At 51.0% G+C, this 138,216-nt stretch overlaps 9 protein-coding genes and 1 pseudogene across 13 annotated transcripts; 5 read left to right on the top strand and 5 right to left on the bottom strand.

Annotated features, from left to right (window-relative positions):
* Positions 1 to 8,987: 8,987 nt before the first annotated feature.
* MIF (macrophage migration inhibitory factor) lies at positions 8,988 to 9,827 on the bottom strand. Its single transcript, XM_047090271.1, has 3 exons — positions 9,627 to 9,827; positions 9,276 to 9,448; positions 8,988 to 9,170 (listed from the first exon to the last, which is right to left on the bottom strand). The coding sequence occupies exons 1-3, from the start codon at positions 9,732 to 9,734 to the stop codon at positions 9,104 to 9,106; spliced, it is 348 nt and encodes a 115-aa protein (XP_046946227.1). The 5' UTR covers positions 9,735 to 9,827; the 3' UTR covers positions 8,988 to 9,103.
* A 6,099-nt stretch (positions 9,828 to 15,926) lies between these two features.
* On the top strand, positions 15,927 to 23,412 carry LOC124519792 (39S ribosomal protein L9, mitochondrial-like; annotated as a pseudogene).
* Positions 23,413 to 25,225: 1,813 nt separating this feature from the next.
* Positions 25,226 to 43,468, bottom strand: SLC2A11 (solute carrier family 2 member 11). Its single transcript, XM_047090206.1, is given in 11 exon segments — positions 25,226 to 25,846; positions 26,057 to 26,184; positions 26,420 to 26,557; positions 27,121 to 27,250; positions 27,252 to 27,538; positions 30,282 to 30,430; positions 30,983 to 31,112; positions 32,139 to 32,263; positions 39,862 to 40,130; positions 42,689 to 42,787; positions 43,376 to 43,468. Coding segments are annotated over 11 exon segments (1,749 nt in total). The 3' UTR covers positions 25,226 to 25,645.
* Positions 43,469 to 59,155: 15,687 nt separating this feature from the next.
* DERL3 (derlin 3) lies at positions 59,156 to 65,632 on the top strand. 2 transcript variants are annotated; one of them, XM_047090289.1, is made up of 8 exons: positions 59,156 to 59,252; positions 59,366 to 59,431; positions 59,515 to 59,588; positions 59,738 to 59,831; positions 60,321 to 60,516; positions 61,066 to 61,156; positions 64,826 to 64,832; positions 65,442 to 65,632. In XM_047090289.1, exons 1-8 carry the CDS (start codon positions 59,160 to 59,162, stop codon positions 65,556 to 65,558), a joined length of 738 nt encoding a protein of 245 aa, XP_046946245.1. In that variant the 5' UTR covers positions 59,156 to 59,159; the 3' UTR covers positions 65,559 to 65,632. The 2 variants fall into 2 exon arrangements, with proteins under 2 accessions (XP_046946245.1, XP_046946244.1); XM_047090288.1 differs by lacking the exons at positions 64,826 to 64,832; positions 65,442 to 65,632 and adding an exon at positions 61,263 to 61,497.
* SMARCB1 (SWI/SNF related, matrix associated, actin dependent regulator of chromatin, subfamily b, member 1) lies at positions 63,678 to 97,812 on the bottom strand. Of its 2 annotated transcripts, none has more exons than XM_047090285.1 (9): positions 97,556 to 97,812; positions 94,131 to 94,269; positions 92,319 to 92,448; positions 88,052 to 88,189; positions 85,821 to 85,948; positions 78,505 to 78,671; positions 71,694 to 71,884; positions 64,444 to 64,575; positions 63,678 to 64,008 (listed from the first exon to the last, which is right to left on the bottom strand). In XM_047090285.1, the coding sequence occupies exons 1-9, from the start codon at positions 97,646 to 97,648 to the stop codon at positions 63,969 to 63,971; spliced, it is 1,158 nt and encodes a 385-aa protein (XP_046946241.1). In that variant the 5' UTR covers positions 97,649 to 97,812; the 3' UTR covers positions 63,678 to 63,968. The 2 variants fall into 2 exon arrangements, with proteins under 2 accessions (XP_046946241.1, XP_046946242.1); XM_047090286.1 differs by having other exon boundaries at positions 94,158 to 94,269.
* A 1,192-nt stretch (positions 97,813 to 99,004) lies between these two features.
* Positions 99,005 to 109,320, bottom strand: MMP11 (matrix metallopeptidase 11). Its single transcript, XM_047090355.1, has 8 exons — positions 109,210 to 109,320; positions 103,842 to 104,068; positions 102,777 to 102,920; positions 102,565 to 102,698; positions 102,184 to 102,425; positions 101,881 to 102,097; positions 100,840 to 101,097; positions 99,005 to 99,876 (listed from the first exon to the last, which is right to left on the bottom strand). Exons 1-8 carry the CDS (start codon positions 109,318 to 109,320, stop codon positions 99,743 to 99,745), a joined length of 1,467 nt encoding a protein of 488 aa, XP_046946311.1. The 3' UTR covers positions 99,005 to 99,742.
* A 2,140-nt stretch (positions 109,321 to 111,460) lies between these two features.
* Positions 111,461 to 113,391, top strand: CHCHD10 (coiled-coil-helix-coiled-coil-helix domain containing 10). Of its 2 annotated transcripts, XM_047090274.1 has the most exons (4): positions 111,461 to 111,588; positions 111,851 to 112,070; positions 112,939 to 113,086; positions 113,183 to 113,391. In XM_047090274.1, exons 1-4 carry the CDS (start codon positions 111,548 to 111,550, stop codon positions 113,200 to 113,202), a joined length of 429 nt encoding a protein of 142 aa, XP_046946230.1. In that variant the 5' UTR covers positions 111,461 to 111,547; the 3' UTR covers positions 113,203 to 113,391. The 2 variants fall into 2 exon arrangements, with proteins under 2 accessions (XP_046946230.1, XP_046946229.1); XM_047090273.1 differs by having other exon boundaries at positions 112,939 to 113,391.
* Positions 113,392 to 113,794: 403 nt separating this feature from the next.
* CUNH22orf15 (chromosome unknown C22orf15 homolog) lies at positions 113,795 to 115,765 on the bottom strand. Its single transcript, XM_047090220.1, has 5 exons — positions 115,741 to 115,765; positions 115,009 to 115,095; positions 114,780 to 114,914; positions 114,484 to 114,564; positions 113,795 to 113,808 (listed from the first exon to the last, which is right to left on the bottom strand). The coding sequence occupies exons 1-5, from the start codon at positions 115,763 to 115,765 to the stop codon at positions 113,795 to 113,797; spliced, it is 342 nt and encodes a 113-aa protein (XP_046946176.1).
* Positions 115,766 to 119,379: 3,614 nt separating this feature from the next.
* Positions 119,380 to 120,618, top strand: VPREB3 (V-set pre-B cell surrogate light chain 3). Of its 2 annotated transcripts, none has more exons than XM_047090298.1 (2): positions 119,380 to 119,456; positions 120,180 to 120,618. In XM_047090298.1, the coding sequence occupies exons 1-2, from the start codon at positions 119,408 to 119,410 to the stop codon at positions 120,482 to 120,484; spliced, it is 354 nt and encodes a 117-aa protein (XP_046946254.1). In that variant the 5' UTR covers positions 119,380 to 119,407; the 3' UTR covers positions 120,485 to 120,618. The 2 variants fall into 2 exon arrangements, with proteins under 2 accessions (XP_046946254.1, XP_046946255.1); XM_047090299.1 differs by having other exon boundaries at positions 119,388 to 119,456; positions 120,216 to 120,618.
* Positions 120,619 to 125,361: 4,743 nt separating this feature from the next.
* Positions 125,362 to 130,066, top strand: ZNF70 (zinc finger protein 70). The gene has a single exon (XM_047090359.1). The coding sequence runs from the start codon at positions 125,431 to 125,433 to the stop codon at positions 126,775 to 126,777; it is 1,347 nt and encodes a 448-aa protein (XP_046946315.1). The 5' UTR covers positions 125,362 to 125,430; the 3' UTR covers positions 126,778 to 130,066.
* Positions 130,067 to 138,216: the final 8,150 nt, after the last annotated feature.

Raw genomic sequence — 138,216 nt, 5'->3', positions numbered from 1 at the left:
AATGCATAACAGTTTAACAAATATAACACAGACACTTGTGAGAACAGGGAGCAAAAAAATACCACTGCAGGACCCCATCACTTCCCATGAACCTACCTCAGTCTCTGCCCTCCCCCATCACCAGGGAGCCCACTGTCCAGAGTGTGAGGGGAACAGTCTCCCGACCTCCATCACAGTTTTACCAGCTAGGCACAGACCTCTAACAATTCAGTTCGGCATTCTCTGTTTTTGAACTTTAAATAAATGAATATTTATCATCTGTGTATTGCACTTTGTGCTCAACATTCTATGCTGGTGAGATTCATCAATGGAGTATCTACAGTTTTTTCATTTCACTGCTGCATAGTAATCTGCACCATAAATATACCACAATTTATTTATCCATTCTATTCTTGGTGGACATCCAGGTTGTTTTCCAGATAGAAGTTTCTTTAGAGTATAGATACCTAGGAGCGGGATTGTGGTTGTGTTAATTATAGCCAACGTGATGGGTGGTTCGTGGTATCTTGGGGTGGCTTTAATCGCATGTCCCTGTTTTCTACTAAGGTTGAGCACCTTTTGCATTTGAGTCTGCTTTGTGAAGTGACTTCTAAAGTCCTATGGTAATTTTTATTGGGTTGTCTATTGTAGGGGTTTAAAAAATATGTTCTGGATACGAGCCCTTTGTCAAGCATATGAGTTGCAAAAGCTGGTGTGGGTTTCCATTCTGTCTATGGTGTTTTACTAATATAAGGTCAAATGTGTCCATATTTTCCTTAGTCATATGTGCTTTGTGCATCTCATTTAAGAAATAATTAAGATGAAGGGCACCTGAGTGGCTCAGCCAGTTAAGTATCTAACTTTTGCTCAGGTCATGATCTCACAGTTCGTGGGTTCGAGCCCTGTGTTGGGCTCTGTGCTGACAGCTCAGAGCCTGGAGCCTGCTTTGGATCCTGTGTTTCTCTCTCTGCCCCTTCCCTGTTCATGATCTCTCTCTCTCTCTCTCTCTCTCAAATACATAAACATTAAAAAAAAGCATTAAGATGATATTCTCTTTTAAGAGCTTTATGGAGAACTGATTTTTGTGTGGATGTGAAATGGGGGCCCAGTTTGATATTTCTGCCCATGTGGTATGGTAGTCATTATGGCCCAGCACCTGTAACTGAACAGTGCTCCCTTTCACATAGATTTCAATGCTGCCTGGATCACATACCATGTCCGTATGTGTGTGGAGAGCTGTTTCTGGGATTTCTCTTCTTTCCATCCTTCTGTTGTCTACCCCATGCTGCTTTCATTTTGCCTTGATTATGGAACTTAATAACAAATCCTGACATGGGGAAAGCAAGCCCTCCCACCCTGTTTTCTTTAAGAAAATGTTTTGGCTTCTGTTGGTCCTTTGGATTCTCATGTGAGTGGTAGAATTGGGTTCTCAAATTCCATTAAAATGTTGGAATTTCTATTGGGATGGTGTTGAATCATAACCCGGACTGGGGAGAAGTTGCATCATTACAATAAATGGTCTGTCCATTTATTTAGTTCTTTAGTGCCTCCCCTGGCCCCATGTGTTACTTTTCTAGAATTCTGCACATCTTGGATCTATTCCTAGGTACAGGGCAACTTATCTGCTAATTGGTTGCATGTTTCCTTTACCCTGCCCCCAAACCATCTTCTCTTCTTTGTATGTATGAAGTCATATTCTATATGGATGTAAAGTCATATCTTATTCTGAAAAATGTCTGTTTCTGCATTCATACTCAGTGCGTGCATTCTAAATATTCCTTGTCTTGAGATTTGGTAAGTACACTATTACAGCGACTCCCCATGGGCTCAAATGTTAAACTTGTATAAATTCACACCCTTCATGTCCTTCTTTGGCTTTTCATCTAATCATGAGTACCAGCATCCTTAATGTCCACACACAGGTGGTCCTTCTCTACACTTTGAAATGGCAATAGGGAGACTGTAATAAGGACTGAACTCTTCTCTGCCTTGTAGCCGTGTTTTGTTTTGACTGGCAGCAACTAAGGAATCACCCCATCACTGAAGGATTCATTCCTTTCCAAGGATCAGGGCTCCTTTCCAGAACCTTTCCTAGCACACAGCCCTCATCCATACTTTGCTGTGAGAGGAGGAGCCCTGTGGATGGATGGGGTTCAAAGGCTCAGAGCCACTCACCTTTTGCTATAAAGCATTATCACCCTGTTTGTGTGTTGTCGGAGAAGGCTAGAGGTTGTCTGTTACAGTCTGAATGGAGAAGGTCGAGGGGAAGATTCTTCTACCTCTTATCTCACTGCTTCGTCTTGTTGTTTTCTCTTCAGTCTGGCTCCCCAAACAGCTCGCTCAGGAGCAATGTCACCTGAGCATCATCAGCCCCACCTTCTGGCTGTGGGATTCATTCACATCCTTCTCCAAAGCTGTGCGGTCACTGGAAGGGGTCTGGCTCCTGGTTCCTTTTCCCTCCAGACCCACTGTTAAAGTCTGGGTATTCACCAGAATTTTAAAAAGAGTCTAAAGGAATTAAACCCAAAGGGTCTTTTCATTTCTCTCTGAACAAAAAGGAAATGGCCTTATTTTATAAACAAGAATATTATCCTCTGAATTATCAGAGAGCAAAAGAGGACACTCACCACCTGAAAAGTCAAGTGTTGTCCTAAAGAAAAACTGGAAGGTTCTGACAGAGTTCCACCCAATTTTATTCTATGTGGAGGCCCTGATGTCACATTGGTTTTTTTTCGCACTTTCTTCAAGTTGGTCCAGCATTCCTTGAAATTCATACCATCTTTGAGGATCACATGTTACAGTTGCAGATGGACATTGCCTCCCCTGCTGGCAGAAGGGAGGAGAAACCTAGCACCAGCAAGAGTTCCTCATTCATAAGCCAAGTTGAAAACTTTGGAATTTGTTGCAGCTTCTTTGTGTATTGCTGACAGCATCAATGTGGTGTGAGAACACTTCGTCCACATGGTCTCTTGACATCTGAGGTCCTGGCACTCTTGCAGGCTGTCTAGTGGACACGATGGACAAAGTCCCGCCAGGACAGCAAGACCAGAAAGGTGGACATTTGGCAGGTGGGAAGGCAGGCTGTGGGGGAAACTGAGGGCAGTAGGGAGCAGCTGGAGGAGGGCGGGCCCTGGTAGGGTCAGGACAAGTTTCCCCTTTGTTTGCAGACTGCCCCCAAGTGCCCCCAAGCTCTTGTCTGTTATAAATGAAATCCAGCAGACCCATCAGGGGGACAGAATCGAGAGTTTTTGTACCCAAGTACAAAGGGGATTTCACTGGGAATAAATTGGCATTTATCAGTGGGGTCAGTTGGATAATTTAACAGATGATGATGGGACAGACAGCTGGGTGGTGTCCACAATAAAAATGGATTAGGGGTGCCTGGCTGGCTCAGGGCATGTAACTCTCAATGTCAGGGTCATGAGTTCAAGCCCCACACTGGGCATGGAGCCTACTTTAAAAAAAAATGGATTAAAAAATAGATGGAAACATACCTCAGACCTGACACAGGGGAGATTCCAGAAGAAGCAAAAATGTAAATGTCAAAACAAAATTACATGACATCTCTGAAAGAAACTGGGGGAAACAGTTTGATAATCATGGAGTGGGGAAAACCTAAGAATGACGCAAATCCCACGACGAGGTTGATAAGAAGTGTGTGTCCTGAGTCTATCTACAAAGTCAAAATCCAGATGACAAACTGGGAAAAATATTTGCAACTCGTAACAATGGGTTAATTTCTCTAATATATATAAAGAGCTTTAAAACAAGAAAAACATCCAGTGGGAAAATGGGCTTGAGGACTTGACTTAGTTCCCAGGAAAGGAAAAGGGAATGGCCATTGACCCTGTGAAAAGATGCTCAACTTCATAGTAAGAGGCAAATTAAAACCGTTTGCCTGGAGAGAAAAGCATTTTCCCCATCAGACAGCCAAAAATCAAAACTTGGATTGGGAGGGCCTCCCTTGTCCAGCTGGGTAGTGCCATAAACCCCACCTCTAAGCTGGACATCAGACCATATTAAAACATATTAAACCTTTGACCAAATGATTCTACTTCCAGATACCTATCCTATAGATAGATATACTTACACATGTGTGGAATTTAATATAGCAGAGCTAAGAATGGAAGTCTGGAAACAGCCTAAACGTTCAGGACAGGAACTGGTTGAATGGAATTATGGCTGGTCCTAACAAGGGAATACTAGAGATTGTTCAAGTAGTAAGACCAACTTTTAAATGGGGGGAAAAAAAAGGCATAGTGCCAAACTTGTATAGAATATGCTATCATTCGGAGGGATATTATGCATATTTGCTTGTATATGCATAAATTATCTCTGGGGGGATTTGAGAGGATAATCCTGTGGAGGGAGGTGGTGGGAAGGAGCCTTCTCTCTGGGGATCCTTGGAATGCTCTGAATTGGAGCCATGTGAATATATCACCGATTAAAATGAGAATCAAATCAGGTACACAAGAAACCATGTTGCAGGGGGATGCAGTCATGGGGGGACAAGGGGTATGAGACTTCTCACCTGTAGCTTGGGGATTTGGAGCCCTGTCTGGATGTTTTCAGGGCAGACTTATGGGAATGTGGAGTCCAGATCCCACTGTTCTCAGATGGGAACTGAGGCTCCAGGAGAGAGGGAACAGAGCCAATTTCAAAAAACTGACAACTTTTGTCTCTCTTATGTGGGCTTCAAACACAGCAGAGATGTGCTCACTTAATAAGGAGGAAAAAATCTGGGCCAGTGGCTGGTGGGTTTGCATTGTGCCCCCCTCAACTCCCCCTACACCCTAGTTCTGGAATTCTCACTGGAAGGCAGGAGGGCTGGAACCCAGTTTGGCAAATGCTCAGCTGAGAAGGGGAGCTGGGCTGGCAAGATAAAGCTTCACAGAAACAGTTTTGGGGGGCCAACATAGTTGCCTAGTGGGGCAAGGAGTCAAGGAAGATAGTGGCCCAGAAACTTTGGAAACCTCCTCATCTCTGGGGGTCAGATGACCTCCCCCGGAAAATTGCACTATTTCTATCTACTGCTTTAAAGCAGTGGGGTAGCCCTGTGGCACGAGCTCCAGTGGTCGGTGGGCCCTGAGGTGTGGGCCGGGGTCCACAGTGAATGTTTCAGCTGTATTCCTGTAGGGGATGTGTGCCCAGCTTCAGGCCCTCCTCCCTCGTTCACCGCCAGCACCGCCAGGCTCTGGGTGGAGAACTTGCCCACACCCCCTAGTCTTTTCTTTGCCCACCCAGGGAAGGGGCTTCATAATTTTTATCAAGACCAAAGTACAGGCATAGGCTACCTGCTCAGTCCTTCCCCTCCCTTGGCAACGTGATCCACATTAATCATGCCCAAGTCTATGCACTGAGATGCTCCAAGGTTGAAGGAATATGTAGGGACATCAGGTGACTCATTTCACAGATGGGGATGAGGCCTGGAGGGGAGCAGGGAAGGCGCTTGACTGTAACAACCTCTGTGTGATTGTGTGATCGGGCTCCCAGAAGCAGCGGAGGATTGAGGGGAGGCAGGGAGAGGAAGGCCCTGAGGCAGGGGTCTCAGCTGAGGCTGAAGGAGCATTGGGTCCCTGCATGTGAGGGGTGACAAGGTGGGAGGCCTGGGGAAAAGCCTGCGCCACTGGCCTCTCCAGAATAGACCAGCTGTGAGGCTCCTGCATGCAGCCCTGGGCCCAAAGGCCACGGAGCTGGGTGCAGCCACCTCTCAATGCTCACAGGTTGGGAAGAGAAACCCCAGCTCACAAGGCCTGGACCAAAGCAGAGAGGCCTTGGCATAGTCCTACACTGGGTAGCCTCATGGAAGGTTTCCCAGAAGGGCATAGTGTGGGGCTCAAAGTGGGCAGATGGGAGATAAGCATTCCCTGCAGAAGGAACAGCACCCATGAGGTGAGCTGTGAGGACAGTCAGGTCTTTATTGGCAGATGACATGGTAGCACTGGAGCGATGATGGAGAGTAAGGTGGAAGTCTATGTCCCCTCCCCCATCTGTTTCACACCTCACTTGGAGGCATTATTTGGAAATGAGTTTCTGCAGCTCTTTTCAAGGCTCCCTGGGGCAGCCACTAGGGTTTGTAGGGTTTGAGGAAGGGACAGGCTGCTCAATGGGCAGTGAAGCCCTTGTTTTGGGCTAAATGGGGCTGACCACGGCAGCATTTGGGCGGGGGGGGAGACAGGATGCGGCTTGAGTGAGATACAGCAGCAGGCCTCCTTGGTGTACAGGGCATTACACGTTCCAGGGGACTTGGAAGTGGGTCCCTGACTCACAGACACTCCCCTTTCCCAAGGAGCCACCACCTTGATCCCCCAGCTGGCCTCAGAGCCTGACACTTCCAGGTTTCTTGTTGGGGGGGGGGAGGGGGGAAGGGGGCCGGGCGGTGCAGGCCATACTCTGTTCTCCTGTGGGGCCTCCAGCCTCCCTAGACACAGCAGGAGCCCAGCCTATCTTGTCTCCCTCTCTGGTCTTGGGAGACCCCCATTGTCATGTGAAGCCACAAGGTAAGCCCTAACTGGGAGTGAATGTGTGGCTGACTCCTGGGAGATGGCTGGCCCAGCACTGGCACACCCAAGGAAGCTAGGGTCTGTCCTCATCTGTGAAATGAGGGAGGTGGACTAGATGCTCGTGGAGACCTGTGCCCTTGCCCTCTCCTGACCATGTATGGTGTGGGATCTGAGAGCTAGACTCTAAGAGCAGATCTGAGCACACCCAGAAGCAGAAGAGATATTCTGTGCTGGGAACTCAGGGACGGGGGTCACACAGGAGCTGAGGGGTCGTGACAAAGGCCAGGGCCGGGGTGGGAGCAGTAGTTGCTCAGATCCATGAGGGAGGCCCCAGCTCATAAGGGAGGCAGATGAGACCTTCTGGCTTTAGCTGGAGCCACACCACCATCCCCACCCCCAGGACAGACACAGATGTGGGGTTCCACGCCCTTTCATTGAGGGAGCTGGAGCAAGACACTCAAGAGATTTTTGTGGAAGAGGAGCATCTCACTCCCACCAAGATGGGCAACACCCTTCCAGCTTCCCTTTGAGCTGAATACTTTCTCTTTCAAAATGTGACCCCAACCATCACTCCTGTACTTCTGGAAGTAAATCCTTGCTGCCTAGGGCTGAAGGGAACAGTACCCGCCCCTACCCCAGGACCTAGACTAAGATGCAAAGCAGTCCTCAGGTATCTTGATTAGCAAGATGGCAAGCAAGGGTGGGCTGCCCCAGAGGACAAGAGGCCAACCATTCTGTGATGGGAGAGGAAGGGAGGATGCAGATCCATGTGGAAAGTGCCAGCTGACTGCACTCCATAGCCTTGGGGCCTGGGTTGTTCTGCATTTGCCACAATCAGAGGGCACATGGGACTTGTCCTCGGCTTTAAGCCCGGGCTGGGAACCAGGAGTTTCCTGCCCCTGCCTGCCAGGTGTTCACGGTGACACCACAGAGGTACCACATTGGCTGGACCACTGACAGCCATCTCAGGGAAGGAGCTCATGGACACAGCAGACCCCCTCTGTACACACACAGCCCTGTGGCTCAAAGGCAGGATTGTTCCTCACTCCTTCCAAAGGCTTGGTCCAGGTGACAATGCTGTTCCCTATAGCCCCTCAGCTTTCAAAAGCAAATTCACTTAAATTACATGTTTAAAGAAACAAAAAATCTTCCATCTAAGATGATCTTGCCTAGAGAGACTGAACAAGAGCAAGGGGGTCTCAAAGGCACAGAGCCATTAGGCATCCAGTGGAGTCCCCTCCCTGTGCAAGCAGGTAAAATGCACTTGACTTCTCCCACAGGTCAGGCAGTACGGGCTGGCCCTTTGCTTTAGTCAACACACAAGTGCTGGCCCTGGCTGACTAGGGCCAGTTCCAGGCATAGGAATTCCTAGTGCTAGTGGCTGGGTCTCACTTAGGTGGAGATGCTGTAGGGGCTATGGAGCCTCTCACACCGTGGGCTAGAAAGGCATTCTAGCCCAAAGGCACCTGCTCTGAGCAAGCAACATGGCAGCTGAGGCCCCTATGGCCCAATATGGGTGCAGAAATTGCCCACTGTCTTATCATCTCCACGAGGGAGCCCCTGCACTTGACGGGAGGGGCCTTGGATCAGTTAGACTCCAGCACACTGGGCCTTGATACTGATTTTATTGTTGACAGTGCCCCGAGGGCCAGGACCTTCAGTGTCCCTGCAGGGTGCACTAAACACCTGAAGGCTTTCCAGAGGCACTATTCCATAAAACATGAATGGCTTCAAAACTACAGGCCCTGTGTTGTGTCCAGAAACTGTTGTGGTGGAGACCTGGGTGCCTAAGGAGAGCAGAGGCTAGACACAGATTTGAGGGACGTCAGGGCAATATAACCAAAAACTCTGCCTCTTGTGTACCTCCCCACTCCCACCTGAAAGCTGTCCAAAAGTTCCAGAACAACAGGACTTTCCAGGTCAAGAAACTAGGGAACTAGGGCAGGGTTTGATCCTGGGGAACAGGGAAGTGAAGGCTTCCTTTTCCCAGGGTACCCTTTGCCCATCTGGTAGATGGAGGAAGGTGGAGCTGGGAGAAAAGCCCAGACCCAGCTGACTCTCCAACCTCTAAAGCAAATCAGATTTTTTTGATCCCGATCTCTCCCTCCCCTTCTCCCCCTGACCCGACCCCAGCCAGCCTGAGCCCAGCCAGCCTGAGCCCAGCCAGCCTTAGCTTACGTGGTGGCCCCGCCCCCACAGGTGGGAATGGATTCAACTCTGGGTTCCCGCCAAGGGCACAATCGTGAACCTGCCCTGGGAGGGCCAAGCTGCAAACGGCAAACGTTGAATGGGAGGCTCCGATTTGAGTCTGATTCCTGGGTCTGTGGCCCCAGGCAGGATGCCAATCAAGGCTGAGGCTTCTGCTGGGGCACAGGACAGACAAGGCTAGGCAAAAGGACTCTAAGAGTAGGTTCTGGGAGGGCACCCCTCCCGCCCTCGGTTCCCCAGTCACTGTCCCGGCCCTGCACCCACTCCTCCGCAAGCCAAGGAAGCCCGAAGCAGCAGCAGCCTCCAAACCGTTTATTTCTCCGGACCTGGAGGTGGGGGTCGCTGGGGGCGAAGCGGGCACAATACTGCGGGCAGCAGGGCCTTGGTGCAGGCGGGTAGGGCCAGCGCGGCCCTCAAGCGAAGGTGGAGTTGTTCCAGCCCACGTTGGCCGCGTTCATGTCGTAGTAGTTGATGTAGATCCTGCGGGGCGTGGAAGCCAGATTCAGCGGGCTGCGTTGTCACGGGCCTTGGGCTGCGCCCCTCGGCGCCCCCACCGCCCCTCGGCGCCTCCACAGCCCAACGCACCTATCAGGGCTGACGCGCAGGCGCTCGGCCAGCAGGCCACACAGCAGCTTGCTGTAGGAACGGTTCTGCGCGCCGCCGATCTTGCCGATGCTGTGCAGGCTGCAGAGCGCGCACGGCTCGCTGGAGCCGCCGAAGACCATGAGCTGGTCAGGGACCACGTGCACCGCGATGTACTATGGGGAGATGGGGTGCGGTCAGCCGGCCCGCGAGCCCTCGCCTGGGCCCGGGCGGCCACCCATTCCATCCCTTCCCTGCCCAGAGCCTCGGCCTGGAGTCGCCCCCTCCTCGCCCCCAAGCCCGGGACCACCTCGTCCGGCCCGCACCCCTTCTCCCTGTTCTCTCCTGGCAAACCTGGGCCGGCTTGCCGGTGGCCTGCGCCAGCTGCTGAGTGAGCTCGGAAAGGAGCCCGTCCGGCACGGAAGCGCGGGGGACATTGGTGTTCACCACGAACATCGGCATGCTGGCGAAAGAACGGCGGGGACGGGTGCACAGAAACCCACGAACGCGCGAAAGGCTGCAGCACGGTAACCTGAGCTACGTGACCGCCGCCTGGTGCCGCCCAACAGGAAGCTGAGGCCCCGCCTCCTGTGACGCCACAGCCGGCGGACGCCCCGCCTCCGGACGCCCCGCCTACGTGCGGCTGTGGGGCCCTCCCGGCTGGTGGGGCCCTTCAGTCTTCGGAAGCGGAGGCCCCGCCCCTGTGCGGCCACAGCTCTCTCCTGACTGTTGAAGTCCAGGCTGGCGGAGACCCTGTCTTGGCGGAACTTGGGTTGCTGGCTTCCTGGTCCCACTCACCCTCTCAAAGCCGTTCTTCACGCGGCGGCCAGAAATATTCCTATCCTTCGTTTCTTCGCTAGTCCTTTACTTTAGTCACTGACGTTTATTCAGCGACGTGTGTGTGCCAGGAGTTCGAAATGCAGCAGTTAACTGAGCACGTGGCCCCTGCCACCCGCCAGGAGCTCACAGCCAGCAAAGTAGATGAAGTCCCAGCCCATTCCACCACACGCACCGAACCTTTGTGTGCCCTGAGTTTCCAGGGCTACATGTTCCCCAAGGCTGTAGTCCTGGGCCTGTGTGTGTGTGTGTGTGTGTGTGTGTGTCTGTGTGAGAGTGATGGGGAAAGGTAGGCATTGCTGCAGGTAGAAGGGGGCAGCCAGAGTAGAGTCAGGGGCAGCATCCAGGTGCCTTCCCTGCACCCTTGCTCTTTAACGTAAGTGAGCATGCTGGGAGGTGCCAGGGGGAGGGGCAGGGAATAAGAGATGAGGCTCAGGCAGGGCTCCATAGGTCAAGCAGTTAACAGCTCTGTCTCGGAGCCCCTCCTCCCCTGTGCAACTTCTCTGCAGGTCTGGGAACTTTAGCTCCTCGGGGGAAGCCCCACCATAGTTAGGTCCTCTAGGAATGCCCTCCCTGAGAGTCTTGGTGAATTCTTTCCATCCCTTCCACCAATGGTAAGCTCAGGGGGCATCTAGTGGGTAGCAAGCATACAAGAGACACAGACTGAATACTGGTTGAATGAACGAATGGGTGAATGAAGACAGTCATGACACGGCAGGAAGAGGATAGGGCAGTGGCTGGATTGGGACCCTGGCCAGGCCTGCAGGCCTTGCCATCCCTGGGAAGAAGGGCTTGTGGCTACGTGGCCACCCCACTTCCACTCTGAAGAGCCCCCTCTGGTCAGGGTGCTGTGCTGGGGAACAGATCTCTCTCAGGTGCTCTAAGGGGCACACTGTGTTTGGCCAAGTCCTCAGAGCTCTCTAGGAAGGTCCTGTCTTCCTAGCATCTGGCAGGTGCTATCCAGTTAAGGTGGCACAGCACACACTGGCCTTGATATGCTACAGCAAGGACACTTGTGCCTGTGGGACCAGCCAGTATCCATTCAAGTAGGTCCCATGGCCCAGTTGTGCAATACCCTGCAAGTGTTTGTTCCTCCACCTAGGCCCCAGGCTGCTTCCTCACTCTCACACCCTATGCCCAGGCCTCCTTACCACTGATGGACTGATGCACTCCACACCATGTCAACAGCTACCCCCCCTTCCGAGCTCAGTAGCCAATTCAGCACCTTCTGCTTCCTGTGTCCAAATCCAAGTGCATGACTATTCCTCCCACACCTGTTGGCCTGCCAGTGAAATGTACTTCCCTCCACTGTCACCCTTATCCTTCCCTGTCTCCACCCAGCCCATCACCACCACCACCACCTTAGTTTAAACTAGCTGGCTTCACCTTTGGCCTAGCATGGACCCTGTGATAACGCCATGGTGGACTGTTCTTCCTGGGAGAGGAGTCTATTTCCCTGCCCCCTGCCAGCAGACCTGGCCATATGACTTACCTTGCCCAATGAAATGCAAACAGAAGTTACGTAAGTGACTCCAGGAAGAATATTCAAGAGCCTGCACCTGCACCCGGTTCTCTGAGATGGTGGAAGTGTGACAAGATGGACCACACCAGCAAACACCAGCAATGCCCCTGTAGGTGAGCCACTGCGATTTTGAGGTTTACTGTAGCATAGGGCAGTCTTCCCTAATCAGGACAGCCTATTTACTAATTACCCTTCCCTTTCCCAGTAGCAGTCAGTGCCATCTTTCTGGAAGGGCATCTGGGGAGGTGATATCATTCACAGGCCCACCCCTTACTAGCTTGGACACTTGACTCACCCCCTCTCTGAGATTCAGTTTGTTCCCCCACCTGTAATTTGAAGATAGTAGTGTCCACCTTACAGAGGAGTGTTCTGAGGACCAAGCAGCCTAAATACTGGCGATAGTCCCTGCTGATATTAGAGATAGTACTATCACAATGCCCTGGCGTGTCACAATGCCCTGCCCCACAGTTTGCACCCCTCCCCCTTGGTCCCTGAGTCTGTGCACTGTCCTTAGGGACCATGCTCCTGACTCTTGGCTCTGGCATTGGTCCTGAAATGTGGTTTGCATGCACTTTACCTCATCTACCTCAGTTCCTTGGGAAAGCCCCAGAAACCCTGGCTTTAATGTGGTCCTGTAACATGCCCAGCACCTCTCCTTCCTTTGAGGCCATAACCTTATTCCTATTTGTGCGTTAATGTTTCCTTGCTAGGTGGTAAGCTCCATGAGAGAGGGGACTGGACTGTCTCTTTTTGGCCATCGCTGTTTGCCCACCTCCTTGACCCATTATTACCTCAGTGGTAGGCAGAGGGCCTCCAAAGATGTCCATGATCTAACCCCTGGAATCTGTGAATGTTATGTTACACGGCAGAAGGCACCACACAGATGTGATTAGAATTGCGGACCTTCAAATTGGGGGGTCATTATGGATTATCTGGGTTGGCCCAATGTAATCACACGAGCCCTTAAAAGCAGATAATTTTTTCCAGCTAGACTCAGTGAGATGCGGCAGAGGGGGAAGTCAGACTCAAAAGCAGGAGAAGGACTTGATGCGCCATTACTGGCTCTGAAGATGAAGGAGGCTAGGAGCCTCAGTCATACAACCACAAGGAACTGGATTCTGCTAACAACCTGAATGGACTTGGGAGAAGTGGGTTCTTCTCTAGTTGACCTAGGGACACCTTGACTTTGGCCGTACAAGACCCTAAGCAAAAGACCCAGTCACTTGATGCTGGACTTCTGACCCACAGAAAGTGTGAGATAATAAATCTATGTTGTTTTAAGCTGACAAATGTGTGTTGATTTGTTCTAGGAGCAATAGAAAGGTAATACATTTGGCATTGATAGGGGCTTGATAATTATTTGCTGAACAGCAGGGACACATGCACTGGGAGGTGTCGGCAGGCTGCTGAGCTGCCTGGGATCATCTCCCCTTTCCTCCTCACTGACTGAATCTCAGTTCTGTTTGATTAGAACACTCGCTGCCCCAGAGCCCCTGACAACCAGGCATGGCCACATGAAGCTCATGCCATGTGTGGGGTTTATGGGGAAGCAGGTGATTTGCTAACAGAGGTGCCACCCTTCCCTTTTCCTCCTGCCCACTCCCCAAACTTGGACATGACCCCCAGATATGCAGCAACTGTTAGGCAACCATGAGCTGGAAAAACACAGGCCAAAGAGCCAGGAGTGGCAGCCCAGAGGAGCCTGGGGCTCTGAAAAATAAACCCCTCTCTGCTCAAAGCACTGCTTATCAGGGTTTGTGTCATTTGCAGCCCCAGTGCAAGTCCTGGCTCCTGCAGAGGACTTCCTGAGTGCCATGTCCAGGCATTCTTACTGCAAGTGTTTTTGCTGCAGGCATTTTCATGGCAAACGTTTTTGCCACATCACTGACCGGTCACAAGGCAGTGTTGCCATAAAAGATAAAATCAAGAAAAATAAAAGAGGGACATTCATTAAAAAGGACATAATTAAAAACTGAATAATAAAACTACTTGGCTGAGAAATACAAAATTTTTGGATACATTTATTTTTTTTTAATGTTTACTCATTTTTGAGAGACAGAGAGTATGCACGTGCAGGAGGGGCAAAGATGGGGACAGAGGATCTGAAGTGGGCTCTGAGCGGACAGCAAAGAGCCCTATAAGGGGCTTGAACTCACAAACTGTGAGATCATGACCTGCGCTGGAGTTGGACGTGCAACCAACTGAGCCACCCAGGTGCCCCTAATATATTTGAATACATTTAAAACGTGTGTAGATTCTATGCAAATAACTGATTTTATTTTGTGAATTGTATCTATGTATGCTTTCAAGATCTTTCATTCATAGTATTGCACATTTTTTTTTTTATTCACTCATTAGGCATCACAGTTTTTCTTTTTTCACTAAACTTTCGTCCTTCATTAAGAGAGATATCTGTTTCTAAACACTAGGGTGCATTTTGTTTGTTCGTTTTTATTTTGTTTTTACTTTTTTTAAAATTTTTAATGTTTATTTATTTCTGAGAGAGAGACAGAGAATGAGCTGGGGAGAGGCAGAAGAAAGAGAGATGCAGAATCTGAAACAGGCTCCAGGCTCCAAGCTATCAGCACAGACCTGGATGAGGGGCTCAAACCCACGAACTGGGAGATCATGATCTGAGCCAAAGTCAGATATGCAACTGACTGAGCCACCCAGGCGCCCCTGTTTGTTTGCTTTTACAGGTGTATTTTTGAGAGACAAGGAGAGAGCATGAGTGGGGAGGGGTGGAGAGAGAGGGAGACAGGATCAGTGGCAGGTTCTGTGCTGACAGCAGAGAGCCCTATGCAGGGCTTGAAGAACCATGAGATCGTATATACATATACATAGGGTGTATATCACATCTTTATCCATTATCCATTAATCAATCGATGGACACTGGGGCTGCTTCCATAATTTGGTATTGTAGATAATGCTGCTATAAACATAGGGGTGTATGTGTCCCTTTGAATGAATGTTTTTGTATTTGGGGGGTAAGTATCCAATAGTGTGACTACTGGATAGTTCTATTTTTATTTTAGTTCAGTTTTAGTGGGTTTTTTTCTTTGTGAAAACTTCTACATTGTTATTTGTTCTTGGTATTTTGTCACATATCCATTCATAGACCTTCCATAGTTCTATGGGAAATGCAGTCAATACTCTGCACCCCTGTATAGACCATTATGAAGGCTAAGATTCATATAATATACAAATGGGAACACTGTGTCAATGGAGAAACGAAACCAAACCGTCAACCAGTTGATGAAACCAAAGAGCCCAACCAGTTTTTGGTTTGTTTTTTTTTTTTTTTTTTTGTATCTTTTACAGCAAAATTGTTTCACAGCCAATTAGTTATGTGGTGAATTGCTTACGGCAAAGATGCTTACAGGAAAACGACCTAGAACCGTCTGGTGGGTAAGGACTGCCAGGCACGAAGCAGCAGGGAAGAAAACCTCCCAATGCAGGGACACGCCAGCTGGGTAAGGGGGAATATGGCCCATGCAAGCACTCAGCAGACTCTAAAAGCAGGGAGCATTTCTGTGGGCAGGATCTGAGTTACCTGAGCTGGAAAGAGGGCATAGGGAGGACAGAGGCCTACTGGCACCCCACTGTGGGGCTACCTGCTCTTCCCCTTGCTGCCTCTCCCCTGCCAGCAGCCCATGTCCCGGGGCAGTCCACCCTTCCACAGCCTCCCACGAGCCTCATTTCCCTCAGCATCTCTCTCCTGGTCACGCAAGGCTCATCACCCCTACAGCAAAAACCCAGCCAGCCCTGAGCCCTCGACAGTCCCTGAACTCATCAGTCCCATGCCCTTCCTTGTTCACTGAACACATTGTGGTTCACATGTGGTGAACACATTCAGTGAACAAAGACAAGCGAAGATGATTCCTCCCCACCTCATTCCTGCTTCTGGTCACAGTGGAAAGAGACATGGGGGTCAGCTGTACCTGAAGGTATGGGATTGCAGAGGGGGGTGTCTGCCAGGAGACCACCACATGGCAAAGAAAGGGTCTAGGTGTGGTGGGGAGCCAGCAGTCACAACCAGTTCTCCCCACAGTACCCTGAGACACGGTCCAGAGAAGGTGATCTGGGTGAAGTCACTTCAACTCTCTGAGCCTCAGTGTCAGAATGGGGGGTGAGGTGGTGACTCCTTTCCCATAGGCTTGTGTGAAGATTAAAGGGGCTAAAAGGACAAAGTGCAAAGTCACTGGCTTATAGTAGGTGCTCAGTGAATGCCTGAACTTACCATATTGTACCCAAGTGTCCTGGAGCAGGAAATGAGCTAATAGACCTCAACCCCAATGGTGGACATGCAAGCCAAGAGGGTGACTGTGCTCTCCTTCCCTGGTGTCCAAGTCCTGTCCCAACCCACCCCTGTCCTCACAGGATCCTTCAAAGGCAAGGCCAGGCTGCTCAGAAGGCCCCTAGGCACTGTTCTGCTCCTGCTGCTGCATAGTCCCGCTCAGACTCACATCCACGAGAGCTCACAGCAGCCTGTCCCAAAGGTAGTGTCCTGGACTTCTTGGAAATCCTTATTTCCCAGAGGACACATAAGCATGCACCCTGGTGGCAGGGCACCTTAGAGAGTATGAGGTCACTGGTCATTGGAGTGTCATGGGAAGAGACCATGGGAAGGTCTGGCTCCCTATAATTACAGGATAAATTCCCCACCTGGCCTTCAGCCCCCCCCCCCCACTTCACCTTAGAGCTCTTCTGCCCCATGGATGCTGGGCTTCCCCACCCACACATCCGCTCTGTCCCAGGGCTTTCCCATCTCCATTCAGTAGCATCTATGGCCCTCATGAAGTCTTCCTGACACCTCTAGCTGGAAACCTACCCATCCCTAGGCCTCTTCACCCTGGGACACCATGGACACATTTCCATGGTCTGCCTCCAAAGAAAGCCGAGTATGTGTGTGTGTGCGCACACATGCACAAAAAGTTGGCATCCACCCCTGGAATGTGGCTCCACTGCTAGAGCCACAGGGATGAGACCTGGGCTCCCCCTCAGCATCCTTGTCCTTCTTTGAGTGTCTGGTTCTCCCTAACCTTTGATTTCCTGCTGCCTGTAGAATGGAGCCAGGGAACCAGCAGCACAGGGACTCTGACCTCCTGCAGGGTCTGTAGGAAGGGCCAAACTGTGGACTCTCTTCCCTCCTGCCTCTGCAGAGCCTTAGCTGTGGCCCTTTGGCCTTGGCCTCCATGCCCTGCCACCAGCCCTGGATCTACCCTCAGCACTGGCTCAAGCCCCAGGTCCACCACTAACCCATAGTGTCACCGTGGACCCTTCAGATGGCCTTTGGACCTCCCCCACAGAATGGGATCAGAAGAGCCAGGGCCTGGAGGCAGTGTACTGCAGTGGTCATGACCACCCAGGTTCAGTCCTCGCCTACCACCTGGTGGTGTGACCTTGCTCCTTGGATAAGCCACTGCCTTCATGTGCCTCTCCTGCTCCTGTGTAAAACAGGGCTAATAAAAGCACTTATTTCTGGGGGCATTTGCTCAGGTTAGAGGTGCCAATGCTTGTGAAGCACTCAAAATAGTCTCAATAAGTGGAAAAGCCTCCATAGATGTTGGCTCAGAATGGTGTTGTTGATGCTGTGGTTGTGAGACTGTTTGACTTTCTTCAAGGTGAAGGTCACCGCTTCCTCCCAACCCTGGTGCAGCCTGAGGACAGGGACAGTGGTGGACACCTTGGGATACAACAGGCCCTAAGAGAATAAACTGGATAAACTGAAGGAATCAATGTAATCAATGGATGATTCAGCTGAGGCATGGAGAGGACAACCTGTGTCCCAATAAGAGGGAACCAGAGTGTCAGGGTCCGGAGAGGAGTGGATGAGGACGAAGGCAGGGGAATCAACTGCAGCCCTTTGGAAGCCATGCGGCCCTGACCCTTGAGAGCAGGGCATGAGAACTGGTAGCCAGGTTTGCTGGCCCAGCAGGGAGAGGCTGGGCCCCGGAAGCTGAGACTCAAAGCCCGGGTAACTAGCAAGCCAGGGAGAAGGTGTGTGAGTCAGGAGAGGGAGCTAAGCTGGTGCTCTGGAAGATGGGAGAAGCCACACTGTCTGGGGTCTGGGCAGGTGAGTCAGAGCTGGGGGGCCTTTGTCTATGGAGGAGAGCATTTCAGGGGGGTTGGGGGACTGATAGATATCAGTAGACAGGGATGGGAAGGGGCTGGCTGGTGGGACCCCTCCATCAAGGGTGGTCTGAGGGCCCAAGGTCAGGGATTCACCCACCAGGCAGGCCTCCCCGTCTCTGCAGTCAGGGAGGAGGTAGCACAGGCTCTCAGGGAACAGGGACAGGGAGACAAGCTGGAGCAGCCCAGGCACCAGGCAGCTGGCAGGCAGCAAGGCCCAGGCCTGCGTGGGTTTCCCAGGAGCTCCCTGGGGAGGCAGAGGAGAGTCCAGGTCAGATGCATCCTTGCTAGAACCCTTCCCTTACCCCTTGTTCTCTTGCCTGCAGGCCTACAGAGGGTCCGCATTGTCTTGTGCTTCTTCCTAACCAGCTCTGGATCAGGATGTCAGCCCAGAAGAGGAGCAGGAAGTTTCTCCTGTCTCATAATGCCCTCACTGTTTCCCCAGGGGCCTAGGCCCTGCCCCTCCCTGTCTTGAGAAAAACAAGGCTCTGAGGCTGACACCCTCCCACAATCCCTCCATCACCATCACCCCCTACTCTGTGCAGCCTTCGCTCTGCCCCCTGCCCTATGGAGTCTCACCAGGCAGTTCACACTCAAATGGGAAGGCTAATAATAGCCTTGGCCCAAACTGGCAGATTTCAGGCCACGGGATTTGAAAAATCATTTGAGGACAGAAAGACTTACTGGTGTCCCCAAACCCTCCATGCAGGTTGGCATCCAAGTTGTCCAAGTCTGACCCGTCCCATCAGGATCCCCAGGGTTGGGAAGATGGCTGAGGCCACAGATTCAACCCTTATCTCATACCATAAACAAAAATTAACTCAAAATTGATCATCAATGGGGCGCCTAGGTGGCTCAGTTGCTTGAGTGTCCAACTTTGGCTCAGGTCATGATCTCATGGTTCAGTTAGTGGGTTCCAGCCCAGCGTGGGGCTTTGCACTGACAGCATGGATCCTGCTTTGGGATTCCCTGTTTCCCCCCTCTCTCTGCCCCTCCCTACTCCCTCAAAAATAGATAAACATTAAAAAAATTTTTTTAACTGTTAAAAAAAAAGATCAACATAAATATAAAAGTAAAAGTTAAAACTACCAAACATTTAGAGGAAAATCTTTGCAATGATAGACAAAGACGTCTTAGGACACAAACTGCATTAATCATATGAGATAAAACTGATAAATTGGACTTTATCAAAATAAAAATTTCTGCTCCTAGGCACTATTAAGAAATTAAAAATGTGGGGTGCCTGGGTGGCTCAGCCGGTTGGGCGTCTAACTCGTGGTTTCAGCGTGGGTCCTGATCTGGCGGTTCATGAGTTCTCGCTATCAGTGCAGCCTATCTGTGCTATCAGGGCAGAGCCTGCTTGGGATTTCTCTCTCCCTCTCTCTCTCTGCTCCTCCCGGCGCTCTCTCTCTCTCTCTCTCTCTCTGAAAAAAAAAATAAACATAAACATTTTATTAAAAATATCATTAAAAAGGTAAGTTACAGACTGCAAGAAAATATTGGCAATACATATATCTGATAAAGTAATTGCATCTAGAATGTATGAAGAATGTCCTCAACTCAAAACTAATGCAAATAACCCAATAAAAAATGGTGAACACTAGGGGAAAATCTAGATGATCAACCATGGGTTTGGCGATGCCTCTTCAGATATGACACCAAAGACACGATCCATGGAAGAAAGAACTGATAAGCTGGACTTCCTTAAAAGTAAAAATTTCTGCTCTGAGAAAGACACTGTCAAGAGAATGAAAAAACAAGCCACAGACTGGGAGGAAATATTTGCAAAAGACATATTTGATAAAGGGCTGTTAACCAAAATATACACAGAACTCTTAAAACTCAGTAATAAGAAAATGAACAACTTGATTTTTAAAATGGGCCAAAGACCTTAACAGACACCTCACCAGAAGATCTACACATGTCAAATAAGCATATGAAGAGATGCTCCACATCATATGTCATCCGAGAAATGCAAATTAAAACAACAATGACATATTGGGAGCCTGGGTGGCTCAGTCAGTTGAACATCCGACTTCGGCTCAGGTCATGATCTCACAGTTTGTGGGTTTGAGCCCTGAGTCAGGCTCTGTGCTGGCAGCTCAGGGCCTGGAACCTGCTTCAGATTCCATGTCTCCCTCTCCCTCTGCCCCTCTCCTGCTCGCGCTCTGTCTCTCTCTGTCTCTCAAAAATAAATGAACATTAAAAAATAAAATAAAATAAAACAACAATGAGATATCACTAGCAGTTGTTAAATTGCCAACATCCAAAACACTGACAACACCAAATGCTGGAGAGGATGTAGAGCAATAGAAACACTCATTCACTGCTACTGAGAACGCAAAATGCTACAGGCAATTTGGAAGATAGTTTGGCAGTTTTTACAAAACAAAGCATACTCTTTTTTTTTTAATTTTTTAATGTTTATTTTATTTTTGAGACAGGGAGAGACAGCATGAACAGGGGAGGGTCAGAGAGAAAGGGAGACACAGAATCTGAAACAGGCTCCGGGCTCTGAGCTGTCAGCACAGAGCCCGACGCGGGGCTTGAACTCACGGACCGCGAGATCATGACCTGAGCCGAAGTCGGACGCTTAACCGACTGAGCCACCCAGGCACCCCTAAAACAAAGCATACTCTTATCCTGTCGTTGAGCAATCATGTTTCTTGGTATTTGCCCAAAGGGGTTGAAAATGTATTTTGACACAAAAACCTGCACGTGGATGTGTATACTAGCTTTATTCATAATTACCAAAACTTAGAAGCCACCAAGATGTCCTTCGGGAGGTGAATGGATAAATAGACTGTGGTTCATCCAATGAAATATTATTCTGTGCTAAAAAGAAATGGGCTATAAAGCCACGCAAAGACTTGGGGGAAATTTAAATGCATATTACTAAGTGAAAGAAGCCAATCTGAAAAGGCTACATACTGTGCAATTCCAACTATAGGACATTCTGGAAAAGGTAAAATTATGAAGACAGTAAAACCTCCCTCATTGGTTGCTAAGGATCAGCGGAAAGGGAGGGATGACTAGGTAGAGAAGAGCACTTTTAGGATGGTGAAAATACTCTGTATATACTACAGTGATGGGTGCGTGTCACTATACATTTGTCCAAACCTATAAAATGTAGCACACAACATGGCTGCTGGGTGCTAATGATGTGTCCACGTAGGTTCATGGATTATAACACATGTACCACTCTGGTGGGGGATGTTGATAATAAATGAGGCTATGCATATGTGGGGGTAGGGGGTATTTGGGAAGTGTCTATATTTTTCTCTAAATTTCGCTGTGAAATGAAAACTTCTCTAAGAAAAATAAACTATTTTTTAAAATCTTTTTAAAGATGTTTTAAGTTTATTTATTGTTGAGAGAGAGGTGCCTCTAGTATTTTTTAATATTAAAAAAAAAAAAGTAAGGGGCGCCTGGGTGGCTCAGTCAGTTGAGTGTCTGACTTCAGCTCAGGTCATGATCTCGCAGTTTGTGAGTTCAAGCCCCGCGTTGGGCTCTGTGCTGCCACCTCAAAGCCTGGAACCTGCTTCAGATTCTGTGTCTCCTTCTCTCTGCCCCTCCCCTGCTCATGTTCTGTCTCTCTGTCTCTCTCTCTCTCTCTCTCTCTCTCTCTCTCTCTCGGTCTCTCAATAATAAATAAACGCTAAAAAAATTAAAAAAAAAAAGTAAGTAATTTCCATACCCAGTGTGGGGCTCAAACCCACAGCCCCAAGATTAAGAGTTGCATGCTCTACTGACTGTGCCACCCAGGCACCCCCTAAAAACAATAAAGTCTTTGGGGCACCTGGGTGGCTCAGTCCAGTAAGCATCTGACTTGGGCTCAGGTCATGATTTCATGGTTGGTGAGTTCAAGCCCCCCATCAAGCCCTGCATGGGGCCCCGCATGGAGCTCCATACTGTCAGTGTGGGATTCTGTGTCTCCCTCTCTCTCTGCTCCCCCCTACTTGCATTCTCTCCCTCCCTCTCTCAAAATAAATAAACTTTAAAAAATAATAAAATAAAACCTTTATTAAAAAATCAGTGGACAGGCTTTCCCTCTGCTCTGGGAACATGGTGGCAGCCTCAGGGAGAGCTCTGCTGTGAAGGGGCAGTGGGGAGCAACCGCCAGCAGGAGTGTGACTTCAGCCTCTGTCACAGAACACCGTCATCATGGAGTGCTGGTGGAAGGTGCCACGGGAGGGAGAGGGCCGGAAGCTGTGCCTGCACTGGTGACACTGCATCTATGAGCTGGTAGAGAGAACACCCTGGAGCTAATCCTCACAAAGTCAGTGGGAGGACTTGGAGTACTAGTGACCTGGACTTGGTGAAGAAATCTTTGGGCGGGAATTGACTACTGTCTCCAGGTCTGGCGGTAAATGCATCCCCTGAGACCAAGAAATTGGCCGAGGAGGAGAAATTGCTGAGACAAGAAGGAAAGTTAGAGAAGATCCAGAGCAGGGCAGGTGAGATGACAATGACATTTCTAAGAAGCTGTCACCTAGAGGCAGGAATGAAGAACATCCTCAAATGGGAACTAAACCCTGAAATAGTTGCCCACGATTTCTTTCTTTTTTTTAATTAATATTTTTAATGTTTATTTATTTTTGAGAGAGAGCGTGAGCAGGGGAGTGGTGGAGAGAAGGGAACAGAGGACCCGAAGCAGACTCTGCTGACAGCAGAGAGCCCGATGTGGGGTTGGAACTCACGAACCATGAGACCATGACCTGAGCCGAAGTTGAACACTTAACCCACTGAGCCACCCAACTGCCCCTGCCCTCCATATCTTAAAGAATCCTGGTTGCTGTGGGCTCACATGTATTAAAGTTACCAGAGGACTCATCACTAGGTGGGGTGGACACTGGTGTGAGGGGTTGGTAAATGGGCTTGATGCTGTGAGGTTACCTATGTCTGTGGTGAACTCTGAAAGGCCCAAGACCGAAAGGTACAAGTACTGGATGATCCGAACCTACTCTCCTTCAACAGCAACAGAGCAAAATCAGAGGAGCGGTGGAGCAAAGATGGGTCATCACCCTGAAACCACTCCCCCCTCTGACCAAGTAATGGAATTTTATTCTGTTTTATTATTTTATTTTATTTTATTTTATTTATTTTTTATTTATTTATTTTGGGAGAGAGAGCATGAGCAGGGGGGAGGGGCAGAAAGGGATAGAAAATCCCAAGCAGCCTCTGCACTGATAGCGCAATCAGACATGGGATTCGAACTCACAAACTGTGAGATCATGACCTGAGCCGAAACCCAGACTCGGTGGTTTAATCAACTGAGCCACCCAGATGCCCCTATTTTTTATATATATTTTTTAAAAGTTTATTTATTTTGAGAGAGAGAGAGAGAGGGTGAGCAAGAGGAGGGGCAGAGAGAGAGAGAGAATCCCAAGCAGTCTCCATGCTCTCGGTGCAGAGCCTGACATGGGCGTGAACTCACAAACCGTGAGATCATGACCTGAGCAGAAACCAAGAGTTGGATGTTTAACCAACTGAGCCACCCAGGTGCCTTCAAATAGTGGAATTTTAAAGAGCATATGGGGACATTGGCCTAAACTGCATGTACACGTTGAATCCTCCATATTTCCCACCTCCGTCTTTGACTGTTACACATCCAGCCTTATTGGGGCAGTCCTGCTCAAGGAGTACTAGGCTGTAGATTTGATAAGCTGAATACTAACAGATGGAAACAGTCTAGATCCTATTTAGCCTCCTCCTCCCTTGGAATTTAGTGGAACAAATAGGAGAGCTAAACACCATCCTCAGTACTGGGCTCATCTTCATACACACTGGACATTTGTATCTCAAGAGGAGATAAAGAGGTTGTGCTCTTTTTATTTTTTAGGTTTTTTTCATTACAGTGATACAGTTAATGTTATGCAGTTATGATTTAATACTGCACCTTTATGTTTATTTACATATCTCTCTACTGCAAATGGCACCATGTATGGTCTTTAAGTGTTTGCATGCATAAGTTTTGATAAATTTTAACTTTTTTTTTTAGAGAGAGAGAAAGAGCACGAGTGGATGAGGGGTAGAGACGGGGTGGGGGGGGGAGGAGAGAGAGAATTCTAAGCACACTCCACGCTCAGCAAAGAGCCTGACTCAGGGCTGTATCCCACCACCCTGGGATCACGAGTCAGATGCTCAACCGACTGAGCCATCCAGATGCCCCTAACTTTGTTTTGTTGTTGTTATTGTTGTTAATAGTGGACAAAAGATTTGAACAGATTCTTCACAAGGGAAGATACATGAATGGCTATATTGAGTACATGAAAAGGTACTCAACATTATTATGATGAGCATTATAATCATTAGTCATCAGGGAAATGCCACCATTAAACCACAAGGAGACACCATTGTACCACCTGCAGCATGCCTAAATTAAGAAGACAGACAATACCAAGTGTTGGTGAGGGTCTGGAGCATCCACAACTCTTCTACATCACTAGTGAGGATGTAAAACAATACAATCACTTTGGACAATTTCTTCTATAGTTTTTGTTTTGTTTTGTTTGTTTTCCTCCCATAGTTAAACATACATTTACTATGGGGTTTTTTTTAAGTAACCTCTACACCCAATATGGGGCTCAAACTCACAACCCTGAGATCATGCTGTAACGACTGAGCCAGCCAGGGGCCCCTAAACATACATTTGCTACTAAACTCAGTAATTCACTTACCCAAAAGAAATGAAACATTTGTCTACACAACTTGTGCAGGAATGTTAATAGAAGTTTTATTCATGAATGGCCAAGAATCAAAAACAACCCAAAATGTCCATTGACAGGTAAATGGTAAACAAATTATGATACATCCATACAGTAGAATATTGCTCAGCAACACAAAAGAATATGTACTAATGATGTGACAACATGTGTGAATCCCCAAAACTTTATTTGGAGCAAAACCGGACACAAATGCATACATATGGTGTGGAATTATATCAAACTCCAAAAAAGGCAATGTGACCTATCATGGCCTGGGCCTGCAGGTGGGATGGCTTACTGGTTGCAAAGGGGCATGAGGGAGACTTTGGGATGATGTAAATGTTCTACTTTGATTGTGGTGGTGGTTTCTTGGGCACATACATCTGCCAAAACTCATTAAGTGTATACTCAATATAGATTCATTTTACTGCATGTAAATTACACCTTAAGGTTGATTTTTTTTAACATGTATTCATTTTTGAGAGACAGAGACAAAGCATGAGTGGGGGAAGGGCAGAGAGACTGGGAGACACAGAATCCCAAGCAGGCTCCAGGCTCTGAGCTGTCAGCACAGAGCCCAACACGGGGCTCAAACCCACAAAATGTGAGATCATGACCTGAGCCGAAGTCGGACGCTTAACTGACGGAGCCACCCAGGTGCCCCGTCAACGTTGATTTTTTTTTAAAAATCAGTTCCTCAGAAAAAAAAATTTTTTTTTTTAGATTTTATTTTTAAGTAATCTCTACACCTGACATGGTGCAACTTCCAACCCCAAGATTAAGAATTGCATGCTCTACTGACCAAGTAAGCCAAGTACCCCCAGAAAATTCTTTTCTGACCACCCTCCTCAGATAGGCCAGGCTCCCTAGTATGCACTCACTTCATAATCTGTATTTTCTCCTACTGCATTTCTCCAAGTTTGCAATAATGTTTTGATTGGTTGCCTGTTAGTTAACTGCCTCTAGATGGAGAGCACCAGTAGGTCCTGATCCCATCTCTCTGGCTCACCACGGATTGCTAAGCACCTAGCACCAAGCCTGCATGCAGTAGGTGCTACATGGGCACTCATTAAACAAATGAATGCAGGAAGGAGGGAACGCAGAGGGCTGGGACCCTGGGCAGGAAGCAAAGAAGAGAGCTGCCGCTGGATCTGGGGCCCACCACACCTACAGAACTACAGCTCTGTGGCCTGGATGACTTCCGGGCCCAGCCACTCAGGGCCCTGGCTCTGCCTAGGGAAGTTGAGTCTGTGAAGTTCCTCAGAGATCTCCAGGAAGGTCTTGCCTTTGGTCTTGGGAAGGAAGAAGCCAGTACAGATGGTCCCACAGACACAAACACCCAGGAAAGGCACATAAAGAAAGTGGGACAAGCCCTCCTGTGAGTGAAAAGAGTCTCTGAGACCTGGTGTGTGCCCTGTTCAGGACCAGACATAAGGCCACATGACAGGTCATGATGAGGGATTTGTCCCTCTTTTTGAGTCCCATCCCCTCCAGCCTCAGGCTCCCAGGATGGAGACTTCCCACTGGGGCTCTCCTGCAGACACAGGGGAAAACTAAGGCAAGGGAAGGGTGGGGAGGGTGCCTACCATGATGAAGGGAAACCCCAGCCCGACCAGGAAGAGCATGGTCCACATGAGCACCCGGCAGACCATAGAGGCAGCAGGCCGGGCCTTCTGGTCAAAGAGCTCCATGGCCAGAATCCCTGTCACTCCGGCTAGAAGGAAGAGCAGGGACAGGGGCTGCCAGCCAGGGCTGCCACCTTGTCCCCAACATAGGAGTGGGGGCCCCTTGTCCTCTTCTCCAGCCACTCCCTCCCAGAAGCCCCAGTACAGGGGGGCTGGGTGGCAGGGCATGCGGGTGACATTGCATTTATAGCCACTTGTCATTCGTGAAGACATTCATGTTCCTTTGGCAAAGCCCAAAGTGCAGAGCTCCTTGGGCCCACTCACCAGGGCCAAGGCCAAAGCTGAGGATGAGGGCAAAGACGCAGAACATGGCCAGGTAGGGCATCCAGGGGAGGGGGCTCTGCAGCAAAGGGGCAGAGGGGGTGGAGTGAGGTGGAGACCAGGCTGCCCCAAGCCACAACCCTCATGCCCAGCCCCACTACCTGCAGGCACAGGGCCACTGTAAAGATACTTCCACAGCAGGACCTGTGTGCTGGAAGCATGCTTCCTTTGGTTTAAAGGCCAGCAGTGGGCAGCTCCAGGTGTGTGTGAGGGAGCAATTAGGAGCAGTTGATTGCTTCAGGAGATTAAGACATTATTAGGGGGGGGCCTGAGTGGGTTAAGCACCCACTCTTGGTTTCGGCTCAGGTCATGATCTCAAGGTTTGCAGGTTCCAGCCCCACATTGAGCTCTGTGCTGACAGCTCTGTGATGCTTGGGATTCTCTCTCACCCTCTCTCTCTCCTCTCTCTCTCTGCCCCTCCCTTATTCGTGCTCTCTCTCTCTCAAAATAAATAAATAAATAAATAAATAAATAAATAAATAAATAAATAAACTTCAAATGCTGCTGACTCGCCCCATTTGAGCATAGTGAACTGCAGTGGAAAAGGGCCCAAGGTAGAGGACTTGATAGAAGACACTCCTCCAGGTGTCAGCACCCGATGCACCCCCACCCCCACAGGGCTGGTGGAGGGTCAACCCCTGAGCCCACGACAAACTCAGATAAACTCACACTGACGCAGGCCACGAGCACCTCGCAGCTCCCAGTCCCCACGATAGCATACTGGACTTTCCCCTCGGGGATCCCGGCCTGCCGGAACACGGAGGAGGCATAGGCGTACACCTGGACAGGGGGGCAGAGGGGTGGGCTGCCAGCTGCCTGTGGTCTGCAGCCCTCCCACCCCCAACCAGTTGAAGGACGCAGCGGGGAGCCTCACCGAGTTGGTTCCGCAAAGCTCCAAGGCACTGCCCAGGACCATGAGGCTTGTCACCTGTCTCCGCAGCCCGCGATCCTGGAACAACTCCCATGGGCGCAGGGCGCGCCGGCCCTGGCAGAAGATACGCTCCTCTTCCAGCTCAGCCAACTCCTCCGCCACCTCCGTGGTGCCCCGCAGCCGCTGCAGCGCTAGAGCAGGATGCAAGGGAAGAGGGCGCTGGGCCTCATTTCCCCCAACCTCTGCTTGGTGCCCTGCAGTGAGCTCCCACCCCAGCTCCGTTCACTCTCTCTCTGGGTCCCCCTGATCAGATGGGGATGATCTTCCTGTCCCTGTCATTTCAGGGCATCAAGAACCAGAAAAGGCTTTAGGAGCTGGGGGTTCTGTGGATACATCAGAGGGGACACAATTGTGGCAGATGACAATTATGCAATGTCCCCAGTTCTCCACCCTTCCCTGTACCTATGCTCTCTGCTAGGTGATTTTTGTAGCTGCCCCCACAAAAGGGGCAAGTATGCATCCTGCTCCTTGGCACTGCGCTGTGCCATGTGACTCACTCTGGCCAATAGAATGAGGTTGTAAGGAGGATATGCAAATTTCTGCCCAAGCCTTAAGAGACCTTGCTCATTTCTACTTGCTTTTCTCCCATCACCATAAAGACATGAGATGGGGCTAGCCCACTGGTCCCAGGAGGAGCAGAAATGGCCCAGCTGAGGCTGTCCTAACTTTGCCAGTGCCCAGCTGACCTGAATGAGTGACGAAGACCAGCAGAGCCACCAGCTAGGCACAGCCTATATCAGCCAACCCCAGAGAACTCACAGACACTTGAGCTAAGTAATTGCTTCTTTGGTTTGCCATGAGATGTGATTATTAGGCAGCAATACAAAACTAATGAATTAACTGGTACCAGGAGTAGGTGCTACCATACTAGACCTGTGATCTATGGCATTGATTCCAAGACCAGGCAGAAGATGGTGAGGAGGCTGGAAAAATGGAAGCCTGGGTATTCAGGGCAGTAGTGTGGAAGAAAATAAAGAAACACAAACAAACAGACCTAATGAACTTCTGGACTGGAGTGAAGAAACCTCTATATGTTGAAAACATGAACTGGTTGCTGTTAGCTGAGTATTCTAAGCTTACTATATTGAAACATGAGCTCAAAAAACCTTCAGAGGGAAAAAGATTTAGTTCCAGAACTCACTAGGTTGGTTTAATAAAAAAACAAACAAACAAACAAAATAAACCTGTTGCTTATCTCCAGCCTCTCCAGTTAGCAAAAAGAGGCTCACATTAAGTGACAGCCTGAAAGCAAAGATCAAATCCAGAGCACTGCCAGTGAGTCATGGACGCAGGGCAACAATCAAATTAAGGGTGTGGCTTAATGCAGTGACTCAATGCAATGGAAAAAGAGGCATTTAGAAGGCTTAAGGATGTTGGTCCCCAGCCTGCCGACATGCCCCAAATTCCAGTAAGTGAGTCTCAAGAGAGAAGCATGCCTCAGAAAGACTTGTGGGTATGGCTTTTTGGCACATCGATCAAATACATAGAAAAATCACATCGGTTTCAAGAAAATTATATTTACAAACGCTCTGCCAGCCTGGAGAGAAAGGGACCAAGACAAATTGAATGTGTCCAACTTTCTGTGGGTACATTTGCAATGCCCTCTTCAGAAGGTGACTAGGAAGTATATCTCAGAGGGAAGAAGCAAGAACCTGGGGAAACCATAACCTGGGGAGCCCCTCCTAGGGGCCAGAGCCAGGACTTGATCATGAAACATTCCCTACCCCCAAGGCAGGGAGATCTGGCAGCGTTTTCTTAAGAGCGCATCGGCATTAAGGATTGGTGACTGCATCCTGCTTCCTTGACTTCTTGTCTTTGGAATGAGGGTTAGTTCTGGTTACACTGTCCTACTTTCACATTGTGTGCTGAGTTCAGAGGGGCAGACTTGTGTTTTTAGTGCCTAGATGTCTGGATCAAGAGAAGGCACATATAGATTTGATGTGATCTTAAGATCCTGGACTTCAAGACTGACACCATGATTGGATGAGACTGTGGGGTCCTGGATGACATTGAGCATGTTTTGCACAGGGGAGGGATATCAATAATAGCTGTGGCCACAACGGCAAGCTGAGAGGGTGCCTGAGTGGGCCCTGGTCTTCACCCTTCTCCAAATCTATACCCCTTGCCATGGGAGAGGACATGCCATTGATTTTCTCATCCCTTGACTTTGGGTTCAGGGACAGGACTCTCTTTGGCCAATGGGATGTTAATGCGCATGGGGGGGGGGTGGACCATGGGTTTGAAAAGTGTTTGTGCAATTGGATCTGCTTTCTTGTGCCTCTGCTGTCGCTGTAATAAGAACATTCCTGGGCTAGCTTGTTGGTACTAAGAGTGAGAGGAAAGTCATGTGCAGCAGAGCTAAACTACTCCAGCCCAGACCAGCCTGGACTGGCTGACCTCCAGCTGATTCCCAGACACCATGAGCTGGCCCAGCTGAGATCAGCAGTAATGCAGCCAGCCCAGCAAGTAAGTGGGTGGAGGATGCAGTAAATGATTATTGTTTTAAGCCAGAGATTTGGTATTGTTCCTTGGGCATCACTATCATGGCCATAGCTAATGAATAAGCCCATCAGCACCCAGTTGGCCTTGGGTCTGTGAGGTCTTAACATGTTTCACCTTACATATATGGCGGGGGGGGGGGGCTCTTTATTGGCACCATCCTACAGTTCCTGGATGGCAGGGTTCAGGTCTGCTCTATCCCACTGCCTTGGCACTCAGGACAACCCCTTGGTAAATAGTTTTGAAGAGATGAATGGTTGTCAAAAAAGGAGGGACAGCTTTTTCCTGATAAATGAAACCCAAGAAATGGGGACTCACATGCTCTGGACAGATGTGCCCATTTGTCAAGGGTGGTCTGGGAACACAAGGACTCACCTGCCAGGCAGGCCTCCATGTCTCCACGGTCAATGAGGAGGTAGCGCGGGCTCTCAGGGAGCAGAGGGAGGAAGGCAAGCTGGAGCACCCCAGGCACCAAGCAGCTGGCCAGCAGCAGGTGCCAGGCCTGTGGGTCCCCCAGGAGTTCCCTGGGGAGGCAAAAGAGAGGCTGGGCCAGGTACTTTCTTGCCAGAGCCCTGCCCACTTGCCCCCTACTCCCCTGACCCACCCACCTGGCCCCTGCCTGCCCTCCTGAAGGCAGAGGATCTGCATTGCTCTCTGTTTCCTCAAACCAGTTCTGGGTCTGGACACCAAGATCCCTCCCTCCAGGTGTTGGCTCCACCTTATCTGTAGCAACTCCTCTTCCCAGGGCTCTGGGATCTGCCCTCTCCCCTCTTTTCTGGGATGACCAGGACACGTTCCCCTTTAAAAGCCCAAATCTTCACCCTCTCCCTTTTTAAGATCTGTTCTTTGCTCCCTGATCTGGAGAGGATGCAAAATGGTGATTTACACTGAAGTGTGGTTGACTAACACCTGTTTTATGTATTGGCCAGATAGGTGTAGACAGGATTTCAATACAAAGATTTCTTAATACAAAGAAGCAATGCCTTAATACTTAATGGATAGAGGAGAAAGTTAGGCGAAGGGCTTTTACTGGCACCCCTCAAACCACTCAGTGCACATGGAGGCAGGTTGCTTACCTGAGTCCAACCACCTGGCCTATCACAATCCCTAGGGCAGTGAAGATGACTGAGGTCATGGCCACAGCTCCTCGGAGCTCCTTGGGGGTGCTTTCCCCTAGGTACATGGGCTGGACATTCATGCTCACACCTAGATGTGTGCACAACCAGTAAGTTTCAGAGTATTTTCTTTCATAGGAATAGATAACTAATATAGACATAGACACCTGGCCATATAAACAGTATTGAGTCAAGAGGGGATTTGTTGATGGGTATCCCTAAACACCCAGGTGGATGTGCTCAAAACTCTGCTTCCTCACATGACAAACCCCAGAAACTGAGGAGTCCCTAACAGCCTACTCTGCCTCTGTAATGAAAACCCAAGAATGCATCCTTTGTACCTTGGCTGCCAGGAAGCTCATGGCTTAGAGTATGGCTCAAATATGGGAACTCTGTCAGCATAGGTTTGGGTATGTTTGTACTCACACCCTGTGTGAGTTTTAGAAACTTTTTCATGTTTCTATATCCACTTTAAGTGTCTACTTATATGAGCCTTTTTAAGAGAAACCATATTTAATCATTTTGCAAAAGAAGAGGTGGGCATGAATGAAAAATGTGAATGGGGAGCCTGGGTGGCTCAGTCAGTTAAGCATCTAACTTCGACTCAGGTCATGATCTCATAGCTCGTGAGTTTGAGCCCCACATTGGGCTCTGTACTGACAGCTCAGAGCCTGGAGCCTGCTTCGGATTCGGTGTCTCCCTCTCTCTCTGCTCCTCCCCTGCTTGCGCTCTCTCTGTTTCTCTCTCTCTCAAAAATAAATAAACATTTAAAAAAAATGTGAAGTGGGCGCCTGGGTGGCGCAGTCGGTTAAGCGTCCGACTTCAGCCAGGTCACGATCTCGCGGTCCGTGGGTTCGAGCCCCGCGTCAGGCTCTGGGCTGATGGCTCGGAGCCTGGAGCCTGTTTCCGATTCTGTGTCTCCCTCTCTCTCTGCCCCTCCCCCGCTCATGCTCTGTCTCTCTCTGTCCCAAAAATAAATAAAAACGTTGAAAAAAAAAATGTGAAGAAAGAGAATACATGAATGGATGAAAGAAATAAAGAGAACAGATGAATGAATAAATGGAATACACGAATGAGCAGGAAGAGAGAGGCAGGATGGGCTGCCCTCCCCCCATACCTGCACTGACTCCCAAGAGCAGCCTTCCCAGCATGACCATCTCAAAGGAGCCTGGTCTGTGGCTGAAGCCAAACAGGGTCACTGTGGCCACCACAAAGATATTATTCAACAGGAGGGACTTCTTCCTGGGGGGAAAGTAGAATACAGGTAAGAGAGGCTCATGTTCAGTCTAGCAGAACTCTCCCTGGGGATCCCTCTTTGCAGCCCCAGCCAGCCCTGATCAGACCTGTATGTGAACATGTGTGAGCCGTGTCAAGGAGTCTAAGCTACATGAAGGGAAATGTCCATTAGCCATTGTGCCTACACACTACTTGGGGCATATTGTCACACCCATCTCCCAAGATACCTGAAGTCCCTCTCCTTTCTGCCTGCACCACAGTGTGCAAAATTTGCATCTTACGACTTTATCTCTTCAGATTAAGCATTGCTTTCTTCCTACTCCTTTGTAAAATGAGGGGCCTAACATCTGATTTCTTAGACACAATTAAACCATAGAGAAGAGCAGGGACTTTCAGAGTAAGGGAAGGGATGCATGGAAAGCCAAGTACAGTCCCCTCACATTTTCTTCCATGTATTATAGAGTCACTTCTCAGAACTTTTAGGATGGTTTGATGGCCCAGGCCTCACTCAGTGGGACAGACTGCAAACCAGGGAGCAGGCAATAGAAATGTCAGTGAGGAGGCATCGGCTCTGAGAGTCCTGATATTGAGCATGGAAGTGCTGTCACACAGTGACTTGAGCTCACTGTAGATCATACAGCTTACTATACCGACAGGGAAACTGGAACCTAGTGGAGGCCAGTATTCTGCCCAAAGTCAACAGCACACTGGTGACAGAATGTGAATGTTAAAGCATAGATCTGCTGAGTCAAGAGAATGGAGAATGACATCCATTATAACAAACCTGATCCAGCAGTAACTCCAGTTGAAAACCATATATGAAAAAAAGAAAAGAAAAGAAAACCATATATGGTGGCTTCTTCGGTGGTGTGAATTAATAAAGTACTTCAACTGTGGGGTACTTACTTGGTAAATGCATTTTGCTCCATTTCAATACACAGACAGCACCGGAAACATGCAGCTTTCACCTAGTAGGGGCAGTAATATACCTTTGCTGACCTGCCTGAGGCAAGAGCAGCTCTCCAGCTCTGGGCCAGAATCCCTTCCACCGGGAGCTACACATCCCACAGGGCACCCTGCTGGCCCACTTCTTTGATGACTTTATACCAAAAGGACATGGAGAAAGGCACTATAATAGTACACTAGAGGTCTTGTAAGGTACAAGCATGACAAAGAGTAGAAACTGAAAAACGAAGGGGCCACTGCATCAATGAACTGCTGAGGTTCAACAGGCTAAGATATGTCATTATGTTTCCTCCAAAGTGCATGAGAACTCTCTGCCCTCCCTCTAAGGATGGGCAAATCTCAGAGGATTTCTTCCCATTTTGGAGGGAGCCTGCACCACACAGGCTGTTGTGATTTAGCACATATATCAGTTGATTTGAAAACCTAGCAGCTTCCAGCAGAGCTAAGCAAGAAGAATATTCTCTAGGGAGTCCAAACTAAGTGCATAGAGCTCTGCCACTCACCCCTTTAGACCTAGGAGACCCTGTAATGCTCCAAGTGACTGTGGCAGTTGTCTAAAAGAACAATCACAATGCAAGACCTAGAGTTTTGGAGTACAGCCACTCTACTTCAGTGAATTACCATCCTCTTAATTAGAAATAACTCTGGCCTTGTCAGTAGGCCTTAGCGGGGAATAAACACAAGGCTGTAGGACCCCTAGTGGCCATGTACCCATCATGCACTGGGTGCCGTATGACACACCTATGCTAAGGTTGAGTGTGCCCAGTAGCATTCAATTGCTATTTAAGTGATGCCCCATGTGGCCCCAAAGGTTCTGATGAGCAGGTTACTCATGTCAGCACGCCTACACGACCACACTGCCACCCTTCTCCCAAGGCACACCAGGGCCTCTTTCTTTTCTTCAGTTTTTTTGTTTTAAAGTTTATTTTTCTCTTATGTGGATCCTGAGAAACTTAACAGAAGACCATGGGGGAGGGGAAGGAAGAAAAAAAAAGTTAGAGAGGGAGGGAGCCAAACCATAAGAGACTCTTAAAAACTGAGAACAGGGGCGCCTGGGTGGCGCAGTCGGTTAAGCGTCCGATTTCAGCCAGGTCACGATCTCGCGGTCCGTGAGTTCGAGCCCCGCGTCAGGCTCTGGGCTGATGGCTCAGAGCCTGGAGCCTGTTTCCGATTCTGTGTCTCCCTCTCTCTCTGCCCCTCCCCCGTTCATGCTCTGTCTCTCTCTGTCCCAAAAATAAATAAACGTTGAAAAAAAAAATAAAAAGATAAAAAGTTTAAAATAAATAAATAAATAAAAACTGAGAACAAACTGAGGGTTGATGGGGGGTGGGAGGGAGGGGAGGGTGGGTGATGGGTATTGAGGAGGGCACCTTTTGGGATGAGCACTGGGTATTGTATGGAAACCAATTTGACAATAAACTTCATATATTGAAAAAAAAATAAATTAAATAAATAAATAAATAAATAAATAAATAAATAAATATTTCTATCCCCAAACATAGAGGGTGGCAAGCTATAGCCAACGGATCAAATCCAGCTTGCCCCGTTTTTCCAAATAAAGTTTTATTGGGACACACACACACACACACAAATAAAGTTTATTTATTTTTGAGAGAGAGCAGGGTAGGGGCAGAGAGAGGGGGATAGAGAATCTCAAGCTGGCTCCACGTTCAGTGTAGAGCCCAACATGGGGTTTGATTCCCCTACCATGAGATCATGACCTGAGCCAATATCAAGAGTCAAACACTCCACTGACTGAGTCACCCAGGTGCCCCTCTTGTCTTCAGTTTGAAACAAACAAAACAAAGCTTAACCCTGGTTTGTAGATGGCTCTGCACATTAGTTCTAGCCAGAAATGTAGGGCTATGGCATTAAAGCACTCTCAGATGTGGCCCTAAAAGATACTGGAAAAGTGAAGCCCTTCCTGTAGACAGAATCTTGAGCACGGAATTTTGTCCCCTTTTCCAAAGCATTTGGTCAGATAGTCAAAGTCTTAGATGAAGCAGGATTTGAGGACTGGTTTCAAGAAGGTGTTGGAAGGTTAAACAGATGGATCTCTCAGAATTAGCCCAAAACTTGAACCTATACATGTCCCTGTTTCCACTCACCAGAATCTCCCTTCCACTGAAGAAAAGGCTCTTAAAAACCAAGCAGACAGAATGAACCCCTCTGGGATAGCATGCAGCAGCCTTCCTCAGCCCACCCAGTGGTCACTCCATTGCCTCATAAATCAGGTAGAGTCACAAGGATAGAAAATGCACATGGTGGACACCTAGGTGGCTGAGTTGGTTAAGCATCCAACTCTCGATTTCAGCTCAGGTTATGATCTCACGTTTCATGGATTCAAGCCCCATGTCAGGCTCTGCACAGAGAGCATGAAGCCTGCTTGGGATTCTCTCTCCCCCTTTCTCTCTCTCTGCCCCTCCATGCTCATTCTCTCTCTCTCTTTCTCTCTCTCTCTCTCTCAAAATAAATGAATAAACTTTAAAAAAAAAAAAGGAAAATGCATATGGACTCAATGATAGGGGTCTCCTATCTCCAGACTAACCACCTTGCCACCCTACACACCCAACCCTGACTCCCAGAAATGGCAACACATGTCAGGACTTCAATCTGTCACTGGGTGGAAGATGAACTGCACTGGATCCTTGCCCTGGGGATAGGACAGCAAGTTGTTATAAATTAAACAGGTACGTGTGCTGAATTTGAATTTTTAATTCCTTCCCTTCAAGCTTCTGCCAGTGCCATCACATAAGGACACTGTACCAAGTATCATTAGATATTTGGGCAACAATGATCAGATAATAGCTAATTTCTTCTATTTTGCAGGAAGAGCCTAAATTTGTTTGGGAATGTGCCCCTACCCTTTAAGGTTCAGGTGTGAACCCAACAATCTAACCTAGCCTTGGTGATCTTATTCTCTGTGCTAGTGGCCTGGTACTGGGCAATGAGACATGGCACCTTTTTTGAAAAGTTTTTTCTGGGGCACCTGGGTGACTCAGTCAGTTAAGCATCCAACTTTGGCTCAGGTCATGATCTCACGGCTCGTGGGCTCAAGCCCCATGTCAGGCTCTGTGCTGCCAGCTTGGAGCCTGGAACCTGCTTTGGATTCTGTGTCTCCCTCTCTCTCTGTCCTTCCCCTGCTCGTGCTCTCTCTCTCTCTCTCTCTCTCTCTCTCTCTCTCTCTCTCCCTCTCTCTCTCTCAAAAATAAAAACACTTAAAAATTTTTTTAAAAAAAAGAAAAGCTTTTTCTCTTCTGGATTTAAAACATCAGCTAGACAGGGGCGCCTGGGTGGCTCAGTCGGTTAAGCGGCCGACTTCAGCTCAGGTCATGATCTCGCGGTCCGTGAGTTCAAGCCCTGCGTCGGGCTCTGTGCTGACAGCTCAGAGCCTGGAGCCTGTTTCAGATTCTGTGTCCCCCTCTCTCTGACCCTCCCCCGTTCATGCTCTGTCTCTCTCTGTCTCAAAAATAAAATAAATGTTAAAAAAAATTAAAAAAAAAACTTCAGCTAGGCAGAAATCCCCTTTCTGCTAGATAATGTTGCCTCTGAGTGAGGCACTTGTAGTTTTCTAGCTGTAAGCCCGAGGACAAAGCCAACACACAGTGGAGCCGGCAGACAAAGTGCTCTCAGAGGAGCACATCCAGGGCACTGAGGTAGCCCTGAAGTCACCCACCTACACACTTCTTGTGTGAGACAAAGGACCTCCTATTGTTTCAGCCAACTAAGTCCTGATTTTCTGTTACTTGCAGTTGAAGGCATCCTAACAGATACACCTGTTAAATACACAAACATGGATGTAATCTGCATCCAAGAAAGGTAGTTACATCAATGAAAGAAGAAGGGCTGGTGCCATGGAACTCATTACTGCATTGTGAGTCCCACCATCCAGAAGCAGATGACCTCTTAGGGTAATAACCTGCTGGACATTCCACGCTGTTAGGACCACCAAGCCCACTCAAGAATAAAGATTTGGGTCACCCTGACAGGCAAAGAGCCTCAACCAGTGGACGTACTGGCTCAAGACAAGAGTAGAAAACTGGAGGATGAAGTCACCAATGCAAGCAAAGCCTGGAACCAGTTCCAAAACCACAGAGTAGAACTCTACCTGCACTACCAGGCTTTCTGCATCATGTGCTTCAAAATAAATTCACCCACTACTTTTTTGTTCCTTAATAAGTGTTTCCCCTACTCTTTATCCTTTCCTCCTTCTGTGGGATATCTTGATGACAGGTTAATTTGCCATGAATTGTGTAGATTGCAGAACATTGAGAAGTAATGGCAGGGCTGGCAGAATGGTCATTACGTGGAAATCCTGGACTCAGAAAGAATGCTTTCCTGATACTGGCCCTTGTGGTGTGACAAGACAAGGCTCTAAGTGGTCTCAATCAGGGAGAGGTGAATACATTTGCTGGTGTACATGATGAGATGGGTGAGGAACATTAGGAGGGCACGCATGGAGCTGAATACAGGGGACAAAGGGGTCTACACATGCGGGGCGGCCAGCAAACTGGTGGACTCTGGTAGCCATTTGTTTTTTTCTGCCCCACAATGCTTCTCTCCCACTGCTTCACTGGTGTAGATATGTGACCCACGGTGGGTCAATAATAATCTGTCTTTCTGGATTTGAATCTTGAATGAAGACAGTGGAGACAGAATGTGTATGTCGTTGGAGCTAACGCACTGAAGGCATCTTTCCCAGAAGGATGGTCCAATGCTCTGGCTGTTGAGATCCTCAGCACCATCTCAGGTCCTGTTCTTCTTAAGACCTGGCTTCTGAGTGTTTCCTTTCATTCTATGAGCTACACCAGTATCTTTCCAGTTATTACAATTTTTCATCAAGTCAGTCCAAGCCTGTCTCTCTCTCTCTCTCTCTCTCTCAAGTAGACTTCTAAAAATTTTCATTTATTTTTATTTTATTTAAATCCAAGTTAGTTAATATATAGTTATATAGTTAATATATATAGTTATATAGTTATATACATATAGTTAGTATATATATTATATATACAGTTACTATATAATAGTTAATAACTATATATATAGTTAATATATACAGTTATATATGTAGTTAATATATAGTTATATAGTGTAAATAATGGTTTCAGGAGAGGCTCGTGGCGGCTCAGTCGGTTAAGCATCTGACTTTAGCTCAGGTCATGATCTCGCTGTTTGTGAGTTCAAGCCCCACACCCGGCTCTGTGCCGACAGCTCAGAGCCTGGAGCCTGCTTCGGATTCTATGTCTCCCTCTCCCTCTGCCCCTTCCCTGCTCATGTTCTCTCTCTCTCTCTCTCCCTCTAAAATGAATAAACATTTAAAAAAGATTAATAAAATAAGGGGCGCCTGGGTGGCGCAGTCGGTTAAGCGTCCGACTTCAGCCAGGTCACGATCTCGCGGTCCGTGAGTTCGAGCCCCGCGTCAGGCTCTGGGCTGATGGCTCGGAGCCTGGAGCCTGTTTCCGATTCTGTGTCTCCCTCTCTCTCTGCCCCTCCCCCGTTCATGCTCTGTCTCTCTCTGTCCCAAAAATAAATAAACGTTGAAAAAAAAAATTAAAAAAAAAAAAAGATTAATAAAATAAAATAAAAATAATGGTTTCAGGAGTAGAATTTAGTGATTCATCACTTATGTATAACACCCAGTGCTCATCCCAACAAGTGTCCTCCTTAATGCCCATCACCCATTTAGCCCATCCCCCTACCCTACCCTCCAGCAATGCTCAGTTTGTTCTTTGTATTTGAGAGTCTCTTATGGTTTGTCTCCCTCTAAAAATTTTTTATTCAAGGGGCACCTGGCTGGCTCAGTCAGAAAAGCGTGTAACTCTTGATCTCAGGGTCGTGAGTTCAAGCCCCACACTGGGTATAAAGATTGCTTAAATAAATAAAAACTTAAAAAAATTTTTTTAATGTTTATTTATTTTTGAGTGAGAGGGAGAGAATGAGAGAGAAAGTGCAAGCAGGGGAGGGGCAGAGAGAGGGAGACAGAGGATCCAAAGTGGGCTCTGCACTGATGGCAGAGAAGCCTGATGTAGGGCTCAAACTCACAAACCGTGAGATCATGACCTGAGCTGAAGTCAGACTCTTGACTGACTGAGCCACCCAGGGAGCCCTAAACAATTTTTTTAAGTAGGCTCCACACCCAATGTGGGGCTCAAACTCACAACCCTGAGATCAAGAGTCGCATGCTCTACCAACTGAGTCAGCCAGGCACCTCTTTTTCCTTTCTTTCTCTTTCTTTCTTTCTTTCTTTCTTTCTTTCTTTCTTTCTTTCTTTCTTTCTTCCATTAATTTATTCATTCATTATGAGCCCATCTTGTTTGCACCCCAAGACTGCATCAGTTGGATACAGAGAGGGGAATGAGGCCTGAAGAGGAAATACTTGTTTACAGTCCAATATCACTTGCTGGAGAAATGGAACTGGAAACAAGGAGTCCTCCCTCCCTCAGGACACAGGGCTCTTCCCTCTACCAAATCCACTTGGAAATGTGACTCTTGTGGTGAAACTACAGGTAGGGTAGGAGGCTGGGGAGCTGACCTAGGCCTGGGCCTACAGGGCATCTTCCTTCTCCCACATTCCTCAGCTTACAGACTGGGGTACCAATCATCAAAGGGCATTTGGGGTGTACCCAGAAAGCCCTTACCTTCCCAATATGATGGCCAGGGGCCCAGCAAGCAGTGCTCCAAAGAGGCCCCCCAGGGGGTACAGAGACACGATGAGGGACCACACAAGCAGAACTAGGTGGTCGGGCAGTGGCTGGCCAGTACGCACCTGCCATGTCTCATTGATGAATTCCTGGATGGGCTGTGGACAGAGATACCGGTCAACTTCCCAGGGACAGGCTGGATACAATAGGCCTTCCCCTCCACAGGCCTCTGCCTCTGCAGAGCAGGCACCAAGTCCTGAGCAATACTGCTCCCCAGCCAGGGGGCAGGAACAGTCTCTGTTTGCCCTTCAGAGTCCACTTCACCCCTTGTCCTCCTGCTTTTGGTCCAAGAATCCACCTGTATCAGTGGGCTCCTTGCTGACTGGCTTTCTGTTGGACTTGGACTTGGCCAATGGTGAGCACCAGCAGGGCATCAGAGAGAGGCAGAAGGGGTGTTTGTTCCCAGGTCATCCCAGGCTGGCTGTGACACTCAACCAAAGGTCACTGCTCCTCTCAAGGGGTCCTACTCCATATGGCTCTTTCTTTCCAGTTTCCAGACTCCTTCCACGAGTCCCTTTGGGGGTAGGAGTAGTAATGACTCTGGCATTACTGGGCTCTCGCTGGTCTTGTGTGTTGTCTCTGCCCCACTCAACCTTTGTAAATCATCCCTTGTGGTATCTAAACCTGCTTGGTTTATCTGGAGTGTGCCACTCATTTCCTTGGGACCCCAATTTTCACAGCCCTTAGAAGTACTCTGTTAGATACACATTACTGTGTTCACTGTTTAGACTGGCACTAGGCCTGGGGAAGTGGAAGGACTTGCCCACGGCCTCAGCCACAGGTCAGGGCTGAAGCCAGGTAGTTAGGACACCCCAGGGCCCCACCCCCAGAGCTGCAGTTTCAGGGAAGTGAATGGAGGCCAAATGGTTAGGAAGGATTGCACTTGGGCAAGACCCGGGCATACTTCACTTGCTTAGAGATGAAATGTCAGTGTCTGGCTGATCTCAGGCCTCCCAACAGGATGTGAGGGAGGACCTGAGGAGGACAGTGAGTTTAAGGGTCGGGCCAGCTCTCCTCTGCTGAGGCCAGCTCAGGGTAATGGCTGTCAAGCCTAGCACCCGCCAGCTCCCTCTGGGGGAAAGACTGTCCAGGGGAGCTAGGACCAGGGCAAGCCTCCCTGTCCCTTGGCGGAAACTCCTCAAGAATGACCATCCAGGGGATTAGGAGGAGCCTCTGAGGCCAAGAAAGTCCTATTTTGGGAGGCTGGGGATGGCCCATGGGAGATAAAGCCCAAGAGTGCCTGTGGCAGGTGGATCCTTCTCCAGCCTGTAAGTGTACTGTGAAGTGGGCACTCACATGTGTGTTGAATGAACAAATAAACAAGCAAATACAGCTAGCTCAGACCTCCCTTTCTAAGCCCTGCATTTCATCCTTTCTTTAAGGCATTGGGCTGCTATCACCGTTTCTGCCCAGAATGTGGTCCCACCCTGGCTTCTGCTAGGCTACCCTCTCTTCCTTTGGAGACTTCTCTCCCATCCCCAGTTACAGCCTGTCCTGTCCAAAGGTGGTCACCTGACTCAGACTGGCCAATGGGAGGGTTCCACCTCTTGATCACATGATTGGCTGGCCTGAATATGATCCAAATCAGCCAATCGGACTCTTCCCAGACCTTTCAGCTGGAACTACTAGGGAGGACTTTCCTTTGGGGGTTTCCAACTGGCAGGAAGTCAGTCTGGTACAGTTGCCCTCTTGTCACTGAATGAGGAGGGTAGAGGGAACAGGACAGGCAGGGAGAAGACAGCTGCACTTCTGTCCTGGGACCTGCTTCCTGCAGCTCTTTCCCCTGCACCTACAGTGTGCAGCCCCAGAACCTTCCCAGCTATGGGACAGGACACTCACCCTTCTGATTTAAGTTACAGGCCAGTTTTTATCAATGGGCTGGAAGATTCACCTTTTCCATGGGCACCACTGAACATCAACATGGGTCAGGTCAGCATCAGGTGCTGGGGGCACAAAGATGATTCAGACACTCAGAGCAAACCAGCAGGAGGTTGCAAACAGCCGACATGCAACCTGAGTGGTGACAGTCAGCACAAAGGGCTGGGGATGGAGGGGTGACTTCCAGCCAGAGACTATTGAAGGAAGGCAGGATGTTTGGATGGTTCTTGTGGGGCTTCTGCAGATGCAGTGGAGAGGGCTTCCCAAACAAAGGAGGCTTAAAGAGAGGGCTGTGTGCATTTGAGGAACTGCATTTAGCCTGCTTTGCTAGTGGGGTTCAAGGAATAAAGGTGGAAGACAGGCGGGCAGGTTCTGATCAAGGAGGCCTGAACTTCAGGTGGATGAGTCTGTCCTGATTCCTATAGGCACAGAATGTTTCTGGGCAGTGAAGTGGCTTGATCAAACTTGAGAGGATGAAGGCAGAGATGCCAATGAGGAGGCTAAGCCAGCAATCCAGGCAGGAAAGATGGGATCTGAACTGGAGTCATGGCAGAGACACGGGGAGAAATGGCTAGCTAGAGGTAATGAGCAAGGACTCAGTGTTTGAGGGGGAGGGGGCCAGAGTCAAGGCTGACCCCCAGTCACTGGGCAGACAGTAGAGTTATCTGCTGACATCAGGGACCCAGGAGGACGTGCAGGCTCAAGAGAGGATGTAGAGGTGGGTTTGAATTTGAATCCACAGGGCCAATGGGACATCCCAGTGAAAGTGGACACATGGGAGAAAGTGCCACCAAGTGGACGCTGGCCCGAAGCCCCACAGTGGGCAGCTGTTAGCCCTCACCCAGCACCCACTGGGACGGTGACGGTGAGCACAGAGGATACATACCAACATCGGGGCACTGATGATGGAGAGGTTGTAGCCAAATTGAAAAGTCCCACCAATGCCAGCCGCACAGATGGTCAGGAGCAGGACACTGCCCTGAATCTGAGGAGAGAGGGGAGGACACAGAGTGACCTTTGGCAGCCTCCATCTCCTCCCAGGACTGGAACCTACCAATCACAGCATTGCAATCTATTTGAACCAGGCAGCAATGCTTCCACTTTACAGATGAGGCAACTGAGGCACAGAGGAGGAGAGGAGTTACCTAGGTCACATTGCTGGCAGGCAGCACAGGAAGCCCAGCCTTCTGTTCTGAGTCCAGGTCTTTGCTGGCACCTCACCCTCCACCCTCTCCCCCATGAGCATTTTCCCCAAATGGACAACATTTCTCTGGTCCTCCCTGCCAGGCTGTCCCTGGGCAGGCCTGCTGTGGTTCAGGAGCACAGTGCCCTGAGCTGGGGCCCCAGGACAGTGAAGCTCTGCACCAAACAGGACTGGAGCCCCTGAGCCCCAGCAAAACTCCAACAGAGTGGCTGGGCCTTCTTCTCTTACCTGCCAGCCAGTTCCACAATAAAGCTAACAGAAGGGGTCACAGGGACCTACACATGTGGGGACTTGGGAGGCACAGGAAGAAGCAGAGAGTGGCTGCAGCCAGTGACAGTGCTTGGGTCCCAATGCCAGTTCTGCCCTTACTCCCTTGTCCTGAGTCACTTCTTTGCTGGACCTGGAGATGATAATGCCTACCTCCAGGTTGGGGGACAGCCAGGGTATATGTGCGCCACACATACTTGGTACAATAAAGAACAGTTTTCATCCCTGTGCAATACCCTTAGAGATGGAGAGAGAACTCTCCAAAGTACCCAGCCACAAGAACTCAGTGCCCTGAGGTCCCATCACATTAGGTCAGTATATTTTTTTAGGGACTCATAATCTTAATATTTTCCCTGTTATAATTTTTAATTACAAAATAACATGCTTGTTAAATTTTTTGAAAATTCAGTATATGCTGAATGTTCTCCACTGACCCAAAGGCAGAGCATTGAATTGCTCCTCTCAGATACTTCCCTGGGTGTTCACGAAGTAGCTGACTACACAAAAATCAAAGTGTTGGTCTTTTCTCAGTAACTATCATACTGCCTTTCTTGTTCTAGCAAATCATCCTGCAAACCTGAAGTCCTATGAGTCAAATTTATGGTTTTTAAAATACTTACACACAAGTTCATAGTGGAAGGATGTTTGGCTGAAGATTTTATGAAGAATTTCCTGAACCTGAAGACTATTTATTCATTTTGTCAAATACCAAGTGCCTGTCCCAGCTAGAAATTATGCTGGGGGGGCAGATACAGCTGGACAAAAGACTGATGTGCATTCTCCATTTGGTGAGATATTGTGCTGGCACTGGGCAGGCTGAGAAAGAGGCTCTGGGGGGCAGGATCCTGCCAAGGATCTCGCCACAGTTCTGCAGACAGGTCCATCACAGGGCCTGCCAAAAGTTCCTATAATAAGTCCTAAGTAACTTCCTTCCAAGCTGAAAGCCACAGGAGGAAACCAGGTAAGGACCCAGGACTCTGGTCTCATTGGAGTCACATTAAAGCTCCATGTGGGCTGCATGGAGGTGAGCGTTCCACTGAGACAGAAGATCTGCAGAAAGCAGCAAGAGACCCAGAGCCTGGAGCCCCTGGCTGGCTCAGTCAGAAGAGTATGTGACTCTTGATCTTGGGGTCATGGGTTTGATCCCCATGTTGAGTGCAGAGATTACTTCAAAAAAAAAAAGGAGGTTGGGCGGGGGCACCTGGGTGGCTCAATTGGTTGAGCATGCAACTCTTGATTTCAGCTCAGGTTGTGATCCCAGGGCTGTGGGATCAAGCCCTGCACCAGGTTCTGTGCTGGGTGTGGAGCCTACTTGGGATTTTCTCTCTCTCTCTCTCTCTCTCTCTCTCTCTTTTTCCCTCTGCCCCTCTCCCTGGCTCACACTCTCTCTCTAAAATTAAATAAACAAACAAACAAATAAATAAATGAGACACAGAGCCTGATAACAATTGAGTCCATGTGGCAGGCAGGATATGCTGGCAGGTCTCCAAGATAGCAGGAAATTATTTAATTCACTAAGATCATGCATGGAGATTGCATAGTCCTGTGCCTGATCATGAAAAACATTCAGACATTAGCTATGGTGGTGATTATCAATTCAGTGAACAAACATCTCTTGCCTCCCTACTGTGGGCAATAAATCAACTCTTCTAGTTGCTATGGATATAACCAGCAGAACAGGAGACAAAAATCTGTGACCTCACAGAGCTGTCCTTGCAGCTGGGGAAGATGGGCAATAACCAAATGAACAAGGAAAATACATAGTCTGTCAGCTGGTGTGATGGAGACATGAAGCAAGGAAGGGTGAGAGGGAGTGTTTGGAGAGGGTGGTCAGGAAATAGGCCCTAAGAAGGTGACATCTGCACAAAGACTTGAAAGAGACAGGGGAATGTGCCATGCAGATATCTGAAGGAAATCAGCGCAGGCTGGCAGAGGGATTGGGGGAAGGGGAAGAGGCACTCAGAGATGGGAGGTTGAATGGTATAGTCATTCTCTTCTGGCTGCTCCCATTTCTCTGTGAAGGACATCAGGACAGGGTTTAGAGGGAGCATGGAGGATGTGAAGGCTGGGGAATGAGGCGAGAATGGTAAACAGCCGCAGAAGCCGGCAAAGCGGCCAGGGATGCAATACTCAAGAGCTGACCCGCCCAAAGACTCCAGAACAGCACGGGCATGAGGAGGGCTGCTAGGGTGGGATCCTGCGGGGCCACAGGTCCTGTAGACACATGACCCCATGCAACCTTGCACTGACCCCCAGGCCATCCCTGCGAGCGACCTCCTGTTCGTCTGAGCCCAGCACCTAACTCCACTGACAAATAAGCACCAGCTATTTTTGTACACTGACACCTCCGTTAAGCCTTCCAGAGTGGCTGCGTCTGTGCATTCACGCAGGTCTGCAATCCCTGGTCTGAAATACCTGGGCCGGGCGTGTTTCGGAATTCAGATCTTTCCCAATCTCAGGCGGGCATCAAGCACGTACACATCTCTCCAGCATTCGCAGCAACAGGGGCCTGAGCTAGCCAGCTTCTCGGCTCAGGACGGCCGCTGCCACAGGCGAGCGGAGTGGAAGCGCATGCCCGCCGAGAGGAGGGCGGTGCAGTCATTTCAGCAGGCTCTCAGGAGAGCACAAAGCCATGGCGCATGCGCCGTAGGCGTTGAAGCAGCGTGTGCTATCTTCGAGGCAGAAGCGGATGCGCAAGCGCAGTGGGCGTTGAGGGGGCCCTGGTAAGCGTAAGGCTGGCGCAAAGTGTACCTCTGTCCGAGGCGCGCGCCCGAGACACCTGCGTAGGCGCACAGGGAGGTTAAGGAGTGTGAGGTGTTTCCTGCAGGTCACCTGGCTCTGAGGCCGTAAGCGCCGCTCCGGTTCATATTCCCTCCCTCCCTTTCCGTAGCTTTGAGGCGGAAAAGCCACACACTCCTTGGTCCGCCAAGCCTGGGGCTCATCTCCACAAACCAGAAGGGAGCTCTGGTCCGAGGTCACCGGAGCGCTCCAGATTCTCTCGCGATCCTGGCCCTGGCCTCTCGTCCTCTCGCCCGCGGCCTCCCGCGGAGTGAATCTCTGCCGGTTCCTGCCTCGTTCCCCCTCCGACCTTCGCCGCTGGCCCGCTTGGCCCCTCTGTCACGCTTCCTTTTACCCCTTTCAGGCCCCCCTGCCCACCCACCGGGGCCCTCCTTCCTTTTGCCCCTTTCGGGCCCCCCTGCCTACCACCGTGGCCGGGGAGCCCCCAGTCCCGGGGAGGCCCGTGTCACCACTCACAACCTTTGATTCCACACCGACGTCCCCACTCTTTCCCTAGAGGAGGGGCAGAATTAGGAGGGACCGAAGGGCAGACCCAACCAGTCTCTGGAGCGATCTCATCTGTCAATCTTGGCAGAGTCAGTGATTCGGGGTGAGAAGAGAACGGGTCTCCGGTTGATTGCGTGAGAGGCTGGCCCTTTTGGAGGTGGAGAACCACAGGGTCCACCGGGCCTGGTTAATTTTTTATTTCTCAGGGCTTCTCAGGCCCTGCATGGAATCCAGGAGTTGGATAAAGGCCAAACCGAAACCCGACTTGCCAAAGATGCTATTTGTGGTCATAGAAACACATACCTGAAAGTGGCCTTAGGAAGCCATCAGAGCAAAGGCTGTGATAGGACTTACACCGGAATGGAGACTGCAGTATCTCTCCTGCTCCTGCCTGGTTTTTGTTTGGTTTTGGTGGCCCTGAACTTTTAAAAAATTTCTAAAAACACCATGCGTTTTTTAAGGAAAAACACAATAAACAAAATACTAGCCGTTGCATGCTTTTTCTGTGTCTGTTGAGATCATACGGGTTTTCTGCTTTGCTCTGTTTATGAGCTCAGTTACATCAATAAAGTTTCTAAAGGTAATTCATCCCTGATTTCTTGGGATAAACACAACTTGCTCGTGGTGTTGTAATTGTTATTAACATGTTGTTGGTTTCAGTTGCTAATATTTTATTTAGATTTATTTTTTTCAAAAAAAAAAACTATTCTTCCCCTCAATCAGTGGGGAAACAATGGGCTAATAGTCCTGGAACAGTTGATTATATGGGGAAAAATGAAATTGGACCTCTAACCCTATACATAACAAATCATTCTGGGTGCTTACAAACCTAATTTGAAAGCAAACTTTAACCATTTTAGAAGAAAGTGAATATTTTTGTAATTGTGCAGTGACCCAATCGGGTGGAGGCCAGGGGCCCAGGTGGTGAAAGAATTCACCCAAGGCAGAACAAAGGAATAGAAGTTTACCTAATATGCTGCAAGGGACCACAGGCCTTTAGCAAAGGAGAGGCTGTCTGCCAAGAGGTGGGGTACACAGGGTAGGGCTGTAGTTAAGGGCGCAGGGGTTGGGGGGGAGGTATGGAAACTATGGAATTCTCAATTTTTGGTACCTATGCCTGGGTTTAAGTAACCCATTGTTCAGCTAGGACTTACGGATATTTTGATGTGGGTCACTTAATGGGCCTGTTTGTATTCAGCAGCGGGTAGGAGGTCACTGTGGAACCTTCTACCTTACTCAGGTTTCCTTCCCCTGCTCAAGTTGGTTGCCTAAAAGTGGCCTCTACAATAACCTTAGGATAAATAAGGATAAAACATACAGGTTTCTTAGGAGGATTTAACATCATTAAAAATAAAAAATCTAGTGGCACCTGGAGGGCTCAGTGTCAGAGCATGCGACTCTTGATTTCATGAGTTCAAGCCTCCCATTGGGCATGGAGCCTACTTTAAAAAATAAATAAATAAATAATGAAATTCTAAGATTAAAAATCTATGTTAAAAGATACCATAAAAAGGTGAGACTAAAAGCTACCAAGTTGGAGAAGGAGTCCACAAGAATATGACCAAAAAAGTAATAGTATTCAGAATATCTAAAGAAGTCCTATATATCAATAAAAGCAAGAAAATGGCAACGTCTATGAACAGGGAATTTATAGACTAGGAAACTGAAGTGGCCAAAAAAAAAAAAAAAAAAAACATGAAAAGATGCTGGCCTGTGTCAGCAATCAGGAAACGCAAGCTGGATCCACAAAAGAGTATTGTTTCACACAACAGACTGGCAACTAAATTCTGACAATACCAAAGTGGCAAGAATCTGCTGGACCGCTCACTGCTGATGGAAATGTAAATGAGGAGAACAATTTGGGCATATCCAAATGGGAGTTGCAAATACCCAGCAACACAGCAATTCCTGCAGTTCTACTCCTGGGCTTGCCTCAGAGGAACCCTTAATCCCATGCTCAAGAACTTCTGGGGGCACCTGGGTGGCTCAGTCAGTTAAGGTCCAACTTCAGCTCAGGTCATGGTCACACAGTTGGTGAGTTTGAGCACTGCATCAGGCTCTGCACTGACAGCTCAGAACCTGGATCCTGCTTTGGTTTCTCTGTCTCCCTCTCTCTGCCCCTCCCCTGCTCTCTCTCTCTCTCTCTCTCTCTCTCAAAAATGAATAAACACTACTAAAAAAAAAAAAAAAGAACATCTGTTCACAAATACAGCATTGTTTTTAATAATGGAAAACTTAACAACCCAATGTCAATCATCAGGAAAACAGAGAAATAAATTGTAGTTTACACCAGAATGCCTTCATCAGTGGAAAGTGACAAACTAGAGGAACAGCATTAACATAAAGTTCGGTGAGTGGCTAACACCGCCTGAATAAAGTTGCAGAAAATTGCATAGACTATAAAGCCTTTCTTTCTTTCTTCCTTTCTTCCTTTTTCTTTCTTTTTTCCTTTCTCTTTCTTTCTTTTTCTTTCTTCCTCTGTTTTTTCTTTCTTTTCCTTCCTTCCTTCCTTCCTTCCTTCCTTCCTTCCTTCCTTCCTTCCTCCCTTTCTTTCTTATAGTTTTATTTCAGAGAGAGAGTCCATCAGCAAGGGACAGGGGGAGAGAAAGAGAGAAAGAATCCCAAGCAGGCTCCACACTCAGCACTGAGCCCGTCACGGGGCTCGATTCCACGACCCTGTAATCATGACCTGAGCCAAACTCAATAGTCCCGATGCTCAACCAACTAAGCCAGGCACCCCTAGACTATACTAAAGCCTTTATTTTAAGTTTGGGAATAAACAAAAACATACCTTATGTCTTACATAGGGATGCATGCTTATGTAGTAAAAGCTCAAGGGTGTGCAGGGGCTAAATACCAAATTCAGAACTAGGTTTATCATTCTGTGTCCAGGGCCACTGCTGTGATCACACTCGGGTGCCCCTCCTCCTCCCTGAAATGACACCTGGACACTTCACTTCACTCAGCCCCCAGGTGCCTGGGTTCCCCAGCCATTAATTATTGTCCTCAAGCCAGGAAGCTTGAAGTTTCTCCTCAGCAAACATTACCTGGGAGTTTAACCTTGAGTATCAAGGTTGGTGGCCCCGTGCTAATTACTAATCCTCTCAGCAACCCATTGTGAGTGGCTTCAGCCTTCCTTACAGAGGAGTCCCTGAGAGTCCACAAGGTCAAGCATGGGACTGCAACAACCCCGTGGGAAGTAAAAGTTGGAGCTGGTCTTCCTCAGATCTCCTGACAGATGCGCCCCCCCTCATACCGCCCTGCCCCAGCCCAACCCCCGTAGCGCCCCCAAACTCAGATGAGTTGAGGGGAGTGTGGAAAGAACACCCCTGGACTCTTCCAGCCCTTGGCTTTCTGCATTTGATTCTCACCTAGTCTGTTTCCCCGAGAAGGTAGAAGTGAGGGACAGGGAAGGAGGGGTGACCTGCCCACAGCGACCAGCTGCAGGAGAACACAGCAGCCAGTGACTAGTAGTGACTAGTAGCCGGTGACTCTTCCTCCCCCGTGGTGCGAGTCCACACCCCCACGGCCCCTCCTACAAGCTAGGGCCTTTCACGCTGCAGATAGGGAAACTGAGGCCCAGAGCGGGAGGGGATCTGCCCCTGGTACTCAGCAGGAAGCATGGAGGAGTGCTGCTCACACTAAAAGTAATCAATACAGAAAAGCCAGCTGGCGACGACTCCCATGGGGGTCCGCGCCCCAACCCAAGCCAGCTGGCTCTGCTGCTCTTTACCCCTGCAGGAGCGGCACAGCCGCCCCTCCGACCCGGGCCGCCCCAGAAAATGCCTCTGCCTGTTATCCGGACCTGGGGTCCCAGCAATGGAGCGAGGGGCATCCCAGGGATTCAGCCTCCATACCCTCCGGGGACCCATTCAGTCTACCCGGTCCCGCTGGGCTTCCGAGATTTCCCCGACGACGCCGCCGAGATCCGCTCCGGCCACGAGAGGGCGACAAAGCCCAGGCTGTGCAGGAGCCTGCACTGCGGAGCTCGGCCATCGCGGAGCACTCCCATGTGGCTGGGAAACAAAGAGGCCTGTGTCAGTGCTCTCCCTGGTGCGGTGGCACTTCAGGGGAGGCAGCTGCCCCGACAAACCCTGGCCCTCCCAGGCCAGACGCCTCCCTCCTCCACCCACCCCAGGGTGATTTCACTGCCTCTGTCCTGCTCACCCAGACTCAGACTGTGGCACACCAGGTGGGCCAGGGGGAAACTCTTGCCTGGTGGTGAGCCTCCCCTCCCTGCTCCATGAGGGGCAGGACAGTGGTCTCAGCTAGTGCCTTTCCCCGGGGACCAGGGCTCAAGCTGGACCCCAGGTCTCCTGGGCCTCTCCTCCAGGGCTCAGGCCAGAAGGCCAGTCCATCACTGGGGGTGTGTGGTGGGTGGACAACTCCATCAGGCTGAGGTACCTAGCACCTGACTTAGGGCTGACCCTCTCTGGGCCTGCCTCTTAGCCTCTCTGAGCCTCCATTTCCTCCTTTGTCAGGTTTCTAGGAAGTGCTGCCGAGTGGGAGCAGCCTGTAGGCCCCCTTGGTTCAGGCCACTCAAAGGTCCCTCCTCCTTACAGTCTTTCCTCCTGTTCTTCCCACTTGGACTGACATCTCTGCCCCACACCAGAAGCCTCCCAAGGCAGCAGAGGTCAGGAGGCCTCTTGACCTTGGACACCAGGCTGCTAGGGTGACAGTGAGCCACCACCAAGCACAGCATGCTGCTATGAGCCTCTGTTTGCTTACCTAAAAAATGGGGACATCATAACAACTGACCTGCCCACCTCATAGGCATTGTATCCTCAGGCCCTCATGTGTGTATGTTGACCCTCCTTGCACTGGGCATCCTAAGGGCCCTCTCTTGATCTCTACACTTGTCCCAGACAGACCTACACTTGGGTGTTTGAACACAGGGGGCTGCAGCCTCCTCGGGCATCCCCAGCAGGGGCAAGGTTCTGGGGTAGCTCCTGCAGGCCCTACCCCAAATCCTACTTCACCCTCCTCCTCAGAGCTGGAATTCCCTCCAGTTCTGGGTCTTATTTCTCATTTAATGGTTCAAAAAAAGTAAGGAAGGAAGGAAAGAGGGAAGGGAGGGAGGGAGGAGAGAGAGAGAAAAAGAAAGAATGAAAGGAAGAAAGAAAAGGAAGAAGAAAGAAAGAGAAAAAGAGAAAGAAGGAAGGAAAGAAAGAAAGAAAGAAAGAAAGAAAGAGAGAACAAAGAAATGAAAGGAAGAAAGAAAAGAATGAAAGGAAGGAAGGAAGGAAGGAAGGAAGGAAGGAAGGAACAAACGAGTGAACTTAGGAAGGAAATAAGGAAGGAAAGGCTACAGCCAGCTGTCTCTCATGGCCACCCTTTGATATTTGAGGACTGAACAATGAGACTGCGGCTAGGAAATCTGAACCCATCTTAGTTAGAAGGAAAGAATGTCCTTGTGGCTGGCTGTTCTAAAAATATAGCTGTGCCCACATCTGGAGGGGAGGGATGGGAGGTGGGGGGTGGGGGTGGGGGTGGTGGTCAGGCTAGAGCCTGAAGAACCCATGCCTGAATTTCTTGGTGAAGAGATGACCCCTCCCATTAGGGTCCATGGAAGAGGGAGAGGGGAGGGCGCCAAAGTGCTCCAATCCCCTGTGGCCTGGCCACCTGCCACAGTGTGGGGATGTGGGAACTGAACAGGCAGCTCATCCCTTCCTGGGTCCACCCTTACCCCTTCACCTGAGCCCTCCCCCAACCTCAGCTGCGCAGAGGGGACATGCAGGGGCCTGGCTAATGCTTCTTTACCCACCCCTGCCTGACCTGGGCCCAACACATCACCTAGCCACAGGCTTCCGACCCGGGGCGGGGAGGGGAGGATTTTCTGTCTGGAGTTCATGATGTTGGGTGGTATTTGTCAGTTTTATGAATTTATTGTTTGAGTTCTCTTTCTAAGTAAATGTGCCCTTTTGTACTGAATCTTGCAATTTTAGCTTTGCATTTGTTTTGTTAAAGCCCCCCCCCCCCACCACCACCCACAAAGCTCTTGTAAGCAAAGGGCAAGGAAGCAGGGAGTTCTGGTGGTGTAGACAGGGGGGGACAGACACGTGGCTCTTGTCCCTGCCTGCTGTTATGAGCATTCCCTCCCTGAGGCTGGGCCAGCACCTGTCATGGGGAGCACCTGCCCTGGATGTGTGTGAGCAGGGATGTTTGGCAGGGATGTCGGTGGGGGCAAGCCAGGTGGGACGTGGCCAAACCGTAGCCCTTCGAGCCTCTACTTCCACCTGCCCAGAGCTCTGAGCCACTGGTCCTGGGCAGGGGCTCCCACAGTGGCTGTAGAGTCAGGGTGTTTTTTGTTTTTGTTTTTGTTTTTTACCATGTCTTGAGGTTCTCCTGTCTCTGTGACCTGGCATCCCTGGCCCTGCCATTTGGCTGACTCTGCCAAGCAGATAATCTGCTTCCCCCAAAACACTGCCCGCAGCGCTGAGCCTGAAAATAGCTGAGGCCGGGGGAAAGGGAGGCCTGCTCTGGGACTCTGAATGGCTGGCCGGAGGTAGCTTTGACATTCCTGTAGTGGCCACAGAAGGAAGTGGGAATTAAGGGCAATTGCTGAGGATCAAGACAGCTGGGCACAAGCTCAGGCTGGCCTGGCAGCTGAGGCTGGGAAGGGCCCAGCTCATTCAGCCATTGAGGGTCAGAGACAGTGAAACTGAGGCCCAGGCAAAGAGCCAGGCACCCAAGCTGGCTGGGGGGGCATCACTGAAGGAGGAGAGTCTCATTATGGAGACACTTCCAGAAGCCCAGAGGCAGCAAAGAGCTTTTGCCTCCAAACTATGGCTGGAGAAGTGTCTGAGGCTGCACGACACTGGCTGGTTGGTGGCCCCCGCCATAGGCACCTGCAGGTGATGCCCCTCACTCCTTGTAGTGACAGCCTCCCATGCCCCAACAATAGGCTGGGGGCAGCTCACTGCTTCCCCAACAGCCCCTTCCATCACCCTTCCTGGTGGCCAGGCCAGCACCAGTACCTTAGTGTCTTGGTACCTCTCTAGCTGAGTGCCCTCAAGTAGGTTACTCAATCTCTCTGAGCATCTCTGAGTGAGTTACTTCACTCTGTAATAGTAATCTAGTTTGCAAGGTGGAGGTGCAATATTGTGATTTTTTTAATCTAATCTCCTTTGAATTTTTTTAAAAAAGTTTATCTTGGGGCGCCTGGGTGGCACAGTCGGTTGAGCGTCCGACTTCAGCCAGGTCACGATCTCGCGGTCCGTGAGTTTGAGCCCCGCGTCAGGCTCTGGGCTGATGGCTCAGAGCCTGGAGCCTGTTTCCGATTCTGTGTCTCCCTCTCTCTCTGCCCCTCCCCCGTTCATGCTCTGTCTCTCTCTGTCCCAAAAATAAATAAACGTTGAAAAAAAATTAAAAAAAAAAGTTTATCTATTTTGAGAGAGAGAGAGAGAGAGAGAGGGAGAGAGAGAGAATAAGCAGGGGAGGAGCAGAGAGGCGGGGGGTGGGACAGAGGATCCGAAGCAGGCTTTCTGCTGACAGCAGAGAGCCCCATGCAGGACTCGAACTCACGAACCGTGAGATCATGACCTGAGCCAAAGTCAGACACTTAACTGACTGAGCCACCCTGGTGCCCCAATATTTTTAATGTTTATTTATTTATTGAGAGAGACAGACAGAGAGAGAAACAGAGATAGCATGAGCAGGGGAGGGTTAGAAAGAGAGATAAAGGGAGAGAGAGAATCCCAAGCAGGCTTTGTGCAGAGCCCGATGCAGGGCTCCATCTCACGATAGTGAGATCAGGACCTGAGCCTAAATCAAGAGTTGAATGCTTAACCAGCTGAGCCACCCAGACACCTGTGATATTGTGGTTTATAAGAAATAGATTTGGTTATTCAGATGACCAAAATATATTTCTCAGGTATGGGAGACCAGCCCATTTCACAGACAGGGATGCAGAGGCCCAGGGGGGGGCCGGGCAGGGTCAGGTCTCAGTGCCAGCCCCAAGGCTGCAGATCCAGCCCTGGAGAGAAGATTTCCACCTTCTTGAGGCTCAAAGATCACCAAGGACTTCTGGTGACTGGTGCCAGAGCAGACACCAGGGACAGAGAGTGTGGTGCAGCATGTCTGTGGGCATGAGGAGCACCATAGGTGGCAAAGTGCTGGGAGCACCAAGTTGGGTGGCCAGGGCAGGGCTTCCCTGAGGCGGTCATGGCTCACAGCACCCCAAATTCAACCTGTCCCAAACCAGCGGGCAGTCTCCCTCAGAAACCTGGCTCTCCCCTGCATCTCACCCTTCTCCCAATCGCTAAGGCTTGTGGCTTCTACCTCCTTGACCCACTCACTCCGTCACATCCCCGCCACTGCCATCCTCCTCCACTCAGATGACTGCTTCTATTCCTGTCTCCTTCCTCCAGAGAGCTGTCATCCGATTGTAACCTCACCACCATGCTGAAAACTCTCTGAGGGCTCCTCATTGCCTTGGGACAAAGATCACAGCCTACACAGCCCTGCTAAGCCTCCAACTGCACACAGCTCCTCCTTGCCATGCTTTCTGCTTCTCTCTGCACCCCCACCATGGCACCTCAGGACCTTTGTACAGGCTGTTTCCCCTTGGGGCATGGCTAATGCTACTCATCCTCTGTCCCAGACCTCCTTGTCCTTCCCTATCCCCTCTCCCCACCCCAGAGACCTGCTAATTCCTGGAGAGCCTGGAATCTGCTATCAAGCTCACAGGACCAGGCCCAAGCCTGACACAGCCCACCTGGACAGTCTGTCATTCTTGCACTCCAGCCATGAGCAGCTGCTGCCAAGTAGGTTCTAGACTCAGTGCTAAAAATACTCCATGACCCAGACAGGAAGGGCCATCGGGGACACAGCTGTTCCTGGGAAGGGATGGCTGGGGCTGTGGTAGAGGCCTTCCCACTGCAGTTTGGGGTCCATGTTCTGGAAGCAGGTGGGAACTGAGCTCACAGACCCCGAGCAAAAGCCCCCAACAAAGGAGGCTCAGGGTCACTATGGGGTGGCCTTGTATTGTCAAAGGGAAAACACAGCTGCCTCCAACATGTACACAAACACCTTGTTTCTCATTCTTTGGGTTTGTTACCACAGGCAAGTGTTGGCTTTGGAATAAACTACATTTAAAAATTAGGTATATGGGGCCTTAGGTGAGCCTAGGTAGGTGAGCTCTGGTCCCCTCAGGGAGGGCTTCCTGGAGTAGGGAGCATTTCTACCACTTTCTGGTAGGGAGGAAAATGAATGAATGGATGAACCAGAGATCTGAGGCAGTCCTTGGAAGAGAGAAGCCAAAGCGCAAATAAGAGGTGGCAGCAGCAGTGGTGGTGAGGTGTGTTGCAGAGATGAAAAGGGACTGGATGGGATGTCTGGGTGGCTCAGTCCGTTGAGTGTCCAACCAGCTCAGGTCACAATCTCATGGTTTGTCAGTTCGAGCCCCACATCACGCTTGCTGCTATCAGCACAGAGCCTGCTTCAGATCCTCTGTCCCACCCCTCTTTGTCCCCTCTCCAGAAATAAACATTAAAAAAAGGCGGGGGGACTGGAGAATTCCATGGGAGCCTCAAGTTCCAAGTGGGCTGGGGAAGGTGGGGCTTGGATGACCCCAGGTTTCTGGATTGTCACTGGGGCTGATGATGGGGCCTCCTAGCATGTGAGGCCTGTAAGGAGGAAGGCAGGCTTGGTGGGCATGAAGGGGGTACTGTCCTGTTTGTGGGCACTAAGAGCCTAGACAGGAGATTCTGGGGTCCTCTGGGTGCCCCCAGATCTGGGGATGCTGGAGTTCCTTGCTCTGCAGCAGGCAGGGTTGCAAGGCCAGAGAGACAACTTGAGGAGCAGCGTTCACTGTCACCTTGCCCAGGGACCACAGGCCCTCCTTCAGCTACATCCTTTGCCCAGAAGAGAGGGTGGGCCCAGCTGGCCCTACTGCTTGGGACAGGAAGCTAAATAGATGTTGGCATCCAGCACACAGCCTGCCTACATCTTTAGGCCCCTGGGACCATGTGATGCCCAGGACTTCTCTCCAAAAGTAACTGTCTGCAGGTACCTGAGTCAGAGGAGAAATGGGCCTGCCCTGGACCTGAGACTGGACAGGAAAAGCCTGGACTGGTGATGGAGGTCTGCCCCAGGCCCTGCTGTGCCTCCTACTAGGCCTCAGTTTCCCCAGGGTTCTGAGGAGGGAGCATCTGCAGTAAAGTCCAGCCACTGTTCCTGTGACTGTCCCTCCAGCTGGCAACCCCCACCTACCCTGGGCTCCCAGCCTCCCGGGAATGTGCTTCTGGTCCCCAAACCAGGCGCCTGCCTTATCAGCCCCAATCAGAGGGGAGACAGACACCCCTCCCCTCCTCCACCCTCCGCTCCACAATTGATAGCCCCTCCTACTAGCCTCAGCCTGACCCTGAGTGGAGGGCCCCTGCTAAGTGCCTGGAGGCAGGAACACCTCCCCTTCCCCATGCAGACAAGAAACCTGACCTCCCTGGATGGCTCTTTTGTGCCTGGCAGGCACCAGCCCTGGCATTTGAGGTCCTGCATTCCCACCAGCTGCCACACCTCCCCCCTAACCCTCCACCAGGATGGAATCTACTCTGCTGGGCCCACCGCAGACGTGACCTTAGCCTGTTTTGCTGGAAAATGGAGGCTGCCCAAGGGGGACTATTCCCACCACCAACCTCTCAGCACCTTGGTCCAATTCCTGCTGTATCAGGCCAGACCTATTCTCACCCCTAAGCCGAATGCACATCCCCCTTCGGTGCTCCCAGCCTCTCCCTCCCCTCCCAGCAGCTCCATGAGCTACTCACTAGGGAATCCCTCTGAGCGCCCTCATTTTCTTGGGATCCACCTGAAATAACTTTATCAACTGGTTATCCCCCTTTCCAGTCTCCTCTGGGGGACCTCAGGGCCCTGTCCAGGGCATTCCTCATCTTCCACACTTACGTCCACACCTGAGCTCCCATATTGGTAAGGGCACATCTGTCTGGGCACCTTCCTCTCCCTCCTACCTTCTATTATCCTGATTACAGAGACACTGGCAGGGCTGCAACCCTCTGTTCCCAGGCCATGTCTCTGTGAGCTTCTGTCTTGCTCCTGATGCCCTTTCCTGGCTCAACTCCTGGAAGACCCCTTCCAGCCTCCCCTGGCCTCCCTGACCAGGTCTGCCTTCTCTGATTGTTGAAGGCTGAGCTGCCCAGGCCTCACCTCTTCTCTTCTCCATTTAGCCTTGCCCCTTGGACGCTTCACGCAGGCCCAAAGCTACAAATGCCACAGGTCTACGGTTGACTGACATCCACAATTGGACTGCCTGCCCAACCTCTCCCTGAACACCATACTTGGATTTCTCCAGGCAGATATCACACAAATACCCTAAACTCAACAAGGCCAGAACAGTACTCCATCTGCCCCGCCTTTTCCCCAAGTGTTCTTCATATCTGTAAAGGCCACCACCATCCATCTTCCCGGTGGCACAGACCTCTAAATCACCGTTGATTCCTCCCTCACAGCTCTGTCCAATCCGTGGACAAAACCACCTCTCACCCCAGCCTCACACTCCAGGCTCCATGCTGCCCAAGTCACTACTGTGCCTTGCAGCCTCCCCCTACTCACAGATTCCTCTGACAGTCTGTTGTGCTTGCAGAAGCCACAGGGACCTTTTTTAAGTGACAATCAAGTGTCACTTCCTCACAGAGACTTCCCCGGCTTACTGCCCGACCCTCTACTCTTGGCGTTATTTGCGTCATTTCCTGGTCCTGTGAACACTAGCTCTCATATTCGCACAGGTCTATGCCTGCCTGTCTTCTCGGCTACACCATAAGGGATAGCATCCTTTATTGACTGCTGTATCTCCTGAATTCAGAAAAGCACCTGGCACATAGTCCGTGTTCAGTAAACAGTTGACTTAATGAGTGCATAAATGGAGTTCCTCTTTTCCATCAAAATGATGAGGCCCTCTCCAGCTTGTCCACTCGTTCTGGCCCGTGTGGGCACCCTGGCGTCCCTGGGGGAGACCTCCCACAGGAGTCGGCGTGGGGTCCAATGGACTGAGGCGGGGTCGGAGAGTGGACGTGGTGCTGAGCACCTCCTTTGTTGTAGGCTAGGTGGCACTGTCTCTGGCTCTCAATGGGGGAGATAGACAGGACCGAGTCTCCCCCAGCCCTAGGTGTACTCACAAAGCCCGGGGACCAGACACGTATTAATCCCGGCTTGCCCACGCTCCAGCGTGACCCCGCCCCTTCCGGTCTCGCTGTTCCTCGGTCCTGTCTTTTTTCCACTCGCGGAGTAATTTCAGTCCCGCCCCCAATACGTCCTTGCTATTGGTTCTCCTTAGATTGACGCCAAGCGCCCAGTTCCTCATTGGCTACACGTTCTCCCGCGCCGCCACTACAGCCACCACAACAACCGCCACGTGCTCAACCGTGGGGCCTGCTCATTGGTCTCGAGTTCCGACCCGCCCACTCTCCTATCCCGCCCTCGTCTTCCAGCTTCCTCCTCCTATTGGTTACTGGGCCCAGGGACCCGCCCCCTACTCTGGGCGCACTGCGCTCCCCGACATGGATTGGCCGAAGTCGGGGAGTGAGGCGGAATTGGGAGGCGGGCTAAAGAGCGCGCAGCAGGTTGGGCCACGAGTGTCAAAGAAGGTTCAATGGCGTGGCAGGGACTGGCGGCCGAGTTCCTGCAGGTGCCAGCGGTGACGCGGACCTACACCGCGGCCTGTGTCCTTACCACCGCAGCTGTGGTAAGCTGGCCGGGCGGGTGGGATCGGTTCCCTGGCTGCAGCCCGGGAGGGGTGTAGCCATGGTTACCGCTAGATTCCCCGGGGTCGCACCTGACGCGCCCCTGGTTCCGCAGCAACTGGAGCTCCTCAGCCCCTTCCAGCTCTATTTCAACCCGCACCTCGTGTTCCGGAAGTTTCAGGTGAGGCCACCCGCCCCTTGCACCTGACAGCCGGGCCCTGCCTGCCCCGCGCCTGACCGCCCACCTACCCCCTATCCCCGTAGGTCTGGAGGCTCGTCACCAACTTCCTCTTCTTTGGGCCCCTGGGATTCAGCTTCTTCTTCAACATGCTCTTCGTGTATCCTGCGCCGAGCGGACGTAGGCGTAGGGTGGTGGGCGGCCAGCCAGGCTGGGGAGCGGCCCAGCGGGGCTGGGGGAGGCCCGGAATGGCTAGGAGCAGGGAAACCAAGGCTCCTCCCGGTGGCATTTCCTTTACGGACGCTGCAGGTTTCGCTACTGCCGCATGCTGGAGGAGGGCTCCTTCCGTGGCCGCACGGCCGACTTCGTCTTCATGTTTCTCTTCGGGGGCGTCCTCATGACCGTATCCTTCCCAGGCTCTGAAACCTTAGGCGCTGCGCCTCTGGGTCCAGCCTCTGTAGGCCCTGGGGCCCGACATGAGCGCCTGGGCCCGAGGGGGACAGAGTCGTTCACTCCAGTTTAGGGTGAATCTAGCATACGTCATCTGCTCAGCCCCGGGCTACTAGCTCTTCAGTGCTGTACGCAAAGTATCACAGGGTGATGTGGAGAGTCAGGTAGGGTGCTTGCAGGCTGAGCCCCGAATGCCAGTAGCCAGAAGAAACTGGGGCAATGAAGGGCAGTGTTTGGAGGCTGGGGCCAGGTGGAGAAGCAGAGCAGATCACGTTGGCCTGAAGGCCACAGTGTGGCTTTGATTGAAGGGTCCATCACTAGAAGTGAGGAGGGAAGGAAAACTGGGGAGGAGTCCAGGGTTTAGGCAGTCAGAGGGGTCCTGGGCAGGGGCACTGAGGCCTGCACAAGGAGAAGTCCTCCCAGCACCTTGACTCTGGCTCAGCTGCTGGGGCTCCTGGGCAGCCTGTTCTTCTTGGGCCAGGCCCTCACTGTCATGCTGGTGTATGTCTGGAGTCGCCGCAACCCCCGAGTGAGGGTCAACTTCTTTGGCCTCCTCACCTTCCAGGCACCATTCCTGCCCTGGGCACTCATGGGTTTCTCACTGCTGCTGGGCAACTCAATCCTTGTCGACCTGCTGGGTGAGCCTGCCTGCGCATCCAGCCCCGACCCCCCAGAAACAGGCTGTCTGGTACCTGATGACCTTTGGGAGGGCTCCCAGGCTGGTTGCTGTGCCAGAGCACAGCACCCACCTGGAATGGACCTCTCACCTGTCTTCCCACCCCCACTTCCTGCCCTGCCAGCTCCTCTGTTCTTCTGGCCCCTTGAATAAGCCAGCCAGATACCTGCTTCACATCTTTAGGCCTGATGTACTGATGCTTGTGGGGGTCCTGACCAGGGTGGGGTTGGGTAAGTCAAGATTCCAACCTTCGCTCCTGTTCCTCCCATGTTCTCAGCCCATCCCCTCTCCAAGTCCTGCCCACTTCTGGGCCAGGTAAGCCAATCCTTCAGGGTCAACCCTGGCCCCACCCTGGGCTGGCAGTCTGTGCAAGATGTTGTGTACTCTGGGGCCTCAGGTTACTTGGCCTGGCTGGCCTCCAGAGCTGTGCGTGGAGTCAGGGAGCAGGTTGTGCTGGCTCCAGACTCGGGACTGTGGAGGGTGGCCTCAGCAGTCCTTTGCTCTCCTACAGGGATTGCTGTGGGCCACATTTACTACTTCCTAGAGGATGTTTTCCCCAACCAGCCTGGAGGCAAGAGGTTGCTGCTGACCCCCAGTTTCCTGTAAGTGCTAGAGATGACAGTTATCCCCCTACACTCCCTCAAGATGGCTCCTGACCCCACTGGGGACCCCTGCTGGCCTCAGCTCAGTGTGGGCCCCTCCCTACAGGAAGCTGCTACTGGATGCCCGAGAGGAGGACCCCAATTACCTGCCCCTCCCGGAGGAGCAGCCAGGACCCCTGCAGCAATGACCCTACCCAGGGCCAGGGCCAGCCCAAGAAGCCCGTTTTCCTGGTCTCTGACAGACCTCCCTCCCACCCCTAACTCCCGCTTTCAGGAGAGCAACCTGTCCTGCAGACTGGGCCTGTGCCCAGGGCCCACCCAAATAAACAGGATGACCTGCACCTCTTCGTCCACAGCACTGGCTCCCTGCCTCAGCTCGCCACACCTTTCCATGCTGCTGGCCCTGACGTAGAGCCACTAAGCCTGGCCTGCCCTCTCAGACCAGAAGGGAGGCCCAGAGTGGGTCAAGAACCTGCCCATAGTTGCCTAGCAGGAGTGAACTAGCAAATGGCACACTCCGGGTTTTCACTCTAGCTTTGCCAGTGCCTTGCTGGAGCCTTAGGCAAATCCCACCTGCACCAGATCTCTGCTCCCTGCCATGCAGCAAGGGAGCTAGCTGGTCAGATCTCACTGGCTGGGGCCAGGACTGGGATGTCCCTGTTGTGCCAAGCCCAGTCTGTAGGGGCTCCTGCCCATGGTGCCCTCAGGCTGATGCCTCACTGTCCCTCATCAGCAACCAAGTGGACCTTTGCCCACTTTCCAGCTGAGCAGTTAATGGACTTGGCCAAGGCTCCATGAGGTCAGGTGCAGAGGAGGGCCAGGACTGGGTCCTCTACCCTTTCTGCAACCCCAAAGCTTTGAGAAATTTTCACCATAGCAGAGCCTTGCAAAGTTCTCTCCCTGATGTTTTTAGCTAAGGACCATGGAAACCTTATCTGATCGCACAGCTCACTTTTCTCTTTGGTAAAGCAGCCATCAGGCAACCTGGCCAACTTTCCTCATCACCCTAGACCAGTCCAAATTACAATTTATTCCTGGATGATTGGCAGCAATAGGGGCTCCTCCAGCCATAGGTCGTCATGTTCATGGGTGACACAAGTATTCACCATGGGAGTCTAACCTTAATTTAGTAATGAAATCTTGCGGAGTAGCAGTGTAGCAGCGTGGGCTGGCAATGCTCAGAGTGAGGGCTCAGCGCCTGGGCTGCCCTCTAGTTGTAGGGCCTCATGGACCAAGCAAACCCTTTAGCAATGGAGCCCACTTATTTCCAAGGCCAGTGGAGCCTGGGCCTGGAATCCTGCTCTTTGTTCAAGGCCTTCCAGTGAAGCCCAGGTGTCCCCTTGCTGTGGGGCTCCAGCAAGTTCCACTCCTGGATGAAGGGCAGGGGGCTTGAGTACAAACTCCCCGGGAGCCAGGAGCCGTCACGTCCCAGGACATGATCACAGGACCCCAAGCCCAGAGGGCTAGGCGCGTCTACCCCTACATCCTGGCAGTCAAGACCTCAATTCCTACTCAGAGCTCTGCCCTTGCCCAGGGTGGGGTTCAAGTTGGGAGCCAGGTGCCATCACACTCCTGCCATGCTGCTGGAGGGCAGAGTAGCCCTGACATGGCAGGGAAGACCTGCCAGCAAGTGAAGGAGGCAGCCCAGTGCTTAGATCTGGGTCCATTACCTTCATTAAGAATGTAGCTGTGCACCCAAGTCATCAAGCAGCACTCACTCAGTGAGGAGACCCACATATGCCACCCTCATGGAGCCCACGTCCCTTCTGTAGAGTGAGGACACTTCCACATTAGACAAGAATGCAGAGGGGACACACAGCTCACTGGAGGCGGATCTGAGAAGAGGCCCAGAGCTTGCCTCCTTCTCAACACATAGCACCCACGGCCAGCACTGGGCAGGCATGCTGCTCCGTGTGCCTTACTTCTCATAACCGACCTGGGAGAGAGGAGCTGGCCTGGGTGGAGTCACCAGCTGGGGGCAGAGCTGGGCCCCAACCACCTGTTGCACATGCACCGCTGCAAGGTGTGGCAAGAGCGGTGCACGCCCGCTGGAGCCTGAACAGCCAGGCATGGGCCCTTGGGCACCCAAGCTGGTAATGCCCCTGCAGCAACCACAAAGGACGAGGCTGCTGTAAGGGACTCCAGAGAAGCAATGCTCCTGGCCAGGGGTGGCACAATAGCCCAGACGTGCAGAGCCCAAGGATGGCAGGAAAGCCTGTAGCTCCTTCACAAGGCCAAGCAAAGGGGGTGGGGTGGGGCCGTCACTGAAAGGTAAGTGGGCCCCCCTACCCTGAGCCTCATGACCTCACTTGTCATGTCCATCAGCTGGAGGGCCTGAGGAAAAGCAAGACTGTGCTATGGTTGGCCTTGGATAGAAACTTAGCCCCAACCTGCCCACCTGGGACTCTGAGGCAGAGAAGGCTGAGAGGCCTGGCATGCCAGCCTTGGTCCCACACCACCCCAGCCAAGTCCTTCTCCTCGTCCCCTTTCTTATTTTTATGCTACCACTTTAAAAAAATGGAACATGACCTGTTGTCTTTTATTTAAAAAGTGTTGCTAGCCCTGCCTGGGGCTCCTATACAAAAACAAAACATAACCCAAAACGAGGCCTCTTTCTGACCAGAGACTTGGATGGGGACTGGGCTCAACAAATGGAATGTGCCCAGGGGAGGGTGACCAGAAGCCCTCCCCACACCCCATGTTCCTCAGGATGGCCCCGGCCTGCCCCTTTGCCTCCCTCCTTGCCAGAAGATGAAGGAGAGGCGGTCCGATCTTCTCAATGCTCCGTGGGAGCCATGCGCAGACGGGCTGGTTACCAAGCTGGGGCAGTGTTGGCAAGACGCCTCATACGCCTGCAGGAGGAGAGGAGGTGATGACCCGGAGCCAGCTTCCAGCCCTGGGTGGCTGCCCTCCCCTAGGGATCTCTAGCACAGCCAAGGGAGCAGGGATGGAAACAGGATACAAAAGGTGGGATCCCCAGCCCCTCCCTCGGCCAGAGCCTGTCCCCTGCTTGACGCCCTGACAATGCCCTCTCTCCTGCCTGCTCATGTCTTGCCTATGTCTCCAGGGTTCTAGACACATAGGTCTGGGCTGTGGTCAGATCCAACCTGAGGGCTTAACTTTTGTTCCCTGAAGGAAAACCCACCTGAGGTCTAGATTGGGACTCATCACCCAGGGCCTGCCCCTGGCCATGCAGGTACCTTCCCAGAACCAGGGTCCCTCCCCTGCCTGCAAGACAGTGGCTGTGTGCAGAGCAAGCTGCAAGGGGCCTGAAGGGGGAGGGGTACCTTGTGTTCCTGTCCTGGTCTCGGATCTTCTTTTCCATCTCAGCGTCTGTCAGAGTCTCCAGCAGTGGGCACCATTGGTCAGCATCGCCTGTGTTCCGGATGGCAATCTCCACCGTGGGTAGGGGGTTCTCACTGTGGGCCGGGGGTGAGGAATGGGGGTTGTAACTGTTAGTTCACAGAGCAGCAACCAGAAAGGCCCCCAGAGACCAGTGTCCACCCCCCTGCCAGAACACCGGAGCCAGGGCATAGCAAGGAAGGCCCAAGCCTTTCCTGCTTCCTCTTCTGTCTCCTCCCTGCTGGGCCATTTCCATGCCCAGCTCCTCAGAACAAGAGTGGTGTGGTCAACACCCACCATCCGAACCTCAAGGCAGAATCACTGGAGACGCCAGGTCCCCCATAACAATAGCTTCTCTTCAAAGCACGCTCAAACAGGCCCTTTGCTGTCGCCTAGGTGTCTCTGGTCTGTAAAGGAGTGGGGGTTCCCTGCAGAGGTGGTTCTGCATGACAGTATTGCTGGGAAGGTAGGGGAGGGCAGTCTGCCCTGCTCAGTGCCTGGGGCTTGGATCCACCGGCCTTGATGCCTCATCAATGAAGGCCACTGGGCCAGCCTGCTCCTGAATATTCCATACATTTGCCCCTCAGTGCACTTTACTGACCCAACTAAATCCAGATAGCTGGGCCTGGAACCCTTGTCCCCTGACCACTACACTCCATGGCCCCTCAGTGACCACCCCAAAGGCCATCTATGCACCTATGCACCCTCTTGCCAAGGACACACAGCAGTAGGGGTGAGGGAGACACACGCAGAAGCACAAGAGAAGGGAGGACACAGCTGAGGTGCTGCCTCTCTGGGCCTCGATTTCCAAGCCTGTGTGACAGGAGGCTGAAGAGGCAAGGATACTTCAGAGCTGACCGCTCAAACTCCTGGCCCAGGAGATAAGTCTCAGACTGTGGCCCTAACAGTGAATCTCTTCCACCCCCTTCCCTTTCCTCACCAGGCCTGCACCTGTCTCTCGAGGCCCAGCACCCCCAGAAGGCTGACCCTGCTCCACTGCAGCCCTATCAAGTGTCTGCCCACCTCAGCCTGGAGCCCTGCACAGCACAGTTCCCTCTGAGAAGAGTGAAGGCAGGCAGGGCCCAGGGGAGGCAGGGGAGGACACTGACAGAATAAAAGAGGATGGACCCCTGATCTGTGGCCTTGCTTCTGGTACCTCATTTGGAAAATAGGAACAATTACAGGGCTGTGAGGGCTCTTCAGAGGATTACTATTATTTAAAACAGCCAACATATGTCCACTGAGGGGGCTCCCTAGGTGCCAGGAGCCTTGTCACGCAGTCTCCCTGGAACTTGTGCCCAAGGTTGTGTGAGTGGCCAGCTAGAGAGGGATGTCCACCCAGGCCTGACAGGAGGCTGTGCCCCTCACACTGCCAGCTGGCACACAGCAGCTGAGGGCCTGTTCTGGCTTCCCTTGTGTGCTAGTGTTCTCATCCTGATTCTCAAGGACCGGGAGCAGACAGGGCCCAGCCTGGTGCATGCACTAAGGCTGTCACCACAACCCAGAACTGCCCCTGGCTCCCCTGCAGAAGCAGGGCTCACTTCTTCCTGCTGAGCTAGGTCCCCAAAGCCCAAGCTTGTGCTGGTGACTCAGAGGCTAGTGACAAGAGCAGCACCAGCCCCCACCCGTGGTACCCTGGGGCCAACCCTCCTCAGCAGCTCCTGAGAGCTCTTCTCCAGCCAGTGTGGTGGTTTGGCAATCCTGAACCACCCAGCCACAGACCCAAACATCATTCCTCACCTCAAGGGCTCCCAGCCACCTTCCTTGGGAGGGCAGACATGAAAGGCGCCAAGCCCACGCTGAGGGAAGCAAAACATGTTCTCCTCTTAATTTAAACAAGGGCTTGTGAGTAGGTCCTGGAGGCCCCTTTGTTTACCTTCCCTTGGCTCTGGGAAGATTCCACTCCAGTGGGTTTGTTCTAAAATAAGAACTGCTCAATCCAACCATGTAAGAATGGGCTGAGAGCCAGCAGGGCTCTCGGGTTTGGGACAAACACACAGGCAGGGGTCACCTTGCCTCCCCCTCCTTTGAGGGGATTCTGCATCATGGACTTCAAGGCTCCCGGTGATCCCAGATGTTCCTACCACCCTGCAGAGTCCAGGTGGGGACACAGAGCCCAGGAATGGGAGGGCTGTGGCGGAGATGTCAGAGGGCCCAGGGCCGTAGCTTTTAGGGTATCTCAGTATGGGCTCACTTTTATGCCCTCACATGATACAAAATGCCAGCCAAGAACCACTGCTCTACTCACTTTACAAATGAGAAGGACAGAGCCTTCAAGGGAAATGACCTACCTGCCCATGGCCACTCCACTGGGAGGAAGGAGAGAGAGAACTCAACAGCACCCTCCTCTTTATGGCCAACTGGCTTTTGACAAGGGTACCAAAGTCCATACAATGGGGAAAGACCAGTCTTTCCAACAAATGAGCACTGGAACAAGATGACCTTGGATTAGGCAGAGGTTCTGTAGGTATCATATTAAAAAGCACAGGCAGGGGGTGCCTGGCTGGCTCAGTCGGGACAGCATAGGATTCTTGATGTCAGGGTTGTTGAGTTCGAGCCCTACCCTGGGTGTAGAGATGACTTAAAAATAAAATCTTAAAAAAAAAAATCTTTTTTTAAAAGCACAGGCAACCAAAGAAAAAATAAAGTGGACTACACCAAAATTTAAAGCTTCTGTGCTTCAAGGGACACTGTCATGAAAGTGAAAAGACAAGCTACAACGTGGTAGAAAGTATTTGTAAACCATACCTCTGATAAGGAACTTATACCTACAATATGTAAAGAACACTTACAACTCAATAATAAAAATACAAATAGCCCAATTAAAAACTGAGGGACCTGAGCAGCTATTTTTCTAAAGATGATATACAAATGCCCAAAGGCACCTGAGAAGATGCTCCATCATCATTTGTCAGTGGGGAAATGCAAATCACGACCCCAACGAGATGCCACTCCCTCCCCCTCCCCCACTAGGATGGCGAGAATCAAAAAGTCAGGTTAACAGGGGTGCCTGTGTGGTTCAGTCGGTTAAGCGTCCAACTTCAGCTCAGGTCATGATCTCATGCTTCATGGGTTTGAGCCCCACGTCAGGCTCTGTGCTGACAGCTCTGCTTTGGATTCTGTGTCTCCCTCTCTCTCTGCCCCTCCCCTGCTTGCGCACGCGCGTGCTCTCTCTCTCCCTCTCTCTCTCTCTCAAAAGTAAATAAACATTTAAAAAAATTAAAAAAAAAAAAAGGTAACAAATGTTGGCGAGGATGTGGAGAAACGAGAAAGAAGCCTGACTCTACTGGTGCAAAAGTAAAATGGTGAGCTGCTTTGGAAAGCAGTCTGGCAGGAACTCAAAATGCTACACACAGCTACCACGTGATCCAGCAATTCCTCTCCTACGATCTACCTAAGAAAACTGAAAATGGATGTTTAAACAAACACTTGGACATGAATGCTCACAGCAGTGCCACTCTCCACAGCCCAGAAGTGTCAACCACCCGACTGTCTGTCAACCCATGACTGGGTAAACACAATATGGCACTGTACTCCGCCATAAACAGGAATGAAGCTCCCATACAGGCTGCCACACAGAAATAATGATACTAAGAAATTAGCCACAAAAGAGCATGTATTACATGATTCGATTTATACAGAGTATCCACAACAGGCAAGTTGATAGCAAGTAGATTAGTAGTTGCCCAGGGCTGGGAGACTGGAGGGGCACAGCAGCAGCTGCTAAAGGGTGTGAGGCTTCCTTTGGGGTGAAGGAAATGTTGTAAAATTGTCATGGTGTGATGGCACCACTCTGTGGATGCTGAAAACCAAGGAACGGCACACTCTAGATGGGTGAACTGTACAGTATTTGCATTATAGCTCAATGCAGCTGTTATAAAAACAGACAAGCAAGAAAGCAAACCCTGCTGCCGTCAAGAGGGCAGAGTTCCAGGAGTAACCTCTGTGGCTCATGGTCAACCAGTCCAAAATGACCCTGGTGTCTCCCGACCCTGATATGTGCCAGTGACACTGTCTCCCTGTCCCCCACCTATCCCAGCCACCAGGCTCTCTGACCCTCTGCCCATCTCCAGCTTCCTCCCAGTCAGCACCCTGCCCGGCCACCTCACCCCAGGTTCTATGCCGCCTACCCGTGGCTCCCCTCCTCGCGCCTGCAGCCTCCAGTGCACTCTGCTAGACAAAGTACTGTTTCTTCTCTGTGTCCCCAGCCTCAGGCACAGGGCTGGCCTGCAGGAGGTGCCAGTAAGTCTACTGATGCAACTTTCCAACCAGGTAGCAGCTCACAGGTTTGGGTCAATGTCTGACACTCCCACATATTTTGCTCAGCCCAGGCCCTTCCCCTGGCAGAGCTCTGTCCCCCTCCTGTCACTCACTCTCACTCTGGGTCAGCTCTGTCCTCTAGAAGCTTGGGGCCCCCAATCTGTTTGTCACATGCGTGTCCCCCCAGGCTTGCCCACATCAGGCCTGCCTGTCCCACTGCTGAAAGGAAGCAGCCTGCCTTCACTCCCCTGACTAGTTTGTGGGCATTCTGCCCCCACCCCCACCCCCCACAAATGTCCTGTGACCAGCAGCACGCCCTGCTCCACCATGGACACAACACCACCATCACCAAGCACTGCAGTCAGACACTGGGCTAGGTCTGGTGAGGGGGAGACAGACAGGACTGGCCTGCAGGGATTCAGAGCATCTACAACATGGGATGACAGAGGCCCAAAATATAAAGTCCCTTTTAAGGAGTCATGTGACTCAGCAGGTGTCAAGTCTTGTGTGCAGTAGAGATCAGGTGGGGGCTCCTGGTCTGGCTCTCCATGGACCAAGTGGCCCCTGGCCGTGGGGACATGGCAGCCCACTCTACCTCCCCCAGCCAGTAACCCAGAGAGAAGGGCTGACATTGGTCTCCCCAGGGAGAGTTAAGAGAGCTCCCAAGGGATGGTGTGGTGCTGTGGTAAGAATGTGGGTCAGGGTCAGGAGACATAAGTTCCAATCCCCTCCCCTGCTTGCCTTAGAAGGCCATAGTTCTGTCCCCTGGATGATGGAGTCCACAATAAGCCAGCCTCTGACCCTAACCTCCCCTTCCGGTCTTGCAAGCTCTATCCACAGCATCCAGCTGCCCAGACCACACACAGCACACACAATGGGCCAGACCTAGCCTGAGGAGCTCGAGGCCTGGTCAGCTGGGAAAACACAAACAGCTGTCCCGATGCAAAAGGGGCACTGGGCTGCCTCCCAGATCCCAGGCAGGCTGTGCCCCTCCAACCTGGCTGGCCTGGGCTGCTGTGGAGGGGATGTGTGCTCACCCTGGTCCCCAGTAAGCCACCCTGCCTTCAATCCCAAGGACGTGAAACCTGCACACTCAGCACTACAGACTGCAGCAGGATAGAGGTCTGTGATGCTCCCTGTCCACCAAATGGAATTCATTAACTGGCTCCTGAGATGGGGTGGGGGGGATCTGCTGTAAGTCCTGATCTACCACCACCAGAGTTCCCAAGGGGTACTACTCTGGAGCTATCCGGCACACTGCTGACAGCCTGAAGCTTGACAAGAGTTTTAGGAGGACACTCGGGTCACCCAGGGGTCAGAGCAGGAGGGATGCTGCCACATGTGCCAACACCCTCAGGGTCCTGCAGCAGGAATACTCCCTACTCCACACACACCATCTGCCAGTCAGAACATGGATTCAGGCTCAACCAGCATCTGAGGGCTCAGGTACCTGGGGTACTCACTCTCATGACCTGTACAACATCACCACTTCCCACCTCCAGGAGCATTCCAGGGAGCGGGGCCACCCCAGGCAGGTCTTCAGGCCTGTCAGCCTTGGCTCAAATACAACATGAACGGACGTGCACGGCCACACCTCCAGCAGGGCTCTCAAGGACCCAGACACTACATCACGTCTCACTGACACCTCCTCCCAGGGCCTGGGCTCTGTCTGTGAAGCAGGACTACCTAGTTGGTAGGGCCACTGGGAGGTTCCGGGAAGGTGACATATGTGACATCTCAGACCAGATGCCTGGAGCATGGGCGGTGCTTGGATCCCCACAGAACCCAGTGGTCTCCCAGGGCCGGGACCTCAAGCCCTGAGGGTGTACGGTCATTCCTTCTCTCTTGCTCAGATTTACAGGAAGCAGCAAGAAAGCAGTCTCCTGGGATTTCTGGGAAAACCAGCTGAGACACAAACATACGCATGAGCTCCATTAACTGTCCTATCTTTGCAAAAAGACCTTCGTACTTGCTCCTCATGTGCCATTTTAAGCTGCGGTCCTTGAGTAATGATTGCCAAATGTAGACGATGACAGTTTGATGAGCGGAATAAATCCTAACATCCTGTTTTGATGCAGGGATACTCAGCGCCACCCCCAGACTGTACTTTCCCAAGAGGAAAAGGAGCACAGGGAACAGGGCCAGTTATGGTGGAACAGTCCTGAGGCGGGCAAGCTCTACTATCAGTTCACGTCCACCACCCCCCACCTCCTACTAGGCCCACACTTTGCACTGTGGGGCCACCACCAATAGGAAGGCCATGTCTGCCTCTCTGGGAGCCCCTGTCCCCTGGTCCACCCACAGGATACCAGTTTGGAATGTTCTGTTTATACTCCCACCTTCACAGGCAGCCTGGATGTGGCTCTTTATCTTCCGCGGCACCCTATATAGGGGTCCAGTCCAAATGGGTGCTCACCAACAAGTCTCTGACTGGCAAGATGCAACAGTAAAAAAGAAAACTGCTGGAGGTCTCCTGACTCTTACAAGCTGGGGAGGGCTGTTTGGAGCAGCTCTTGTTTGAGACAGAAGGCAAGTCCATCAGATGACAAACCCTGGGGTGGGTGACCCAACCCTGAGAGAGGGAAAAGTCTGGGAGAATACAGAGGTGGCGGCAGGGTGGAGGTGTAGAGGGGCTTTCGGCAACAGAGGATAGTCCCAGGCAGGGGGTGGGGGTGCTGGAGGATGGAGGGGGCAGATAAACCACCTCCTCAGAGTCACCCCCACCATGATAAGGGTGGGGAGCCCTACCACTGAGACACAGGAGGCGGGAGGAACAAGCCAACAAGTTGCCGCTGAGCTGGCTGCGGCTGCCCATGGCCAGACCGTTTTTCTGGGCTCCAGACAGACCCGAAGGCTGTCATGTCCCACACACAGGGAGACGTCTTTTCCCCAAAACAGGTTTACAAAGGAGGGCGGGGCTTGTCTGGGATCCTACCTGAAGGCATAGGTCTTCTGATGCCAGCTCAGCTGTCCCCGAATGCTGTATGCGATGGTGGTGACAAACTCCCCGCCCAGCCCCAGCTCTGAGCACAGCTTCAGGGCAAATTTCTCTGGTGAGTTCTCCTTCTCTGACATGTCCCACTCAAACTGGTCCACCAGCGAAATGTTTCCCACGTGGATATTCAGCTGGGACAAGAACCAAAGAACACAAGTTAAAGGAGTCAGAACCGTACCCTACCTGGAGAGGCCTCAAGGAGATGAGACAGCTCACTAGGGAGCCACCAGGCCGGGCTGGACCCTGCCCACAACTTACTAGCTGAGAACTGGGGCTGGCCCTTGTCCTTCTGGCCGCAGGTCCCCATCCAGAAATTGGAGATGACACCACGCACCTCCTGGGGCTGCCACAAGGGGCTCTGGCTCAAGGCCTGGCACAGCTACCCATCTCACATTAGATGCACACCCCACCTGAATAGCCCACAAGGTGCAGGCAAAGCCTGGGTGGGCAGCAGAGGCCCACAGCCAACTCTGCCCACCACGCACCCAGCAGATATCCTATTGACATGTAAACTACAGCCAGAAGAGGGTCCAGGCCCCGCCTGTGCAGCACCCAGACCAAGACAGAACCTAGCCTGTGACCCAGGGCTCCCCACTTACACCTGCACTCAGAATCACCATCTTTACTCCTCACCCCACAGATGAGCAGGCCTGCTCTGAAATAGGGCATCACTGAGACACACAGGAAGGCTCTTGAGGGTCTGGCTGTGTCCTGGGGCACTGTATCCACAAGACTCCTCCTACTGGGACCACCCCTCACTGCTCTCCAGGTGAGCAGTACTGCTCATTCTACTGCTCAGTAGTACTCCAGGCCACAGTACTGCTCATTCACCCTACTGTCCCTGAGTGCTCAGCTCTTCAAGACAAAGATCAGGGTGGCCACTGCTCAGGGCCCACAGCCACTGGGGCCTTTCCACTGCCTTCAAAGAAGCATGGGACCCCACTCCCTGTCCCCATTCATGAAGCTCTGCACCTCTGGGCCCTGTATACCACCTTCCACTCACTGCCAATGAGCCTGGGTCCTTTCCCATTTCTGTGTTCTGCTCATGCTGGGCAATGAATGATGGTTTACAGAATGGAGCTGGAAGAGCTGTCCCTTCCCCTCACAGGAAACGAATGCCCACTGAGCCCCAAGGGCACGCTAGGACCAGAAAGACATGATGCAGCAGTCAGCCCACAGAAAAACATCAAAAAGAAACAAACAGGACCAACAGGTGTAGCCATCCACACCCAGGCCCGGCAAGCCCTGCCCCAGGTGCCATATCTGGCATGCCTGGTGCCATATCCTAGCCACCGTGTGGACTGGGTTGCCTGTCCCCTGCCAACTGGTCATTAATGCTTGCGTCTATTAAAAAAATACAGATTGTGTGCTTATCACGGAGAGGCACAGGGAATGCAATGGTGGGTATGACAGACAAAAAAACCATCTTCGTGGAGGATGTTCCAGCTGGGGAGAGACACCTAAGCAAGTTAAATATGTGAATGCATGGTATATGTCACACATCACCAAGTCCTAAGAAGAAAATGAAGGGAGGAACAGAAAGTACAGAGGTGGCCACGTTAGCCAGGAGGCTCAAGAAGGCCTCCTGGGGGAGGCAGCATTTTAAGAAGAACTGCATGGGCAGAGAGAGCAGGCCATGTGGCTCCTCGGAGAGAAGGGTCCTGAGCAAAGTTGGGCCTGAGGCCGTCCTAAGGCCTCCAGCTTCTAAGAGGGATCTGGAAGCCCTGTTTGGAGCACAGAAGAGACACTGGCTGCCACTGAGACCCTTACTGGAGGTAGCCATCTAGCTGTAGGGATGGTGGGGTGGTGAGGACAGGAGCGGCTGGACCCTGAAAAGGTGCAGAGATGAGACAGGGCCAGGACTCCTGATTAGGCATGCAGCACAGGGGCCAGGCTCCCCAGCCACAACCCGTATCACCACACACACCTTCACAGAAGTCTGCCAGCCCCGTAGAGCCTGACAGCTAGACTTAGGAGAAGCACTGAGTACCCCCAAACCCTTGAAGCTGAAGAGAGCCAACCTGGGCCAGGTGCCCCCATAAAGGCAACCAGGTCTGAGCTATAGTCCCAGAGACCCCAAGAACATCTATTAAGTGGCCACTCCATGCTAAGGCACAGCTCTGTGAAGAGAGACACTCCTCAGATGCCATAATGGCAAAGATTCCTGTCCTCCACCATGTCCCAGGAGCCATACAAGGAAGAAAATCCTCAAAGAAGTACCCAGCTCTCCTTGAGCCCTCTTGACCAAACCTTGGGTGTGACCTTCAGTTTCCTCACTTACAAGATGGGTGCTGTCCCCTAGGTCACAATGCCCATGAGGGCTCTGACCTGATAAACACAGCACTGTCCCACGGCAGCAAAGCTTCCCTGGGCCAGCCGTGTCAGACTTTGGTGCCAGCGAGACCTCACGCCAGAACCAGGCAGGGAACCCAACCTGGGGGTGGTCTCCCAAAGCCTACCTACCAGCTGACACCGTCCCACGGTGGGGATTACAGGTGGGATGGAGGGCTTAAAGGGGCCAACAGCTGACAAGTGTCTAGTCACCAAGAAAGCCTCTGGTCAGGAGAGATGGTGGCAACCCCAGACAGGTTTTCAACTGCCTGACCACTTTCTGTATGGCTGCTCAGAAGCCCTGTCAGAATTAAAAAAAAGAAAGAAAAGAAAGAAAAGAAAGAAAAGAAAAGAAAAGAAAAGAAAAGAAAAGAAAGAAAAGGAAGGAAAGGAAAGGAAAGGAAAGGAAAGGAAAGGAAAGGAAAGGAAAGGAAAAGAAGAAAAGAAAAGAAAAGAAAAGAAAAGAAAAGAAAAGAAAAGAAAAGAAAAGAAAAGAAAAGAAAGAAAAAGAAAAATTCTGAGAAAAATGTCAGGGATGCTAACTGGTCAGTCTCATGAGGACCCTGCCTGTGGCCAACCCCATCCATTTGGAAGCATGTTGGTGGGTGTGGCTAACCCCATAAGGCCACATCCCCACCACACTTAACAGGACAAAGACACAGCACAGAGCAGAATTCTCAGGGCCATCCTTTAGAGGGGACAGGCTACGCATGAGAAAGCAGGTAAGGCTCCCATTGCCCTCCACTTGTCTCCTATGAAGTTCCCCTTCTTTCTCAATTATGCCTTTTATCTTTTTTTGTTTTTTAATGTTTATTTTTGAGAGAGAGAGAGAGAGCATAGGCATGCAAGCAGGGAAGGGGCAGAGCGCAGGGGGCGGGTGAACTGAGGATCTGAAATGGGCTCCAAGCTGACAGCATCGAGCCCTATGCAGGGCTCGAACTCACAAACACCAAGATCATGACCGGAGCTGAAGTCAGAAATTCAGCTGACTGAGCCACCCAGATGCCCCATGCCCTTTTCCTGTTAGTTGGCCATAACATGAAACTAAAATGGGTTAAGAAAAACAGATTTGTATTTCTCTCAAATTAACTAGTGGGGCACCTGGCTGGCTCAGTCAGTACAGCATGAGACTCTTGATCTTCAGGTCACAAGTTCAAGCTCCACAGAACAAAGGAAGGAAGGAAGGAAAAGGAAGGGAGGAAGGCAGGAAGGGAGGGAGGAAGGAAGGAAGGAAAAGGAAGGAAGGGAAAGGAAGGAAGGAAGAGAGAAGAAGGAAGGAAGGAAGGAAGGAACGAAATTAACTAGTAAGGAGACTGAATGAATAAACAAAATCTTCCCCACAAAGAAAAGTCCTGGACCTGATGGCTTCACTGGTGAATTCTACCAAGCACCGAGAGAAGAACTAACACCAATCCTTTTCGAACTCTGCCAAAAAACTGAAGAGGAGGGAACACTTCATAATTCACCGCCCTGGTATCAAAGCCAAATACTACAAAAAAAGGAAAACTATAGACCAATATTCCTTATGAACACTGATCTAAAAATCTGCAAAACACTAGCAAACTAAATTCAGTGGCATATTAAAAGAATTATATACCATGACCAAGTAGGATTTATTTTAGCAATGCAAAAATAGTTCAATACAAAAATTTATCAATGTAATAAACCATATTAACAGATTGAAAAACAAAAATCACATCATCATCTCAATGCAGAAAAAGCATTTGGCAAAATTCAACATCCTTTTGTGATAAAAACAGTCAACAATGACAAAAAGAAAGAAACTACTTCAACCTAATAAATCCATATATAAAAAACCGACAGTGAACATTATACTCAATAGTGAAAGCTGAAACATTTTCCTCTAAAATCAGGAACTAGCCAAGGATGCCTGCTCTTGCCACTTCTATTCAACACAATACTGGAATTTCTAGCCAGAGAAATTAGGTAAGAAAAAGAAATAAAAGGTATCCAAATTGGAAAAGAAGAAGTAAAGTTATCTCTACTCACAGATGATATAACCTTATACATAGAAAACCCTAAAGATTACACAAAAAAACTGTTAGAACGAATAAGTTCAGCAAAGCAGCAAGATACAAAGTCAACACACAATCAGCTGCGTTTCTATACACTAACAATAAAAAATGTGAAAAAAAAATTTAAGAAAACAATTTCATTTCGGGCGCCGGGGTGGTACAGTCGGTTAAGCGTCCAGCCCTTGATCTTGGCTTAGGTCATGATCTCATGGTTCCTGAGTTCAAGCCCCAAATCGGGCTCTGCACTGACAGTGCAGAGCCTGCTTGGGATTGTGTCTCTCCTTCTCCCTGCCCCTCCTGGGCTTGTGCATGTGTGCACATGCTCTCTCTCTCAAAATAAACCAAGATAAATAAACAAAATAATTTTTAAGGGGTGCCTGGGTGGCTCAGTCGGTTCAGTGTCTGACTTCAGCTCAGGTCATGATATCACGGTTCATGAGTTCAAGCCCTGCATCGGGCTCTGTGCTGACAGCTCAGGGCCTGGAGCCTGCTTTGGATGCTGTGTCTCCCTCTCTCTCTGCTCCTCCCCTGCTCACACTCTGTCTCTCTCTCAAAAATAAATAAAGATTAAAAAAATATATTTTTTAATTTTTTAAAAATTTAATTTATAATAGCATTAAAAAGAATAAAATACTTACAAATTAACCAAAGAGGTGAAAAATTTGTACAATGAAAACTATAAAACACTGTTCAAAGAAATTAAAGAAATAATACTACAAAATATTATTATTATATTGTATTATTATTATTATGTAGTATTACCTTTTTAAGTTCATTTATTTTGAGAGAAGAGAGAGAGCGAGAGCACGGGGGAGGGGCAGAGAGAGAGGGAAAGAGAGAGAGGGAAAGAGAGAGAGAATCCCAAGCAGGCTCTGTCTACACTGTTAGCATGAAGCCCAAGATGTGGCTCAAACTCACCAACTATGAGATCATGACTGAGCCGAAATCAAGAGTCAGACACTTAACTGACTGAGCCACCCAGGTGCCCCAAGACTAAGTATTATTTAGATGCCAAGACTATCCAAAAAAATTTACAAATTGATTGTAGTCCTTATCAAAATCTCAACAATGTTTCTTGCAGAAATAGAATAAAAATCTATCCTAAACTTAAATAGAATCTGAACAGTCAAAACAATCTTGAAAGGGGTGCCTGGGTGGCTCAGTCAGTTAAGTGTCTGACTTGACTCGTGGTTCGTGGGTTCGAACCATTTCAGAACTTTTTGCAAAGCTACAGTAATCAACACAGTGTGGTACTGACATAAAAAGACATATAGACCAATAGAATAGAAAGCTCAGAAATAAACTCTCAAAAATACAGGCACATAATTTTCGACAAGGGTGCTAAGACGATTCAATGTAGAAAGGATAGTCATTTCCACAGATGGTGCTAGAAAACAGGCTATCCACACACACAGAATAATGAAGTTGGACCCTTGCCTAACTCAAAATGGATGAAAGACCCATGTATATGAGATAAAACTATAAAACTATTAAAACAGGAAAAAAGCTTCATGCCATTGGATTTGGCAATGAGTTCTTACATAGGAGACCAAGGACACAAACAAAAAGACAAAGCAGACTTTATCAAAATGAAAACTTTTATGCAGCAAAGGACACTATCAAATGAGTAAAAACGCAAAGAATAGGAGAAAATATTTGCAAATCACCTGTATAATAAGGGATTGATAACTAGAATATACAAAGAACTCATAAAACTCAACAACAAAAGAACAAAAAATCTGATTGAAAAAAGGCAAAGAACTTGAACACACATTTCTCCAAAGATCTACAACTGACCAACAGGCACCTGAAAGATACTAATCAACGTCACTAATCAACAGGGAAATGCAAATCAAACCCACAATGAGATACCACTTCACACCAAGCAGGCTCTGAGGCAGGCAGGCCTGGGCCCAAATCTCAGCACTCACTGCTCAGCTGGGCAGTCTGGGGCACGTGACCTCACCTCTCCATGTGGCAACCTCTTCACCTGTAACACAACAGGCAAGGCAGCATCTCCCCCCAGCCCTGAGGCAGGTTACTACATGGTATGAGGTGTGCTTGGCCCAGCCAGTCCACAGGAAGAGTGTGGCACCACTGTTCCTCTCACTATGGGCTTCCCTGCTCTGCCTGGCAGCTGGCATAATCTCCTCTGGAGCACCACCTGGGCTCTGCTCAATGCCTGGTGGTGCCCTGAAGACATGCAGAATATGAGACCTTCCTCCAAGAAATCAGCCCATACTTTTCCTGGGGTAAAGAGCCACAAGCTACCCAAAAGATGGTTTTCCAGAAGTCTGATCCCACAGCATGGACCCCAAAGACAGGCTTTGACTAAGGTCTCAGTGTACTCTCAGCACCCTATGGCCCACCCAGGAGCTGCCTACCTTGATGATGACACGCTGGTCTGACTGGTCCTCCAAGATGCTGTCTGTGGGGTAGGACTCTATCTGCTGCCTGATGGCAGAGGCGATGGCTGGCACAAATGTCAGAGGGTTCAAATCCAGGTCATCACAGAGGATTTCTGAAAACATCTCAGGAGTCATCAGCTTCTCTGAAATCAGGAGAAAGGACAGGAATTGCTAACTGATTGCAGGACCTGACCTCACCATGTTTGGCCCCAACCTCCCATCCCCTTCCTCCTCTGCTAGACCTCCCTGACAAAGTTGAGGATGAAGAGAATGACAACTGAGGGTGGCCCTTCCCAACATGGGGTTGTGGGAGGAAGCACAGGATGAGCACCACCCCCTCCTGGCCCTCATCCACAAACACATCCTCTGACACCTTGATCTGGGACTTCTAGACACCAGAACTAAGAGGAAATGGATTTCTGTTGTTTAAGCCACCCAGTCTGGTACTTTGTTATGGAAGCCCGAGAAAAATAACAGCTTCCTTCCAGATAAATCACTTTAAAGTCAGTGTCCCACGGGCACACAACCATCTGCCACTTCCTCACCAATAAAAAAATCCCTCAGAGATATTAGGCTGCTCTGTGGCTTTTCACAGACCCTTCCTCTGTTTCTGACTCGCCAGGCAACACACACGTAACAGACATGCAGATGTGTAATGGACCCTGCCTCCTGGAAATGTAGCCACACCAGGTGTGAACTTGTAGGGACCATCTGCAACTGGCCAGATTACAAGAAGGGCCCATGTGGTCAAATGTTTTCTCTCTGTTCTGCCCTGTTGTTGTAACCCAAACTCTAATGACCATGCACCACTTCTGGGATGAGCCAGACAAGGCAGTGGCCAAGGATGAATCACTTCATTAGCACATAGCATGATTCTGTCATCAAGAACCAGGTCTGCTCAACAACTGACCCCGTATTTCCTCACTGGCCCAGAAGGGCTAGAGACCAGCCATCCTAACAATACCATCAGGACAGACCCAGAACACTCAACCAGCCTATGATCAATAACTCATACAGCAAGCCAAGTATAATTTTGGAGAGCGCAGCATGAAGCTGAAGTGTCCTATGAACCACCCTACGAGTACACTGTGCAAAGCATTTTCTTATATTAAACTTTTTATTTTGAGAGAACTGTGGATTAATATGCAGCCTTGATTACTGTAGCTATATATGAAGACAAGATTGGGGAGGGTGATTCCTCCTTTGTCCTTCTTTTTCAAAATTGCTTTAGTTATTCTAGTTCCTTTGCCTTTCTGTATAAATGTTATTTTTTAAAATATTTTTTAAGTTTATTTTGAGAGCAAGAGCACAAGTAGGGGAGGGGCAGGGAAGGAGAGAGAATCCCAAGCAGGCTCTGCACTGTCCATGCAGAACCTGATGCGGGGTTGAATGCACCAACTGTGAGATCAGGACCTGAGCCAAAATCAAGAGTCTGATGCTTAACTGACTAAGGCACCCAGGTGCCCCTCCATATAAATTTTAGGTAATTTTGTCTATATGTACAAAAAGCCTTGCTGAAATATTCACAGGAATTGCATTAAACTTGTATATCAATTGACATCTTGAGTATTCTAATCCATGAACATGGTATTGAGATCTTTAATTACTTTTATTGGTATTTTGTAGTTTTGGACATATAAGTCCTGAACATGTTTGTCAGATTTACACCAAAGTATTCCTTTTCTTATTGAGTGATTGTAAATGGTAATGTATTTCTGAATGTCCATGTGTTCACCAACAGTACATAGAAATACAATTGATTTTTGCATGTTTATGTTGTATCCTGTGACCCTGCTGAACTCTTAGTGCTAGCAGGGTTTTTTGTAGATCTCTTGAGATTTTCTATGCAGACAGTCATGTCATCTACAAATAGGGACAGTTTAATTTCTTTCTGATCTGTACATTTTTTATTTAATTTTCTTGCCCTACTGCTCTGGCTAATATTTCCAACACTAAGCTGAACAAGAGTGATAAGAGCAGGTATCTTTGCCTTATCATAGGCAGAAAACATTCAGTCTCTCACCATTAAATAAATGTTAGACATAGGATATTTTGCAGATGCTCTTTATTAAGTTGAAGCAGTTTCCCTCTATTCCCATTTTTCTTAAGAGTTTTTAACCAAGAATAAATGTTTTAAGTGCTTTTTTTTTTTTTTTTAATTAGGTAGGCTCTCTACCCAATGCGGCACTTGAACTCACAACCCTGACATCAAGAGTTGTATTCTCTAGGGGCACCTGGGTGGCTAAGTCAGTTAAGCGTCCAACTTCAGCTCAGGTCATGATCTCACGGTTCGTGAGTTCGAGCCCCACATCGGGCTTTGTGCGGACAGCTCAGAGCCTGGAGCCTGCTTCAGATTCTGTGTCTCCCTGTCTCTCTGTTCCTCCCCTGCTCACACTCTCTCAAAAGCAAATAAAGATTAAAAAAAATTAAAAAAAAAAACAAACAAAAAAGAGTTGTATGCTCTAATGACTGAGCCAGCCAGGTGCCTCTGTTAAATGCTTTTTCTGCATCAACTGATATCTGGCTTGTCTTCTTTAGTCTGTTAATATAGTGGATTACATTGATCAATCTTCAAATATTGAACTAGCTATCCATCCCTGGAACAACAAACCCCACTTGGGTCGTGGTGTATAATTCTTTTTATATCTAGTTCTGTTTGCTAATGTTTTATTAAGGATTTTTGTGTCTATAATCATTTGGGATATTGGTCTATAGTTTACTTTTTCTGTACTGTCTTTAGTTTTGAGATCAAGGTAATTCTAGCTTTGTAAAATGTTACTGGGAAGTGTTCCCTCTTTTATTTGCTGGAGAAGACTGCAAGAGAATTTATATTAATTCTTCTTTAAATGTTTGGTAAAATTCTCCAGAGACACCATCTGTGCCTGGAGATTTCCTTTTGGGGAGGTTTTAAACTATGAATCCTATTTCTTAGTAGTGATAGGACAACTCAAACTATCTATTTGATATTGAGTGAATTGTGGTAGCTTGTTTTTTACAAGAAATTGATCCACCTTGTCTAAATTCTCAAATTTATGTGGGTAGAGCTTTTGTAATACTCCCTTTCAATATCTGCAGGGTCTGTACTGATAGCCCATTTCGTTGCTGAATTTGATGATTTTTGTTTCTGTCTTTTGTTGTCAATCTTGGTAGGTTTATCAATTTTACTGATCTTTCTTTTTTACTTTTAAGTAATCTCTACACCCAACATGGAGCTCAAATCCACAACCCTGATATCAAGAGTCACATGCTCCACCAACTGAGCCAGCCAGGCACCCCCTTACTGATCTTTTCAAAGTATCAGCTGTGTTTTCATTAATTTTCTCCATCATTTTCTAGTTTCAATTTCACTGACTTCTGCTCTATTATGTCCTGCCTTCTGCTTGGCTTCATTTTGCTTTTTTTCTCAATTCTTGAGGTGGGAGCTTAGATTACAGACTTGAGACTTTTCTACTTTTCTAATATAAACACTGATGCTACAAATTACCCTACTTTACAAATTGATACTACAAACTACACTACTTTAACTATATCTTAAAATTTTTGGTATGTGATACTTTCATTCAGGTCCATGTATATATTTTCACCAATTCAAGTTAAGTACAGAAAGCTTACTTCTCAAACAAAGATATTTCCTCTGCATACATTTAAAACCACATCAGACAGCATTATCAGGTTTGCTTCAACTGCTGAGCATAATTTAGAAAACTTAAGAGGAGAAAGAAAGCTTATTGTATTTACCCATATAGTTTTGTTTATCATATTCTTTCTTCCTGATGTTCCAAAGTTTCTTCTTTTATCATCTCCCTTCTTTTAGGTTAGGTCTACAGGTGACAGTATTCCATCATCTGAGGATTTCCCCTTCATTTCTGAAGGATATTTTTACTGGGTGTAAGATTCAAGATTGGCAGTTCTTTTTTTTCAGTGCTTGAAAAACCATGTGCCATGTCCTCCAGCCTCCATGGTTTCGGATGAGAAATCAGCAGTTATTCCAGGTCTTTCTCTAGAAGTCAGGTGTTATTTTTCTCAGCTCTCAAGATCTTTTGTGTTAGTTTTTGGAAGTTTAACTAGGATGCATCTTGGCATGGACTTCTTTGGGTTTATACTGCTGAGATCTACTCAGCTTATTGAATCTGTCATTTGGGGTTTTTAAGCATCCAAAGTGAACATGTGGATATATATCTCTAGAACCTGCTTCCTGTAGCCATGCCCTGTAGTGTTAACCAGCAGGGCCCTGATCACCCTTGGCCTGTGTGCAGGAGCAGATTCCACCCCTTTTCCTGATGCAGTTCCTGGCCCTGCTCTAGGATTCCCTTGCCCCCAGTGGGGCCAAGCTGGCATCGATGTGTCCTTGTTCAGCAGCTCCTTCTTCCTGGAGAATTTTAACACACCCCAAGGAGGCTAGCTATTGAGACAAATGATGCTATAATTCACCAGCAATTCAGATAAACTCTCTTTCATGTCCTTCTAAGAGAAGATAACCTTGAACTCACTGTTAACTGATACCTACCAAAAGCTGGTTGGAGACAAATCTTGGTTATGAAGAATGTCCTGGTTCTGAAGGACATGTAGTTCGTTCATGCTGCTCAACATTTTTAGGACCCTTTGTGATAAAGAGTCTCACACTCACCTTTAAGGTTACTTGAAATTTCAAAGTAAATTAGGTAGGACTATGAAAATCACCAGCAATTTTGAACATGTGCTTTTAACTACCATGCCAGGGGTGTGGCTTCCTAACCACCAGTTAAGAATCACAGCCCGTAAAGTTTATTTATTTTGAGAGAGAGAGAGAGAGAAAGAGAGCACGCACAAGCATGGGAGGGACAGAGAGAGAGGGAGAGAGAGAATCTCAAGCTGGCTCCACACTGTCAGCGTGGAGCCCAATGTGGGGCTCAAATGCATGAACCCATGAGATCATGACCTGAGCCAAAATCAAGAGCTGGACGCTTAGCCAACTGAGCCACCCAGGCACCCCAAGTATCACATAAATACCAGTAAGGAAGAGTTCACAGAACAAAATTATTTTGGTTCTCCAAGTGTCTGGACCAAATTACACTTACTGGGATATGGAATGTTATGTAAGGGCTCCTTTGGGGAACAGCTTGGAGAAGCTCATGGCAGAGTTCCTGGACAGATGCAGGTCTTCACTGAATTATACTGTGTCCACTTCTTGAGGGTCAGGGGGAAAGCTTCTCTCTAATTCAAATGCTATGTGTGATTCTGCTGCTTCTGAGCCACCAGCGGCTGCTCACCTTGACCACGCTGAGAACTGCAGAACTGATCATCCTGTCTCTGCCTGGTTCTAAAGGTCCGAGCATCATGCCCTCCCCTAGCAACGTATGCCCACTGAACTGTGAGTATGAACCAGAGCACTCACTTCATTTTGTATCTTCTTATTCCAGTTTCCCCTTCACCCAATTGTTCCTAACCACACCTTTTGCATTTGCTTTATTCTTTTGTACTAAGAGTTCTCATGTAAGATGCCTTACTCCTTCTGGAATAGGGTGGAAGTTTAAATAAATAGTTGGGGCTTTTTATGTGTTATTGAAAGGAAAGTAACAAGGTAATACACATACTGAGTCAATCTGAACAACTAAATTCCTATGTTATGATCTATGGCCAGGTTCTGTGCCAAATGCTGTAAGAAAAGCAGCAATAGGGGCGCCTGGGTGGCGCAGTCGGTTGAGCGTCCGACTTCAGCCAGGTCACGATCTCCCGGTCCGTGAGTTCGAGCCCCGCGTCAGGCTCTGGGCTGATGGCTCGGAGCCTGGAGCCTGTTTCCGATTCTGTGTCTCCCTCTCTCTCTGCCCCTCCCCCGTTCATGCTCTGTCTCTCTCTGTCCCAAAAATAAAAATAAACGTTGAAAAAAAAAATTAAAAAAAAAAAAAAAAAAAGAAAAGCAGCAATAAAAAACAAGATCCCTGACCTAAGGGGTTGAAATGGAGAGAGACAGAGAGAGAGAGAGAGAGAGAGAGAGAGATGAATTAACTATAACACAGGCCTGCTGAGATTAAGCACGGAGTGGTATAATAGGGGATGTACAGCACTGGCCATGGCCTGGCACTCATGAGCTGTCCTGTGCCCGAGTTGGGAGTATCACCACCACACTTGCCCTATCTACACTCAATACAACCTCCTGGAAACCCCTCACCACATCTCCCTTTGGCCACATCCTCTCTCGCCAGCTAACCTGTCAACCCTGGAGGACAGACACTCGGCTCTCAGGCCCTGTTCCCAGGGCTCGGCAGAGGCCCTTGGACTCAGGCCTGGCACACCAAGTGCCAGGAGATGACCAAAGGAAGTAGCCTAATCCTTCCAGAAAGCTTAAGGCAACCACGTATCAACAACCACACACGTTCCTCCCTGAGGAAATCCCCTGTGGGAGAAACAAGCTGTAAGTCGTTATGTTTTCTGCCATGGAAACATCTAATAGCAGAAGGAGTTCTAGTAAACTAAGGCACCACAACTCAACAGAAAATTGTGCACCAATTATGAAGACCAAGGAAAACAGGAAGACACTTACAAGTGAAGAAAAATTGTATTTGCACTACAATTACAACTCTGTTAAATACATCTGCATGTGGAAGTGACTGGCAAAAAAACTATTAGGAGCAGTTAGGTTCTGGGAATTCTAAACTTTTCTTCACTTAAAAATGATACTCTTTGGGGTATTGTTATTTGGTTTCGGTCTTAATATAAGTAATGTGTTGTAAAAAGCCTGAAAGATTCAAGAAAACAATAAAGAAACAATAAACACTCACACAGTCCTCTTTCCTAGATGGGATAAGGACTAAGTGTTATGGTGAACGTCTCCTGTGCTTTCTCTGGTTCATTTGCAGAGTCACGCTTGGACTCTGGGAACCAGGGAAGAGCAACCATCTGACCTGGGACTTACAGAGCGAGGACAAAAAGAGGAAGAACAGAGAGTGAGGGCAGACCTCATGGGGATGACAGAGGGACAAGCCTGCACACACGGTACCGTGAGAGGCCAGAGGGGTGGGCAGGGCTGAAGGGTGGTGTGCAGGCGGTCAGGCAGCAGAACCGGTCTGAGCAGCATCAAGGTCATTATAGAGCTCTGTGGACCGACAGCCCGCATCATGGCTGACCCCTGACACCCCAATCTCACTGGGGGAGGGAGGAACCTGAGGTTCACGGGCTCGGCCCATAGGAAACGGTGGCAGAAGCAGGATTTGAACCCAGAGTCCAGGATCCAGCACAGTAGGCAACAGGCAAGAAAAAGGTCTGTTCACACAGCAGCCGGGCCTGGGCCATGCAGAGCCCAGCTTCCCACGTACCATTCATGTTCCAAGTAAAGGCATCTCGCAGCTTCTGCCCGTCGATCTCCATGTCCAGCCGGATAGGGACCAGCACTTCAGGCTGGGAGGCATTCTCATGGATCACAGCTGGGTCGTGGTCATCAAAGCTGGAAGTGAAGAGGAAGCACAGTCAGCCAGGAGTGCCATGGGTCTCCATGCTCAGGGCTTCCCTCCCTGCACCGCCTGTCACTGCAAACCTGGCCGGAGGGGAAAAGCCCACTTCTTATGGGGACTTGTCAGCTAAGGGCTGAGCCAGCAGAGATGAGACAAGCAGGGGTCCTGGGGTCACAGAGGCAGTGCTCCATACTTCAAGGACACACAGGGAAGGGAGAGGGAGTTGCAGCCTTAGGCAGTGGGATATGACCTAGACATACCCTAAGAGGGAGATTTAAGCCCCAAAGCAGGCAGAACTTTCACTGGTAACTAGGAAAGAAAAGGTATCTCCAGAAGAGGAAATACTTGAGCAAAAGCCAAGGGGTGCAGGAGAGGTGAGGAACTATTGAGGAAGCACAGCAAGAACACAGAAGATGGGGTGCAGACTGCGGGGGCGGGGAGTAGCATGGGTGTCCCAGTGCCCACGCTTCTCCATCTTGGGCTACGGGATCCAGCCTCTCCCATGAGGGAGCCCCAGGAGAACCCAGGGCAAGGCAGTCCCGTGGTCATATCTGTATTTTAGGAAGACAAAGAGGGAAGACGCCGGGGAAGAGATGGAGGGAACGCTGGAAAGCAAGGGGACCCTAAAGGTGTCAGTGGAATAAAGCAGGCTGAGAATTACTCTTGGGAGGGACACAGATGACAAACAAGGAAAGCACACTGCATGCCAGACACCAATGCTCTAGGAAACATGGACAGGGAAAGGGACAGGAGTGCCAGAGACAGGAGCAGCCATTCTACCAAAGGGGAGGCAGCTCTGAGAAGTGACAGTCAGCCAGTGATGGGAAGGAAGGGAAGGAAGGGAAGAAAGGGAGGGAAGAGCGAAAAGGGGAGGGTCATGCAGATGTTGGTAAGAAGTGAGCTCTCGGCAGAGGGAACTATAAAGGCAGAAGCTTCTGGGTGTTCTGGGTGGCTCTGAAAGCAGTGAAGAGGTTCACATGACTGATGCAGAGTGACAGTGGTAGGGGATGAGGCCAGAGAGGAGGGGCCACTACACGGACTCCAGCCCTGGTGGGCATGTGACGGGGTATCTGGAAGACCTGCGTCCAGGAGAGGAGCCATCTGCCCTGGGTGAGGGGGCCCACATCTTAGGAGGAGCTGGCCAAGGGTGGTCCAACTCTGGACACGTGGAAGGCTGAGAAGGCAGGAATTTGCTGAGACTAGTTCTGTGGTTGGAGAAGGAGGAAGAGTCGTGGGGTTTTGGCCTGAGTGCAGGAAGGGTGGGATTACTATGTCCCAGGATGGAGGAATCTGTAAGCAGTGTGTGAGATACCTGAGGACAGCGTGTAGGGGTGAGGCTAGGCTGCAGAGATGATAGTGGGGTGGGAACTTGAAAAATGCCCCCCAAAAGATATCTAATCCTAATCCCTGGAGCCTGTGACCATTATATGGCAAAAGGGAGGGAGGGAACTTTGCAGATATAATTAGGGATCTTAGGAGGAGATTATGCAAGTAGCCCTAAACCACAACACAAGCGTCCTTTAAGAGAAGGGCAGTTTCACACACACAGGAGGAGCCCGTGTGGCCACTGAGGCACATGCTGGTAATGCAGCGACAAGCCACAGAATGCCAGCAGCCACCAGAAGCCAGAAGAGGTGGGAACAGCTTGTCCCGCTGCCCCACCAGGAAAACCTCCAGAGGGAGTGGGGTCTGGCCAACACCTTGATTTTGCTGCATGGAAACTCCTGGTCCCAGAACGGTGAGAAATAGATTTGTGTGGTTTTAAGCCCCCCATTTGTGGTGATCTGCTCCAGCAGCCACAGGGAACTAATGGTGGGGTCTCAGTGGGATGGCGTTTGAAACCACAAGATAAGATCCAAGGGCTGTGCTTTCCAGGAGCACTGGAGACACTGGGAAACAGGAGACAGCAGGGACACTAAAGCAGGCAGAGCTCGGAACTGAAGCAAGCCAGAAACCAGCTGTCCTAGAAGCCAAGGGGGAATAGTTTCAAGAAGGCAGCGTGTTTTAGGAAACACAAGGTCAAGGCAGAGGAGAGGAAGAGGCTAAAACATGTTTGAGGACTGAGGCAGAATCAGTGGAGGGTGAGGCGTGCTCACCACAGAGGGAAGGTTCTCTTCTTGTCCCGGCCCATGCGGTTCCTGTTGATGGTCGTGGAGCAGGGCACAGCATCCAGATGGTGGGAGCTATTGGGCAGGGTGGGCACCCATTGGCTGTTCCTCTTGGCTTTCTGTTCCCTGGAGAGACGTGAGAAATGCCCCTGCTCAGTCTAGGAGCCCGATACTGGCCATCAGGCTCTAAGTCATGGTCAATGGATGCCCACTGCACCCCCGCCGGTGGTGAGCACTACGCACCCTAGACTCTGTACGTGTCTACTCCTCAGGCGCCCACTGGCACCCATTCACAGACCCAGGCTAGGGGAAGGGTACAGATGGGACCCCAACACAGCAGAGCAGCCCCCAGCCCAGTGCACAAGTCACAGTGTAACATGCTATGTGCCAGGCATGACTCCATGAAAGCACTCTCCCTTCTTGCGGAGAATGTGCACAAGGAAGCAGCTTCCCAGAGGAGCAGACCCTGGAGTAGAGCCTTAAGCATGGAGTTGGGGCTCACTAGGGATGGGGGTAGGGGAACAACCGGAATGGGGAGGGCGTTTCAGGAAGTGCATGGCCGGCAGAAGAGAGGAAGCACGGATAGATTGTTGCCTCAACTAGGGCTGGAGAGGCGGACATGGAGAGGGTCCCGATTAGGGGCAGGTGTGCTCCATGAGAAATGACTGTACTCAGCAGGCAGCTGGGAGTCCCCGAGGACTTTGAAGAAGGGAGAGACAAGATCAGACCGTTCTTTTAGATATATGGGCCAGCCAGAGTATAACACTTCAATAATGCTTCTGCCTTGCAAGGGTCCAGACCAGTAGGGTATGAGAAGCTGGGTTAGTAAAAACTTTCTAGAAAGTGAGGCTCAAAGTAGTTTAAGTAACCCACGTACCATCAAGGGTTCACTCTTCTGTCCAAATTACAGGTTGCTTTTACTACTAGGAAAATACCAAAAGGCTTTTTTATTTTAAAGATTTCTATTTTTGAGTAATCTCTGCACCCAATATGGGGCTCGAACTTACAAACCTGAGATCAAGAGTCACATGCTCTCCTGACCAAGCCACCCAGGCAACCCCCAAAAGGCTTTTTTAATCTGAAGCTCCAGTGCTGGCTTTGAAAGGCAAGCGCTCAGGTTCCCACTATGCTCTGCACATCATTTTATCATCCTCGGATGCTGCCTTCCCTAACAAGTCTGAGCATTGTAAGGGCAGCAGCTGTGTGTCATTCACTTTTACATCCCCAACACCTGTACCACATCTCCTTCCATAACTGTTTGCTACAGTTTAAAGGATGTGACGGCAACCACTCAATTTCCCTTCCCTCACTGTCCTCACAGGAGGGATGAGGAGATGTGGCTTGCAGTCATTCTCTCCATGTGGTGGTGAGGACCAGAAGCAGTGGCCATGACCTGCCCAGGCCCCAGGCTCTTTGACTCTTCTCTTCTAAAGCTGGAACCACTGGGGTGCCTGGGTGGCTGTCAGTTGAGTGTCCAACTTCGGCTCAGGTCATGATCTCGCAGTCCATGAGTTCAAGCCCTGTGTCTGTACTGACAGCTCAGAGCCTGGAGCCTGCTTCAGATTCTGTGTCTCCTCTCTTTGCCCTCTCCCACTCACTCGCTCTCTAAGATAAATAAACATTAAAAGAAAAATTAAAGCTGTGACCACTTGCACCTCAGATGCTGTGGTCCCAGAGCACCCCTTGACTGAGGGTGGGGGCAGGGAGAGATTTACAGTACCAAACTCTGCTGGGACTCAATCAAGTCTCCTGTACCCAAGTCTTGCTCACATGTTATGACCAGCCTTACCAATACCAGAGGCCTGGGAAAAGGAGGAACTTGGAACTAATCTGGGCAGGGCTTAGAGCTACTGGGCCAGTGGTTTTGAATCCTGGCTGCAGACTCCCTCAGAGTGCGAAATTTCAAGTAGGAAAGCTCTGAGCTCCACCTAGACCAAGGGACTCCTGTCTCTGGAGAGGACCCAGGAATATGGGTTCTTTATAACTTCCATGTGTGATACCAATGTAGCTGGGCCCGTATTTGGGAACCTCAGGTCTAGACCACCACCTCTTTTCTGAGCCCAGGAATATGGGTTCTTTACAACTTCCATGTGTGATGCCAATGCAGCTGGGCCCGTATCTGGGAACCTAAGGTCTAGACTGCCACCTCTTTTCTGAGTCTCCTAAAGCTGGCACTGAGGCTCCCCCTCCACCCTAAAAACTCCTGCCCTATCTCTGTAGTGATCTAGTTCATAACCAGGCCTGGGCTATTCTGCCAAACCTCTGTCAGGTAACTATCTAAAGTAGAGTGCAAGTTCTGTCAGACACAGTGAGTACATCATACACCAAATCCAAGAATCTGGGTCACATAATTCAACCTTTCTTCTGCTACAAGTAGGTCTGCCCAAGGGAGGGGGACATCCAGCCTCTGCCTAGCCTGTCCAGTGATGAGGAGGGGAGGTGCTGGTCCTCCTGTGGGGCTGACTGGGCAGTGGGAAGGCGCTTCCTGAGCACAGAGCCCATGAAAGCAGCTTCTCGCGAACCTCAATGCCCAACCGTCTCTGTAGTTTTGACCTCTGGGGTAACAGTACTCTCCTCCGTAAGCTGTTCCTCATATGACACGATCATCAAGAAGTGTTTATTGCCCTATAAAAGGTTCCTGGCTGACATGTGCAGACTTGAAAGCCCCAGCCATATGTACATCACTTCCTTCTGCCACTTCCCTAGGAAAGTCTAGCCATCCTTATGTTCTTACCGCATCCCTTGGGGAAAGAGGAATCTGCAGAGCACACATCTATAACACTGGCCAAGTTGGATGTGGGCCACCTTTACATGGGGGTTGTGGGGAGGATTATGAAAACAATTCAATAGTAAAGTTGAAAGAAAATCTGGAAAGAAATGATTTTTCCATAACCACATCACTCGAAACAATAACCCTCCTCTCCCTCCTCCTCAGTGCCCCCCGGGGTTTTGTGCACGTAAATGCACTCATTCTAGATATTCTGCACATCACTCAGGCAAACCACATTTCTGGCTGCCGCAGGGTCTACTTACTTAGTTATAACATAAACAGTTACCTATCTATCCAGTCTACCTGCTTCCAAGATCTAGTCTATCCTGGTCTATATCCTAGTCTGTAATACCTTAGTCTATTCAGCTGGCTGTATCTTCACTCAGTCAGCCTCTCCCTAAGGCTGAACACTCAAGTGGCTCCATTATTACTGGGCAGTGGTACTCACTGCCATTATTACTCACAATGCTACCTCCTTCCATATAATAGTTTCTGTTGGTGGCGGTGTTCTTTGAAGTTATTTGTCTGGGACAGATTCTTAGGGGTGAAATTAATGGGTCAGACAATGAAAACAGGTTTGATGTCATGACCATGCCCGTGTACCAAAGCCTGTGCAGGGTGCTTGCGTGTGCCAGCTCTATTGTATCTTCCCCAACTCTTTATGTCAATAGTTGCTTATCTGTTTTACTTTGAATTCTTAATGTTACACGAGGACAAACATCATCTCCTTATTTGTTTACTCCTTATGCTTCCAGGATGGCCCACCCTTTACCTATTTAGCTATTGGGGTACCCAGGTTTTTCTTATAAATCTGAATGAATCAAAACCAAAGAAAAATACCTATGAAAATGAAGAAAAGGGGCACATGGGTGACTCAGTCAGTTGAGCGTCTGACTCTTGGGTTTCAGCTCAGGTCATGATCTCACAGTTCATAGGTTCGAGTCCCACATCAGGCTCCGTGCTGACAGTGCAGCGCCTGCTTGAGATTCTTTCTCTCTTCCTCTTTCTGCCCCTCCCCTGCTCAAATGTGTGCCCTCGCTCTCTCTCAGAATAAATAAACTTTAAAAAAATGAAAAAAATTTAAAAAATAAATATGAATGAACAGACTCTACAACACAATCACCTCTCAATTACTTGTCTAATTATTACTGTAAATACTCTTTTTTAAAGGTTCTAAGCTCACACACTAAGATCTATTGCTCGTTTCTTTTGGGAGTTTATCTGGGCCACTCATTTTTCTGATAGATTAGTCCCACTTTCAAACCACTTCTAATGACTTTCCAGAACCCAAGACTTGGCTTTCATGTCTTAGAAATTCCACAGACACACAAGAAACTTGGCAATCTGGCTAAGACAATTTGTAAGCACAGCAGATGAAGTGTTTAAAGGTATTTTGGTTCAATTTAACCCCAACCAGTTCTAGGGTATGAGAAAAATATCTGTGGGTGTTATCCTGAGAGCACGTCCTGGCTGGGAGTACATTACCTGAGGTAGGTGGGGGGTTCCGTGCTGATGGAGACGGCCTTGTACTTCTCATCATTGCCGTCCAGAATCTCTTCCACCTCTGAAGCTTTTAACAGCGTCACGCTGGTGGCCAGGGTTGTGTATCCATGATCTGTAACCAGAGACACCACTGCGGTCACCCTGCTGGTGGGGCAGCAAGAAGCAGCAGCCAGCAGATGCAGCACATCGAGGTCCTCACATGCAGGAGGGAAAAGCGAGTGTCAACCTTACTACTGCTGAATGCTGGCCTCTTCCAAAAGGGCAATCTGGACCGAGTGCTTTAGAGGTCCTACTGAGAAAACGCTCCCATGGGATTTACTTGCACTAATTTGTCCCAGGAGCACTGGCTCTGGGCACAGGGCAGCAGCAGCTACAGTGCAGCATGGCCAACGGGGAAAAGGTGGGGGGGGGGGCTCCAGAGTGATACCACCAGTGGGAAGAGGTCTGACACCAACTGCAATCCATGACACGAAGCAAAGTGGAGAGATGGAATGAAAGATGAAAAATACTTTTCTTTTAAAACAAGAGCCCAGAGAGTTACAAAGAGCTGCCTCACACCCAACATGAATTCCCGGCACCGTGCAGTCAACACGTGCTATCTGGGAAGCAGGACAGATTCTAGGCAACTCGACCCACAGCTCTTCTAGGGAACCTCGGTCAAGAGCTGCTACCTGTCTGCAGGTCCAGACTGGCTTCTCCTGGAGAAACAAACCGGTTATGGGGAAGGTATCTCCAAAGCACAAGGCAGAAGAGTCACTGAGACTTCACCTGAGGCTTGCGGAGGGGAAAGCAAAGCTAGGAACTCACTGCGTTAGTGACTGGTGCTCCACTGGGGGGCAGAGGGAGGATAAAAAGGAGACTTTTTAAAGCGAGTGAGTGGCAATGTCATAGCAGCAGATAAAAAAAGAAGCCCCGGCTCCTGCATTAAAAGAACCACTACTTTGCCCACAGTGGACAAGACCACAGCAATACCTACAGACACAACCAAACAGGACAGACTGTGAAGTGTACGTACACACACACACACACACACACACACACACACACACACACACGGCTTCAGGCAGAGTCTTCACCCAGGCCCAGGGCAGCTCTCTGTAAGGGGCCACAGCCGAGTCAAAGCAGTTTCGCCACCTGCCAAACATCGCATAGCATCCGAACCAAAACGTACAGTGAGACTCCCCTGATGGAGCCCTCAGAGCATCTGAAGAGCATCTTCTGAAGAGCCAAAGCACACTTGGCTCTCTAGCATCAGGCAGCTCACCCGCCAAGCCCCAGGCACACACCTCAGGCACACCACGCAGGGACATGCACATGAGCTCTAGCACACTGGCTGCCAGAACGAAGTGCTACGGGATGGAGGTGCTCTGGGAAGCAAAGCGGTGAAAGCCCCAGAGGGGAGTGGGAGCTGGGGCCACCACCCGCCACTCGGGCTGCATGGAGGGTGACTATGGCGACACGCCCACGGCAGATGGCAGAGCATCACAGCATTCCTAAAACGTTTTGAGACCAACATGTCTTCACAGCACCCATTACTGTCCCAGACTTGCCCCCCTCACGCTCCCCCCCCCGCACTGGCCCTGCTGAAAATACCTGACAAAGGACCCCTGGCTACCTGAAGCTGCTTTGTCGCCTGAGTTGCATAGCGTGCTCTGCAGCGACTCTGCCCCTCACGTGCTCCTGCCACGCTAAGGTCAGGGCTGCAGTGAAGACACTCTGGAGTGAAAACGTTTTAACTTCATGACATAAGCGAGTGGTTTTGAAACAGGTTTACAAACCCTCGTGAAGACGCACCCTTAGTGTTAGGTTTTGTTTTTTTACCATGTGACGATGCAACTATTTTCTTCCTCTCTTCCACAGTGGCTAGTCGCCTCCAGAGTGAGGGGTATCTCTTGTACAGAGAACCTCGGAACATACGGAGGTAGTTTCCCACCTATGGGTAAAGCAAGAAGGCTCATTATGAGGGTCACATCTTGATGCAGAAAGGGAGGGTCCTGGTGCAGAGGCTCTACCGACCGAGTAACAGAGCACAAGCTGGCCTCCAGGCACCAGGCTTTCTGCAGCCATAAAAACACATTCTGCTGACATCAAGGGTTCAATAGCAGTGCACATCTGGCCCACATCTGCCTCTCTAGGCGGGGGCAGTACCATCTGCGTCCTAACGACAGGGCTAAGTTCCAAAAGGCCTGACCAGGCGCTTCTGGGGCAGACCCCCAGAGCTCACTGAGACGCTTGAAGTGATTCTGACTTTAAACTAAGGATCCCGAACACTTTCCAGAAATGTAAGGCCCCTTTGACTTTCTTTTATCTTAAGAACAAGACTTTGATATTTTTATGATGCCATAAACACCAAAAAGGTCTTTTAATTTTGGACAGATGTAGGATAATTTCCCCCATGGCCCCTGTTGCTTTGTTTAGTAACAAACTCAAACCAGGAACACCAAAAGAATTTTCCGAGAGTTTAAAAAACACTTACTGGCAATCACCAGATTGCTATATAAATCACTATTGCCTCAAACAATAGCTTCAGTTTATCTGTAACAGATACTCAAAGTATAACTTCTTTAATGAAAAGAAACCTAGTCTCAAAGTTTTTATAAAGAAACTCAATTATTTCACTGACATTGCAGAAATGACCACTCGAGTCAAAATGACCACATGGCAAAGGACAGCCAGTGGACTGGGTGCCACGTGCTGGTTCCACCTGTGACTGGGAATCACCTCCCTTTTCTGGGTCTCCTTACTCACCTGTCAAATGCTGAGCAATTCTGAACTTTGCCCCACGAAGCACCATTTCTATTATTTTTCCCATTTACCTACCCAGCACAGTATGTTTATTAAATGTGTTTCTCCATTTTTCATGAATCAAAGATTTTTATGATCGACAACCAGAGCTGCTGAACAGCCTAACAGAAGAATGGCCACAGGGGCGCCTGGGTGGCTCAGTGGGTTAACTGTCCAACTATTGATTTTGGCTCAGGTCACGATCTCAGGCTTTGCTGAGTTCGAGCCCACATCAGGCTTGGGATTCTCTCTCTCCTTCTCTCTCTCTCTGCCCCTCCCCTGCTCACACACACTCTGTCTCTCAAATAAATAAACTTATCGCAGGTCCTATAGTGCTCCAGGACGCCTAGATCCTTCCCAAGACCCCTGAACTTTGGAGACTGGAGCTTGCCTTCCTGGGTTTCCCCCAAACCAGCCTGTGCCCTCTCTGGACCTGTTTCCCAGATGTAAAATGAAGGTGTGAACCTGGGGATTTCTTAGGGTCCTCTCAGCTCTGTGACTCTGGCTTAGTGAACACAGCTGCCTGCAGATGGGGGGAGAAGAGTGACACACGCACTTGGCTGCAATCACACATGCCTTCCCAAAGCTGCTCCACAGATGTGGCATGGGGGCACTGGATGTGTTGCTATGGCCGACCCACCTCTCTGAATATGGTGCCTGTTTTCCAAGGGGAAGGGACCTGCAGGCCATCCACCACCCAACGCTGTCACAGGAGCTTCTGGTTATCAAGAGTCAGCCTCCTGATCTTGAACCCTTCTCAGACCTCCAGATGTTCAGCCTGGCCCAAGAGAGTAGATGTCTCTCCCCTCTCCCATGTGGGACTCTATAGACTGGGTCTCAGGACAATTGTTCTTACTCAACAGGGCTGAAAGAGAAGACTGCAGTTAGCCTTCTAGAAACGAAGGCATGTTACGGGGAAGATCTTGAGGCCATCAAGTCTAAGCATCTCCCACACATGAAAAAAGTTACCAGGAAACAGACAGCCCTTCTTCCCGTCTGGCTACATGCTCCCTCTCAATATACTCCACCTAATAAATGAAAGCTTCCTTCTCAAAAGTAGCACCCACTGAAAGTCAAAGCCAAACTGACTACTTTTCCTGTCCATTACATCGGTTAAAGGCTTCTTTAAACAATCTGCCCAGTATCATTTGGGAACTCCTCAAGTGCCTTCTATCCTACATTTAGGCAGCTTCCTACTTACTGGTCAATAAGGACGATTCCGAGCTGTGGCACATGGATAGCCACTGACTCCACTTCCCCAGTAATATCTGAAGAGCAGCATTTATGTCATAACATGAAAAACGTATTGCACCCTGCCCTTTTTGTTTTACAAAACTTGGTGAAAAATGGAAGCACTAAAGTCCTGATACTACTGACAACAGTGGTATCCTAACCTGATCCAACTAAAACAAGTCAGGAACCACAGGGGGTCATTCATTCATGCTATGTTCAGTTGTGAAGGGGAGAAAAAAAAAACTATTAAAAAAAAAAAGAATGAAACGTTGGCATAGGATACTGAACACCACTACAAGGAAAGACAACCCTGGGCATTCTGAAACTGCTTTAGCTCTCCAGGATTGGCACTTACCTCATTATACAGGAAAGACTCTACAGCTTGGTATTTGCACATCTGAACTGCATATACCACAATTAAAAAAAAAAAAGGAATATACACTAGCTGGGTATTGCTTTTGGATCAAAAAGGGGTAGTTTGAAGCAACCTGGAAAAACAGTAGACTTAGTACAAACTCCCCACTGAAGGACGAGGTGTAGGGTTTTCCTAAAATCAGCCGTTCAGCTGACTCATAAAAATGCTGTCACTTCTGGTCAAGAATCAAAGATATTTAGAATCCTTTCCTCATAATTCTGAGTTAAATTCAAGACAGCCAAAGCGTCAACTGGTTCTGAACTGATCTAGCTCAGGGACTGGGGCCTTATCCACCCAACACAGGATATCCATCCTCCTCCCTATTTCCTCATTGGTAAGTAACAGCAACCAACACTTTGCGAGATGAGACATCAGTAAACCCCATGTTTTCAATCTGAGATTTCACGATCCCAAACGCAGCAATGGAGGAGGGATACAAGCGAAGCTTCCGAAATCTCTCCTCCAGGCGCCCCAGGGGCTAACCGAAACATCCCGTTTCTTTGCGGCTGGCTGGAGCTGTACCAACTCAGGATGGAACCAGTGGCTCCTCGGAGTGCCCTAAGCCCTGGCAGCAGTGGGCGACGCCCACCAAGACGAAATAAGTAAGAAATCCCAGACAGCCGACGTGCGCGGGGCGGAGCCAGACAGGCCCCACCCCGCCCTGACGCAACGCGCGCACGCGCCCGCCCGCCGCGATGAATGGAGACGCGCGCTCCCGGCAAGCAGACCCGCCCCGAGGCTTCCGCGGGGCCGAGGCTGGGGAGGGTGAGGACGCGCGGCGGGCTACCTCAGAGCCGATCATGTAGAATTCTCCGTCGTCTTCTAGCTGGAACTTGACGGGCTTCTGCCCGAAGGTCTTGCTCAGCGCCATCATCATCATTTCGGCGGCGGAGGCGGGCGGCCGAGGCCGAGCTGCAAGGGATCGGGAGGACTGAGGAGGAGCCGAGCCTTGCCGAGCCGAGAACAGCCGAGACCGGGCGGCGAAGGGCGGACAGATCAGGTGCTAGAGCCGCCTCCGGGCTCTTCAGCCGCCGCCGCAAAGGACCAGGCCGCCCTCAGTGCGCAAGCGCGGGCGTTGACGCTGACGCGCGCGCCACCGCCTCCCTAACAAAAGGCTGGAGAGCGCCCCTTCGGGCCGCTTAAAGGAACCGCGACCCGTTTCTTCCAGACTGCTTCCCAAGTGGAGGTACTCCGAAGAATTTCTCACGGACAGAAATAGCAACAGAGGCCCTGACTCAAGCGGTGATTTTTCCAGCCTCACAGCTGGGACTAGAGCTCAGCCCAGTGGAGGAGGAGCAAAACGAGGCCTGAGGCCGAGAGGAGGCCAGAGCTACCTGTGCCTCAGTTTCACCACCCGAAACACGCAGTGTAGTTGAGTAGATAAGAGGGATCCTAGGAACAGATACCCCAGTTCCAGGCCCACAGGTGTTCCTGCGGCTGTGGAGATGGGCAGAAAGGCAACACTGGGTGAGGGGTTGGCATGGGCAAAGGCTCCCCAGGCTTGGCAGGATTCCAAGGCCCAGGTGGTATTTGGTTTGGCTGGGGCATCGGTGAGCTAGAGGGGAGGGAAACTTCTCCATTTCTCTGCACTCTTCCTTAACTCTGCACTCTGTGTCTACAGCAAGTGCAGCCGTGGGGTGCTGAGCGAAACTAGATAGCCCTGCCCTGCAGAGCTTACAGCCAGGACTGGGGCTAACAATAATGAAAGCATCAAAGCATCCGTGTTTGGTTGCACAATGCAACAGATCAAAAACGGCCCGCTGCTGACAGTTTCATATGGTTCAGTCTAATAAAATTGCAGCTGTGATAGGTGCTACTATCAAGAAGATACACATGGGGCTGGGGGGCAGGGCAGGGAGACCCTTGAGGGTTAGGTGGGGTCAGCTGTGGTGACCATGAGTTTTGTTCCTGTCCTGACAGCAGTGAGAAACAAAGTATTTTAGGATCAAAACTGCGGTGTGGCATGACCAGATAAAGTGGCCACCACTTGGTGGAGGATGTTGAGGGGCCAGCGGGGAAGCAGGGAATCAATTACAAAGCCACTCCTGTCCCACCAGGCTAGATGGAGGAATGGAGCAAGAGGAGCCATGGCACTGCATCCAGCCCCAAGGACCAGAAGCTTGGGTGGGTGGGAGTAGGCTTGACCAGGACACAGCAGGTGCTGAGTTGGCTCCCAGGTCCCCAGCTCTTCCCCCCTTCAGGCCTCATAGTTACAGAAAGAACCCAGGCAGGCAAGTAGAAAATAACCATATTTAATGACAGTACTCAGTAGAAAAAAAAAAAAAAAGGCTTTGTACACACTGTACACACATTTACATGATTTTGGAGGATCCCAGTGCTGGGATGAGGGCTGGGAAGGATCTAGCCCAAGACAGGATTGAGGTATGTTGAGGCTTCAAGGGCCCGGGTCTCCAGCAGGAAGCACTCCCATCCCCAGCTGACTCTGGACCTTTTGGCCTGGATCCTGGGGAACATATCCCTAGGATCACCAACTAGAAAGCAACCAGATCCAAGCACCTGCCCAGAGCTGACCTCTCAAGAAAAGGTAGAAGGCAGTGGTGCCCCTGGCCCCCCTATGCCAGCACCCTGCAGGAACCTCACAGCAGGGAGGGAATGAAGGCTTCAGCTCCACCAATCCTGCTGAGGTGCTACCCTGAGGGATAAGTATAGAAACTGAGGGCAGGAGGCTTTGACTGTGACCTGCACAGGTTGGGTAGGGCTGGCCTGAGACCACCCTCACCCTCAAGTAATGCCAGAGCCTCCTCGCCTAGTCCAAAGCAGTCGCTGGCAGGTGACCACGACCTGCGTGGCCCTCCCTGCAGTTGTCAAGGTGACAGCAGCCCCTCCCCACCCTCCTGAGGAAACACAGGCTCCATCCTGTGCCTGGTACCCACAGCCACAAGGATGGACACTGGTCTCTATCCAATATCAGTGGCCTGGCAGGAGTCAGGAGCGCTGAGGGCATCCAAGTCAGTTAGCGGAAAGTGTTGGCAGGCTCGGTACAGCCGAAGAAGTCAGGGCCCACGAGGCGGGGAAAGCCCTCCAGGGCCTTCACCTTCACAGGGTCGAACTTCCAATAGAGGCGACCTCGCAGAAAGTAGGCATAGCCTGCGGAGAGAGGAGTGTCAGACCTGGGTGAGTGGACAATGGGCCCTGCACCTACCAGTCAGGATGTGCCCAGGGACAGGCACAGGAGGAAGTCAGATTCTCAGGGCTTGACCACTGTTGTGTTTCTTGAAACCTGCAGGCCCCAGGGTGGCCTTTCTGGAACCTTCAATCCCTTGGAGTACTACCAGTCCCAAGATCTGATCTGGGCTATCATTCCAGCTTGACAGATGCCTGGAGCCTCGGAAACTCAACTCCTACCTCTCAGGAAAGCAAGTCTCCCTCCCCTCACCCCACCCCACCCTACCCCCATGTCAGTTCTATTCCTGTACCTGCCAGCCAGACTATAGACCGGCATCCTGAGGCAAGGTGGGCCATGCAAGTGACCCAGAGCCCCAGAGCTACCACAGGACTGCTCTCCCAGTAGGTCCTGATGGGGGAGAACACAGAAGCAAGCTTCAGAGTATGGGGGAAAAAGTACTGGACTGCAAGTCCCACTCTAGTCCTTTAAGATAGTAGGCCAGTTCAGTGGTTAGGAGCAGGGACTGCCTGGGTGGGAGGTCTAGCTCCCCACTGTCCATCTAAGTGGCCCAGTTAGGGACCTCATTACGTGAACTTCTGTTTGCCCCTCTGGAAACTGGGTTCACAGCAAGTGTTATGTCAGAGGGCTGTTCTGAGAACTGCATGAGACATAAGGAGCTTAGCACTGTGCCTAGAACATCATCGGTCCTCAGTGTGCAGCAGCTATTATTTTACCAGCTATACTGAGAGACCTGGGCAAGTCCTGGCACCTCTCTACCCCTCAGTCTTCCCATCTGCAGTATGGGGGCATGGCATTGCCCTGGGATAAGGAAGAGGGTGGACAAAGGACCCGTGATGAGGAGCTAATGCCCAGCTACCACCAGGGTAGGAGATGTGGCTCTTACACCACTTGTACCAGCCACTCCTCTCCCCCCCTCAACGCACCATCAGCATCCTGGAAGGCGGCGTCAATCTCAGAGGGCACTCCTCGCCAGTCAGTCACCCGGCGGGGCACGGGGTTGTCCACACGGCGGGTGCTAAGGTGGAAGCGCCAGTAGTCTCCATCTCGGAAGAAGTAGATCTTGTTCTTCTCAGGGCCCCAGGCCAAGGCAGCCTGGATGGGGGGCCCCAGCAGCCCCAGCTCAGAGAGGGGTGAAGGGCCCAGGACTGGCTTCTCACCATTGTATACCCAGTACTGAGTGCCTGCCAGAGAGGGAAGGCTGCAATGGAGCTGCCCAACCACTGTACCTGGCCACCATGGACCTACCTGGCCAACACCACCGCCAGACTTTCCCGGTGTCAGTTTCCTTGTCCATAAAACACTCAGGCCAGAAATCCCACTCAGCACCCTTATCCCCAGAGGGAAGTTAGCGCCAGTGAGGACAAGTTTGGGTGATACATGCTCTGGGAGCTACTGCATGTGGAAGGTTATTCTAAACAGGAAGGAAACCTCCTGAGCTCTCGATTCTTCCCCTGGCATTTGGTTCCTTGTGACAAGTGCTTCAGACCATTCCCTGGGCCCCATCCTTGCCATAGCAGGCTTGGGCCTCTGTTGATGAAGTCCCTGCCACCTAGAATGCTTCAGGCTCTTGTCTCTCCCCGTTGAAAGTTAACAGCACGGGCTCTGGGGTTGCCAGAATGAGGTCATATCCCTGCTCTACCTTTTCCAAACTGTGCCGTTAATGAGTCACTGTACCACCTGTACTTCCCAGAGATCTCATCTCTAGAACAGGCGTACTGATCACACATACCCCCTAGGATGGCTTTGAGGGTTGAATGAATGGATGCACAGTCCACTGTGCAATGCCTTCTATCCTGCTCCCATCTTGAGAGCCACCTCCTCTGGGAGCCTCCCAGCTGTGCCCAGAGAAGTGAGTCATACTCTCCCTTGGCACTGCCCATCATGTCTGCCTGGCTGTCCCTACCCTGGGCCATGACATTCCTGGCTCCTGAAGTCTCCTGGGCATGAACCCCAGTCCCCCTCACCTTGGAAGAACCAGATGTGGCCCTGGGCATCTTCAAAGGCTGCATCCACAGGGCTGGGCAGTCCCTGCCAGTGACGAGAAGCCAGTGCAGGGTAGCCAGGCTGCAGCCGGCCCCCACGCAGCCGCCACACAAAGCCCACTTTGAAGAAGAAGAGCTCACCACGGATGGTGGAGACTGCATCAAAGGTGATCTCGCAGGCATCTGGTGGCACTTCCGGCTGGTGTGGGAGAGAAAGGCTGAGCAAGAGCCCACATTGGAGCCACAGAGGCCAAAGAGTGAAGGGAGCTGGGAGCAGGGCCTCACCTCCAGCGGGGCAATCTCGTTGTCGTCCACCCCAGCCTGAGGGCCCACAGCCGGGGGCCTAGAGGTGGGGGCTGGCTGGGGTTGGCCGTAGAGGTGCTGGATGCCCCTGCGGTCATCCGGGCTAAGACTCAATGGGTAGCGGAATGTGTAGAAAGGGGACATAAGTGCCTTAGCAGCTGTCGTGTGCTGCAGCCCCAGCACATGGCCAAATTCATGGGCTGCCACCTGCAGAAGGTCTGTGCCTGAAAAAGGGAGATAGCCCAGCAATCCCCAAACCTCCCACCAGAAAACACTCAAACTCCAGAGCCCAGGTCAAGGACTTATCCCCATTCTCTACTAACTGTAGTTGCCCCATCTGGAAAATGGGTCCCCAGCCCATACCCTGGTTGTTCCCGATAGTCCAGGTCTCGTCATAGTCAAAGTGGACATCTCCTTCTCGGTGAGTCTTGGGGAAAAAGGCATGAGCCAGGATGCCCCCAGGTCCATCAAATGGCAGGTTGTCTCCATGCCAGTACCTATGGGTGGGTGGGCAGAGTCAGTGGCTACTGACAGGTGGGGCTAGTTCCCGGAGGGGTCTTAGGTAACTGGTTCACCTGGTAAAATCAATCATGATGTCAGCATGGCCCTCATGGACCTCGGTGAAGGTAAGTGGCGTCACCTCGCTCCACACTTGTAGGGCCTCTGCCACCGTCTGCCGCACCTGCTCCCGTACCAGCTGCCAGGGGAACCGGAGGATCCTGGGGGGAGGAGGAGGGGTCTGGGCCTCACTTGGGATAGCCCCCTGATGGCTGTTGGACCCGGAGTTGCCCCTGGATGCTCAGTGGGGATGCATGCATATGGGACACGTGCCAAGTGTGCTCTGGGCCTCAGCTATGGTCCCTCGTCCACATGGGACCATCTCTGTGTGGGTTTGTATGGCCTTTGGTGCACACAGGTGTCTGCATTTGGTGGAAAGAATGCAGGACCAGGAGCCCCAAGACCCACCTTCTAGACCTGATGGTGCCACTCACTGTGGGGAGACCTTGCCCTTTCACCCCAGTCTTGGTTTTCAGTTCCCCACCCAGGATATTTCTGAGCTCCAATCTGTGTGACATCATACCATCTGTCACATGCCATCCGTCCCAGGCCAGCTCTCCACCTGCAGGACAAGTCTGACCTTCCACATCACTCCCATTATTACTTGTTCACTCACCACTATTCCCATCGGCATGGACCCCAAGCTATGATGGTAGGTCTGAACAATGATGTGGTTAATGCCGAGAGGACCGGCCATGTTTCCCTCGTTTACCACAGAGGCCCAGGGCAGGCCTGGTGCTTACTATGTCCCCAGTAGGGGCTGCCTGGGTGACTGAAGGCCCCCTGCCCCACATGTCAATGGAGCCACCAGGTGTGTGCTGAGACTTTTTGTGTGTTGACAGAGCTACTGCCCCTCTGATGTGGGAAGGCATGGCTATGGTGGGGTGTTGTCTGTGTGTGCATCTAAGTTGGGGTTTAGTGAGTTGGTCCATGGATGGCTCAGGGGTCGGTGGACACACAGGTCTATTAACCACAGAGATCTGGCTCTAGCACGTGTCTCAAGAAGCAAGTGTGAGGGTGGCAGTTCACACACAGACACACAGGTAGGTCTAGAGCCTGCTCCCACAGCCACTGGCCCCTACCTGTAGGTGAGGTCTGTTTTCTCCCAGCGCCCGCCTGACAGCACAAACCGCTTTTGTCGGTTGCGGGCACTCAACCCATCGGGTGGGTCAGGCACACCGCAGCGGGGAGGTCTGGGGCTGCTTGCTGGCTGGAGAGTCTCCTGGGCGGTAGAGGCAGGTGCCAGGCTGCTGGGAGCAGCTTCATGCCAGGACTGTGGCCCCCTCCTCACATGGCGGCGGGGTGCATCCTGGGCAGGAGAGAGGATGTGAAGGCCTGATCAGGCCTTGGGACCTCATGGCCCATCAGCATACTCATGCTCAACCTGGCCCACCTTGCAGATGGGCAAACTGAGGGCAAGAGAAGGGGTGTGCCAGCCATCACACAACAGGGCCCTTTGTCATGGACTGGCTCAGATTTCCTGTGTCTTCCTGGAGGGCCTGGGCTGTCTGTCCAGCCACTTGGGCCAGTAAGGTCTGGGTGGGGATACAGCCCCTGACTCCACCCACACCCAGGAATGGATCCCACAAAGCTTTCAAGGAAAGGCCAAGCAAGCTCCTCCTGCTCCCCCTACTGGTCCCCACCCCTCCCACCCCAGCAAAGCTTTTTTGCCTCCTTTTCTTCCTTCCTCCACCCCACCCCCCAACTCTACCCTCTCCAATTACCTAAGCAGGCTCCTGCCCAGGGCCCCCAACACTGCCACACCCCAGTGTGGGTCTGCAGCCCTGTGGCACAGCCTTGGTTTGCTCACCTGACAAATGGGGATGATACCTCCCCAGTGTTGGGCCATGCTTGGGCAGGGGGAGACAGACAATTCCCAGATGCCCAGCCCCACCCAGCCCTGCCAGACTGGAGCCCCAGCACCGCAGATGGGGATTCTAACACAGAGCTCCCACCCCCTGCAACATCCAGGGCAGAGGTCACAGTTTTCACACTTGAAAAAAGCACAAGCTCAGAGAGGTAGGGAGACCCTTCAAGATCACGCAGCAAAGGCATGGCAGAGCCAGGTGAGGAATCTGGTGTCCAGGCAGGAATCAGAAGGTAGTTTCGGGATACTTTGCAAAGCTGGAGAGGCATGGAGCTGTACCATTGGCTAGAGACTAAGTGCCTGCCTGGTCTGGGGCTGACTGGTCTGGGCGGTTGGGGCCTCCCCCACAGCCATGTTTGGGGTGGGAGCCAGGTCACCCAGGCCCCACCCTCGCCCTTAGCCTCTGGCAGCTCTCCCAGGCGGTAGGCGTCCCAGGGCTCTGATCCTTGTCCCAGTGCCCCTAGTCTCTCAATTCCAGGGCCACTAATAACTCAACCTCTCAGAGTCACCCAGACTCAACCCTAAAAACACCCCACTAGAAAGGGGTCTTCTGAACACCCAGGGGCACAGCTACCTGAGATATGAGAAAAAACCCTGGACCAGCTTTCTGATTTCAGAACTTGCTTATTGAATGGTTAGTTACCTGGCAGAGCCCAGCCTCACTGGGTTGTGGGTTCCTGTTGATATTGGACTTACTGCTAGTTAAGTACTTTTCACTCTTGCAGTTCACCTGTATCCAGGACCCTACCAACAGTTCCACAGACATGCTCTTAGCCCCTGATGGGACCTCTCACTAACTCTACTGTCATTATCCCCCATTTATCAGATGAGAAAACAGAACCCAGAGAAGTTAAGCAACTAGCCCAGGTAACAGCTGGCTGGTGGTAGGCTGTCTGTGCTCACAACCCACTCCCTACCTGCTACCTCTGCTGTGCTCTTCAGGCTGGAGCCACCCTTCCCCTGGAGGAGGGATCCAGGCTGCCCTCACTTTGATGACAGAAGAGAAGGAATTGGAAATTATTAAGCACCTGCTACTTTCCTGGGCACTCTGTCAGCTCTTTGAACCTCCACCCCCACACCCCCAATAAGGTGGGGATGATATATATGTGAGGTCTCCCATTGAGGATATGGACCCCAGGTCTGTGTGCCTAGCCATGAGAGCCTGCCCTTTCTCCTCCCTACACTGCCCCCTTGACTTCCTAGATAAACAGATTCCTTCCCCCAATCCTGGAAAGGGTAAGACTAGGTTGTCCCCTGGGAGCCCCAAGTAGCCCAGAGCCCAGCTGACCAGCTCTATTTACGCCTGTAAGCAGAAATCCCTTATCTCCTCTGCCCTGCAGTGAGGCCTGGACCAGCCAGCCATGGAGGGAGGGTAGGTAATGGACACACACACCATACCTTCCTCTCCTGCCCCCATGAGGCATGACAGGTCCTTGCCCAGACCGCTGGATCATGGCACTCTCAGTCCAACAACAAGAGTCACAGTCTGAGATTCAGAAGGGCCAGTTCTAGGCCATGCTCACCCTGGGTAGAGTGACCCTGGCCAAGTCCCTGCCCTCTTTTAGCTTTGACTTCTCTGTCAAAGGGGGAAGGTACTACAGCAGAGGGCTGAATAACCTCCCTCTCTGGTGCCCACTGCAGCATCTGGCACAGAGAAGGGCCCCTTGCCTGGCCCACCCCCTTGCCCCTGTGGGCCCTCCCCTCCCACACCTGGAAATCTGCTCTCACCACACATGCTACAGCTCCCACCACCCACCTGGTGTCATGCTCCCCCAAAGTTCCCAGACTACATCATAAACAGGAATTGCAGCTAGCAAATGTAGCTTGCAGGCCCAGAGAAGACTGACTTGTACAGGGTCTCTCAGAAAGCCAGAGGCTCATGCTCACTGTCCATGTCACATTCACTGGTCTTGGAGAGTGAGTGAGCAGGAGGCCCTAGAATCAAGGTCTCCAGCCAGTGGTACTTTCCAGTATTTGTTTTCTGGAGCCATCATTTAACGGCTCTTGGCCTCAGTTTCCCCATTACTGCTCCCTGCCCTGCTGATATCCTACACTTCATCTTTATGAGCCTTTTCTGGCCTGGGGTCAGACACCCTAACTGAAAGTCCTGGCCCAGAGCCCCTTTCAGATCCCTAAGACCAGTGTGCTTGGTTCTCCCAAGGCTGCTGGGATTCTGTGAGGTGGGGTGGTGGGCACAGACCATGCCTGGTCTCATCTATGGGAGGGTTGGGTAGTAGACACCACCACATTTCTCAGAGGAAGAAAGAGAGCCCAGAGAGGTCAAGGACTTTGCCCAGGGTCACACAGTAAGTCAGAAGAGAGCTGGACCTAGACCTGGGGCCCATGCTTCTTCCACCCACAAGGCCCCCCTCCCCCTACCTCCTCAGCTCTTGGCCTGTCTCCAAAACCCACGTTCCTGAGAAGTGTTTCTTTTTTCGATGCCTTCTCTCCTCCTCCTCCTCCTAGGCCAGGAGCCTTCCTTGGCCTGCCCTGTGGTGGGCACTGAGCTCACTCACCCTGCCTTCCTCTTGCGGGGCACCAAATCACAGCCTCAAACGTACAAGGAACTTCTCAGCTGACTCAGTCTCCTGGCTGAGCTAGAGGCTTGGGGTCAGTGCCTGGGTCAACTTCCAATCCAGAAAACGGGAGGCACCCCGTAGAGGGGAGATAAAGGACCCCAAGCCAGGAAACTGCTGGGTAAGGCCAGGTTAGTTTTGCCCCTCTCTGAGCCTCAGTTTGCTATTGGTCCAACGGGGATAATTAATAAAGACGGCTCTGCCTTCCTCTGTTGGTAGGAGGCGACCCTGATGGGAGGGCACTTTGTTAGGCTGTGAGAAAGAATGGGGAGCATCACTACACCATTCTATGCAGCACCATGCCCCTCTGAGGCTCAGAGAAGTCAAGCAACCTGCCCAAGTTGTGCAGCCAGGCAATAGGTCCACCAACTGCCCCACATTGAACCTAATCTTCTCCCCACCCTGGTCCCTGCTGGCTCCAGGAACAAATGCAGCCTCTGTCCTACAGGACTGCAGGGCTTTCATCAACCCTGAAAGCTGTGAACTGGGATGGATAAATATTTACAGAGCTTTCCTGGCCCCTGTGATGGCAGCCTGGGGATAAACACGTTGAAGGCGACCCCAAATGCTCCCTGCATATCTGCAGAGTGACAGACAACAGCCCAGCTCAACCCCAGCCCCAACTGACGCTGCACAAGCGTCAAAGTGGCAGTCAGAGGTGACATTGTGTCTCCAGAGTGACTGGTTGTGCCCTCTCCTCCCATTACCTCATTTAATCCTCAGTGCCCTGTTATCCCCCACCCACCCGCCAAGACTGAGGGGTGGGATCCTAAGACACAAGAGGGCTCACCTAGGGCACCAGGTTTAAGCCCAGATCTCTCTAATTCCTGAACCAGTGAGGTCAACTGGCTACCCAGGGTGATTTCTGACTCTCCCAAGTTCAAAGGGAGTGAGAAGAGTTGGGGAAGAGGCAGAGCCTTGGGACTGAGGTACCTCCTTTCCCTAACCTACCCATCCTGTCCTCTTTTGCTCCCATAGCCAGGATGGGGCAAGCTGGCCAGGGTAGAGCTGGTGTGACTGGAGAGAGGGGCCCAGGCTGGTCAGATCTCCCTCCTCCAGATGGTCTCACGACTCCTGCCTGGCACACCTCCTAATGCTCCCATCCCTACCTGGGTGGTCTGTATGCTTCAGCTGAGATCCAGGGAGCTTGGGAGCTTGTAGCTGCCCAGGTTCTGCCTGGCCACCCTTGTGATTGGTCCCTCAAGGCCCCAGCTGGAGGGGAGGGTACTGGGCACACACAGGCTGTCACACAACACCCCACAATTGTCCTTCCTCTACTCACTCTGCTGCCTTCTCACATGGACCGTCTTCTCTCTTCCCTTTCTCTTCCCAGCCCCTTCCTTTTCTGAGGGTCTCAGCCGCCCACTTTCGGTTCTTTCTTTCTCTGTCATAAACACACGCGTGTGTGTGCGCACACACACACACACACCACAGCTCTCACACTCGTGCTGTCCTGGCTTCACACCTCCCAAACTTGCCACTTGTAGGTGCCCAGTTGGAGCCACCTCTTCTGGGCTCAGACCCCATTTGCCCCAGGGCAGTGCTGTCCTCCCAGCTCTTCTTTAATCCTCCAGCTCACTGCACCCCTGGAGGTGTGCTCACCGAGGCCACACACCAGGAGGCTGACACCAGCCTGAGGCTTTGTCCGCGCGAAGAATAGGAGGCCCTGTAACCACTCCCTCTGCTACCTGGTCCAGGAAACAACCCAGCTTCTGCAGCTGGGGAGCCGAGGAGCAGTTCCCCACGCTGGGAGGGGGCGTGCGTCTAGCGCAGAGTCCCGCCTCACCAGCCTGAGCAATCCCGGCGCAGGCTCCACTTGCACACCTCCAGGGACGGGAAGTTCACTATCTTTCACTTCCATAGGGACCCAGAAAGCGTTTCGGGTAACGTGCCGCTCCAGGCCACCCGGGCGCCCCCGTGGGTCCGGGTCCAGCTCGGTCACTGGGCCCAGCCCGCGTGCCCGGCACCCCCTCGGCGAGGAGCGGCCGACCAGCTCCAGGCACTCACCAGGGGCCGCGGGGCCCGGGCCAGCAGCTGCGGCGGCGGGAGCAACAACAGCAGCAGCGGGAGCAGGAGAGCGCGCGGGGCCGCGCCGCGGAGCCGGGCGGCCCGAGCCATCCGCCCCGGGGCTGCTGAGCCTGCTGGGCCGCGCCGGGCCACCGCCCCTTATAGCCTTCGCCCCGCCCCGGCCCCGCCCCACACGCCTTTTGTTCTAAACTCTCCCCGCGGAGGCCGCGGCCAAGGTGGGGGAGGTGGAGGGGAAGGGCTGGTCCCGCTAGGGCTGGAGGCTCGGAGACCCAGTCCTTCCTAGGATCGGGAGAGCCTGAGGTCTAAGAGGCCTGGTGTTGGGCGCCCAGGCCAGCTGGTGCTACTCCAGGCCTCACTTTCCCTGCTGTGCTGTGAGGAGTCTGACAGGAGCCGAATTTGACTCCTCCTGGTCCCTACCCCACCTTTGGAAGGGCTTTCCTAGCTGATCTCCCTCGTGGCCTAACCTCTGACCTACTGCTAGCCTATGACAGGTGGTTGTTCCCAGGGCAAGTTCTCCTTAGAGCCTTAGCTGATAGGTCTGGAAGATGGCATAGCAGCCCCTGTGAAACAAGGGATGTGTCTTAGGGGAAATTGAGGCATAAGGAGGTGGCTAGCCAGTCCCCAGCTTAGAACATGTAGACAATTTATAAATGGGAAAACTGAGGGCCCAAGATCAGGCTTTCCCATACCAGCAGGCAAGTGGAGGGGTCAGGAAGGAGGATGCTATCGGTAGACTGAGGCAGGCAGGGAGCCAGTCTCTGAGTGGAGACACTTGTGGCTCAAGAGACTAACACACTCCACAAGGGCCCTAGGGGCCAGGTTTCTGAGACCTGAGAGAGAGGAGGTGAAAATCAAAGGAGAGGGTGATGTCCATATGCTGGAAGGGATCCTCCACTCGTGACCAGGTGCCTCACCACTTCACGAAGGCAATCTGCTCCATCATGGGCAACCCCGCAGAGCCAAAACCCAAGCAGTGGCTCCCATCCTATCAGGCAGGGTCCTGAGAGGCTGCAAAGTGAGGCTGTGGGCACCCAGCCAGGGCGTAAGAAGGGAAGGAGGCCAACAGGGAGAAGAGGGCGATCAGGCTGACTCAACCCCTCCCTCCAGGTTCGGGTCCAGGGAGCCCTCTCTGCCTCTCCAGGAAGGCTCCACAGAGACTCCTAGAGGGCCAGGAGAGGAGAAACAAGGCATCAGCTATCTTTACTACCTGGAGTGTGAGCAATCTGTTCCTTTAAAGTGACTCACTTTTACTTGGGATGATTTCATCTTCCCTACAATCCCGGTGCTACAGGGCCCCCCACTGGCACACGGGACAGTGATAGGGGAGGGTAAAGAAATTAGAGCTCCTTCCCGCCCAAGGGTCATATGTGATTACTGCAAAATCACTCAGAAAAAAAACCTATAAACCTCAAGCTCCTGAAGGGCTGGGAAGCGTCCTAAATCCGCGCCTCGGCCCTTCCCTTGTCCTGGAACCAAGGTGGTAGAATCGCGAGGCCACAGTATTCAAACCCGCGGCCAACGCCTCTGGGCACCCAGAGGGCCTTTGGAATGGGCATGCTGCTAGTATGTCGCTAAACACTGTCAGTGTCCGGCGCTGCATCCGTGATGCAGGGTAGGGTGTCAGGCAGGGTGCTTGGCCGCATGGGGGGTTTCATCCCACCCCAAGATGGTGCTGCCCAAGACTGGCCAGGGTTGTGGCTCATTTAGGGCAGGATGGAGTCGAAGAAGGGCTCCGGACGCCCCCTGGCGGAGGTTCTGGGGATGGGTCGCGCTGGGCTTTCCTTCGGGAATTTCTTCCCCGCGACCCTGACATCAAGTCGTAGTCAGTAAACCCAGTCCGTAGGAGGGGGACCAGAGCCTGGCCTGGCGCCCCGTGCCCCCACCTTGCTGGTTTCAACCGGTCGCCCCCCTGTCAAGTTCTCCCCTGGCGCTCGGACACGAACCAACTCCATTCCCAGCGCTCCGCGATAGTTTCTGACGGGACTTTGCCCGTCGCCCGGGCGTAAGCCCTCGTCACTTTGCAGCGTTGGTTCGTGTCCCCAGGGCCCACACAGCTCGGGCCAGGCGCAAGGAGGAAGCAGGGTAACATTTCCAGCTAAGAAGGACGCTGAAACGAGGTGATGCTTGAAGGGACAGGTCTCGGAGACCCGCACGAAGGTGAGAGCGGCCCCAGGCCCGGCTACTCCCTTTGGGGGCGTGTCCCCTAGGCCCCGCCCCCTGGCGCCAGCTGAGTTTAGCGGCGCCACATTCGTCCCGAGACTGAACCGCTGCCACTGTCGTCTCTGACTGCGCTTGGCCGAGTCCCACCGTCATCACCATGCCCCGGGGAAGCCGCAGCGCGGCCGCCCGGCCAGCCAGGTGTGAGCAGGACAGGGGCCGGGTGGGGAGACGGCTAGGAAAGCGGGGGCACTCCCCCACCAGGGCTTAATAGTGTGACCTTGGCGACTGCTACGCCATCTTGGTGGGGGGAGGGGCGGGGTGCTGCAACCACGTGTCTAAGACTGTGGTCGCCCACCCTCTGGGGGAGGAGGGGAGGGTTCGTGCCCTGGAGTCGAAGGCCCTTGGGGTCCCAGTTCCGGGGTCCGGCTGGGATTGACTCTACGTCTCCCCCCACACGCAGCCGCACCGCCGCGCCCTCAGTTCACCCGCCAGCGCACCCGCCGCCGTCTGCTGCTGCATCGGCCCCCACCCCGTCAGGCCAGCCCGGCCTGATGGCGCAGATGGCGTCCACTGCCGCTGGCGTGGCTGTGGGCTCGGCTGTGGGACACGTCGTGGGTAGCGCCCTGACCGGAGCCTTCAGCGGAGGGAGCTCAGAGCCTGCCCAGCCTGCCACTCAGCAGGTGAGCTGCGGGCTCAGGAGAAACTGAGGCCCGCTTCTCTCAAGGCCACATAGTAAGGAGCTGCTGGAGTGTCTATGAAGGAGTGCTGTGGCGTGTTCAGAGCTGCCTCAGGCCCAGGACTTTTCCCAAGAAGGGTCTTATTCCTCTGCTGTTGGCCTCCTGTCACTCACAGGCAGGCTCTCCTAGTCCCTTCCCTGAGGCCAAGGTCCCTAGACTCCCAGGGATACACCAGCACTTTAAAAATGGAAAAGCCAAAGTCCTTAGCGGTTCAGAGACTGGCCCAAGGTAACCCAACCTAGTGGGGGGGGGGGGGATGTTGAAGTTCTGAGTCCCTGCTCTCCCTGTTCCCAGGTTCTGCCCTGTAGACCTTGCATCCCAAGGGCAAGGGGTAGCCAGGGACTCTGGGCCTGTTTCCTATTGGCTTATCCCCTACTGGGTGCCCCACCAGTCCTGAGCCACATGCGGCTTAGTGGCAGGGTCAGGGGTCATGAAGATCAGTATGGCTGAGGCTGGAAGCTACTGGTACTTGTGCAGGTGGGGCTTATACTCCAAGAGTACAAGCACAACGCCATGCTTTTCCAGAGCCTTCTCCCACCTCTCAGGCCCTACACGCCCAGTGAGCCCATTATGAGGCAATTGGGAAATGCCGTCTATACCAGCACTAGCATCGGCTGAGTGGGTTTGACAGGGCTGTGGGCTCCTTCTGTTTCACAGAGGGAACAGCTGAGTGTAGACAGGGTAGGCTGCCAGGGATCCCAGGGGCACCTGGGCTGGGGGTGTGGGGAGGGGCAGGCAGCCCCCAGCTTTGGAACCCACTTCTGGGTGGCAACCTGGAGCTGACATTGCTGCCTCCTGTGCCATACCCTAGGCCCCCATCCGCACTGGCCCCCAGCCCCTGCAGATGGGGCCCTGCACCTACGAGATCAAGCAGTTCCTGGACTGCTCCACCACTCAGAGTGACCTGTCCCTGTGTGAGGGCTTCAGTGAGGCCCTGAAGCAGTGCAAGTACAACCACGGTGAGCAGCTCCTGACTGGGGCAGGAGTGGGAGGGGCAGTCCCTCTTCCTGAACCTGCAGGCTGACCCTGAGCCTGTGCCACCCCTCCCTCCACAGGTCTGAGCTCGCTGCCCTGAAGAGACTGGTGTAGACCGGTGCAGATCCATGAGCCAACCCTGCACCCACCTTCACCCCTTCACCAACAGCCAGACCACTATGTCAGATTGTACCCACGTAGCTGGGGTTGGAAGTGAGGAGGGGGTTTCTCACCCCACAGATGACCGGAGACACAAATGTGCAATTAAAAGAGTTTATTTTAGACCATAGCCTGCTGTGTGCCCTCTCATTTAGTTTATCTGCTGGGGTGGGGTCAGGGGGCATGGATGGATGTCCAACGGAGGGGTGGAATGTTTCACTTTATGCCAGCATCCTGGGTGTGGGAGGGGGAGGAGCCCTGTTGTAATTTGATGACCTTGACAATCCAAATAGGGATGAGTCGTTAGCAGGGACCCCAAGGGCACCTGACTCTAGGTGCTGGAATCCCTGGATAAACCTGTTGTCTCCCCCTGTCAGGGTTGCTTGCCCCCACACCTTTGGATCCCCTTCTCTGCACCCATGTCTTAGGGGCCCCCCCTTGGTGGCCTCACGTCCGGTCTGTGACCTTGCCCCTCTTGCTGATGGCAGCTTCTCAGTAATTCCAGATTCTGCAAGAAGAATGCCACTGGGCTGCTATCTGTTTGGGCCTGATCACACATGGCAGAGGTCATGGCCAACCCCCTTGGATCTGAGTCCAGCTCAGCCACTTGGCTGTGATGTGCCAGGTCACAGGGCCTGCTGAAACAGAGAAGCAGGCCCTTCGATCCCAGGGCAGACCTCACTATCATGTGCTCTGTGCTACTGCCTTCCTTGAGTTCACCAGCTCTGTGTTGAGCACCTACTGTGTGCCAGGCCCTATTCGATATCTCTGGGGGCACTGAGGATGTTCCTGCCCTTGGGCGTTTATATCCCAGTGGAGTGGTGGGAATGTCTCTTGGTGCACTGTGTTCTAGCTTGTATGTACTTCTGCATGTGGGGTTTTCTGGGGGAGGGGGGTTTGGGGTCTACCTCTCAGCACACATAAGTCTGTTCCCTGGGACTTCTGGGTGTGAGCATTCCTCCAGGTGTCTATGTCTCCTCCTTACCTGGCTTCTGGCCCCAGCTAACGGGTCCTGGATGGCAGGGAGCCCTTCCTTCGTGGCTTTGAAAGGGGGCCTTGCTCCTGGTGGTCACGCCGAGTGCTCGTGCGCCTCCTCCGGCCATCACTTGTGGGTTGTAGGCCTGACAGGCAGCGAAGCTCCTCTGGAAGGCCCAAGAAGCCCTACCTATGGGAGCTGGGGAGAAGGCGCACCCTCCCCCTGGGGCTGTAGCGTGAGACTCACCTGCGAGCTCTGGACACTGGTCATCCAGGTTCTCCAGTAGGGACTCGTAGCGGGTGGGCGCCCCATCCTCCCCCTCTGTGGAGGGAGTAAGACCGATTCCTGACTGGCCTGGTGGTTCCCACCTTCACCTCTCACTCGACCTATTTGCTGGCCCTGGCTGGGGTCAACAAGGCATTGGATGGGAAGGGTCAAGGCTAGGTCCTGGCCAAAGTGGGGGGCTGGCCCGGGCCTTGGGTGGTCTCGGACTGCTGTCCCCCTCTCACATCCCAACATAACTCCAAGGGGAAATCTTGGGCCCCACTTACTGATGATCTGCACAAGGACATAGGTCCCACGCTCCTGCAGCAGGGGGCTGCCCATGGAAGGGGCCTGGGAAGCCCCCTCATCCAGGCTCACCAGGTGCCCATCCTCAGCCAGGAGGGCAATGGTCGCTGGGAGGGCAGGGAGGAAGGCAAGGCAGGGGCTGGTACCTCTGCCTGGGGACCCTTGGCCCCTCCTCCCCAGCACCCCTCCATGCCCCCTCACCATCTGGGGGCACCTGCCCCCTCTGCCTCAAGTGGGCAGTGAGTGTCACCAGGCTGCACCAAGTGTTCACCAGCTCCCAGCAGCCAGCTGTAGGGACAGGGCAGAGGTGAGTGAATGGGACCCTCTGCTTCTCCCAGTCTGGGACCATCTGTCTCGCTTTCATCTCTTCTGTAACCCGAGGAAGGAACAGGTCTCCAAGATTAAGACTGTACCCTCCTCCACCCATCTTCTGAGATGTCAGTGACCAGGGCACATAGCTCATGCCTCCTGCATTGGGTTCCCCCCTCCCACTCCAGCGCCGCCTCTACACAGGACTTCTCTCCAGCACCAGACCCCCCCATTCTCCTACCCCAGCCCCACCTGCCACCAGAAGTCCGGAAATCTTTAAGTGTGGCTAGAGCTTTAGGTGCCTAATGTGCCCTGAAGCTTGAAGACAACTGACTGAATTAGAGACTGTGTAATTTAACAACATGCCCTGTGGTGTTGTGGTGGGTGTTCTCCTAGAGGAGCCCACTGGAATTTCCCACAACCCAGCCACCAGCGTTTCCCCTCAAGGGACTCCAAGCATTTGCTCTGTCTTCTCATAGAGCTGTTTCCCTAAACCCCCCATCCCCTTACCCAAGTGCACCCCCCTTCCTCACACTGCCTCCCCACCCTCCCCTAGGGCGGAGGAAAGCAAGCCTCTGAATGTACTCTCCCCCTACCTGTCTCAGGACAGGGGATCCCGCTTACCTCCAAACATCACTGTGATAAACATGCCTCTGCAGGGGACAGTAGACAGATGTGTGGGCTTCGATCCCCTAACCTCCAACTTCCTGACTAAGGAAGGATCTGGGGCTGAGATCTATTCTGGGTGGGGCCCTGCCAGGAAACGTGCATACGTGTTTGGGAATGGGTGGGTGGATCCAGGCTTAGGTTCTTGCTTGGCCACCGTTGGGGCTGGGCTCCACCAGCCTAGAGGGGTCCCTGCAGCTAGTTCAGGACGCCTGGCCTCCTCTTCCTCCTGCTTGCTGGGTCAGAGCAGCTTTCTGGGTCAGAGCAGCCGGAAAGCAGACTGAGGCCCTCCCAGCTTCCAATCTGGTCTCCATGGCAGTGGGAGCTGCCAAGTCGTCTAGGCAGCAAATGCCTTCCCCACAGTATCCTGGTAACAGGATCTGGGGCTGGAGTATGGGCACTCCCTAAGGCAGGGCTAGAGTGCGGGCTCAAGCCTTGTAGTCCACGGATGGCCCAAGACCACATCTCCCCACCAGTACAGACAGAGCTCGCAGGCTGAAAGTGGGAGAGGACCCTGTCCCTGGGAAAACTCCCAACTATGAGCTGCGGCCATGGCCAAAGCCTGGCATCCTCACCAACCTTGCTCTCCCCTACCTTCTCAAGGCCCTCTTCCCTGTGCTGTCTTTGCTCTCCTTTCCCTCTCTGCTTTCCTCCACACCTTCAGCCTCCTCTCTCTTTCCTTCTCTCCTTGTTCCATCAAGTTTATTGAGATATGATTTACAGTAAAATTCACTTAAAGTGACAAAAATCTGACAAATTGCATACAGCCACCACCACACTGGGGAGGCAGATCATTTCCCTCACCCCCAAAATTCCTTTATGCCCCGTTGTAGTCAATGCCGGCCCCTGGCAGCCACTGCTCTGTGTTCCGCCCCTGCCTTTTCCAGAATTGTATACAACAAATCATAGAGCATGGAGCCTTTTGAGTCTGGCTTCTTTCACTTAGCATGAGATTCACTCAGGTTGTTGTGTGTATCAATGGCTCATTCCTTCTTATTGCTGAGAAAGGTCCCATTGTCTAGATGTGCCACAGTTTGTTGATCCACTCACCTATTGTTTGGATTGTTTCCAGTTTTTTGCCATTAGGCTTAAAGCCAGTACAGACATTTTTGTGCAGATAGGTTTTTGTGTTTCTGCGCCAATCCGTGCCCATCCTTTAACTTTTTCTCTCATTTTCTCTATCATCTTCTTTCCTTCTTCCCCCTAGCGCCTTTCCCTCTGTCTCTACCTCTTCGTTTCTGTCTCCTGCCCCTTCTCCATGAGCCTCTACCAGACCCCTTCAGCCAGGATGCCAGGTAGGTGTCTGGAGCAGACTCCCATCCTGTGCCAGCTCCCTTTTCCCCAAGGTTTTAGAAATGCCTTCTCCCCCCTTCCCCCACAGTGATTAGGCTGTTTGTCCTGCCCTCTGGGCCACTGAGGCAAGAGGAGGACTGGATCCTCCATGCGGCTCCCCCAGCACCACACTCTGCCTCTGTTTCAGCACTCAGCTCAGTGCTTCCACCTGTAGAAAGGGGGTTAAGAACATGACTCAGCAAAGTCCTTGTGAGGATTAAATGTGGTAACACTTTGTTTATTTAGTAGGCTCCACGCCCAATGCAGGGCTTGAAGTCACAACCCTGAGGTCAAGAGTTGCATGTTCTACCAACTGAGCCAGCCAGGCACCCTTTAAAACATATTACCTTGAGGGGCGCTGGGTGGCTCAGTCGGTTAGGCGGCCAACTTCGGCTCAGGTCATGATCTCGCAGTCCGTGAGTTCGAGACCCGCGTCGGGCTCTGTGCTGACAGCTCAGAGCCTGGAGCCTGTTTCAGATTCTGTGTCTCCCTCTCTCTGACCCTCCCTGTTCATGCTCTGTCTCTGCCTGTCTCAAAAATAAATAAAAACGTTAAAAAAAAATTAAAACAAAAAAAACCAAAAAAACATATTACCTTGGTCTCAGCATGCAGAAAGTACACATTCAGTACTGTAGAAACAGGTAGTGTTTCCCCCGAAACTATTTAAACACAGGACACTTTCTTCTCGGGACAGCACTATCTCTGGGACTTGTGTCCTGCAGAACATAGCTCAGGAGTGGCTGCAACCAGATTCCAGAAGAATGGCCACTCCGAGCCCGGGAGCCTCAATTCCAACAACCATCATGGTTGTCCCAAGAGTTCATCTTCAGTGCGACCAAGGAGGAATCAGATGTTGAGTGTCTTAGAGATGCCCTGAGGAGTTGTTAGGAATGGGATGGGGCCCATTGGAGGTAAAGTTCCCCCAAGGGAACTCTCTAGTCTTTGAGTTAATAAGAGTGCACTGTTCTAATTACCTTTATTATTTAGGTATGGCAAGGCCAGCAGACCAGGAGGTTGCCATTGAGAAGATAGTTTGTTCCCTGCAGATCTCTAAAGGAGGGGGCATGCCGCACCAGAGGGGAACACATGGGGAAACACCCAGTAAGTCAGCAGGCAGAGGGAGAGGGGGAGTCTTTACTGGTGGTTTCTGAGGCTAAGAACAGAGGAGGAAGGGTAAGCAGGCTCCAGATTGGCTAGTTTGAATAATTTCAGGGCTCTGGGGCATAGGGACTTTCCCTGGATGTCAGGTACCTGGCCCTGGGTGACTAAGGCAGGAAGATATTGCCCCACGGTATGAGAGCCATAGAGGAGGTGGTTGCAGGTGTGGGCTCTGGATTGGTTTGCATCTGATAAGTGCCTGCATTATTTCAGGAACTGGCTAGCTCTGAGAGGGTCAGTGAGTCCCTCCAAGGTCAGCAAGGCCCCAAATGTCAAAGCATCAGAACACAGAAAATGCAAGGCATGATTAATAGACACACCGTCCCCGGCACTGAGCAAATAAATCCCGTCTGCTTCTTCCCAACCTTTGGGCTTGCACTATACTCATCTTCATTTTCCTAATGAGGAAACTGAGCCACAGAGAGGGCAAGGAACTTGCCTGAATTCATGAAGATGAGGAGGTTCTGAGATTCAAGTTTGAATACCAATTTGGGAAGTCAGCTCCCCTCTGTCTGGCAAATTAAAGGGACTGACCATGTCAAGTGCTGGCAAGGATGTCCCTGGAACTCTCCTACCTGCTGGTGGCAGTGCAGATTGGTACAACCATGTTGGGAACACTTATGTAATCTACTAAAGCGAAATGTACATGTTCCCTATCACCAGGCAACTCCAGCCCCAGGTATCTACCAGAAGAAATGAGAGCACAGGTGCACCAAACACATTGACAGGGATGTTCACAGCGGTTTTAGTTGTAATAGCTAAAGACTGGAAAGCACCCAAATGTCTAATAACAGGAGAATGGTATAGTCATCAAGCCATACACTTAAAATCTGTGAACTTTACCTCATGTGAGTTACACCTCAATAAAAAAGGATCTACCTGCTATAACACACATATGGGCATATGTGTAGATTTCCAGGCTCCTCGGAAGTCCCTGTGGGCCAGGACCCCAAAGACATCTGGGAAGATAGGGCCAGCTGTTGGGCTCCAGCTACTATACCCCCAAGTCCCCACCCCCAGTTAATGGGCTGATTTGCATGCCTTGTCATGGTCCAGGGGCTTCCCCTGCCTGGGCTCTGAAGCACCTGGAACACTCCCAACAGAACAACTCCTGTCTGCCTCCTTGCCTCTGGCCATGGCCTGCTGGCATCTGGCCCTTCTTCTGACTGGGGCCCTCCTGTCAGGTGAGCTCTCCCTAGGCCTGGCTCACCTGGGGTGGGGTGGGGTGGAACTGGCTCCAGAAGGCCCCTGCAAGGAAACAAGTCAATGTGGGCAGTGGGAGGGTTCTAGAAAAGGCATTAAGGTGGAGGGGAGAACTGGCTATAGATGGCTCTGCCCTTGACCTGGGGCAAGTCACATATCTGTATGGGCCTCAGTTTCCCCATTTGTGAATGACGAGATTGTTAGGATCCCTTTGGATTCGGATTCTTTGGGGTCTTTTTAGTTTTTCACAGGGGAAGCTACCCTACAGGGCCTCAGGGACAACCTATCCTTGAGAAGATTCCCAGCAGCCAGTTGTCTGAGGTTGAGTCGATGGGTGGGACAGCCCAGGAGGCTTCCTGGTGGTGGTTAATCCATAGCCAGGGTTTGGAAGAGCCAGTGTGACTGAGGGGTAGGGGTCTGCAGGGCAAGGAATGGGGGTGGGCAGAAGGACCCAGAGGCCACCAGTCCCACCCTCTGAACTCTAGGCGCTCAACTGAACACAGATCCTTGGGAACATACCACCAATGAGGATTTAACAGTCACCAACTCTGTGCCCCATCCAACCTCGAATCCATGGCACTGGGCTATGGGCCTTTTGGGAGTCAGTCTCCGTGGAGCCTTCACAAGGTTGGGGCAGGAAAAAAAGGAGCCCATGTCAGGCCTGGGCCCATAGGTGTCTCTCTCTCTCTCTGTCTTTCAACCAGGCTTGGCCCAGCCGGATGCACTGCTTGTCTTCCCAGGTCAAGTGGCCCAACTCTCCTGCATTCTCAGCCCCCACCATGCCATCATTGGGGAGTACGGCGTGTCTTGGTATCAGCAACGGGCAGGCAGTGCCCCCCGACACCTCCTCTACTACCGCTCAGAGGAGGACTACCACCGGCCCCCTGACATCCCTGACCGCTTCTCAGCAGCCACGGACGCCGCCCACAACGCCTGCATTCTGACCATCAGCCCTGTGCAGCCTGAGGATGATGCAGATTATTACTGCTCTGTGGGTTACATATCCTAGGAGTGGACTGTGGGATGAGCGCCTCTTGACTGCCTCTCACATCTGCACCCTGACCTTGGGCCCCTAACTTTCTCTGAATCTTGATTTTCCTCCTCTGTAAGATGGGTTAGTAATATTAAACGTGAACAATTAACTATTCTGAGAACCATGAGATCCCTGCTGAAAGAGTGACTGGGAGTGTGGGGGTAGGGATACAGGGGATTGTTACAGAAGAGGAAGCACCTGAGACTCTTGAGGCGGGCCCAGCCTCTCCACTGGCCCCCAGGGGACTCAGACTGGTGGCCTGGGCTTCCTGTTACCTGAGGAACTGGAGAAAGAGAAAAAGGAACCAGCCCTTGCTGCTCCTAGTTCCGCATGGCAGGTTGTGGTCCAACGCTCAAGGGGTGACTGGACTGGGTTCTCATGGAGCCCAGGCTGTTAGCTTGGAGGACGGAGGGGAGCTCCTGCCTACTCCCTGACCAGGCAGGGAGGCAGGGGTGTGTGTGTGGGGGGGGTACTCAGAGGCACCTGTGGACCAGGTCAGAAGGTACTGAACACAGGTGGGCAGCATCTCTCCTGTCAGGAACATGTGTTCCACTGGTCTCCAGTGATAGGGGCTATGCCCCTCTCCCCACTCCAGGCTCTCCCACAGGCAGGGAAGGCCTTACCTGAGCAACTGAGCCCAACAGGGAGCACTAGGTAGAGGGGCAATTCTTATCAGAAGCGGAGCTGAGCGTCTGGGTATGGGTTGGGCGGGTGGGGTTCAGGCACATACTCCTCTTCCATCCTGGTTCCCCCAACAGGCGCCTTATGTCCGGAGGTCATTCATCCCTCAGATGTACTGGAGTTGGGGGTCTCCAGGGAACAGAGAGAGTCCCGCCCACACTCCCAGCCTCCTGGGTCCTCACTGGGCCACTTCTCCATATCTCAGTCTCTATTGGTACCGGCTGGGCAATCAAGACCAAGGCTACTTAGGGAGGGTGAATCAAACAGGCCCCCTGGGCCTGTGCGGGGTGACGGGCTCTACAGCTTTGGGAACACCTTCCCTTCTCCCGAAAACCCCAGCCGCCCCAGTGTCCTCTGGCTTGCCCCCACCCCCAGGGCAAGTGCAGCCGGAACTCGACCCTCGGCCTGTGGCTTTAGGCCGGCCTGCCCCTCCCGGTCTCAGTTTCCTCTTCTTCACTCCCGCCAACGCCTGCCCAGCTGTTTCCCCCACGACCAGGAAGCGCTTTGAGAACGGACCCGGGACCATTCCCAGACCTTGTGCCCCGAGCCAGAGCGGCTAAGAGGAGGACTACAGGCGCGGCGGGACCACCGAGACGCGAGGACCTCCGCGTGGCCTAGAGCGGTCCCGGAAGTGCCCGCGGGCGGGGGCGGGGCTCCGGGCGCTCGGGCCGCCGCGGGCTCAGCGTCAGCAGCCGCCACGGAGTGAGGCCGGGTCGGCCGCGGGTTGGAGCAGCTCAGGTACGGCCCCGCCCCGCCCGCCCGCGGCCCCGCCCCGGCCCAGGTGAGCGGCCCCGCCCCGACCCAGGTGAGTGGCTCCGCGTCAGCCAGTGTGACCACCTGCCCCTCCGGTGGCCCCGGGTGTGGGCGTCCCCCATCGGCGGGAAGCATGTAGGGGCTCCAGCGTCGCCGCTTGCGTGGCGTGTGCGTGTCCGCGGCCGCTCGAGGGCCTCCAACCAGGAAGCCCTGACCGGTCCGAGGGTATCCCCAGTGCCCAGGCCCTGGGGGCTCCCTGAAGCATAGGGTGACAGATGCAAGAGGAGCCGAAGAAGACCCTGAGAGAGGTGGGAAGATGGGGTCCCAGACCTTTGGATCTTCGGCCCAAAAATATTTAAGACATTGTTGAGGACAGTTAAAGGATTGCCAACTTTCTAAACAGAGTGGGAACGTCAGCGTATAGGTGGTCCGTAATGGGAATGGAAAACCCCTAAGGAGGGAACTTTAGAAACACCAGGATTTAACAGGTGGGTGGAGGAAGAGTTGCAATCACAGATACCCAAGAAAAAAATAACCAGAAAGCATTAAAACTAGGGGGAAAACTTTCAGAAACGAAGGGAATAAAGCAGGGGGTGGGAGTGGGGTGGGTGGTTCAAAACCTTGAGGTGTTCAGGTAGTAGGCAAGGTGGGTTTAATGAAGGGGTGGACCTGTATTACCACATCTCCCAGGTTTTCAAGAGAAAGCCTGAAACTTACTGAGTTTTCAGTATTGGCAGCTAAGTCAAACAAAAAGGAAAAGTTCAACTCTTTGCGAGCCAAGCAAAACGCGTCTGTGGCAGGATCCCCAGGCTGCCAATTTGCAACTTCTGAAATGAAGGGTTTTGAGAAGGGAGCTATTGGTGAGCATTGCCAAAAGGGGTGGGAAAGTGAAGTCTGAGAAGAGAGGGATTGGCCATAAGGAGGTCATTGGATGCGACAGCTGAAGACCCTGCTGAAACTGGAAACTTGAAATCTGTCTCAGTGCAGTACACAGTCGTATGATTTCCTTTGGCAACATTTAACATCTTAGGAGGAATTGATGGAGGAGGTTGGTAGTTGGCAGCTGGTTACAGCAGGGCAAAGAGGTGAGGAACGTGATGCTGGTCAGAGTCCATAGTTGTCAGATCCACGATAGAGTCTAAGCTAGACAGGGAAGGGTGGACTAAAAGAGGAGAACCTGGGTGAAATTGTTGGGTTGTTTGACCTGATGAGGTGGATTTAGAGAGCCTGAAGGACTGGAGATTATGGTTCCTGAAGAGGAGGGGGAGGGGAGTTAAGTGGTCAAAGAATTTTTGAGAATCCTTCAGCTCTATGCTTCTTTTTACACCGGGCTTTTTTACCCCCTGGAAATTCATTTAAAACAAAACAAAACAAAAGTTTCCAAATAGAAATGAGTTCCATTGTGACTATGCTGATTAATTTAGCATGGCATGTCTTTTGAGCAGCTCATTCTCCACGCTTCAGTGTACCGTTAATAATACCTGGGTATAGAGTTGGTGAGGGTTAAATGCAAATGTGCCTGTAGAAGATCTAGTGGTGCCTACCACATAGTAGATGCTCAGTAAACATGAGCTGTTATCATTATCCTGGTACCTGGGGAGTTTCCCTTCAGCTTGCACAGCAATTTCGGAAGGGGATCCTGAGGGGCTCCCTCAGAGGCCACCATAGTGGGATGGGGGGTGCCGAATGGGCAGTCCCTATGGAAACAACCCCTGTTGATCGGAATCATTGTTTTTCTTTCTTTATTGGTATCTCCCATACAATTTATTTAAATAAAGAATTCTTTGCTCCCTTCCCCCCAAAAAGTGTGACCATCAGTTCTAGCACAAAAACAGATGGCTTTCCCTCCATTCAGTCATGTATTTATTCAACAAATGTGTGTGGAGCTTGTCCTGTTGTGCTGGGGGCGCTGGCGATTCCAAAATGAAAGAGCACAGTACCTTGCCCTCAGGGAGCTCTCAGGCAGTGGTGGCGAGAGTCCTGATGGCAGATGTTTGCCATCCACGGCCATGGGTGTTGTGAGAGACATGTGCACTGAGCTCCATGGGCCACTCAGGGGATGTGCTGAGATTGTGAGAGTTGTAGGGTGAGTAAAGACATTTGGACTGAGTCTGGGAAGATGAGCCAGTGGCAGTGTGAGAAGGGAGCAGGATCAGTGAGGAGGAGGAAGCAGCAGGAGCCTGGGTGGCTCAGTCAGTTAAGTGTCTGACTTCGGCTCAGGTCATGTTCTCGCGGCTCATGAGTTCGAGCCCCGCATCAGGCTCTGTGCTGACAGCTCAGAGCCTGGAGCCTGTTTCAGATTCTGTGTCTCCCTCTCTCTCTGTTCCTCCCCGCTCATGCTCTGTTTCTCTCTCTGTGTCTCTCAAAGATAAATAAACATTTTAAAAAAAAAAGAAGAGGAGGAGGAGAAAACAGCAACTAGGAGTATGTGGAAGGAGAGGCTACAGATGGTGCTGGAAGGGCCAGGTGCGAAGGGCTTTGTGAAGGATTTGAGCTGCTATAAGATCCCGAGACAGACGATCAGGCCTGTGTTTGGGGATTTGACACTGGTGTCAGTGTAGAGAACTACCAGAGAGAGGGAGTAGAAGCTGAAGGTAGGTGGTCAGTAATGAAATACTCCTGGGGAGTTGCACTGAGGCCTGAGCTGTGACCTGACAGACAGGCAGAGACCTCTTAATAAAGCTTCAGGAAATGGACAGACTAGACATATGGGGTGAGAGAGAAGTCTAGGCTGACTCCCAGTGTTGTGGCTTAGGCTCCTAGCTGGAGGGGGTGCAGCCAACCTAGTGTAGGAGGGAAGTCTGTGCCCTTCCTCAGAACCCCCTACCCCCAACATCCTCCAGTAGCTAGAATCTTGCCCCTTTTCCACAATGGCTCTACTTCCTATTCTAGTCCGCCTTTCAGAACAACCTCAGCCTTTCGATTCCAGACACTACAATGTGGCACTTGATTCTGTCTTTTTTGTAGTTTTTTTTTAATTTTGTATTTTTTTTTTTTGAGAGAGAGAGAGAGAGAGAGAGAGAGAGAGAGATTGTGAGTGGGGGAGGGGCAGAGAGAGAGAGAGACAGGGACAGAGGATCCAAAGTGGGCTCTATACTGACAGCAGCAAGCCCAATGCGGGGCTCTAACTCACAAACTGTGAGATCATGATCTGAGCCGAAGTTGGACGCTCAACACCTGAGCCACTCAGGCACCCCTGTAGTTGTTTCTGATAAATCAAACTGTTTGCTAATTCAGTGGGGATCATCTCAAGGACAAAATTGTATCTTCTGCTTATTTTGTTATGTCCACGATAGAATATGACACAGGAAGGAGGCACTTACTAGGTACTTAATTTGCAGACTTGACAATGTCCCTTGGTTTCTTTTCAGATTTGCAGACTTGACAGTGTCCCTTGGTTTCTTCCCAGGTGACAAGAACAGTAAGCGTGTCCTTAAGAAGACCATCTTTTAAGAAATACAGTCATTGGGGGTGATACTAGATTCACAATGGAGGTTCCCCCAGCAGCCAAGCTTGATGAGACCTTTGTGTTTGAGGACGGATTAGAGATGCAGCAGGAACTTTTCCCAGAGGAGGACCTGGGGGACCCTTTTCTTCAGGAAAGAGGCTTAGAGCAAATGGCTGTTATTTATAAGGAGATCCCTCTTGGGGAGCAGGACGAGGAACATGATGATTATGAGGGCAATTTTAGTCTGTGCTCAAGCCCTGTTCAGCATCAGAGTACCCCCCTGGTACACAGACCCCAGGACAATGACCTTTTCGGCCAAACCTTCCTCCAGAAATCAGACCTTAGTATGTGTCAGATAATCCACAGTGGAGAAGAACCCAGTAGACGTGACTGTGAACAGGTGAGCAGGGTGCACGCAGGACCTAACGAACCTCACAGAACTGCGCCACCAGCAAAACCCTACGCGTGTCGGGAATGTGGGAAGGCCTTCAGCCAGAGCTCCCACCTTCTCCGGCACCTGGTGATTCACACCGGGGAGAAGCCCTACGAGTGTTGTGAGTGCGGGAAGGCCTTCAGCCAGAGCTCGCACCTTCTCAGACATCAGATAATCCACACGGGGGAGAAGCCCTACGAATGCCGGGAATGCGGAAAAGCCTTTCGCCAGAGTTCAGCCCTCACGCAACACCAGAAAACCCACACTGGGAAGAGACCATACGAGTGTAGGGAATGTGGGAAAGATTTCAGCCGGAGCTCAAGTCTCCGAAAACACGAGCGCATTCACACGGGTGAGAAACCTTATCAGTGTAAGGAATGCGGGAAATCCTTCAACCAGAGTTCCGGCCTGAGCCAGCACCGCAAAATCCACACCCTGAAGAAGCCTCACGAGTGTGAGCTCTGCGGGAAAGCCTTCTGTCACAGGTCCCACCTGATTCGGCACCAGCGGATTCACACGGGGAAGAAACCTTACAAATGTGAAGAGTGCGGGAAGGCCTTCAGCCAGAGCTCCAACCTCATTGAGCATCGGAAGACGCACACTGGCGAGAAACCCTACAAATGCCATAAGTGTGGTAAGGCCTTCAGCCAGAGCTCATCCCTCATTGAGCACCAGCGCATCCACACTGGGGAGAAGCCCTATGAGTGCGGCCAGTGTGGGAAGGCCTTCTGCCACAGCTCGGCACTGATTCAGCACCAGAGAATCCACACAGGGAAGAAACCCTACACGTGCAACGAGTGCGGCAAGGCCTTCCGGCACAGGTCAGCCCTGATCGAGCACTATAAAACCCACACCAGAGAGAAGCCCTATGAGTGTAACAAATGCGGCAAGTCCTTCAGGGGAAGCTCACACCTTATTCGGCACCAGAAAATCCATGCTGGGGAGAAGCTCTAGAAAGAAGAGCTCACACCAAAGCTCGAAACCCTTTCCCAGATGGAGCCCACACCCCATAGCTTTGTCTCTGAGACCCCACCCACCCCCCCTGATCCCAGGGCCAAAAAGAAATGTGTCAACCTACGTGCTCCTGGCCATCCACACTAGCAGCAAGGCCCCCTCTTGGCCAGCTGGGTGCCCCACACTCAGCAGGTTTACGGAGTGGAAGGGAGGGTAAACTAACAGGAAAGCTGCTAAAATGGAGGCCTGCCCAAAAAAGAGAGCTGGCCTTCGATTGTTCATGTTTGACTCCCAAGCCCAGGAGACTGAATTTTGCCGTCTCTTCACCTTTGCCAAAATTCAGAAGAATGAACGCCAGAGGGAGAAAGTTGAGTTAAACACACAAGAATGTCAGGTGAACTCTTTTAACATCAGGTTGCAGTTTGGCACTTTTAGAAGACAGAACTCTGCTCATAGTCCAAATCAGCTGAAGGAAGATGAATCCAAAAGTAGATACATTAGCAGCAAAATGGAATCTTTCACCTGGCTTGGGCATTGGTGGGGACAACCGAAACAGGCTACCGAAGAAAGGGAGGGTCTGGAAGCATTCGTTCTGGGGTTGAGGGAGAGGGTGGCAAGTCCCTGGTGTGGTGTTTTAATCTCTGTTCTGGATTAGAGTGAGGTTGGTCTTTGGCAGGTGGCTCTTTCACAAGAGGGTTGAGGTTTCATTCCATGGGCCAGAGGATGTTTGACACTGCCTTGGACTCAGCCTGGCACAAGGAATTAGTGCCCTCCAGTGATAACCCCTCTATAAGACCCAGGGCCCCCAAGACCATGGTATGCCTTGGTTGTCAACAGGGCCCGTGTCTGGTCTGGCTTCCAGTGCTGGGGGACATAGGAAGCAGGGTGATTCAGTCAGAGGTCCCAGTTCTGCCCCTCCTATTCCAGTGGCCTTGAGGAGGCTCCAAGGCTCGGTTTCCCTATCTGTGAGATGCGGATGGTGGGACCTGGCCACGTACCTCTGAGGCTCCAAGGCTCCTGTTCGCCATGAAACCACCCATGAAAGTGCTTTGGCGACTGGCAGTTGAAGGTGGGTGGAGACCCAGTGTGACCCTTGTCCCACTCAGAGATCTGAAAGGCAACCCTGTCTGTTTTCCAGGTGGCCGGGCTCACAGCAGGCCCTCCCATTAAACCAGAGCTTAGGCTTTCCTTCACTCCCTCCAGCCTGCACCCTGGGCCTTGTCCCAGACAGGGACCCTTCCCAGATGCCATCCTGAACCTCCCCCTAGCAGCAGCATGGTCTGTGTGGCCTGTGTCCCATGCTTCGGGCTGTCCTCTCCCTGGGTATTGTTCCAGAAGTACCATCGCCTGTGTCCTGCCAAGACCAACTCAGACGGCATCCCCAGAGGGGGCTCAGACAGGGGTGTGTTTTTAAAGCTCCCCAGGTGATTAGGGCATTCCGGCCAGGGTGTGAGCCCTCTGCTGGGCATCCGTGCAACGCTAGCATCACCCAAGTGTCAGGCCTGCTTGCCATGAGCAGAGCTTGAAGGTGGCAGTTCTGTCTCAGTCCCCATGCCTCCCATCCCCCAGGAATGGGCTCAGGCAGTGCTGTGTCTGGCTAGTTGGTAAGTGTCCCAGGTGCTCAGGCCTTCATTTGGCCACTGGGATCTCTTTGGTGCTACTTTCCCCCAGGCTCCTCAGAGGCAGTCTGAGCTATTTTGAAGTTTTCCAAAAGTTGATGGCTGGAATCCCATAACCCCATCATGGTAATGCTGGCTATTTCAGCTAATCAAGGGGTTGGCTTGGCAGTTATGTATAGTTTTGATGAATAAAAATGAGCAAGTCATAGTTGTTAGTAAGTGGGACTTGGCAGGCTAGGAATTTTCAGAGGACTGGTCTCCAGCTGGGGGATCACAGTGGGAGTCCCAGCCTGGAGAACAGCAGTTGCTCCCGTCCAGCTCTTCTCCTTGAAGGAGTGTGTGAAACATAGCACCGCCAGTTGGTCAGGTCCCCTAGAACCTGCTGTACCACTAGCTAGACTGGCCTGACTGGGTGGCCCCTGGCTGTCTCCTGCAGGTGGCCTGTGCTGAGGGTCTTCAGTCATTTACCATGAGTGCAGAGAGAATCAAGACGCCTGTTCAGCGTGGGTGGGACAGCAGACCCCTCCCCTAGATCTACCTCCTCGGCCATCCCCTATTTGGCCTTACCTGGGCCCGGCCTCGGCCTCTCCTTATTGGGCAGTCATCTGGGTCCTACCTTTGCTGTCTCTTTCCGTGTGCCTCTGCACACCCCAGCCAAATCGATTTTCTTAAAGCATCTCTTTGCACATGTCACCACTCTCCTTAAAACCAACCTGCAGGGGCTTTTCTGCACATAAGCCCCCATTTCAGCCAACCTGGTTTGCCCCTTCTGAACAAACCACAGGGAGTTCCTGGCCACCCGCCCAGACGCTCTCTCCACTCCCAGCTTCTCTCCACTGTTTTATGCGGTTCTTGCATTTTGGAATATGCACTTTGTCCTCCTCCTCCCCCCACCCTCTCCTCCCTCCTTTCAACAATTTATGGAACGTGGGGAATGAGACCCCCTTTCTGAATAGTTGACGGGTCCTCACAGAACTATGGTAAGACCAGGTACTTTTCAAAGCGTGAGCAGAACCTAGTCCTTTCTTTTCACATTTCTTCACTGTTTTATGTGTTTTCAAATCCTTCATTTTATTTAGGTTCTTGAACAGTGTAATAGAACATCCTGGTAATATTTTAATCGCCCTTGAATTTACTTGTCATTTTTGTCTGGTTGTCTTACTTTTTTTCTTCTTATGACAGACGTTGAGTCTTGTAAAGCTCCAACTCTTGGTTTTGTTTACTAATTGAATTGTTTTGTCCAACTGTATGTATTCCATCTCTCTCTCTCTCTTTTTTTTTGACTTAATACTTCACATTTCTAAGATTAATTATTTAGATACAGTTAATTGTATTTTTAATGTTTCTAGTAAAAGTAGTTACTTTGGTCTACGACTTTTTTTTCAGAGCTTTTTCTGTCCTCTGTCACTTTGACATGAGCTATTTTTTGTTATTAGGAATCTCCTTTTGGCCCAAGTGTTATTTTTTATATTTCCACGTAATGAATGCATAGGTCATTGCTGTCATCTTACTGTACTGTGGTGTCAACATTTCTAAGTGTCCATAGAACTTCTCTGGGCCTGAATATATGATCCATTTTTATAAAGCATTTGTGTACTCTCAAGAAATGTATTTTTACTCTATCACTTCTATTTGTGAACTCAGTTTTTAAATTACTGTATTCAAATTCACACCTTCTCTGTTGCTTACTTTACAAGTTCTTAACCTGGGGTCTGCAGATTGCCTAGGAGTCCATGAGCATGCAGATCTATTTTGGAGGTTGTGTAGAGGGATCAAACAAAGCTGTGTGGTTATGTGCATGAATGAATTGCTTGGGGCTGGGCGTGGGGTGGGGTATCTGTAGCATTCACGACATTTTGGAAAGGCTCTGTGACCCCAAAATAGTTAAGAACACTCATTGGCCTGGTCAAATCATGGTCTGATGTGTTTCTTACCCTACCTATTTCTGTTTCACTTTGTTTCTATTTTATGTATGTCCTTGTAATATTAGATGTACAGTTCTCTCCAATCCTTTTTGAGAAGTAGGCAGGGTATCACTAAGTACCATGATATTTGGAACATATATATTGAACAGTAATATATTGAAAAATTGTGCCTTTTAGTACCCTCCTTGCCTTTCTTAAGGCTTCTAGCTGAAATTTCTCTTTTTCAGATATCATAATTGAAGACCCTGGCTTTTTTCACTTTGCATTTGCATGAGTTTATTTAGCTCAGCATTTTATTTTTAAAATTTGTGTATGTGCTTTGCTGTATAGCTTATAAACAGCAAAGTGTTGGATTTTGTTTTCTGATTCTTTCTATAATTCTTTTTCTTTTTATGTAAGAAGTTCTCATTATCATTTAGAGTAAGGTATAAATTATCTTCATATTTATATTTTAACATATATTAACATATTTAACCCAGAAAGGCCATGTCTTTTAATCTCTTATCTCTAGGAGTTATTAACCATGTGTGGAGTATCATCTCTGGGTAGGCTAGAGGCTCCACCATTGGGCACACCTGCTCCTCCCTGTCTTCGTCAGTGCCAGGCTCTGTCCTGAACCCACTCTAACTACCTCTGGCTTCAGTGTTTTTGGCTGTAACACGGAGGAATGAGGCCACCTCACAGCCTTGTGGAGCTCAGAGGAGTAAGAAATACAAACCTTCATGGCAAACTGGGGGTGTAGAAGATTCTTATACTATTAGTGTTTTGAAAGATTTCTTTAATTTTCTGTTCTTACTCCCAGCGTTCTTTCAACATAACCTAGGTGCTTTGCTTTTTAGAAAATATTGCCAGATATAGCGAGAATTAGACATCACAGATCCGTCCCATGCTCCCTGAGTGAACCTGTATGGCAATTTGATCTCATAACCTCCATCCCCATCACCCGTCTGTCCCAGGTGGGTTCCCTGTCAGCCTTCCCTTTCCCCCTCTCCATGGTGGGAGAAAAGCACTGTCATAATTGCAAAGGATCAAGAATATGGTCACTCTGGCCACTCCTCTTGGCAGATGGGGAAACTGACGCCAATGACTTACCAAAGGTGTGGCGAATTAGTGTTAGATCTACCTGGCAGCCAGGTTACTTGTTGCCAGGACTTCTCCAAGGTGAAGAGTGGTTTAGTCACCACCAGCCGAAGTGAAAACCATATACTCTCAGTGTGCTGAGTTGCTCAGCCTTTGAGGGGCAAGTTGCTGAGTTGCTCAGCCCTTGAGGGGCAAGTTGACATTTGCCAACATTACACAAGGTGAATATATATATTTGCCAGAATGTTGATGCACAGATTTACTGGGGGTAGGAAAAGAGAAGCCCTTTTTGGATGGAGAACCCCATCTTCAGTATCTAATAGCCCAGGAAACTGCATCAGAAGGTTGCCTGGTGAGTGTGGAATTGGGGTGTCAGGACATGGACCATCCCTCCTGTAGTACAGGCCATACAATTGCACAGTCCTCCGAATGCTGGTGGGGGGCACATGCTGAAGACCTCCAGTGTCTGTGGCCTCCCCCCTGGGGGGTGTCCTCCCTCTGAGGTCCAGAGCACCTGGTGACAACCTGCAAACCTGTGAAAGGCTCTTACAAGAGCTCCCCAAGTGAAGTGTCTTCCTTTTGCCACCACCCTTAGCCAGGCTAACTCTTCTCTTCCCCAGAGATAACTGGATGCACTACTCTTTCTGCTCCCTGCACCTCACTTAGGTCTTCCAGGTCCACACCAGAAATGAGAGAAGGAGTCACAAGCAGCCAAGTAACAATGTGCTCCTTATATAGCCTTCATGTTGCCTCATCTTCAAGAAAAAGGAAGTGGCACCTTTTGTGGTTCTGGATAGGTCTCCCAGGACCACAGGCACCCCCAAAAGTGAAGAGCTATCCTGGGTTCATGGTGGGAGTGAAAAGGGGGTAGAGTTAGTTGCCTTCTTGGAGGCTAGTGAGGTTTTATCTGGTCTTATAAATAAAGCCCAAGGTCTTTCCTTTCTGATAGCCCATCCTGGAGGTCTCCAAAAGGGGCCTCTCTGCCCATCTTCCTTTCTATCTGACAGCCCTGTAGGGGAGGAACCTGCCACCGGGTCCCACACTGCACTGTGGAGCAAGTGCTATGTGCACAAGAGACTTACTCCTGCCTGTTCTGCATGTCAAGAATGCTTTTCAACCCTCTATCACCTGTTCTTTTCTCCAGACTGATTTCAAGCCAAGAGCTAGAAACCACTTCCTGCTGTGCCTTCTCATTCACTGATTTCCACCCCCCCCCCAAGTCTTGCCCTTAGTATCTCTTGATGCCACCTCTTCCTGTCATTTGCTCCCACCTTGGGCTGCTGCCATCCACTGCTGGCCTGCTGCACCACCCCCTCCCTGGCCTCCTACCACTGGCCAGACTTCCCCTCCTGGCTTTCTCCCCTTGGCAGTCAGAGTAAGCATTCTACTCTCTGATGGGGTCACTACCTTCCTCAAACACCCCTGTTGGTTTCTGTCAGCCTAAGTTTTGAGGCCAGCCTGTAGGCCCTTCCTGATGTGACACCCTCCTCCTCACCCAGGCCCTCCATGCTCCAGCCACACTGAACCCCTATGTTCTGGAACATGCCTTCCTCTGGCGGAAGGGTGTCCCTAAGGGTACACCCATCTCCCACTCATGGAAAGAGCATGGGCTGAAGATGGGGCATCCTTCTCCAGGATTAGCTATTCTGAGAAGGCCAGGCTCCCCTCCCCCACACAACCTTCCCCAGCCCTGTGCTGTATTCTAGGTGTCAGGTGCAGCTGGACCAGGGAGGAAGACCAAGTTTAGGGTCAGGGCCAGCACTCTGGTTAGTGGAGAATGAGAAGATAGAGTGGGTCCAAGATAGGGTGACTATTCTCCTTTATGTCACACTATGACACTTTCACACCATCTCAACACCTGGCATATTTACAGTCCTCCTAAAAATGACTTTGCAAGCACCCTAACTATGGTTTTGACTGAGCCCTCACCCTCCACAGCCTAGCCCCTGACCAGGACAACCAAATCTCAGACTCTCACAGTGACTGAATCTCACCTGGTCCTTGGTTTCTTCCCACTATGATGGAGCCGGGGCCCAGCCGGAATTTCAAGGGAAGGCTAGTTCATAGAAGAGTGAAGCAGGGAGAGCCTGGAATCAGTTCCAAGATGACAACAGAACTCCTTGGCATTTTGTGTTCTCAGGCACTGAAGGGGAGAATGCTGGCAGGAGCCTGTTTCCCCATAGTACCTGCAGCAGGAGAGTGACAGGGAGGGAGACAAAGAGACCAGCCAATCCATAGAGACAGAGGAGAACTGTCCAGGGCAGCAGCGGACATGGTCTCCTTGTCTGAGACCTCAGTGCATTCCAGGGCTAAGTATCTGACATGAAGCAAGAGGTCACCAGGGGGTGCTGGGAGTCTGCCTGGCAGAGATCAGAGAAACAGGACCCCACCTACCTGTGGGGTGCACACCAGCCTATGGGATGCCAGCAGCTGCCTCCCCTCTGGCCTCTCCACAGGAGCAGATCCAGCATCTCCTTCTCACCTTTGCTTCAGCCATTCTGCGGGTCAGAAGCCAGAGGGGAGGCAGCTGCTGGGCATCCAACCTCCATCTCCACAGGAAACCAAGCTTGGGGACTCCTACCGGATGCATGGGTGCTACCAGACTTTTACACATCCCTGCCAGGAACTAACAGAACAAGTGTGCTGTGAATGGAAAAGGCTAGAGAAGACTTGAACAAGACAGTTAACCTCCTAGTCATCCATGGAGCAGCACATGCTGAGTGCAGAACACACATTCTTTCCAAGGCACACAAAACAAAAAGTGCATACATGCTGGGCTATAAAGAACAGAATCGGCAGATGTCAAAGGGCTGAAGTATAAATTATGTTCTTGGAATACAACACAATGATGCTAGTAACCAGAAACATGTAACCAGAAAACCAGTTTGAGGTGCCGCTTACCCCCCCCTCACCAAGGTTCACCAGCCTGGGACACCACCAGCAAGAATGTCAGCCCAACTTTGGGCTCTACTAGTTTAGAAGTTTTCGTTCCCAAGAGAAGCAGGCTTCTTCCAAGCACACAAGAGGCCACCCCCTTGGCCACTGTGGGCATCTCATACCAGTGAACAATTGGGCACGGGTGATTGGTCTGACTGTCAGGTATTGGGGGCTGGAAGGAATGTGTCTGGAACTCTGAGGACCTCAGGGTACCTTCATCCCATGATGACAGTTAATGCCAACTACTCCCGACTCCTTCAAGCAGGAGTGCTCATGTCCTAGACCCTCAAGAATGGAGATTTGGGTTACCCCACTGGACAAGTAACCCTGACCAGCTGAGGTGCTTGCTGAGGGCAAAGGGAATACAGAATGGGCAGTGGGAACAATAAACACCAGCTCTAACCAAGTAAGTAGGTTAGTACTTACTGGCATGTCTTTCTTGTTTCTATGTGAATATCTATTTTAAGATTAAAAACAATTTTTTTAATATTTAATTTGAAATTAAGAGAGCACGAGCAAGGGAGGGGCAGAGAGAGAGGGAGTGAAAGAATCCCAAGCAGGCTTCACACTGTTAGCACAGAACCCAACACGGGTGCAAGTGGGGATGGGGACGAAGGAGAGGGAGAGAGATAATCTTAAACAGACTCCTTGTTCAGTGCAGAACCCAACTCAGGGCTCAATCTCCCAACTGTGAGATCATGACCTGAGCCGAAATCAAGACACTTAACCAACTGAGCCACCTAGATACCCCTAGAATTTTATTTTTAAGTTCTCTCTACACCCAATATGGGGCTTAAACCCATAACCCTGAGATCAGGAGTCACATGCTCCACCAACTGAGCCAGACAGGCACCCCTACATCTACATGCATTTATAATAACAGCCCCCCCATTTCCATACAATCTAACACTAGATGTATTAATAGTGGGTAATCTTCTATTTCAGTATCTAAGTTACAGGATATCAAATGGGTGTGTGAATCTTGACAAAGACTCTTTGCTGGATGGAACTGCAGTCAGGCTCCTGAACCTTCTCCTAGGCTCATCTGTGCACTTCCTTCTATTATCTGATTTTAGCAAGAACTCTCTGAAGTCCATCTAACCAGAATCCCCCCACACTCAATTCTGATTGGGTTCCTCTTCCTCTGCCATCCCCCAGGTAAGGTCTGATCACCCTGGCCTGTCTTCAGTAAAGAATCCTGTTAGGTCTGGTTAGCCAGAATCCCCCTTACCATGGTGTCCCCTCTTAGTAATCTTCTATCCACTGCCCCCTTGCCTTTTGCCTTGGCAACAAATCCCCACCTGCCCATGCTATATTTGAAATGAGCCTGGTTCTATACTGAGGTCTCTTTCCTCCTATTCCAATAGTCCCTGAATAAAACCTGTTTTTACTACTTTAATTTGTTGACCTTAAAAATAGGCAGCCACCGTTATTTTACCAGCAAAAGATAGGATTACTCATAGCAGGGAATTGCAATCTGTGACAAGTAAGCTACGGCAAAAATCGTTGGCTGGTCCAGCAAACAAAGCAGAGGAACATTATATTATTGAAAAGAAAGAGAGGAAGTTGGGAGGGACTATTTTAAATGAAAGTCCATTGGAGGGACACCTGGTGACTCTGTCAGTTGAGTGTCTGACTCTTGACTTTGGCTCAGGTCATGATCTCACGGTTCATGAGTTCGAGCCCCGTGTTGGGCTCTGTGCTGATGGTGCAGAGCCTGCTTGGGATTCTCTCTCTCCTTATCTCTCTGACCCTCCCTGGTCTCTCCCTCTCAAAATAAATAAACTTTTAAAGAAATAGAACTTCTATTAAAAAAAGATAAATGAAAGTCCATTGGAGAAAGGCAAGAGTTCTGGGTGATGGCCATTTCTCACTGCCTGAGTTGCTGGGGTAGTCAATTTTTTGTAGGAGATGCAATGTTCCTCTTTTCCTGTGAGCCTGTAATTGATTCCTTCCTATTGAGGATTCTTCTTTTGTAGAAGAATTACTCAAAAGTAATCGATAACTTTTGAGTCTTGGTATGGCATGAGAGCTTCCCTCTTCTGGCTTCCCGACTCCAACTCAGTGAGGTTTGCCCTTTATTAATTTTCACATTTTGTCTTTTTGATGAAGATCTTTCTCTGAAAGCATTGCTGATCAAGAGCCATGTCTTCTTTTAATTTTTAAAAAGTGTTTATTTTTGATAGAGCATGAGCAGGGAAGGGGCAGAGAGAGATGGAGACAGAGAATCTGAAGCAGTCTACATGCCATCAGAGCAAAGCCCAACATGGGGCTCGAACCCAAGAGCCCTGAGATAGTGACCTGAGCTGAAGTCAGATGCTCAACTGACTGAGCCACCCAGGTGCCCTGAGAGTCAGGTTTTCAGTGGTCTTTTGTTCCTCAGTGCCAGGACCTTTCCTGGGTGTCATGTGTCACAATGTAGAGAAGTTGTACAAATTGGAAATCTACTGAGGTCATGTTCAAGTAACAAGGAGGTGGAGCAGGAAAACTCTCAGGCACTTCCCAACTATAGTCCGTATTTATCAAGATCGTAAACACTGGAGATCATCTCCTTCTTGGACACATCCTTTTTATAAAGGTTGGACAGCCAACAAGTACAAAATGAAACATCATATGATAATTCCAAATTGCATGATGATCCTAGGGTTTCAGAACCCTAGGTATGAAGACAGCGAACTGAAAATATTTCTTGGCACTTATTCTAACTTAGGGGAGAAAAGTTTTCCTTGTGGAGGCAAACCCGGAGTCATGTATGCCTCCTGGAATTCCCCACTTTTTTTTTATTTTTTTTCAACGTTTTTTATTTATTTTTGGGACAGAGAGAGACAGAGCATGAACGGGGGAGGGGCAGAGAGAGAGGGAGACACAGAATCGGAAACAGGCTCCAGGCTCTGAGCCATCAGCCCAGAGCCTGACGCGGGGCTCGAACTCACGGACCGCAAGATCGTGACCTGGCTGAAGTCGGACGCTTAACCGACTGCGCCACCCAGGCGCCCCTGGAATTCCCCACTTTAAAGCAGTCATGAAAACAGAATAATGAATACTGCAAAAGCACACTTACAGAATTAACCAAGTGCATTGGGGACACTAATGCACTAATGCACTTCAGGTCTAAACATGAAGCAATAGCTGATGAACTTTTTGCAAAACAGCAAAACCTTAAAGACATTTTAAAACAGCACTGTTATCTCAAAATGGAACTGAATGTATTATCCATGATACAGTCTAATAAATTCAGAAACCATGAACTTGGGTAAGAATCCAGAGTTATTCAATGGTCCAGATGAAAAGCACAATCTTCTGTTAATCTTGAGCCTTCTAACAGGCCTTGTCTGGACATCTTGGGAAAGGGAAAGTGTCAGATGTCGTCTGCTTCAGTTCCAGGTCACCAGATGCTGTACAGGTCCAGTGAGATTTTGGTACTTTCTTTACACGTGTTACGTGAATCCAAGAGTCTGTTCCCTGGAGTTTGGCAGCACAAGGGTTGGTTAGCAGCCCCTTTTAAGGACCTTTCCAGCAAGGTTGAAGGGAGTCTTTCTGAAGGTATCTTTTCCAATAGACAATATCTCCAGATTGCAAGGCGTGATGCTTAAGGTCTTAATCTCCTGGGAGTACACGGTGAAAAGACTGCTCTACTGAAGCATGGTTATTTTTAATAGAAGCAACTAAACCTTTACGATATTGAAATATATCTCCTTCAATTGTGGGTCAAAGGAGGGAGGGGCCAAGTGCATTTGAGGTCTTGTGACTCTCTCAAAGGGTGAGAGTCTCCAAATTCCAAAGAGGATAGATCTGAGATGTAGAAGGACTGATTGCAGTGCTTTCAGCCATATATTTGTAGGGTCTCTACAACTTTTGCCAGTTGTGTCTTAATAGTG

This window comes from Lynx rufus, unplaced genomic scaffold (genome assembly GCF_022079265.1).
Source record: "Lynx rufus isolate CCGP_SWC_20201006 ecotype Redwood Valley unplaced genomic scaffold, mLynRuf1.p SCAF_29, whole genome shotgun sequence".
NCBI classification, from domain to species: domain Eukaryota; kingdom Metazoa; phylum Chordata; class Mammalia; order Carnivora; family Felidae; genus Lynx; species Lynx rufus.
This window is presented reverse-complemented; position numbering and strand designations above follow the sequence as displayed.

Excerpts from the sequence above, each read along its gene's own strand:
- SMARCB1 (XM_047090285.1), bottom strand. The coding sequence starts at position 97,648 with ATGATGATGATGGCGCTGAGCAAGACCTTCGGGCAGAAGCCCGTCAAG. Across the intron at positions 94,270-97,555 it reads TCTACATGATCGGCTCTGAG|GTGGGAAACTACCTCCGTAT; the intron begins GTAGCCCGCCGC and ends CTTTACCCATAG. Across the intron at positions 85,949-88,051 it reads AAGAGAACCTTCCCTCTGTG|CTTTGATGACCACGACCCAG; the intron begins GTGAGCACGCCT and ends CTTCACTTCCAG.
- CHCHD10 (XM_047090273.1), top strand. The coding sequence starts at position 111,548 with ATGCCCCGGGGAAGCCGCAGCGCGGCCGCCCGGCCAGCCAG. Across the intron at positions 111,589-111,850 it reads GCGGCCGCCCGGCCAGCCAG|CCGCACCGCCGCGCCCTCAG; the intron begins GTGTGAGCAGGA and ends CCCCACACGCAG. Across the intron at positions 112,071-112,938 it reads CCCAGCCTGCCACTCAGCAG|GCCCCCATCCGCACTGGCCC; the intron begins GTGAGCTGCGGG and ends GCCATACCCTAG.
- CUNH22orf15 (XM_047090220.1), bottom strand. The coding sequence starts at position 115,765 with ATGTTTATCACAGTGATGTTTGGAG. Across the intron at positions 115,096-115,740 it reads TATCACAGTGATGTTTGGAG|CTGGCTGCTGGGAGCTGGTG; the intron begins GTAAGCGGGATC and ends CTGTCCCTACAG. Across the intron at positions 114,565-114,779 it reads GCAGATCATCAGTAAGTGGG|CCACAGAGGGGGAGGATGGG; the intron begins GCCCAAGATTTC and ends GTCTTACTCCCT.
- VPREB3 (XM_047090298.1), top strand. The coding sequence starts at position 119,408 with ATGGCCTGCTGGCATCTGGCCCTTCTTCTGACTGGGGCCCTCCTGTCA. Across the intron at positions 119,457-120,179 it reads GACTGGGGCCCTCCTGTCAG|GCTTGGCCCAGCCGGATGCA; the intron begins GTGAGCTCTCCC and ends TCTTTCAACCAG.
- MIF (XM_047090271.1), bottom strand. The coding sequence starts at position 9,734 with ATGCCGATGTTCGTGGTGAACACCAATGTCCCCCGCGCTTCCGTGCCG. Across the intron at positions 9,449-9,626 it reads CCACCGGCAAGCCGGCCCAG|TACATCGCGGTGCACGTGGT; the intron begins GTTTGCCAGGAG and ends ATCTCCCCATAG. Across the intron at positions 9,171-9,275 it reads CTGCGCGTCAGCCCTGATAG|GATCTACATCAACTACTACG; the intron begins GTGCGTTGGGCT and ends CACGCCCCGCAG.
- ZNF70 (XM_047090359.1), top strand. The coding sequence starts at position 125,431 with ATGGAGGTTCCCCCAGCAGCCAAGCTTGATGAGACCTTTGTGTTTGAG.
- MMP11 (XM_047090355.1), bottom strand. The coding sequence starts at position 109,320 with ATGGCTCGGGCCGCCCGGCTCCGCGGCGCGGCCCCGCGCGCTCTCCTG. Across the intron at positions 102,098-102,183 it reads ACGAGATTGCCCCGCTGGAG|CCGGAAGTGCCACCAGATGC; the intron begins GTGAGGCCCTGC and ends CTCCCACACCAG. Across the intron at positions 99,877-100,839 it reads CGCCTTCCAGGATGCTGATG|GCTATGCCTACTTTCTGCGA; the intron begins GTGCGTTGAGGG and ends CTCTCTCCGCAG.
- DERL3 (XM_047090289.1), top strand. The coding sequence starts at position 59,160 with ATGGCGTGGCAGGGACTGGCGGCCGAGTTCCTGCAGGTGCCAGCGGTG. Across the intron at positions 59,253-59,365 it reads TCCTTACCACCGCAGCTGTG|CAACTGGAGCTCCTCAGCCC; the intron begins GTAAGCTGGCCG and ends CTGGTTCCGCAG. Across the intron at positions 59,589-59,737 it reads TTCTTCAACATGCTCTTCGT|GTTTCGCTACTGCCGCATGC; the intron begins GTATCCTGCGCC and ends CGGACGCTGCAG.